Source organism: Dendropsophus ebraccatus, chromosome 6, assembly GCF_027789765.1.
Source record: "Dendropsophus ebraccatus isolate aDenEbr1 chromosome 6, aDenEbr1.pat, whole genome shotgun sequence".
NCBI classification, from domain to species: domain Eukaryota; kingdom Metazoa; phylum Chordata; class Amphibia; order Anura; family Hylidae; genus Dendropsophus; species Dendropsophus ebraccatus.
The window spans coordinates 68,113,595-68,241,193 of NC_091459.1; the positions used below are offsets into that span (position 1 = coordinate 68,113,595).

The following is a 127,599-nucleotide window of genomic DNA, read 5'->3' on the forward strand; positions in this document are numbered from 1 at the left end:
AGAGTCTCTTTTAGGCAATTAGACATCGTCCATGTGAAAGGCTCTGGGACAGGCACTAGAGAACTTTTTGTTATGGTAAGTGTCCATCAGCTCATGGCTGGTTAGTACAGGGAACTTGGTCAGGAGGACCAGGCACGAACCTTAAACGTTGCAGGAACTGGAACAAAACAGTTAGACAACAAAAACAGTTTAAGGCCTCTGTTCTCTGTAAGGATACTTAGCAGAAATGTCCTGGAGGACCCTGAGTAGGCTTCTTCTTTTTCTTCTTCCACGGATAGCGATAGCGTGAAGGGCCTGGAGCAGAAGCATCCCTGGATGCAGTAGTGACTACAATGCTGGGCATCACCGTGGTGATAGGAGAGATGATGGGGGCCACATGATAGGTGACGGCGAGGTAGAAGAGGCAGCCTTAGCCAAAGCAGTGGGGGCAGTAGAGGGGACTGCGGTAGTAGACGGGCCCGCTGTAGTGGAAGCTGCAGGAGTAGCGCTAGGCATAGCGGTGGCAGCTGTAGTGGCAGGCGACAGCGCAGCGAGGGCCTGCTGAAGGTCCTCGATCAGCTGCATAATCTTGAGCTCCCGGCTGAGCATCCATTGCAGTAAGGGCGGAGAATCACGCTCTGGAGGTTGCCACAGACCCGGGGATATGAAGGCCTTAGCAGAGTTCTCCCCTTTAGGGCCAGGGACTGAGGACAACAGAGTCGGTCCACTTACAATCTGTTCGCTGTCCGGTGATGAGGACCCTCCGGTACAAGAAGCGAGGTCAGCGGTGCTGGAGTGACCGGGTCCCGAAGAAATGCTGGTCTCAGGTATGGGCCCCTCATTCTGATCAGAAGAGGCCGGGATGAAGGCCCGGCGAAGACTTCAGTCGTCCGACGGGGCAGCGTCCCAGCTGGTGTCGCTGTAGGATGGGAGCGGTGCTAGCAGGCAGGCAGAATTGCTCTCCGGCAGCTCCGGCATCACTGGTGCTGCGGCTGCAGGCAAACGTTTCTCGGGGGCTGCCATCTTGTCACGCTCTGGCCGGAACTTGTAGCAGGAAGGGGAGGAGCGCCAGGCTGGAGGATCAGGTTCCAGAATCTGCCCAGCAACAGTGACGTCATCCGGCCCAGGCAGACAATCAGGAGCAGTCAATGGAAAGTCTATGGCGCCGGGCGATTCCCGCACTTTGGCAGCATGGCTGTTAACCCCCTCCTCTCCGGGGTATGACGCAGCCAGAAATTCAAGACGACGGCGGCCATCTTGAGTACTGTTTAGGGCCTGAAACACTTCAATCACCCCCATAGTAATCGGCAAAGTCTCTGGGGGTTACAGTACAGTTCTGGGGGCACTGACAGTTGGCACAACACAGTCTGTATCCTGTTCGTGACGCCAAAAATGCGATGCCCTGGCCCCTGGGGGCCACTTCCGCAGTGCTGGTGTTATGAGCGGGCAATGACCGGGGCAGCTGCAGGGGTTATACTTGTCACGGTATAGGCCTGAGGGTGGCACAGCTGTAGGGCCGGTCTGTGGAATTTGCGGGTGATGATGGGCATGCGATTCTTCGCTGCACTTAGTCAGGGCACCAGTTAGTGGACACCAATGCCAGGGTTCAGTAACAGCGGTTTTATTATAGATGAGACTTGTATATAAGACTTGAATACAGCAGAGCACTCGATCCACAACTCCTCTGAGGAAGGAGAGGGACGACACACACAACCTCCTTGCTCAGCAGCAAGGGGAAGACTAACTTGTTAGGAGGAAGTGGGAGGTCACATGGTTGCTCCTGGCCAGAGCTAGTCGGCCATTGGAGGAACCATGGTTACAGGTCACGTGATCAACAGCCTTGCATACCACTGTACACTGTAATAATACACAGGAATACATGAAAATGCACATTACCAGAGAATACTAGGGGAAAACCAGCAGCAGTTGCAGTGCAAACACTTACCAGAACAGACATTGACACAGCAAGAGAAATGGCCATAATAGGAGTAGTAGTCTGCATGTTCTGGGACACTGCACTCATATACGTCTCTAGGTGAAAAAATGCAAGTGCTATGGACTTTTAAACAAAGTAGAAAAAGCAAAAGTGCAAAAACGAAAATTGGCTTTGACCTTAAGGGGTTAATAAAACATCTGTATAAGCAGATCCTTTGATTTCCTATCCATCTACACAAATTCCCTAAAAATGTGATGAAGTTTCTGTATGCCTGATTAGGAGGTCTATGGACAAGTTAAAGAGGAGTAGTGATAAAGGACAGCTCTGTCTTACACTGCATAAGAGGTCGGTAGGTGGGGTGTTTCTTCCATTTACGGTTATGGTTGTTGAGGCATTGGGGCTGATGTGTTCTAACTGATGGAAATAAATATATAAAAAAGTAAGTGTAGATGTTTAAGTGGTATAGATCTTCCTATCCCATATAATCAATTACTTTAAGGAATTATCCAGGATTTAAAAAAAAAACAGCCATTTTTTTTTCAAACTCAGCACACCTGTCCTAAGGTTAGGTGTGGTATTACAACTTAGATCCTTTAACTTCAATGAAACTAAGCTGCAATACCACACACACTGATGACAAGTGTGGCACTGTTTAAGGGAAAGAAAGGAAGAAAAAAAAAAAAACTTTCATTTTCTAAGCCTGGATAACCCTTTTCCCAATTTACCAATTTTTCCAGTCTTAAAATAAGTACCTTATCCAGTGAGGGTGGGATATCTTATCTCCACTTATCTCCTTTAATACAGTAAATAAATTATTTTGACAGGATAGTTTGAGATGTGGTTATCCAAAGTAATCAACAGAGCAGAGAAGTCTTAAAAAGGCCCTATTCCACGGGCCGACTTGAGGAGCAAACGAGCGCTCTCAGCGCTCGTTTGCTCCTCGTTCCCCACTCACTGCCGCCACTATTCCACGCGGCAGCAGCAAGCGAGTCCAGGGAGGGCTGGGGGGAGCTGCCCGGGTGATCGCTGATCGCCCGGGCAGCCCATAGCATACAGCAGCGTCTGCTGCCACCGCTCCTATGCTGTGGAGCGACGGCAGCAGATCGTTGCTGTATCAGTGTTAAAAAACAGTCCAAGCAGAGAGAGAAAGACAAGGGCACTCACCCATATGTGGCACAATGGTTTCTTTATTCGCAAGGTGTGCAGTTAAAAGTCCATGAAGACATCACAACATGCGGGCAGACGCCATAACACTTTCACAGCGCTAACATGATGGCCATTTTGCGTGCATGCACGCTTCTACGGATGAAGCTTCTACGGATTTCTACTCATGTTTAAGTGTTAAAAAACATGTTGAAAAACAAATGACTATAACGATCAGCCGACATGAACGATGTTGGCTGATTGTTGCCTTCTATTCCACGGGACGATTATCGGCCGATAATCATTTCCTGGAATAGGGCCTTAATTTATTGATTTAACATCAGACCAAAATTGTAGAATCAGTGTAGTGAAAACAAATGTGTGACGACATTCCTCTATCTTGTTTCCATCTCCACATATCATTATTGATAATATTCACCTTTTTCGGTAAAAATGGGTTCCCGCATGTTTTCCCACATTAATTTTGCAGCTCGGGATATAGTTAAAGGTGAAACTTGCAATTCTACCATGCCAATAGGTCTGACTTTTTTTTCAGAAGCTTGGGGAAAAATTTAAATAGAAACGGGTGTAAGCTGCCCATAGCCCCCAATCACGGCTCAAGCATTCAGCTCTGGTCAATTTAAAGCTGAACTGTGATTGCTGTGAGCAGTTTACACCAGTCTCTATTTTTACATATTTGATAAATTCTGTTAACAGTCCTCTATTGGGAGACAAATTTACTGGATAATCATATAGGGACTTTTCATTTCATATTGACATTGCTTCTGCTTTTGAAAATGTGTGCGCTTGGTGTCCACACTGTATTATGGGTTGTGTTACCAGCAACTACTGTTTAGCCCTTTATAGATTATACCCTAATCAATATGATGTACCTACGCCAACAAGTGAAAGGTGGATTGCTGAAAAAAAAAGGACAAAATTGGTCAGCTCTCCTAGAACACTATTCACACTAGGAAGGAGCACGTTGCCATGGCTGAAATTGCAAACACACAAAAACACAGAAAAATGCAACAGCTCACCGCAACAGCAAGATACAGACCGGCTACAGACATGAAAATAGTTAAAAGCAGCCCCCCCAACTGCTAAAAACTATTTCAGCCATAGCAATGTGCTCCTGCCTAGTGTGAACGGTGTTCTAGGAGAGCTGACCAACTTTGTCCTTTTTTTTTTCTGTGTTCCAGTTGGGGGAGTGGCTGCCTCTACTTGGTCGTGCACTTCATCTGTCCCACCCAGGTGGTGTAATCACTCTTGCTGGTATTAGACAGATCTTGCATGCCCAGAGCATAGGTGTATTACACGCCATGGAGAGGCCATTACAGTGTAGGGTCTGCCTCAATATGAGTCCACCTTACAGTGGTGAGGCAGTTTACACTGTTTGCAAATAGTAACCAAGAGACTCATTATTTTTGTGGGAGTTTTTTTTAGCAGTTGGGGGGGCTGCTTTTAATTATTTTCATGTCTATGGTGGGTCTGTGTCTTGCTGTTGTGGTGAGTTTTTCTGCATTTTTCTGTGTTTTTTTTTTTGGTGCATAGTTTAAAATTTATTACAAAATCAGAATTAAACTTGTTTGTTCTGGGTACAGGAGTCCAGTGGGTGACTTTTTTTTTTAATATTTTTTTTATTTTAAATTATCACAATACATTAAACAGCCATAAAGAGAAACCTTTCCTTTTACAAATATTATACATAAAAACCTAATACTTTATTCCCCTTCCCATAAAACAAAACATCAACCCCCCCCCGTCCCGATCTGCCAGGGTCTCACCCTAACTTTTGCAGTTTATCGTATTTCTTAACACAACACTCCCACATCCTTACTGTTGGAACTACCGATGACATCCAATTTCTAACTTAACAATTTTGCATAGAACAACCATCTTACATTCTTGCTTTTTACTTTCCTCCCCTTTATTATCTTTGTAGTATCTCCCAAAATTGCCACCTCCGGTATCGGCTCCAAGACAAACTCTACTTCTTTTGAAATTATCTCTATTATCTCCCGCCAGAATTGTTCCAAAGCACCACAGGTCCAGATCATATGAGCAAACCCAACTCCCGAACTCCCACAGCTGGGACAGTTATCATCTCTTCTTCTCTTTATTTTATATAAGAATGTTGGCGTGTAGTATATTCGATTAATAATGTTAAATTGAATGATCCTATGATCTCCTGATTTTTCTGTGTTAAAGGTGGATTGCTAGCTTATCTTGTGAATGTATGGCTTTCCTGTATCTGACTTTTTATGAAAGAACCCATTATAGTAAATGGCTCTTTATTTACAGATAACTGATTAAATGCTAGAGGGTTAAATACAACTATACGCTGCGTATTTACTGCTGCGATACGCAGCAGATACGCAGCAGATTAGATCTAAATAACTGAACACAGTATGAAATCTGCTGCGTATCTGCTGCGTATCTGCTGTGTGTGTTTGTACCCTAAAGGCTCGATTCACACGTTGTAAGAGTGCGGCTGTAATTGTGCGGCGGTATTTTTGATGGTTCGTGTGTATGCTGGGAAGTATAGGATATGCGGCTGCACAGTGCACACTATCTCTGAATCTACGGCCCTATCGTAAACGGACCCGTAAAAAATGAACAAGACCATTGTTTGCGGCTGGACATGCGGCCGTGGATTGACAGGCGGTCCGTACGGAGTACTTCAAAAATAGCCGGCAATGATGCCGAATGCCGATGCCTCTAATAGTTAATATATTAAATTAATCAAAGACATTTTATTTGTAATCAAGACACTTTCGTTGATCAATAATTTATTTCTAACGAATCCATCATTTTGCAATTAAATATACTGTTAAAAAAAATAGATATATAAATAAATGTATATTTATCTATATATTTATTTTTTGACAGTATATTGAATTGCACAATGATGGATTCGTTAGAATTAAATTATTGACCAACGAAACTGAATTTATTTCCAAGAAAATGTGTTTTATTCATTAAATATTAATTAGTACAGGAAGCTCTATAAGCCGGTAATTCATATGCCGGCAATAGAGCATTCTGTACTAATCATCACTTTACTTTAATGAAAACATCAAATGTTTCTTCTAATTATGTTATGACAATAACATTATTAGAAGAAACATTTAGAATTATATGTGCGCTCAGCTGATTGGCTGTTCGGCTGAGCGCACATATAATTAGCCGGTCCGCAGTACAGTGACTTCATTGTGCTGCGGACCAGCGAAGAGGACACATCGGGGTGAGTATAGAGCTCTCCCCACCCCCTCCCCGTCACTGCACCCCTCCCAGCAAGGAAGGGGGGGTCAGTTAACCCCTTCCTTGCTGGGATGGGTGCAGTCTGACATCAGTCTGGCCCCCCGGGGGTTAAGGGGGATGCAATACATCCTCCCTTAACCCCTTGGGGGTCAGACTGTAAGCAGCGATCTGTAAAGATGCTGCATACTGTAAGGAGCACAACACCGCTCACAATGATGGGTGTTGTGCTCCTGTTTGTGTTTTTTTTGTGTTTCTCCCTTTTTGTTTTTCAGATATCGGTATCCTGGGGATTACGTCGGATTCCATGGACTACGTCGATGACCAGCGGTTGTTCTTTGAATTTTTTAAATAAAATGGTCAATGAGGGGTGTGGGGGTGTTTTTATTTGAATAAAAAATTTTTTAAACTTGTGTCTTGTCTTTATTTCTTTACTCTTTAGACTTAGTAATGGATTCCGTCTATTAGACGGCTTCCACTACTAAGTTGGGGCCTAGTGTTAGCCGGTATAAAATGGCTAACACTAACCCCCCATTATTACCCCAGTACCCAATGCCACCAGGGGTACTGGGAAGAGCCGGGTGCCAGTGGTCCCGGAGCGTCAAAATTGGCGCTCCTGGACCGGGCGGCAGCAGGCTGGTAATATTTAGGCTGGGGAGGGCCTAAACCAATGGCTCTTCCCACCCTGGTGTTACCAGGCTGCTGTCGTTTGGATTTTAACCCGGCTGGTTATAAAAATAGGGGGGACCCTATGCGTTTTTTTTTTTTTAAATAAATAATTAAAAAAAAACGCATAGGGTCCCCCCTATTTTTTATAACCAGCCGGGTTAAAAACCAAACGACAGCAGCCTGGTAACACCAGGGTGGGAAGAGCCATTGGTTTAGGCCCTCCCCAGCCTAAATATTACCAGCCTGCTGCCGCCCGGTCCAGGAGCGCCAATTTTGACGCTTCGGGACCACTGGCACCCGGCTCTTCCCAGTACCCCTGGTGGCATTGGGTACTGGGGTAATAATAGGGGGTTAGTGTTAGCCATTTTATACCGGCTAACACTAGGCCCCAACTTAGTAATGGATTCCGTCTATTAGACGGCTTCCACTACTAAGTCTAAAAAGTAAAGAAATAAAGACAAGACACAAGTTTAAAAAATTTTTTATTCAAATAAAAACACCCCCACACCCCTCATTGACCATTTTATTTAAAAAATTCAAAGAACAACCGCTGGTCATCGACGTAGTCCATGGAATCCGACGTAATCCCCAGGATACCGATATCTGAAAAACAAAAAGGGAGAAACACACAAAAAAACACAAACAGGAGCACAACACCCATCATTGTGAGCGGTGTTGTGCTCCTTACAGTATGCAGCATCTTTACAGATCGCTGCTTACAGTCTGACCCCCAAGGGGTTAAGGGAGGATGTATTGCATCCCCCTTAACCCCCGGGGGGCCAGACTGATGTCAGACTGCACCCATCCCAGCAAGGAAGGGGTTAACTGACCCCCCTTCCTTGCTGGGAGGGGTGCAGTGCTGGGGAGGGATTGGGGAGAGCTCTATACTCACCCCGATGTGTCCTCTTCACTGGTCCGCAGCACAATGAAGTCACTGTACTGTGGACCGGCTTATTATATGTGCGCTCAGCCGAACAGCCAATCAGCTGAGCGCACATATAATTCTAAATGTTTCTTCTAATAATGCTATTGTCACAACATAATTAGAAGAAACATTTGATGTTTTGAGTAAAGTAAAGTGATGATTAGTACAGAAAGCTCTATTGCCGGGAATATGAATTAACGGCTTATAGAGCTTCCTGTACTAATTAATATTTAATTAAGAAAACACATTTTCGTTTAAATAAATACAGTTTCTTTGTTCAATAATTTAATTCTAACGAATCCATCATTGTGCAATTCAATATACTGTCAAAAAATAAATATATATATAAATATACATTTATTTATATATATATTTATTTTAACAGTATATTTAATTGCAAAATGATGGAATCGTTTACATTTAATTATTGAACAATAAAAGGGACTTTATTAGACAGAAAATGTGTTTTATTAATTCAATATATTAACCATGAGAGACATCGGCTATAGTGCAGAGGATCGCAAACCCCGGTAATAGCAATTCATGTAAACTGTTTCCCTGCTTTCCCAGATGCATCCAGAGGTGTTTGCATCACTTTCTTAACATTTTATTTGTTATTTTTAGTTGAACCAGATTTCCAAGTAAATGACCGTATGTTTTGAGCCGCATGTCTATTTTTTCCCACGGCCGGAGTTTCACCCGCACATTTACAGCCGCATAAAAAATACAGCCGCACAGTTACAGCGTGTGAACCCAGCCAAAGGGTGTAAGTCAATTCTTCCTGTTTCCTCAGGAAACACACATTTTTAAGACACTGAAGGCCCTATTACACTGAACGATTATCGGCCGTATTCAGCCGATACTTGTCTTGTGTAATAGAAGGCAGTCATTTGTCTTTCAACATATTGAAAGGCAAACGACTGTGATAGCAATGATCTGCTGCAGTCGCTCTGTGGAACAGGGGCGGCCCAGACGATCTAGCTATCACCTGGGCAGCTCCCCATGGCCGCCCCTGTACTCACCCGCTCGCTGGCGCTGTGTGTAATAGTGGCAGTAGCAAGCAGGGAACAAGGAGCCCCATGTAATAGGGGCTTAACATACCCAACCATATACATCCATCTCCAGAGGCACTGGACTAGGATGCCCATTGGCAAAAATGTTCCCTTGCATATCATTTCAAGACAAAAGTACCATAAAGGACACCGACTTTTTTATCAAAACAGTTGGGGAGGAGGTGGTGAAAAAAAAAACAGCATGCACTTACCTCACTGGCTCCAGCGCTGGCTCCAACCCTAGTAAAGCCTAGTACATTTGCAGAAAGTATAGTAATAATAAGAGGTGACAGGAAATGTCCTATAACGTGAACTTAATACAACTCTATAACTTGATACAACCTTTATATTTTTCACATACAGCCATATGCAAGATCAAATGCATTTTTGTAATATGAAAAATGAAAAAATTAATTTGCACAATTTGCATCCCTCCTGTGTGAACACTTTCTATATATTGCCTGTCCTCCTCAAACAACACTTCATAAGGGCGGGGTCAGACTACTGAATTTGCGCGGATAAAATCCGTCGGATTCTGTTGCTCGTACGCGCTCATGGCTACGTGCCTCTAGAATTGATAGAATGCATAGAATGGAATCTATGGCACGGGTGGATTCCACCGAAAGAATTGACACGTCAATTCTTTCATCAGATAGCGGAAACGGTTGACCCATAGAATAGTGTCTATGGTGCTGCCGGAAAAACGCGCGACCGTGAACGCGTTCTAGCAACGTAATTCGGCGGAATTTATCCGCGGGAATTCCTCAGTGTGAACCCACCCTAACAATGTACAGAATGTAAACTATATATGCTTTACACTACAACATTTTTCACTGTGCTCAGGAAAATATACTCCACTATACTATAATCAGCTCATGTGGCCTGGTTGGACCTGACATTGTTTATTCTCACTTCTCTAGTGGTGGAGATTCCATGTCAGAAAAAGTGGCACTTCGGCTTCAGAAATATGCAGTTCAGTCCATGCAGTATTTGACAAAAGACTCAGGAATTTCTACCAGTGACTCAAAGTTGTCTATTTTATTAAGTAAATGATAAAGCACTTGCTTCCTCCAGCCACTAGAGGGAGGGCAGTGCATTTTGATTTCTACAGTTACTATACACTGAAAGATCACTGTATTAGGAAAAGCTGATGCTTGACATCTTCTGACCACATCATGATCAGCTCTGATTGTGGGTACAGAGTCGCTTTAAACATAGATTCTACTAAAGCCCAACAAACATTGAGGCAATGTCCCACAGCCTTTAGGAGTCTGAAACTCAGAAGTTGGATAGAACAAAAACACAATGGGGGGCATTTATCAAGTGCGCCTACTTTTCAGTGAATAAGGGTTGGTTGCTCCCAAATTTCAGTCAAAGTGGTATTTAAGAACCAGTATTCAATGTGCAATTTTGATTAATTAGATGCAAAAACAAAAACAAAAAATGCTGCAGCAACCTGCAAGTGTCAGGACTCACCGCATATATTCCCTCTGCTGTGCACACAAAAACCTTTTCTAAAGATTTTTTTTTTTATGTTAACATGTCTATCATGTTGAGATGGTACACTCTCTTTGATCAAATGGTTTGCTAAGAATCTCATTTTTAGAAGATAAAAAAATGTAAAAAAAAAAAAAAAAAATCAGTTTTTAATATGGAGGGAGTATACACGGTGAGTCCTGACACTTGCAGCTTACTGCAGCATTTTTTCTGTTATTGTCTGTATGTTAGCCACGGCAGTGTGCAAACTGCACGGTGTGAACATGTGTTAGTTGAGTGATATTTACATAATCTGGGATTTGCACCTTATTTATCATGCGCGCAAAAATTAAAAATTCATATCTATTGGTTCATATCTCCACATCCTAAGGGGTCTTTTTCAAGTATACTTGAAAAAGGCCCCCTAGGATGTGGAGGGACGAAACGCGTCGATTTACTAGCAAATAAATATCCCTTTACATATTTGTGGATGTCACCAATCCCTTTGTGACCGCGTGGGAGTTTGAGGTATCTGCACCTTCAGTGTGCCGTCTCTTGCTTCAGTGTCCCTTCCTGGGTCACATTGTGCGTCCTTGGGTCAGAAGTGTATCCTCTCTATAGCACACCTCATAAAGTTAAGCAGGTTCCACTGTAGTGCAGTTCAATTGGATTTGTTCAGGTATATTGTCAATACAGTAAACGCCAACAAAGAAATATCAGTGCTTCCAGTGATTTAATGCATCCTAGCATCCACACAGTCTGGCTGCTCCTCACGGGGGGGATACTTACAGGTTAACACACAAAAACACAGAAAAATGAAACAGCTCACCACAATGGCAAGATAAAGACCCACCGTAGACATGAAAATAGTTAAAAGCAGCGGTGTAAACGACCCCACCATACTTACAGGTACCAGAGTCTCACAGTCCTATACTCTAATGCAAGGCTTCTCAAACTTTTTCTACTGGAGCCTCCCCTAACAGACCAAGGCAATGCCTGGGCCTCACCAGACTGACCAAGAGGGTGACGCCACGCATCATCTGTGGTGAAAGTCCATTTAAAAGCTGAGAATAATGCTAGGGCTACCTTTCAACCATCTCCCAAGCTCTATATGCTAATAAGTACAAAATGAATTAATAATATGGCTAAAATTAAGATTTTTGCAAACTGCAAAAGGACTGTGCATATCATACTTACTTTGTGAAAACTGTCTCCCCAGCTGGGCCTCACCAACAACTAGGGGGAGCCTCACTGGTGAGGTCCACCTCACAGTTTGAGAAGCACTGCTCTAATGCATCCGACTCCCACTGGGCTCAATTCTCTCCTCGTGTGGCAAATCCATCTCCTGTGCTGTGATCTCTGGTTGCAGTTTCCACATAAATCTGTCTTTGTCAATGTTTCTACCACACACACGTGAGCTTCATTTTACGTCACACAACACACTAACTGGACTCCCTTCCTGATTGCTATTAAAAGGGGTAGTGGGCCGAAAAACAGACCGTGGCAGCGGCTTCCCCATAACGGTGCCTATCTATTGGTGTGTTAAATTCAAGAGGATGTACCTGGTGGTACATCCTCTTTAAGCCAGTTACCCTTTTGATGATGTCATTGTCACAAAATGACTGCCACAGAAAAACCTATGGTCAACAGCCATTAGGTAAGAATGAGTTTACTTCACCTCCTGGTGGTGGTGGTGGTGGTGGGGATAGGTGATTGAAGCTATTACAAAGTTATATAATTTTAAAATGTTTCAATTACTGGAAAAAAAGCTTTTCGGAGTTGTCCTTTAACTCCCTCACTGCTGGACAATTTTGTGTGCTGGTACTTCTCTAACTGCCAAAAGGTAATTAGTTATGCCTTGACAGTGACAGTCAGGCTTACTCTGAGCCACATGTCCTTCTACATATATAGGGTCCGTGCACACTGAGTAAAAGAGGCGGAATTTACAAGCGGATTCTGCTGGTCATTCTGTCTATCCTATTGCTTCAATGGGATTTCTCTTGCGCATTTGCTCTCCTCTTAAAAATGAACATGTTTTTTCTTTGAGCCGAACTCAGATGCGCAAGAAAAATCTCACTGAAGCAATGGGACAGACAGAATGACAATCGGACTCAGCTTGTAAATTTTACCTCTTTTACACAGTGTGCATGGGCCCACCGACTAGAAAGAGATGAACAGTTTCATTTACCCTATAGTGCTCTGGAGGCTGTCATGGTTCTCTTGTTTCTCCACCCCTTGGACAGGTGCTCACTGATTGGTGGGAAGTCAGTAGTGGGCGGGGTTAGAGACAAGGTGTTACAGCTTGCCTGGCAACAGAAAAGACCTAGTTCATGTGACTTTGGTCTCAGAAGGGAGGGGAAGGACAGAGAAGCTGAGACCATGTGGACCAGGAAGTGAGGATTTTCAGTAGCTTCAGGCTGTGAGTCAGGATGTGCTGCTAACAGTCCAATTCATGTAAAAGAAACCTAATAAAAACAAGCTTAAATTATGGGTGGGGGTTGAACAGGTTTAAATTTTATTAAAGAGACTCCGTACCCACAATCTGACTCCCCCAAACCGCTTGTACCTTCAGATAGCTGCTTTTAATCCAAGATCTGTCCTGAGGTCCGGGGGTTAGAATGTCTATGCATTAGGCTGGCACAACCTCTCTGTCACTCCTCATCAAGCATTCTCCTATTCCCCACCTTTGTCAGCCCGGAACATGGGCTGGATCGTTAAGGCACCTGTGCAATGTTCAGACAGAAGAAAATGTTCCAGTGGCATTCCTAATGATAAAGAGGGTGGGGAGGAGGGACGGAGGGGTGGTGCAAGGTTAGGGCACAGATAAGTTTAAAAGTTTTTTTTAGGACAATAACCGCATCACCTGCTGAACGGACCCCAGGATTGGATTAAAAGCAGCTATCCGAAGGTACAAGTGGTTTGGGGGGGGGGGGGGGGGGCAGATTATGGGTACAGAGTCGCTTTAAGTGGAGTACCCCTTTAAAACAGCACATCTGTACTCCTTTATATATACTGTGTGGTACACATCTGATTTTACTAAGCTTGATAAAGGGAAAAGATTAAGGGAACATAAAATGAAAATGGTTTCTTGAGGCTGTAAACATTTTAATAAAATAATAAGCGGTAAACAGAGTGGTAACTCTTTCGGTTAAAACATTGTTTCAAAGAATATTTAATAATACATTAAGAACATAGAAATAAACCAATCTGCCTGAGATTTAGACTGCTTGTGGTTGCTCCTGTGTTAAAATAGAACATTCAAAGACCATAAACATGGAAAATTTTCTTCTTTTTTTTTAGCCGGTGAAACCATGACAAAATTTGACACTTTGAAAAGACATAGTAAGTCAAAATTAAGAAAGAAAACGCCTTGCCTGGTTTGCGCTGTGGTTATAACCTACGTACAATAGAACATTACACAATAACGGAAAACACCATTTCTGGATTACCTTAAAGGGAAACTTAAAAGTTCTGTCCTTCATCCGTGGCGCTGTTTTTGTATACTTTGTAGTTTAAGGGGGTTATCCAGTGCTACAAAAACATGGCCCCTTTCTTCCAGGGACAGACCCACTCTTGTCTACAGTTTGGGTGGGGTTTTGCTGCTCAGTTCCATTGAAGTGGAGCTTAATTGCAAACCGCACCTGACCTGGAGACAAGAGTGCGTTGTCTCTGAAAGAAAGTGGCCATGTTTCTGTAGCACTGGATAACCCCATTAATCCAGTTTTCCACAGAATTTTGAATCAGTGGGAAATTGGTTTGTTACAACTATGCATATTACTATCTACACACAATATCAACGGCACTTCAGAGATTTAAGTTAAAATAATATGAGTTTATTTCATCACATGTGCAGGAAACTTCTCAGTACAAACATAGCGCAGCACAGCAAAACACAACGTTTCCGCAGCTTCTTGTTGCTATTTTGAGGCGTGAAAGGTGAATTTCAAAATATATTTTTAATACAGGTGTGTTCATTACAAATTAGTGTCTATTGGTGCACAGTCCTGTCAATAATGTTCAGTCTTGTATATACAGACATTAACCCTATCCAAGTGCAATACTTAGTGAATCCATTATACAAGCTCAAAAAGCTGAAACACTTGAAAATGCCATACAATATTAGTTATTCTCAAAATGAAGTGACTTGACTTTATTTCCTAAGGCTGGGTTCATACTACGTGCAAAAAAACAAATAAAAACGGATGGAAAAAAAAGGGATGCAGTTGTGTGCATGCATTTTGATCCTTTTTTCAACTGACTTCCATTAAAACGGATCCGTTTTTTTGTTTTTTTTGACGGACACAAAAACGTGGTCGACCTCATTTTTGTGTCCGTCAAAAAAAAAAAACTGGTCTGTTTTCATACGTTTTTTTTTTATAATGGAAATCAATGGAGAAACGGATTAAAACGGATGCACAGTTGCATCCGTTTTTTTCATCAGTCTTTCATCCAATTTTTGCAAAAAAAAAACAGATTGCATAAACTTAGTGTGAACCCAGCCTAAGCAGGAGGAGGCAAGGCAAGAGGGAAAAAAGTGATCTATTATACAACGAACAGAGCACACCTCCAGCAATGTCTTTTCTTGTTAGTAGTAAGCAGATTTCATTCATAATAGTTAGCGTCAATCAGTCCCTCTTGAGTATAACTATTATATATCATTTTAAAGTGTTTTAGCACTTAGCACTTGCAAAATGGATTCACTAAGTATTGCACTTAGACTGGATAGGGTTAATGTCTGTGTAATGGACTATGAACATGATTGACAGGACTGTGCACCAATTAACACTAATTTGTAATTAAGACCCCTGTATAAAAAGTATAAATTTGTAATTCACTTTTCATGCTTGAAAATAGCGTTAAGAAGTCACAAAAACGTTGTGTTTTGCTGTGCTGCAGTATGTTTGCACTCAAAAGTTTCCTGCACGTGTGATGGAATGAACTTCACTTTACTTCAATTTGAATCTGTGGAGTGCCGTTGGTATTATATGGGTATAGCTGTAGGCTATACCAAGGCCAAGGCTATTCTGCTGGCACCCAAATATACTATCTGGAGGAGTGGTACTTTCTTTACTACTACTATGCATATTACTAGAGATAAGCTAATGTACAGTAAGGGCTCTATTACATGTCCCAATATCGGCTGATCGTTGCTGATCCTTGCCTTTCGAAATGAGGTATTACAAAAACTATTATAGGCTGGAACGGTCTGTTAATCTGCCAAGTCTGGCCGATAATCACTTTGTGTAATAGTACCCTAAGTTCAGGTTTGCACGAACTAGATTGCTCGACATTTGAATACTGCAGCCTACAGAAGATGGATGCAGCCCACAAGATGCATCCATCTTCTCCAGGCTGCGGGATTCTAATGCCGAGCTTACTGTAAGTTCACTCATCACATATTACAGTGATGTTTTACAGATACAATACAGCCATATTTTATGGTCTAGGTTCCAGATGCAGTGTTAATATCCTCCTAAGTTAAAACTGATCTAAACTCAGAATACCTTAGTATTTTTGAACTGTAATATGGACGCTAGAACACATCTGTATCCCATCCATGTGAACCCATCCTAACAACATATACTACGACTAACACAATGGGAGAAAATAAATTTTACTTATGCCTAAAAGGAGACGTCATCAACAAATAAGCAAGTACCATACAGCTGTCTTACCAATACTCACTAGTTCTGAATTCTGTATCTTTGGCTTAAAAAAAGTAACAATAAAATAAGAGAACTTAAGATCAATAAATATGCCTGCATACAGCAAGGCAAAACATATTGCACACGCATGAGATGATAGCCAAAAGATAAAAATAACTCAAAAATAGTCTTTTTTATCGCTGTAAGATAGAAACAAGTTCTAGTAGTTGATAAATTGTTAAATGCTTGGAAAAAAAAGCAATATAAGGCTCACTCTTCATCATCAAAGTGCAACAGATATACACTGATAGAAAGCCCTTTACTGAGGAAAGATGATCAGAGAAGACAGATATGCTTTTACAAGCACAAATTATAGAGGTATGTGTTATTATTTCAGATTTGTTGATATAAGACAAGTATTTCAGGTATAATAAATATGGTAAGGCGGTTATGTACAGGTGGACTGAAAGACATTTATACCAGTAAGACCAGCCCTTTAGCATGTAGTCGAATCCATGGTCGAAAGAGTCAAGATGCTTCTGTCGTTTGTATAGTAGGGATCCATTTCACTCCATGATCTAGAGCAACAAAAAGAGACAAATGGGCAATCTAGAAACCTCTGCCAATAAAATTACCAGGTGTCTTAACCATCTTCATTGGAGGAAGACTCTTGGAAACTGGTTGCAACTTCTCATAGCAGCAGAACATTTTTAACATTCAAAAATGTCTTCATTAAATAATGGTTGTACATAAAAAGAATAAGGTATTTTTATATGTATAGTACTTTCCTTGTGTTTATCCTGCCTGTATTACTGCCCACAGCTGCATTCAGTTCTACAGATCCTGGCTTAATGAGGGAAATTTATCAAACTGGTGTAAAGTAGAATTGTCTTAGTTGCCCCTAGAAACCAATAGGATTCCACCTTTCATTTTTCAAAGAATCTGTGAGGAATGAAAGGTGGAATCTGATTGGTTGCTAGAGGCAACTGAGAAAATTTCACTTTACACCAGTTTGATAAATCTCCCCCAATGTCTGCACAGAACTTGCTCTGTAAACTATAACCTTTACATTAGATGCTATTGGAGCAGTCTTGTGAAGGAAATTACTAGAGATGAGCGAACCTGCTGAGGTTTGGGTTTGTATGAACCTGAACTCTCGGCGTCTGATTCCCGCTGTCTGCAGCCTCCGTGGAGAGGGTTGATACAGCCGGAGGACCGCCTGGAAAACTGGAATACAGCCTATGGCTATATCCCAGTTTTCCAGGCGGTCCTCCGGCTGTATCCACCCTCTTCACCGAGCGGGCAGACAGCGGGAATCAGACGCCGAGAGTTCAGGTTTATATGAACCCGAACCTTGGCAGCTTCGCTCATCTCTAGAAATTACCTGTCACACTATAGTAGCACACTTAGCCATCAGGAACGTCTATATGAACGTCTCTATAACAACTACGTCTGAATACTAAGAAATCATGTGACAGGAACGCACAGTATTTAAAACTAGGTTAAGTAATTTAAAAATTTTGTACAAAAATATTTTTTGCTGCTTGCTATAGATGTGAGTGGTGCGGTTCTACAGGTGGTCCAGTACCCCATCATCCCTAGTGGATAGGGACATTGAGGAACAAGCCTGAATAGCTTTATATGCATTGCAAACAAGGTCCTTAATATAAAAAAGAATTTATTACATAAGAAGCAGTGCTGTGATGTCCTGAGCACTATGTTATGTTTAGTTATATGCAGGTCTCCATGCAGCTGTGAAATCCACAATCTATATATCTATAATTATATAAGAGAAGAACCTGGTAATGTCAAATGCACTGATAACCAAATGGAAGAATAAAGGAAAACTGCTTTACATGTAAAAAGTCCACTTAAAAAGGTATAGGATCTCTTCCCAGCTTCTGGTGAAGCTGGGCCTGTCTAGTTGCAATTCAAGTTCAAGTGTCTGTTGCCACCAGAGACCTTCAATGGAATGCATTAGGAGAGTCCAGAAAGGCAAATTTCTTGATCTGGGTCAAGTTTTATGATTATATAATTGACATCCCATCTGTGGCTGAACTTTAAGTGGAATTTTATACAGCACTACATCAGTCCTACATCAGGGTGGTCTCCATGCATTTATCTAAGAAGAGAAAGTTACCCACATTGCACACTACAATGCAAATAGAGATTGTGTCCAGGAAATAAATAGTTATAAATTCCACTGACCACATCACAGTAGCAGGAGATTCCCAACACCAGTTTATAAAAGCAAGCAGTGCAAATAAAGATCAAATTGATTCACTCACTTATGGCTTAAAGAAGATTGCAGAAACCCCCAGAAAAAATGATAGAGCCAGATAGATGACCAATTTACCTTATTAATCACCTTTTTGGAAAAACAATTAAAGAGTAACCCTATATGTACAGCGCTCTGGAATCAAAGGTGCTAAGAATCTGAGTCATGCAGGTATTTGACATTTTCTGACATAATGAAGATACGTAGGCCCAGGACAGTACACAGATAATGGAGATTTGTCCATTTTGGTGATTCACAGCATTTTAAAGCTATAGAACCCACAGAGCTGTTATGCTATAACAGTGTACTGAAAACCTTTAGGAGACACATAGCAATGTGTATTAATTACGGCTTATATAACGGACTTTACTGTTTTTTAGTATATGTTTTATATATGTTTATGCCAAAGAGTCACCTTGTATTCTAGATTTACACGACACTCACTAGGAGGCTCGCAAAGAAAGCATGAAGCCGGATCTAAAGAGACCTCACAGGAGAGGGCAAATGAGCTAAGAACAACTCTGTGGGAACCATACTTTAAACTATAGAATTTTTCTGTATGTAAAACACCATTTTAGGTCAGAGTGAATAAGAAGCCACAAGTGAAAGATTGAAATGTTGCAAGCAAATGTTTACAAACCACCAGAAACAGCTTTTCCATTTGGCCAAACAAGACAGCATTTGTGACTTTGGAAAGATGCATTTATTTATGAAAATGGAGATATCGGATAAGAATACTAAAAAAATTACACTCTGTTTATAACATGTTTTTTTTTTTTATAAATATTTCCTCTGGTTGATGCTCTGAGCTACACATACAGACACATAAAATAAAAATATGCATTTTATAACCTGTCATTTAGGTTCTAAATATAAAAAAAACAAAACAATTTGCATATTGCTCATTGGAAACAAACAATGACAAAGAGAGTGAACAAAACCAGGAAATTAAAGCAAATCGTGTGTTTTTACACATAGAGCTAAACAAATAAAACAGCTGCCACCTTATAACTAGTGACTAAAGTATACAGTATAAAGGGCCTGAGAAAATAAAAACTGGCCTTGATGCCATTAACAACCAGTCAGTGTTCACCTTTATCTGTAAACTCAAGTGAAAACATGAAATGTGAACTCTGCCTGGCGGTTTTGAGCAAGAAGGCTGCTAGACATGTTCTAGACCTGAATAATGTTACTGCAGAGTATTCACGGGCAGCATTACTGTAGGCATATGTTAATACACTAAGATGACAATTCTTGTTTGGAAATTATCTGTGGGGCAGGTAGAACGTGCAATGTGCATTATATGTCATCAATGAATAAATTAGAGAGAATGAGAACATATAGCATAACCCACAGTAATGTACATGGATCTTACACTTACCGTAAAAAAATAAATATTATTTTCTCTCATCACAAACATATTTGTGAGGGAGTTAAAGCAATGAATGAGATATAGACTGTACATAAAAGGTTGATACACAAAAGATTTTTTTTTAAGAATCTTATTTTCCAGCTTCTGTGTGGATGCCATTCTGTGTATTGTGTCCTTTTTTTAACTAAATATCCTTCAAATTAACTCAATAAATTAAAAAATATATCTTTTGTGTATCAACGTAAAAACCAAAGCCCCAAAGGTTCAATTGATCCAAGGAAACAGAACAAGGAGTCAAACAAGGAAATGTTACCCATTACAGAATTATGTAGACAAGATGCCATCGAAAGGAAGAAGAAAAAAAAAAAGGTCAGACAATAAAAGACACACAGCACAGATGCCTTACTTATATATAAAATGTACAGAAGACATTGGAAATGAAACAGGAATAAGAACAGTTCATTATATCACATTGCTTCACCCTGCCATCAATACTTATGAGCATTGATGTCTAAACCCCCAAGAGAGATTTTCCCTAGTCATCTAAAGCTGCAGGTTCATCAGTTTCCAGTTTATAGGAGAAGCGTTGGCAGCAAAGGCTATTTAGAGAGGTTCCACACCTGGTGACCCGTGGCGCAGTGCATCTCCCCATCACTCGGTCCAGCAGTCTTCTAAAAGACACACACGCTGTCTCCCCGCCTGAGTAGCAGCACATTGAGTCCAAGCAGTTGATACCTGATCCTGTCTCAGTAAGCTGAGGAGGAGATAGAAATGTGACAGCAGTGGGCCATTACAAGTGTACTTATACTGTTATCAGCCAGAGAAACATTCATCAAATCATTTCTCAAAGGGAAAGAAAATGATGCCCTAAACAGATGTTAAGACACAAACACAGCTGCCAAGTACAAAGACAGGTTAGCTTCACATTTTGTGACAGGTAAAATTACTCTCTGAAGAGGAGGGGAAAAAAAAAAAGGGATGCAAACAACTATTGCGTCAACCATGCTGTGAAGGCAAGTGTTTTCATTCACTATTTAGCTCAGGGGGAAAAAGCTCCTAAACATCATTATCCTAGGACAATCCGCAGAACATTAGCTCCATGTGGGGAATGAACAATGTCGGAATGGACAATAAAATAAAATCTAAGCAACTACCACAGCACAACTTTTATTTTTAAGAGCAGAATATGACATAAAAACTGTGGCGTCAGTGGTTACTACAGACAACAGAGAAAGTTTTTCTACAGTTCTTTCCATGGATTTTGAGCGCTTTTAATAAATCTGGGACATTTCATTCTGATGAATTTAAAGTTAAAGCTGCTGCAGACTTCTTCATTCCTGCCATTTATGTAGAAGAGCTGCAATCTACTTTTCAGACACAAAGCAATGTTTCAGCAATAGCCTTTCCCAACTAACAAAGGCCAGATAAGAAGGGCTATTGCAGGAAAAAAATAAATAAATAAAAAATAAATAAAAAAATGATTTTATTTATATATATATACACACAATAAAAAAAAAAAAAAAAAAAGATCTACATGATCTACCCATCTCCTACATTTTGTATAATGGATTGCATTAGGGAACACACAATATTCAATTAGGGCTGGATTTTTCAGCTCTTCCTCTTTCTTTTACTTCATGTAAGTGGCTCGCTTGAAAATATGACCTAGGTAGCTAAAGATGTAGAAAAAGTAGTGTATGTCTGTTTTACACATTGGACTTAAGGGCGTATTACACAGGTCAATATTTATGAGCAAGCGAGCGCCAACTTGTCAGGTCAGCACTCCCTTGCTCCTTGTACTCTACTCTATTACATGCACTGACAGCAAACAGGGAGGAGTGGGAGGGAATAGGAAGCTGCGGGGTCCCACTGGGTCCCACGGTGCAGCATCAGCTTTGGTGCGGCCTGACTGAGCTGTCAGACCGCTCAGCCAATCACTGGCCGGGACCGCCGCGGCCAGTGATTGGCTGAGCGGTCTGACAGCTCAATCAGGCTGCTCCGGAGTTGATGGTGCAAGCGGGACCAGGAGGAAGACGGAGTGGAGGAGGAGCCCTGCTAGGTAATATATGCTGCAAGGACATCAGTAACGATGTCCCTGCAGCCCACGCTAATGATTGTCGGGCCGTGGAATAGGCCCAGTAAACGAGCGCCGATCTGCAACGTTTATATCGTTGATTGGGCCCTGCTTGGTCCATGGAATAGGACCCTTAGATGACAATAGACAGATTTTGTCCCTATGAGATGAATGTGAAACAGTAATGAGCATACTCTGCGACTTTTGAAGAGGTAATTCCCCTATCTCCAATCTATTGTATTCCCTAGTGTCACATGTTGCTGCAATGCTGTATAGATCACTTTTCAGCAGCCTCATCACCACAGACAGAACAGGAAGCCTAAAGCTTAGTTTTAGCCCCAGTGGTGAGACTGAAAACTGTAAGATACCAGGGTTATTTTATAACAAATATAAAATAAAAAATTGGAAAAAAGTCACCAAAAGTGTATTTAACATAAAAATATTATTTAAAAATATTATTAAAACAAGTTTTCTGATGACACATTCTTTTAATCACAGTTCATCAGCAACTTAAAGGCAACCAATCAGTCCAATTGGGCTGATATGGTTCCCATGAGCGCTGTATAAAGCTCCTGCAGCAGCCGTGGCACATACCGGCCGCAGCTGCTGCAGGGGCTTTATATCGGAGAAAAAAAAAGAGTTTTATTCTCTGGCCGCGTGACAGACACGGGAGCGGAAGTAGTCATCTGGGCGTCTTCCCACCCGTATCTAGTCACCGCGCTCTGCCTGTCAGAGTAATGGACCTCTCTGCCTGTCACTCATCCCCTCGGAGCACGCTGACAGGCAAAGAGCGGTGACTAGATATGGGCGGGGAGCCACCCAGATGACTACTTCCGCGCCCGTGTCTGTCACGCGGCCAGAGAATAAAACTCTTATTTTTCTCCGGTATAAAGCTCCTGCGGTGGCCGGTACGTGCCGCAGCTGCTGCAGGAGCTTTATACAGCGCTCCTGGGAACCATATCAGTCCAATTGGGCTGATTGGTTCCCTTTACCTCGGATTAACTGTACCAGCATTACAAAGAAGCTACTAAGTTGCAGATACAGCCAGCCAGGGACTTGTTTACATCAGCTATCTTGGGAGGGGGAGGAGGGAAAGGTGGAGAAAAAAGCTCACACATTTTTTTGTGTCTTGCAGAAAGCAACAGCTCAAAACTAGGGGAAGGAGGCTGAATAGATAACTAGTATGGAATAAATTGTTAGGGCCGTATTACACGGGATGATTATCATTTGAAAAATCATTAGATTGTTCGGATTTAACCGATAATCGTTTTGTGTAATAGCAGGCAACGATTAAATGACCAACAAGAAATTGTTGATCTTTTGATAGAATCTGGTCAGCCAGGAAAGGACGAGCACAAGAATGAAGTAAGTAAGTAACGAATTATCATCCTGTGTAATAGGGTGAACAATTTAAGATTGTTTGTCATAGTGGTCGTTTCAGATCTTTTATCGGTAAATCGCCAAAAAAATCATCCCATGTAATACCACCCTTAGTCAAAGAATGGGCAGCAACATATGAAAAGTTATGTTTGAGCGGAATACCCCTTTAAGAATACCTGCAACGCTACACTGCAGTGAGGTGTAATTCTATAAATCTATTTATAGGCAAGTAGCTGTAAATGTCATCACTATGTTATCTAGCAAGAAATCACATTTATATATAAATGGAATACGTGAATGCTTAGTGACACATTGATCTGCTTGTGCACTATGTACAAAAACAGTAGCAGATCATGTCATTCACAGATTTTAACAAAATTACTTCAAACAATAACAAAAAAAACAACAAATACTAATACGACAATGAAGATAATATGTTTTAAGTCTATAGCCAACAAAGAAAACCGTTAGTCTATCATGCTGTCTAGATGTCAAGCACAATGTGGGTTAAGGTACAAGTCCACCAATGAATGAATTCACAAAAATGGAAGTAATGTTCTCTATAGTGACTAAATGTGGCTGGAACACAGTGTTTCTATCATATATGACAAATACATGCCAGCACTGAACCAAGTGCATGTCACACAAGGATCCACAGTGCAGTTGGAGTACTACCTAGTGTGTTCAAGTGCTCTGTTGGTTTGATGCATCAGCTAGCAATTGTCTATTGTCCGACTCTCTGTGCTCGTTTTCAGCAAAGTCAAATGCTGAGCTGACTGAACCCTTATCCTCTTCCATCTAAAGGGACAGAAAAGTAACATTCTGGTAAAATTGCTGCTATTATGCTTAGAGAGTTTATATACAGCTTAAAATCGAAGAAAAAAAACCCACAGCAAGGATTAAGCAAGAATACTCATGTTACACAAGTACACACTAGTCGTTGCTGATAAGACAAGTGTGAAATGAGTGTGTGAATTGTAAACTACACAGTACACCCTAATACAGAGATAAGAAGATTTAAGTTTCCCACTAGGAAATATCAAAAATAAAATGGCTTGAAGAAGCAGAGAAAGATGTACATCCAGTTAGATACAAATTATAATACATAAATGAATCCATAACACAGAAGGACCTAAACATAAGTGATACAACATAAGAGAAAAGGATGTAAAGATTACATATAAGGCTGGGCTCAAACTAGCGTTTTTCTTATTTCCTAACGGAGCCATCCATATTAATTGAACAGTTAAGCAGAAACTGATAAGCAAAATAATGCAAACTAAATGCAAAAATAAAAAACATTTTTTTTATGGCCAGTTTGCATTTTGGCTTTAAAAAAAACCCTGACTTTTGTTCAGCAGTTTGCTTCAGTCGGCATCAGTTCACATATAAGTCTATTTTTCTTCCAGGTTTCTTAATTCTTCTGGGCATGCTTAGTGAAAAAAAAAACAAAAAAACAATAAAAACTGATAACTGACCGGAAATACCTTCTGTTTAGTTCTGTCCTTATTGACTATAAGGTAAAAAACAAACAAACAAAAAAAAAGTGCACTTTCACAAAAAAGTTGTGCAAGCACAGATTTTATGTCCTTCCAAAAAACAAACATGACGGATTAGATGAAAACGGAGCACAACTGACAAGAGAAGCACAATAAAAAACAATACCACCCATGGTTGGGACGTGTGTCATGGGTGGCACATGTGGCAGTGACATGGTTGCTGCCCTCTAGAGGGAACCCTCTAACTAGCAACACCAACTGCTCCAGCACGCCACAATCGGCTGCCCCCAGCAAAGGGGTTGGGGTTTAATCATGTCATAGCAATTTATCATTATGAGTGCACAGCGCTGGGAGACACACACACACCACTGACAGTGCAAGGAATGCCGCACTCTGCTCAGACAGTGGCAGAAGCACTGCATGCACTCTTCAATAAAAATCAAGGTTGGCCCGTTGTGTATTTGAGTTTGACACCCCTGCTTTAGACTATTGTCACTAATATTTAGAACCTTGCACAAGTTATGGATTCATTTGGAAATATATATAAGCAGCAGTCCTAGCGGTCACTACATGATTCTATACTTGTCTTAGTTCCAGCAGTTATTAAACCATTCTATATTTACATCTCACAAGGTATATGTTTAATGTATAAACAATTATCTATATATTGAGCAGCTGTCCAACAGTGTAAATGCTGCTCTGAAACAATGATCAGTATTCTAGAAAGATTCTACATATCTTTCAGGCCCATTTTATCGTCAGATATAAAGGAATCTCTAAAGTGATAAACTCTGTGAGATCTAAATGCAATTGTGCACTATGTCACAATGCAAAGAAATTATGTGGACAGATGGATTTCTCCCTGTCTTACTTTGTATTTTGTTATAAGGCTGCAAGTGAAAGCCTGTCTTAAAAGAGTTTCCTTATTTTCCAGATGGATTCCTGTTGTCATTTTAATTTTCTAATAGCTATGTAAAGGGCGGTGTAGTAACACTGTAAACCTAGCAATGAAGTCACTACTGAGCCTACAGAGTATTACCACTAAAGGCAACTTGCTGCTGTTTAAAGGGAATACGGGGAGGCTAATGGGGGAGTTTACAATGAAGATTATGCTACCTTTTATTAGGCACATCTGTGCACTTTGTAAAATATATATATATATATATATATATATATATATATATATATATATATATGCAAATTAGGCCTTTTGTTGCATTTAGGTGTTCCTTTACATTATCAATATGGCCGCCTGCCCTTCCCTTTAACAAAACCACTAGACATTGTAATTCCAGGCTCACAGATTTTGTAACCAGCTCAATTGGTGAACAGGAAAATTATTTGTCTCAATGTAATTCTCACTTTTCTTTAAACTTTTTAAAGGGAACTGGTCATCAATGTCATGCTTCAAAAAGAGCCCTGCCCCAAACACCTTGATTCATTGATTCCTTTAGATTCGGGTACAGAGTGAAATCTATCATTGAAAGCAGAAAGAGTAGGCAGACGCCACTGGGGACAAACCAATGACTCGTAAATCAAGCAGTAATAAAGTGATGACAGGTTCCCTTTAACTAATATCTAGACATAAGTTGTTCTGAGAATAGTCTATATGTATATGAGTGATGAGGAAACTTAGGCGCTCCAGCTGTTGCAATACTACAGCTGGAGTGCTGAACATTTGTCATCACTGGTCAAAAGGGCCTCAATTAAACATACAAATTCATAAATAACTCTAAATGCAATCATAGGAGGGTGAGGTGGAGGGGCATTTGTGCACAGGGGGCGCACCGGAGGTCTGGCTTGGCAGTGCAATATATGTTCAAAAAAATGTTTTGTTACCTACATGTGGGAATTTTTCCCTTTATTAACCTATTGGTTTACCTTTTGTATGGGCCCGTGTTTGTGATGTGCATATAGATGTATATACATCAAATTTGTTTTTAAGTGTCTGATGTGTTTGTTTGGGATACTTGGGTTATTTCTGTCATTAATAAAAGGAATTTAATGGAACATGCCTTGAATTTGTTGTGGGTTACATTGCCCTGCAGGGATTACATATAGGTGTTATCAGATTTTGATAACCTTGGGGAAATTAAGTGGCTAATGCTTAGAATACCCAAATAGTTGGGCTTTAAAAATAGGAAATAGTACACTAGTCTTAGTAGGAATAATAAAGGGGTTATCCAGGATTAGAAAAACACAACTGCTTTCTTCCAGAAACAGTGCCACTCCTGTCTTCAGTCCATCTAAGTGAATAGAACTGAACTGTAATACCACAAACAATCTGAGGATAGGGGTGGCACTGTTTATGGAATAAGCTATGATTTCTATTTCTGGATAATCCAGCTAAGGGGTTGCCTCCCATACCACTGGACAGATTTTCCAACCCAACAGTAATCCAAATAAGCTACACAGGCATGCTGGTAAATTCCCTCACAGGGTTTTTTTTTTTTTTTTTTAAGTAGGAGCTCTGTCATTTCACTGCTACACCACGTGACGGTAGCTGCACAAAGAACCTTTTGGATCCCACAGCATATACTGTGTGGACCTTAAATCCCTGTATCATATTCATTTCTATAAAATGTTTGACTCCTATTTTGAAAATGAAGCTACCGGTAGGAGAATCACCAACACGGCTATTTGAATTTGCTGCTTCATCATTAAAATATAAATAACAAAGTTAACTAAGTTAGGTTGGGATAACACTGCATTTTTGCAGTCTGTTTAACATATCCGTTCTTAAATGGTTACTTTTCTCTCTACATTAATTTCATTATTATTAATTATATTATTTTTACAGAAAGAGACCAAATAAACACAACTTTTGCACAAGTAGTACAAAGTAAAGTACTACATAGAAAACACTAGAATTACATACAGCCGCAATACTTTGCTTGCGGCCAACTTAAAAAAGAGAGAATTTGTTAAGCCTATATAATAGAAGATGGAAGGGTAAACATAACAGAGATCATCTCAGACCACTCCAAGGCCCTAGACGGCTAGCATATAATCAGGTAACAAGGAGATAATTCTGGCAGTATTCCTGATCTGGCATAGATTAACCACTAACTCCAAAATGAAATACTCCATCATGTACAGAGGAAATGTAACAAGGCAGCAGGGACAGTGCAGGCAGCTACTGTCTGGTTGTGATCTGGAAGGGGTTATGTATGAGGGCAGGATTTGGGAAGATGAACTGCAGCATACAACAGGTGTCCTATATCTCATTTATTGTGTGTAGTGTGTGATGTATAGTGTGTGCTGCAGAGTGATTGTGTGTGTAGCTTCTGTGAGATATATTATACCTGTGCTGTAATCACTCAACACTGGGATTCTTTATAGCACAAATGGTGATTGTTACCTCTGTACAACAGAGTAGAAATAGCCAGGGAGTTGGGGCTTTAGGAGGTTGGGGTTGCAGTGAATGATTGGAGGCGTTCCAGGGGGTGGGGGTCAGAGGTTATGCCTAGCATACTTTTGCAGGCCTGTGTAGTCTGATCCTGTTACTCCAGTCCCTTGCTCCATGTTTTTGATAACCTACAGACATGAGACGATGGGTACAGATAGAAGAATATAACACAGGGCTGGTCTGTGGTCTGTAAATCCTTCAGAACACCCCTTTAATACATCTTTATGAATTGACATCTAGCCATATGTTTTATGTAAAATGCTCAAATTCTATAAAATATTACAACATAAATTACACATGTATATACTGATGGCTGCTTGACTGCAGTGATTTTCAAAAAACAACGTGCTGGAGAGTGTTTTCAAAGGCAATGTAAGGTATATTCACACATGGCAGTTTTTTTTCTCTAGTTTCAAACATCTGAATGTGCTTTTTTTTAGCAGAATAAACATGGATTCAACAGACCCCATTCAGATAAACTGGACAGTTGCAGAGATTGCAGTACCAAATCTGCTAAGTGTGAATACAAAAGCTTTAGTATAGGCCTAAATTAGAATAGAAAGAACTCATAGCAAATATGTAAAAAGCCTAAGTGTCAACAAATATACAGTCATAAAGCATTATTTTGGTTAAAGTAAATAAAATAAGCAATGATAAAAAATAAATCTGGTATTTAAACAAATGGCACGGCACTGCCTTATCCAGCCTGGAATTATCTAGCATGCTCCAAATATAGTCAGCAGTTTTAATTGTATGTTTCCCCTTCATCAACAAGCAGTGAAACCATGCTAAGGAAAGCAACAAAACAGGACACAGTAGGTCTGTTATCAGAGTGTCATGCTAGGGACTAGAATGCACGACATGCACTCTTATGACAAGTTCTTTAACCTGCCAAAATAAAGGAAATAAATGAAGAGCAAAATGAACAGCTGGCAGCTCTGGCTGTTAACATAGTCATACCCATGCCTCGCTCCATCTAAGTGCTGGTTAGTTGAGCCTCAACATGCAAAAATAACAAAACAAGTGGATGAGGAGCCTCCCCTCCTACTCTACCTAATTTTGCTCAGCTGATTCCTTGCCCGTGACAGAGGCTGCAGGGCGATGAATTCGTCACTTAAAGTAACTCTGTTGGGATACATCTACAGGTGGACAGAAAAGGTATGTAACACACAACACGACAATAAGAAAAAGTCATTCCAAAATAGAAATGTTACACAGAAATTATCACGTCACCATGCAGAATAATACCAGCTTATGGAAACTACAGCTACTGCCTTAGGGACTACAGTAGCTGTGCTGTGGTAGGAATGCTGCATCTGGTCACACTGTGGACCTATCTGACCCATGGGACACTTCAAAGAACAAGACCAAGTTCTCCTCAGCTCTTCTGATCAGATTGTACACCATCCTAAACCATTGTTATGACAACTGTAAGACTTGTAGAAAGAGCAAAGCAGGATATATATGTACGTAAAAATGACACTCGTACACTTAAAGAGTTTATTTGGTTTAATGGCTGAAACTTTAATAACTAAAAACTAAAATTAATGTGATCTGAACATGTAAAAAGACCTTGCATTAAAATACTTCTAGTAAATGATTTAAGATCATGCTGGACATTCACATTTACAAGCATTTTAAGAAATGGTGTAAAAAGCTGCAGGTCACAGCATTACAGTTTATCTTGCTGAAGATGCTGCAGAATAAAAACCAGCAGAATACAGATCAGCCTCTGCACAGAATACGGGAAGTGCCCATAACTTACTATAAAGCTGCACAGGTATAGTGCAATTACAAAATATTGCTACTTAGCCATATAAAAAAATATAATTCACTTTGCAAAAGGTAGCACGCTCAGGCACTTACAAAAGTCTAGCCAATTTTGCATTAGCAGCGAATGCAGGCACTTACAATGAAGCCAGTGTAATATCTCTATTGCTATACACAACAATACAGAATGATTTTGGTACTTTTTCAGATAATTTCTGTACACTGCTTGTTAAAAGCTGTGAGACGCAGAATCATTGCCGAAAACTGTGGATATTAGAATAGAGGGCTACAGGGTTTGCATTTAGATCTACAATGGAAGTGTTAACCGTGTGTTCACCAACAAACATTGATTAATAAAACCTCTCTGCAAAGAATGTCTGATGGCCATGTACAGTTCTCGATACCTGTGCCTTCTCTGTACTTGTAGGATAAAGGTGTCTATAAACCACTTTCTTCACGACATCAAGAAACAAACAAGCTGTGATGATGATGATAATGGCAAACCATGCAGACCCACTGGAAAGGAGCTGGACAAATACAAAGTACATGTCTTGGGTGTGCAAAAATGGCCTGGGGAGATACAAAAAAAAAAAAAAAATCACTACATTTTATTACTGTATATGTAACACTTAAACCAGACAATAAACAAGTCTGTAAACTGAATTATTATGTAAGTCTACTGAAATGTAATATACAGTATCTGATGCACTTTTAATACTAGGTTTCTCCAAAAAGTCTCTATTTGGCTTTTTACGGCTGTCACTGTGAGATAAAATTAAAAAAAAGTCTGTATTATGCAAATTAAAGCCATAATTTGCATCCCATCATAGTTATAGACCCCAGCAAAGTGGGGTCCATAACTATGATGGGACACCCATGCATGATAAACAGAAAGGGCCAGGAACAGGCGGGTTACCTCTGGCAAGGGAAATGCACAGATCTCCTAATGTGTCTACTATATTTTCCGGCGTATAAGACGACTGGGTGTATAAGACGACCCCCAACATTTAAGAAGACTTTCACGGGTTCAAGAGTCGCCATACGCCGGAAAATGTTAACCCCTGCCACCCACTTCTAAATTATAATCTATATAGACTATAATTTAGAAGTGGGTGGCTAGCTGCAGCTGAGGTTAACCCAAGCAGGAGGCGGTGGTGCTGGGAGACCAGGAAAACCTGCAATTTAGAAATAAGAGATGACCCCCACCACCACCTGACTACTGCTGGCAGTGTGCAGAGTCCCCTCTGAACAGGTCTCCCATTGAAAAAAAACAAACAAACAAACAAACCATTAACTCACCTGTCACCCGTTCCAGGCAGCTGTGCATCTCCTCTGTCATCTTCCCGGCGCAGGCATCATGGTACAGAGAAACTGCCTGTGCTGGAAGCCCCTGCACCCTCTGTCATTTATCTGCAAATGAACAAAAGAAGCTGCAGGGATATCCGCCGCAAGCAGTGTCTTTGCACCACGCTGCCTGAACCGGGAAGATAGAGAAGACACGCTGTCAAGAACAGGAAAGTTGATTGTTTCTTTACTTTTTTGTTTCTTGTAGGAGGAGGGGGTTGCGGGGCAGGCATCGGCGCTAAAGGCGGTAGCCGCATATGGCAGGGATACCCAGCATATAAGACGGCTTTTGAGCAGATTTTTCGGGGTTAAAAGTCGTCTTATACACTGGAAAATACAGTATATATGAAACAGTCTCATTTCTAATTTTTCAGCCATAATACAATGCAAAAGTCTTGAAAAACCATGGCTGTCATTCCCAAGAGGAGCTGGTCTCAAGTAGTGGCAGCTACAGACAGCAGGGGAACCGACCACAACAAGACAGAAAAGTAAGCATAGCGCGTTCTTTTTTTTTTTAGTATATAACCCCTTTAATTACAGTTGTAGTTCAGGGGTGTTACTGCTCTTACCAGATAATTCCACCATAAAACAGTGAAAAGATAAAATAAAATGCAATGGAGCCCCAGGTAACAAAATGATTTATCCAGGTCCAGAACTGTGTTTCCAGGGCCATCTGTAAATAAGAAAATGCAACCTGTTAGTGTTACCTATTCACAATTAAGTTTGCACCTAGCAAAAACTTGAAAGAGCGCATAATTTTGTGCAAGGACCTTCAGTGCACTTTTTTTAAATCTGCGTCTTGTGTGCCATGTGGGCGGAGAGCAGACATGGTATCGTGCATGGGGAGAGGAGTCCACCCTGTGGGCAAAACTTATTAATATTTGCGCTCCAAAAAAGGAAACAATCAATAAATCTTTTTAAATGTTTAGCCTTTTGCGTAGCAGCCTCCACTATGCTGGCTTTATTAAGAGGCATGTGATAAATACAGCAGCGTGAAAATTTAAAAATTAGTGGTGCGCAAAAAAACGTGCACAGTGATAAATAATCCCTGATTCCCCTAATTCTTAAAATGCAAAAGCAGCAGATTTATCAGTGTGGCTCAGGCTGAAGTCTGGAACATCTGCAGTCTGTCTTATGTCTAATGGTGTGTTTACACAGAGAGATTTATCTGATAGATTTTTGAAGCCAAAGCCAGAAATAGATTTGAAAAGATAATAAATCTTAGACTCTCTTTTATTACCCGTTCTTTATTTATAGTCTGTTCCTGGCTTTGGCTTCAAAAATCTGTAAAATAAATCTCTCTTTGTAAATGTACCCTAAGTTTAGACCAATTATTAGTTTACTTATTTTACACCAGAATTGTTCACCAAAATTTGGCACTTAAATACTCTGGTTTGCTCTTTTTATCCCTGGATCTGCCAAAGGCTAAATGCTAAAACTCTGTTGGATTCCCGCTATAGGAGCTCACAAGACACTTACATGGCTCTAGGCTAGAAAAGGCTATACACTCCCTTTTCTTCTAATGCAAACTCCTTATAACCTCTTTCGGTTTTTAAGATGTGGAAATTTGATTTTGCAGAATTTGTTCTATTTTTACACAGCATCATTCAAGGGTGTATATAAGTAATTGTGGGAGTATGGAAAAAGGAGAAAAAAAAGGCTTTTCTGTCATTCTTACATTTTATTTTTACATTCATTGTCTGGCATAAATAAGGCACAATCTTGATTTAACTAACTGGGTGTCTTCACAAGAAAGAGCGGGGCCACGGGAAGCTAGAGGGTGGCTGCCCTAGCGATCTTTAATTTGTCAGGGCGGCCCATAGCAGGGAGCGATGGTCTGCCGCCGCCGCTCCTTTTGCATGGTGCAGTGAGCAGCAGACAGTTATACTGATCATTTTGTTTCAGTATGTTGTAAGATCACGATCAGCCGACATTGTGCATGTCGGCTGATCATGACCTTTAAACTAGCCCTATTACACCAAGTGATCATCAGATGGAATGGTTGGTAATCGGCCAAGTACAGCTGATAAATCGCTTTGTGTAATAGGGCTAGTTTAAAGGGAACCTGTCACCCCCGTGCCAGGGTGACAGGCTCCCGACCCCGTTAGAGCCCCTTATACTCACGTGATCCCGCCGGGTCCCGCTTCTGGAGATGGTCGGGTCACGGAGATATCAGCTGCTGCAGCCCGGCGCGCGCTCCTCAGATGAGTCCAACGCTCATAGAGAATGACGGAGCGCTGGACTCTCCTGTCATTCTCTATGAGTGTTGGACTCATCTGAGGAGTTCGGGCGCCGATATCTCCGTGACCCAACCATCTCCAGTCTGCTGCTCGTTGCACCTATGGGCCGCACTTCTAAATCCTACCCATACAGAGCCTTTTTGAGAAGTTCCTGACCTATTGACCAATGTGTGGCAGAAAGCGAGGTGTGAACCTAGCCAAATATACACTATGTACTGCTAACAGTAGGCTGTGTATTAGACCCAGCCTCAAGCCAATGCATCAAAAGGAAGCTGATGGGCTGACTGAGGAAACCCCTAACCTCTGTTTAACCACCCAGATGCTGCAGCATCTTGGGGATTAAAATGACTAGAACCAGGACCAGCTCCAGAGCCAACAACATACAAACAATATAACCGTGAATTGCATTGTAGCTAATCACTTGAAATGAGCTTAATCTAATTTTTCTTATACTACCTGGTCAGCGCCAGTGTGTACTCCATTTTTTTTAAAATGTTGCCTGGTTCCCGCAATCTGCGCTGGTTTCTTTATGTGCACTTCGGCCCACTCCATGCACTGGCGGACCCAGCGCCCCGATATCCGGGGAGGTGATATCGCTACACTGAGGGTGCAGAGCGCGCTTCCAGTGCATAGAGAGGGAGAAGTGCACATAAAGAGACCAGCGCAGATCCCAAGAATTGGGCAGCGTTTTCTAAAATGACGTAAAATACGGACAAGGAGAGAAAGGTGCACTACACCTCACACCTATTGCTGACACTAATGCCTCTAGGCTACATTTAAAAACCAACGCCAGGATGTTGGTATATAATTTGATCAAACCATATTGCCCCATGTACCACGTGCAGGCCCCCTGGTTCACATGAGTCCCTACACTAACTCAACACTGTGTTAGCCAGCGACCACCAACCCCGCGAAGCGAGCACAAGCATGGAAGGGAGGCCATAGAATGGCCCTGCAAATCCACTGTTACAGGACCAATCCCCCAAGGGCCCCCCCTAAAACACAGTAGGCTCCGCCAGCGGAGGAGGAGGTCACCAAACAACACAAGTGTTAACATGGTCTTTTCACTCACCATTGCTCCTTCAGGTAGAATGGGAAAAATAGGAGGTACTAATCATGTGTGCATAGGAGACTCCTGCTGATTGGGGTCACATGGGTCTTCCAGGAGGAGTGCAAACACTCAGAAAAGAGAGAAATATAAAATACGGACACAGACAAGGTTTTCCAAAATGAACTGCACCACTGTGATGTACACGCCAGAGCCGACCAGGTAGTGCAGGCCACAAGAAACAAACTTGAGTAAATAGGCAAAAAAATAAATAAATCACACAGCCATTAATCAGTATGTATGGCATGCTTGAGACAGCTGTAAAAAGAAATAAAATAAAATAAGAGGAAAAAAAGGAAAGTGTGTGACCTCACCTTCATAGTAACCGTTAAAACCATAACTGTAAACACCAGAGTTCCAAACGTCCAGTTCCCAAACATCTAAAACATAAATGTGATATAATGGCATGTTAGGAACATATTAACAAATATAGGTGTATATAAACAAAACTATGTACATTTTAGATAGCAGTTATACTGAAGCATTACATAGGCACTGTTAGCTTAAGCTGGGGGGGTTTGTTATTTTTACCATTTTTGTAAAAAAGGGAACCAGGAAGAGAAAGAACTTCTTCTTAAATTTGTATCATGTAGAGGGTGACATTTCTACAGGGAACAGGATAGCTCACTTTGGTTATCAAAGTTCAAGAAATGAAGTGTAAAAATCCTAAATTTTAAAAAACTAAAACTAAGAGGGACTCAAACTACTGCAAAGAAAAATCTTTCTTGTAAAATCTCAAATAAAAACAAAATACTAAATCTCTAATAAAGACCTTTAAAATAAAAAAAAGTTATTTGAGGATCATCAAACTTTATTCCTCGCTTACAGTGATACTCTTACCAGTTGCCTGTTAGGCTTCAATATCTGATGGCATGCATAGCATGGAGAGGAGGAAAAGAAGAGAAGTAGAGCCAAAAGATAAAGCAAGAGCATAGCACAGAGATGAATATTCATGTGCAAGGTCACTGTTATGTAGAATAAGTATTTTCAGGCACTGTGTTATATATAACTTATAATTTTCTTTAGAACATACCATGCTTCTAACAATAATAATAGCTACAGTGTATGAAATGGTTGAAGAGGTTGTCCAGACACAGGAATTTGCTTTATATTTTACTGCATTAGGCACACTTTCCTATCCCAATTCCTCTATTGCATCAGAGCAATGAGAAACTGGTAGGAATGTCGGACATAGACTTTGAATAGTTTATTACATTAAGGTTACAAACACACTTGCCGGATGTGCAGCGAGTCTCCTTGCTGCGTTTTTGCAGGGAGACTCGCAGCAGATCCCGGCCCTATACTTTCAATAGCAGAGAAACTCGCAGCAGGGATGTACATCCCTGCTGCGATTTTGTCTGCACCCCGCCCCATTAACCCCCCGGCCGCCGGACATTATACATTACCCGTTCCCCGTTCCTGCTTGCTTCGGGGCTCCCGGTGTCTTCACGGCCCGCCCGGCCAATCAGTGCGCTGCGGCGGGGCAGCGCACTGATTGGCCGGGCGGAACGTGCCGGGAGCCGCTGAAGCAAGCAGGAGCCGGGATCAGGTAATGTATATCCTGCCCGCCCCCCTGCAGCCCCGATCGCCCCCAGCCCCCGGCCGCATGATTGCCCCCAGCCCCGCAGCCCCCGGCCGGACGATCGCCCCCAGCCCCACAGCCCCCGGCCGCACGATCGCCCCCAGCCCCACAGCCCCCGGCCGCACGATCGCCCCCAGCCCCCGGCCGCACGATCGCCCCCAGCCCCGCAGCCCCCGGCCGCACGATCGCCCGCAGCCCCCGGCCGCACGATCGCCCCCAGCCCCGCAGCCCCCGGCCGCACGATCGCCCGCAGCCCCCGGCCGCACGATCGCCCCCAGCCCCGCAGCCCCCGGCCGCACGATCGCCCCCAGCCTAGCAGCCCCCGGCCGCACGATCGCCCGCAGCCCCCGGCCGCACGATCGCCCGCAGCCCCGCAGCCCCCGGCCGCACGATCGCCCCCAGCAGCATGATCGCCCCGAGCCCCCGGCCGCATGATCGCCCGCAGCCCCCGGCCGCACGATCGCCCGCGGGCTGCGATGCTGGGGGCGATCATGCGGTCGGGGGCTGCAGGCGATCGTGCGGCCGGGGGCTGCAGGGCTGGGGGCGATCGTGCGGCCGGGGGCTGCGGGGCTGGGGGCGATCGTGCGGCCGGGGGCTGCGGGGCTGGGGGCGATCGTGCGGCCGGGGGCTGCGGGGCTGGGGGCGATCGTGCGGCCGGGGGCTGCGGGGCGATCGTGCGGCCGGGGGCTGCGGGCGATCGTGGGGCCGGGGGCTGGGGGCGATCGTGCGGCCGGGGGCTGCGGGGCTGGGGGCGATCGTGGGGCCGGAGGCGATCGTGCGGCCGGCGGCTGGGGGCGATCGTGCGGCCGGGGGCTGCGGGGCTGGGGGCGATCGTGCGGCCGGGGGCTGGGGGCGATCGTGCGGCCGGGGGCTGGGGGCGATCGTGCGGCCGGGGGCTGGGGGCGATCATGCAGCCGGGGGCTGCGGGGCTGGGGGCGATCGTGCGGCCGGGGGCTGGGGGCGATATACATTACCTGATCCCGGCTCCTGCTTGCTTCAGCGGCTCCCGGCACGTTACGCCTGGCCAATCAGTGCGCTGCCCCGCCGCAGCGCACTGATTGGCCGGGCGGGCCGTGAAGACACTGGGAGCCCCGAAGCAAGCACGAACGGGGACCCGGTAATGTATAATGTCCGGCGGCCGGGGGGGTTAATGGGGCGGGCTGCAGACAAAATCGCAGCAGGGATGTACATCCCTGCTGCGAGTTTCTCTGCTATTGAAAGTATAGGGCCGGGATCTGCAGCGAGTCTCGCTGCAAAAACGCAGCAAGGAGACTCACTGCAGATCCGGCAAGTGTGTTTGTAACCTAAGAGTGGGTCCACACATACCATATCCGCAGCGAATTTCACGCTGCGAGTTTGCAACGAAATCCGCTGTGGATACGATCCCTGTAATTTTCAATAAGAGTACGTACTCGCAGCAGGATGAGTATGTAAATGCTGGCCCCCTTAACCCCCCGCCGCCGGGAGCATACTTTACCTAATCCACTCTCTGGCTGCAACTGAGGCTACCGACTCCCGTAAGTCTCGTGCAGCCAATCAGTGACTGCGGCGAGGCTGTGCGTGGAACCACCCAGAGCCTCAGATGCAGCCTGAGTGTGGATTAGGTAAAGTATGATCCCGGTGGCGAGGGGATAGGGGGGTCGGCATTTACATAGAAGCAGCGAGATGACAATCCCACTGCGGGTACGTACTCTTATTGAAAATTACAGGGATCGTATCCGCAGCGGATTTAACTGCAAACTCACACCATGAAATCCGCTGCGGATACAGTATGTGTGAACACACTCTAAAGTGAATACTTATGACATCTCCATCTTATGTGGTGTTAGGACAGAGGTTTATCTGACAGATTTTTGAAGCCAAATCCAGGAACAGACTATAAACAGAAGAGGTCATAAAGGAAAGACTGAGATTTCTCCTCTTCTCAAGTCCATCTGTCAGATAAATCTCTCTGTGTAAACACATTGGTTTACGGAGTTATATAGACAAAATTTTCAGTGTTCTCAACCACTTAATTTAGAATAATGCATGTCATGTACAGTTCAAAAGTTTTATGCAGGTGTGAGAAAAAAAATCCTAGAAAAAGGACGCCTCCCATCAGCGAGACATATGATTGGCTCCAAATTTCAATGATCAAAAACATACAGCCAATGTCACTAAGAACTATCTTTAGAAAGAAAAACAAGGATTCCTGAAAGTGGTGATATGTCCTCCACAGAGCCCTGATCATCATCATCCAGCCAGTCTACAAGGGTATAAAGAGACAGAAGAGGCATGCTAGAGCTGCCAGTTACCCAGTGCCGATCTCTTGAGCAGTGCAAACGTACCTTCTGCGCTGCTACTGATCTTTATAATGGGCTGACAGTGTCACAGAGGTGTGTCTGTGACACTGTCTGCACCCACCCTGTTCTCCTGCAGTTGCTGTATGTTCAGACCACTCAGGTAAACAGCAGCCATGCAATCCATGGACAGCTTAAAGGAAATCGGTCACTGGGTTTATTCCGCCTTAAGGGCCAGTTCACATTGAGTAAACATGGCGTAATTCCGCGGCGGACCTCTCTGACACTGAATCCCGCTGTGCTCAGTGTGCTGCTGTAGGTGAATAAGAGGGCGCGCGCTCCTCTGCTGCCGCCGCTCTCCGCTCAGAGAAGTAACATGTTACTTCTTTGCGCGGCGAGTAGAGGGAGCGGACGAGGCCGCGCCCTCCCATTTACTTACAGCAGCACACTGAGCACAGCGGGATTCCGCGCTTACGCCGTGTTTACTCAGTGTGAACTGGCCCTAAGGGTAAGTGCACACTGAGGAAAAAGGTGAGGAATTGAAGAGGAATTCGTTCTTATTTCAGCTTGAAATTCCTCCCGTAAAATATGAACAGAGCAATGTCCCATTGTGTTCAATGGGATTTCCACTCTGTTGTTCACACTGAAGAATTTCAGAGCAGAAATTTCTGCCGCAGATTTGGGCGGATTCTGCTAGAGGGATCCTATAGAAGTCAATGGGGGGCTTATATTCTGCTAGGCGAGGAATTTCAAGCAGAAAACTTTCCTCTACAATTCCTGCCTACACACAGCATGGATAGATAACTGCCAATCAGCAGCTAGTAGGCGAAGTTTTCTGCTTCTCATGAATATTGAGGACTTCTGGGCTCACGATCATAATGGAGAGGACTACTTATTGTGCATGTTTTTCAGAAAAATATCTCTTGATCAGCTGCACAGAACAATGTAAGGGATACATCATTCTGTTCAGCTTCTCTGTCACTAGTTTATTGCTATCCTTAGATAGGACACCATAAACCTAAGAAAGTCCCTTTAAAAACTCTAGTACTGGAGTTGCCTTAACAGAACAGGTCTTCATTCTAGAGGGACAACCCATTTAAAATATAAATCTGTTTCCTGTTTGTTCCCCCAGTGGCTGCATTGTGCATATATAATACAATACATTAGATAAAATATTTGCAGGACTTTGAAAGCCTGGACGCTCTTTCAGCCATATGGTACTCCAGAGTGTGTAAAACAAAATGTGCCTGCTAACAGAGGCAGGCCTATAGCTTTTACGATCTACATGTACATATGGGAAAAGCTACCAGTCAGAAGGAGCTCACGTTTAGTATCATCTGCAAAAACTGACACTTTACTGTGCAATTCCTCTACAAGGTCATTAATAAATACATTAAAAAGAACAGGGACCCAAAACAGGCCCCTGTGGTACCCTACTAGTAACAGTAACCCAAAGTATGTACCATTAAAAGCCTTACTTACTTACACTTACTTACACACTTAAACACAGTTTCCGCAGTCCGAGTATTCTCATTTTATGTACCAGCCTTTTATGTGCCACAGTATCAATAGCTTGGAAAAAGCAAGATATATGACAACCAGCGAGTTGCCACAATCCTGAGTTTGACAGGACTGACCACTCATAAACCCAAGCTGCTATACAGTTACACATTTATTTTTCATTCAGACACTCCAGTATAGCATCTCTTAGAAAGCATTCTAACAATTTACATACAATGGAGGTTTAGTTTAGGGTACATTTCACACAGTGTTTACCTTTCGTGTGCAGCTTGTTTTTGGCTTTATTCCTGCTTATTTGTTGGCTTTGCACTTGAAGCAAAAGGCAAAACATGCAGCATAAAACACTAAGTGTGACTGTACCCTAAATGGGTTATCCAATAGAATTTTCTTTTGTTTGACAAAAGCAGCCCCACGCCTACCCTTAGGTTGGGCTTGGTATTACAGCTCTCCTCCAATACCACACACAAACTAAAGCAGCTATGCTTTTTCTAATAACCCTTGTTATAGGACATTCCATGGCTTAAAGGGGTACTGCAGAGAAAAAATATTGTTTTCAAATCAAATGGTATCAAAAAGTTACTTTGGTTTGTAAATTGCTTCTAGTACTTATCAGCTGCTGTATGTCCTGCAGGAAGTGCTGTATTTTTTCCAGTCTGACACTGTGCTCTCTGCTGCCACCTCTGTCTGTAACAGGAACTGAGCAGTAGCAATCCTTTAGAAAACCTGCCCTGTGCTGACACTGTCAGACTGGAAAGAATGTACTGTACCACTTCCTACAGGACATACAGCAACTGATAAGTACCAAAAGGCTTGACATTTCTAAATAGAAACAATTTACAAATTTGTATAACGTTCGGAGACCAGTTGATTTAAAAACAAACAGTGTACAAGCCGCTCAGCCAATGACAAGCCGCGGCGGTTCCCCACCCTCTCCACTTAGCAAGCACATGCTCCCCTCTACCCCCACGGAGCTCACTTTTCAAGTGACAAGTGTGCCCAGTGCTTTAACCAGGGGGAGCATGCCAGCCACGACTCCAATATGTTCTGCATTGGGGAGAGTGGATGAGTCACTGAGGGGAGGACTGCAAATCAGCTGTAGTTCTTCCATAGTACATATAACATTCACTATAAGATGCCACACCAAAAAAAAAGATAAGGGAAACCCCAAAAGAGACTCGATCAGGACTAAATGATATCAATACCATAATTCACTTTATTAAATAGTATACAGAGAAAAACACACATGCAACATTAAAAACAAGACCTGGGGAGACGGGGGACCAGATTGCTGGGACAAATTATAAAAGTGACAATGCATCCACATAGATACTAATATAAGGCATATGTAAACATTCCTACAGCATAAGGTGCAAAAAGTAAAGTGCCAGTGCTTGCTGCTACAGTACGCTGCTCAGAATAATGCACATGTGCAAAAACATATCAGGATGCAAGTTACCAATACCAATGGGTACTACAGGTCCCAGTCCACTGGTCACCCACCTCACACTCCAACGCCGTTTCGCACCGCTTCGTCAGGGAGTAATGAGGTGGGGGTCCAGGGGTCTTAAATATCCGTCCCTGTGTAGTGGTTGGCTGAATTAAATTACCACCTGGAGCTGTTTGTTACCTGGCGGTACGGGAGCGCCAAACATCAACATTGATCATGTTGCTGCCTCCATTTTTTATGGTTTTAATATATATAGATAAATGTTTGTTAATAAATTTCTTTTTGTGATTCCTTGACCTGCTTTACGGGGGTTCCAGGGGTGGAGTGTTACAGGCCTTAGATTAGGGCTACCTGTATGTGTTGGTACAAAGCTTGCATCCATAGTATATCGGCGATAGGATTGGGACGGTTCATATATATATTCTTATTTATTATGAGATTGGGACCACATATATCATCAGACACACATATGCTTATACATTGGATATTTCCAATGTGCGGCACATATATCAACATATACACAAATAAAAATTTTTTTCTATGTATTAATATTTTGCATTATATTCTACAATCTACACCTCACACTTGGTTTATTTATATTGTTGTGGGTTCATACACTATCAGCACTCTCACATTCTCTACACTCAATATACACTCACACACTTTTAATCATGTACACATATGGTCACACACATAATTACATATTGTTATATTTTTCTATATAAAAAATAATTTTTGACATTATTTGTCACTTTCATTTTTAGCACTGGCACTTTTATGTTTGCACTTGGGCAATGGCACTTTTACGCTCGTATTTGTACACTGGCACTGCATGTGTTTTGGTCTTTTCATTTATATTTTTTGTTTTATATGTTTGCACAATCACGGTCTGATTATGTTCTGAGATGAATTATGGTTATGAATTTGGCCTCAGTTATATTATAATTTATATATTATTATTACAAATGAAATTGTTATGACAATGATGCAATATTGCTATTATGGTACTGTGCCACATAGTATTACCAAGATTTTCCCTTTTTTTGTTGTTGGTTTCCATCTTCATTCTACCGCATGGCATTATAATATGTGCCCATAACTGTTCCCTTATTCAATATGGCTGCCGGACTGTGAGCGGTGCGGTGCGCATGCACGTGGGGGCGGCCGGCACCGATGGCACTCGCGTGGCGGATGGCGTCATTACGCTTCATGTCACGTCCGGCGTCTTCGGCGCTGACTGCCGCACCTGATGTTTGGCGCTCCCGTACCGCCAGGTAACAAACAGCTCCAGGTGTTAATTTAATTCAGCCAACCACTACACAGGGACGGATATTTAAGACCCCTGGACCCCCACCTCATTACTCCCTGACGAAGCGGTGCGAAACGGCGTTGGAGTGTGAGGTGGGTGACCAGTGGACTGGGACCTGTAGTACCCCATTGGTATTGGTAACTTGCATCCTGATATGTTTTTGCACATGTGCATTATTCTGAGCAGCGTACTGTAGCAGCAAGCACTGGCACTTTACTTTTTGCACCTTATGCTGTAGGAATGTTTACATATGCCTTATATTAGTATCTATGTGGATGCATTGTCACTTTTATAACTTGTCCCAGCAATCTGTTCCCCTGCCTTCCCAGGTCTTGTTTTTAATGTTGCATGTGTGTTTTTCTCTGTATACTATTTAATAAAGTGAATTATGGTATTGATATCATTTAGTCCTGATCGAGTCTCTTTTGGGGTTTCCCTTATCTTTTTTTTTGGTGTGGCATGATTTATAGTAGATTAGGGGACATTTTTATGGAACATATTGAATAGTTTGGTTGATCCTATGATATAGGTGTTTTCATTCACTATAAGATGTCTGCAGCAGGTGCCCCCACCTCCATGGCTGACATTATCCTACAGTGCTAGGAGAGCGGATGACTGTATCTAATCCCACTGTGTATAATACCATCTGCTTGGGCTCTGTATCTAATTTCACTGTGTGATACTGTATGCTTAATCACTGTATCGGATCTCACTGTGTGATATTGTATGATGAGGCTCTGTATCTAATCCCACTGTGTGATACTGTATGCTAAGGCTCTGTCTCTAATCCCACTGTGTATGATACAATCTGCTAAAGTGCTGGTCAGTGGATGGAGGGACTCAGCAATGGAAAGGAAAGGGGAGGCCCTGCCCACTTTCAGTCAGCCAGAAGAAAATTTAATTTATTTTTCTTAGGCAAATAACGGGAGATATCCCAGCAAGCACACATGCTTTTCACACAGTTTAAAGGGCTATTTTTAAAGAGTAAAAGGTGGGTTTTTATTTGGGTTTAATCTTAATGTAAAGCATTTACTGTAAAAGCTGATTATTATGTGCTCTTGCCTAGCTTGTTTATAACCAGTACATCTACCTTTAGGTAAACTCCACTTCAAACTACAAAAGATACATGTACAAACACTGAATTTCACCTGTTGTTGAAAGTGGATGTGTGGCCCCTCTGGACCTGTCCGTTTTAGTAAATACTTGTATTTCCCATGAAATAACAATTCTGCCTTCCCTCTGTAATTCTTACAAGAATTATTACTTAGTATGACTAAGTAGCAAACTGAGAGTTACCAGCTGGGGGCACATCTCTATCTGACACTATCTAATCAGTGTGGACAGAGAGAAACTTGGAATACACCCCCAGTTGGTAACATCCAGTTGGCTATTTACTTATACATTTAGAGCCCTATTACACAGGACGATTATCGTGCGGAAAATCGTTATGTCGTTCGAATTTAAATGATAATTGTCCCGTGTAATTGCAGGCAGTGATGGAAAATGTTTTGTAAGTAGTTGATCATTGATTTAAATCTGACCCTAAAACCGTTGTTAATCGTTTGCTAATCATTCGCTGTAATTCCACATGTGTTCGCTGTAGTTCCGCATTAAGGGTCCATTTACAAAGAAAGATTATCTGACAGATTATCTGCCAAAGATTTGAAGCCAAAGCCAGAAACAGACTATAAACAGAGATCAGGTCATAAAGGAAATATTGAGATTTTTCCTCATTTCAAATCCATTCCTGACTTTGGCTTCAAATCTTTGGCAGATTATCTGTCAGATAATTTTTCTGTGTAAATGGACCCCAAGTCACTAATCGTTCCGTGTAAATACACATCGTTCCTTTTTTTTCTGGGATCAGATGGAGTAAATGATCACATTAACTATCGTAACTAACTACTATGATTCTGTGTAATATGCTGACCGATTTCAGGTTAACGATAAACAATCTCGTTTGCAATAGTATATCCCTAGTCGTTAATAGTTAAAAATCGCTTTGTCTAATAGGACCCTTATGGTGCGTTTACACAGACAGATTTATCTGACAGATTTTTGAAGCCAAAGCCAGGAATGGATTTGAAAAGAGGATAGATCCCAGTCTTTCCTTTATGACCTGATCCCTGTTCCTGGTTTGGGCTTTAAAAATCTGTCAGATAAATCTGTCTGTGTGAACGCACCATTACTGTAGGAATAACAGGTGAACTGCACAACATAAAAAAAAACTTGTTCCGGATTATTATTTTATATGGAAAACAAGGATTTACTAAGACAGCTCAGGGGAGGTTTGCCTTGACTGTCCATAGTAAGAACTTGTAAAAATCTTTTGATTGTGTTTGCATGTTAACATTTACACATAACTATTGTCATTTAAAATTCATCTATTTAAAAACATAACCATCAAACAGTAACAATAAAAAACATCTCATTTTAGACAAACACATACCTGACCATTTCCAAGGAGAGATGTATCTTCACCCATAAGAAAGTAAGATCCAAAAAAGAAGATAAAGGCATGCCCAAAGCCTAGAAATGTCCAGTAAAGGAACGGTTTAAAACCGAGTAGGGCATTTTTGCTAATGTCTCTGTTAAAACAACGGAAATATAAATTAATTAAATCTCACAATTATAGGCAAAATTACAAGCACTGTAGAAATGCTGCAATACCTAGAAAAGCCAGGATATATGGTATAAAATACTACTAGATGTGCACCTTGTACTTATCTGCTAGCAAACCATTATTTACACTACTATGTTGCAAAGGACATTTTGTATAGATGCAACAGTAATATTGAATGCCTCTGACAGAAAATCTAAGCTTGGTTAATGCTAGTTGTTTCTACTGCAACTTGAAATCGGACTTCTGCAATGGATTTGTAGTAGCTACCCAATGTGGAATTTGTTGGGAAGCCACATCAAAGAATGTCACCTCCTTTCTTGTTAAAAAGTAAAATTACAAATGAATTTTAGAAAAATAAGTCAGGTCTGCACTCGCTTTCTCCTCGTTCCCCACTCGTTGCCTGTGCTTCTACCAAGCAGAGACAGCGAGCAGGAGGAGCGGGGGATGCGGGAAGCAGTGGGATGTAGGGATCACTCAGGTGGCCCATTGTGGTAAGCAGCGGTGAGCTGCTGCTGCTCCTGTTACAAGGTGTGATCTGCAGCAGACGTTGTGCTGTCGTTATCGTGATTATCGTGTTGAAAGACCATGATCAGCCGACATTGTGCATGTCCGTAGATTGTGGTCTTTTAACAAACGATTATTGGCCAGAACGGACGACAATCGTTTGCTGTAATGTGGCCCTTGTAATACAGCCTACTATATGGCAAAAAAAAATAAAAAAAAATTTTGTTTAATTGCGCAGGATAAAGGAAGAATATATTCATGAAACTACAATGATATTTCAATCTATTCATTTATATACGTTAACTTACCTATAGAGACCAGGTTTGGTGTGTAACACATGTGGATGCACATGTTGTTCAAACAGACTGTACATCAGTATAGGTAAGGAAGTGAAACAAATATTGTACAAAGTCAGATACACACTATCATATAGTGTCTGCAAAAGAAAGATTATAATTTTAGAGAAGTGCTCAACCTTATCAGCAAATTGGTGACATTTTAAACATTACACGAGGCAGAGATTATGATATACAAGTTTTCCTACTCTGTACTGTCAAAAGTTACATGGGCATTGGTGGCATAAGGCTGATGACCACTGAAACTACAGTAAGGAATATCCAGATCTTGGCTAAAAGCTCAGGATTCTTTGCACCATTTACAGTACCAACAAAATGGAGATCCTAGAACACTCATCAAAATGCTATGGGAAACAAAATCTGCAGCGGAAATTGATCTGTGGCTTATTTATTGGGAATTCTCCCAAATGAATTTAATATGAAAGTCAAAACCTGCAGTAAGTTTGCAGGTGCTGAAAGTTTTACTACAGATCTGAAATTCCATTTGTAAATTTGTAGACATTTCAATGCACAATAAAGAAATATTTTCACTATAATTTATCACTGACTTTATATGTTGTTTTGGGACCTTTTTAGGTGTTAGCTGTAACTGACTAGCTTGTCGCAGCATGTGCATTTGTTCATGTTGGAACACTAACTGGAACACTTTGTATACTGATTGAACCCTTACACTTCTATTCAGAACCCTTCCCTTACTATTCAGAACTTTTCCCTACTAGGAATATGTAGTCTGGAACAATGCTAAGAAGGTGAGGTTGCAAAGAGCTTTCAAAAATTGCTGTTTGATGAAAAAAGCAAAGGAAATGCAAACATGTAATAATAACAAGATACTTACTTGCTGAGAAAATAAACAAAAGAACTGATACAAAAATTGTGGTGTGATAAAACACACATTCTGAAAGAGAAAAAGGGTACTGTTAAGTAGTAGTAAAATTCTTAAAAGTAACAATACATGAAAGCTTACTGCACATAGTCCAAATGTGTACTACAGAAAGCCAGATTTACCAGCCAGTAAAGTCCATGGTTGAGAGAATTGATGTTTTATAATGTTAGAAATAAAAGTGTCAACATGCTACTGTTTGGTTGTCCTGCAAAAAGGGAAACTGGTTTTAACTGCTTGCTGCGTGAAATACTTTCTTTTAATGTTCTGCTTTAACTAGTGTAAATCAAATTATATAAAAAAAAATACTTACATTGCAGGATGTTGTGGTATAATAGAATATAAAAGCAGGTGGTAAAGGCAGCACAGAACGTCCTCAGTCCATGCTGTCAGACTGCCTGTGACTATACAGAACATGCTGTTGTCTCTTAAGTTCCTGTATTCCGCACTATAAATCATTTCATTCGGGTGCAATTTTTTAAATTTTATATATAAATGGACAAAAAAAAAAAGAATGGGATGGTGAAAACATAATGCACAGCGGCTGCAGGGGACATGCACCAGTGAATATAACTTGGTTAATATGTTTTTACCACCCCTTCTCTGCCTTTTTTTCCAACCATCAACAGCACAATATGGTGCAGAAGTTGTGGATCATATTACAGATCATCCCTATCAAACCTTTTTATAATGTGTACAACTCCCAAATAAAATGTTCAGATGTTGTAATTGTTGGTGGCAATTACACACAAACAGGACTTGCTTTAGGCTTTTAAACAAGCAGTATGCCCACATGGGCTAACAATATAACTACCTCCCTGCTCCCTCTTTTTTTCTTTTTTTAAATAACCAACATTAAAAAAGTGAAAAACATGGTTATATACTGTATATATGTATATATTGTAAGTACTTAAATGTAAAGTAAACTTTTGCATTTGCACACTGACCTGTACAAGGAAATTACTTCTACTGAAAACACAAATATAAACTAAACTACTGTTCTGTTTTTTTTGCAGTACCCTTTCATAAAAAAAAAAAAAATACCAGTCAAGTCAGAGCTGAAAAAGCTGACCCATCCAGCTCGCTCCTTGGAAAGGTCTATCTAATTGAACCACAGCACTTGCTAACCAAGGAACATTGTGACTAGTCCACAGTCTTAATTTGAACATGCTAAAAAAATGCACATACCTTATAAAAAAAGTACTGTACAAGAGTTGCTATTCTAATGTAGTAATAGTGACCATGCACCAGAAGAAGTTTTGAGAGGAATTTAAACCTCGCAATTGCATAGTCGCTGTTCCTTACAGCTTGTCGTCCTTCTTTACCCATGATTCCTGAAACAAACAAAAACCAGTATAAATCATTCTGAATATATGTGCAAAACTACTAGTATTAGTAACTAATACTTGAAGAATAAGAAATCTGTGAAATGCAATTAGAGCAAACAGTTACTAGTTCTTTTATCCATTAATGGACGTTCTACGGGATGAGTAAAAAGTCTCAGGACACCCTTCTTTTTCAGAAGCGAAAGAGAAAATGACATTTGTAAATACCCCAGCAAGTAATGGGTGAGGGGGCTTTTCGTTAACCCTTTAAGGACACAGGCAATTATTTTTAATATGACTTGTGTCACTTTATTCATTAATAACTTGGGAATGCTTTTACCAATCCTTCTGATTCCAAGATTGTTTTTTGTGACATGTTTTTTGTGACATATTCTACTTTATGTTAGTGGTAAATTTGAGTTGATAGCTTCAGAATTTTTTGTGAATAACTCCAAAATGTTGTTAAAAATGTAAAACAAAAAGTGCATTTCTCTACATTTGAAAGTCTCTGCCAATAAGAAAAATAGTAATACTACATTCATTATTTATTAATTCATATCTATAACATGTCTACTTTAATTTTAAAAGCATTTGGTGAACATGCTTTTACTTATTTAGGATGTTAGAGGGCGTAATTGTTTAGTAGCAATTTTCAAAATGTTCGTGAAAATTTCAAACTCAGAAATTCTTTAGGTACCAGTTCAGTTTTGGAGTATATTTTAGAGGCCTGTATACTAAAAACCCCCACAATTCAACCCATTTTGAAATCTTCACCCTTTCAAGTATTTACACTTATTTAACCCTTTGGGCATTTCACAGGAATAACTGCAAAGTAAGGGTCCATTTACACGGAAAGATTATCTGACAGTATCTGCCAAAGATTTGAAGCCAAAGCCAGAAAATGACTATTAACAGAGATCAGGTCATAAAGGAAAGCCTGAGATTTCTCCTCTTTTCAAATCCATTTCTGGCTTTGGCTTCAAATCTTTGGCAGATAATCTATCAGATAATCTTTCTGTGTAAATGGACCCTAAGAGTGAAAAGTTAAAATTTGCATTTTCTTTCCAGAGATTCCAATGTAATCCTATGTGTTTTTAACAACACCAATTACCGTTACTGATCCACAAATGTTGGCGATTGCTGATGCTGGACCCCCTTTGGGGGTCCACTGGCAATTACACTAAACAGTGAACATCTGAAGCAGGTCAGTATATTTACTGACTTTTGAGGGAAGGGGATATTATGTCCAGAAAATGGCCACTATATTGGATCAAGAACAAGTTTTTTCAACACGAAAAATATTGCAAATCTGATTGCGTCAATCGATTTCGGAAACAATTCTGGTCTTCTTTGATATGCTACATGATAAACTCTCTACTGGAAAAGCCATGCCCTTGATGTAATATGGCAGCCACATTCCAGACATAACCTAAAAGATACACAAGGAAATAAATAGGAGTTATACTAAGAAGCTGTCAAGTGCACAAAAAAAAAATCACGGACTTACCTATGCCAACATGAGCTTCTTGTATCATGCTTACATCATTTGCACCATCACCAATGGCAAGTGTGATTGGCTTCTCAGGAGAGATTTTTAACAACCTTACTACCTGGAAACATGGTGGAAAAATATATAAACAATTTAAACAATGAAGTCAGGCTGGGTTTACACTGCGCCTGTGTTTCAGTTTAAGGCATATATAGGCTAAACAAATGCTATAAAAAGATTCTGCTCTAGGCCATATAGCAGAATCGGTTTTACTTTGACCTACAAAAAGAAAAAAAACACCATACACACTGCAATATATACTTTTTTTTGCAGGACAAAACAGTGCAGACTACTACACTAGTCTGGACAGCAAAAAGAAAAGTAACACATAAACCAGTAAAATGTAAACACAAGATGCAGTGTGAACCCACCCTTAAACATACTCACAGAGAAATGTTTGCTTGATATGAGAACAGAATAAAAGCACAATTACCTAGTCTCTAACAATCATACCTTTGCTTTCTGTAATGGTGCCATTCGGCAACATAGCACTGCTGAGCAGTTTCTACATACTTCCATGAATAGTTTTTCATGTTCCCTGAGTGCAAGAGAAAGGCTAGCCCCGTCAACAACAAGTCCATGCTGGATCACGTGATCTTCTTTCAGTCTAAACAAGACAAAGATAACCAAAAGGAAGTACAAAATGAACATGATAAATATTATGAGAGATTACAAAGATTGCTCCCAGAGTAAAACCTCTGAATCACAAACAGGATAAGTGATTAATATTTGGTCATTGGGGAGTCTGGAACTCCGGGTGATTACAAAAATGGAGCTTTATTGTCCTCCCCATTTTAATCTTAGCATAACCCTATAGATTATTGCAAGAGTGCCCCTAACGTAAAGGGGAAGAAAAGAAATTATTAAGACATCACTCGTTCTAACTGTTGTATGCTGGAACTTAACCTTTAACCCAGTTTAATATGGAAAAGGAATTATTCATCTTTTTAGATGAATAACAAGACATCAAGAAAGATTATAAAGAACCGTATTCCAAATGCTGTTTGTTCACTTACCGCCTATCAAGCTGTCGCAGTTGCTCAGCACATTCATGATCTGATTTTTGTTGAACAAGTTCAAGAATATTCATAGTTCTGTGGAAATGTCCACAGGATAAGCTGACACTGACAGCTGTCTCATGTTTGTCTCCTGTCAGCACCCACACTTTTATTCCGGCCAGGCGGAGTGCCTCTATTGTTTCCTGGACCTTATCCTGGAGCCTATATTAGATTGCAAAGGGATTTTAGACATTACTCAACAAAACCCACATATGACATAGAATGACTAGTGTGTAGTATACTCCATGCAGCCATTCTCTTCATACCCTACAATGGGACTTTGTTCACACAACATATATGCTAAACTCTATAGATCTGTAAGATGCTTGCTGTAAGCATGTCCTTGAAAATTGCCAATGTAGGGCTTCTTACTTGTCTTCTACACCAGTTGCTCCCAGTATCTCTAGGTCTCTTTCAATGAGGTTAAAAACATCAGCTAGGCGCTCTTCTCTCTGCTGTAATGCAGTACGAGCAGAATTCAGACGTTGGTCTATTTCTTGATATTCTTCTGGTGTGAATCGTCTATAGGCCACACACAATGTCCGAAGCCCTTTCTAGAACAGGAATACACAAACTAGATTATCAGTGTTTGTTAAAGAAGTGTTGTTGCAAAATAGAATACTTAAGATACTTAAAAATAATAAATACTAAGGGGAAAAAAATTCACAATTTCCTGTACAAACACCTAAGTGAACATCTGAAATCTGGACTTATCATATTTTAACACAAAACAGGATGGCTATTTTGACCAGGTTACCATAATTTACATACAAATACAAATGCAAAGTATAATAACCAAAATGCTGGCCATGTACCGATATGTCCTATTGACCGAGAGGGTAGCAAGAGTGGCGGCATCAGAAGCATTCTTTTTAGCAGGAATACCTGGCATAACAAAATACATATTTCAAATGCCATTTATTCAGGCAAATATGAGTGATTTTCTTTGTAATATATTGACTGATAAATGAGCTGCATAGTAAAGAAACTTGGAAACGACAAGATCTCTTGGTGCATGGCTGAACAAAAGCAAGCCACCATTGCCACCTTCATACATTTGGCAGCTGGGTACTTTCACCCAGTGCAAAATGCAAGCAGCAGGATGCTGTGGCTGATACTTTCATACAATGACAGAGTTCTGTGCAATTGTGTCTATTCTTAGTGTCAACTAGAGTAGTGAGAGGGCTCGATCTAACAGTGGCAACAGAGGTAGCTGGTTTGGCTAGTGAGGAAAAGTAAAAGGCTTACTGTAAAGAGGAGGTCGGAAACACTGCTACATTTACCAGAGGGATCTACATTATGGCATTGGGGTTGCTTGAGTATCCTTTGTGAACCCATCCCAAGTGGTTAAATTAAACAGTAATTTCAAAGACATAAATGCTATATGTAAATGTTAATCAATTATTATTAACAAGATAAACTTTATGCCAGAAATAAAACTTACTAAGGCAAATTCATCTACATGCAGTCTTGTTCTATCTATTTGTCCACTTTTGGCATTCGGAAGGATAGCAGACTCAGCTCCTTTCGTGAAAAGAATTTTTTCCCCTGGAAAAAAATTAAGGGCATATATGCTCATATAAAAAGAGAAGGAACACTGCTGTTCTTCAAAGCTCTGGACACATTTGCACTGTGTTTCACTGTTTTATTTGATTCATTAGGGTGAATTCACAAGTACCATATGGCAGTGGATGTCACGCTGTAAGTTTCACAGTGAAATCTGCTGATTTCTATTAAAGACTATAGTTCTCCATTCCTGCGGTGGATTTTCAATACGTGTGACTCCACCCTTGTTGCAAAATTAAGTAATATTCTAAATAGTAGTATATTTTTTAGATTCCATTTTGATGCTGTACAGTCTGTGTAACTCGGTTGAATAGCTGGCAGTGCTGAGAACACATTGCTTCTGGCTGCTTTCAGCACAGTACTGATGTCAAATGAGTTCTTCCTCCTTTCTCTCAGTTGCAAAGGGGTTATCCAGCAATAGAAAAACATGGCCACTTTCTTCCAGAGACAACACCACTCTTGTGTCCAGTTTTTGTGGTTTTTTTTAACTCAGTTACATTGAAGTAAATAGAGCTTAAAATCAATGTACCACCTAGGAAACAATCTTTTTTTCATCACCTGGTTGGCGCCGGCATGGTGATCCCAGTGGCCTGGTCCATTTTTTAAAGCACCGCCTGGTTCCTGTGCTGAATTACGTTTTTTTCTTGTGCACCTTCCGCTCTATGCTTTAGAGGCAGCACCCCCCCCTTTAAGTGTAAGGATATCCCCTCCCCTCAGTGACACACTCTGATTACAATCAAGCAGGGCCACAGACAGAGGAGAGGAGGATATCTGAGGTGGTACATTCGCTTTAATTGCAAACAACACCTGAACTGGAGACAAGAGCCATGTTGTCTCTGGAAGAAAGTGGCCATGGTTTACTAATGCTGGACAACCCTTTTAAATATATAAGCAGGGAAAGAAGCAGGTTGTGCACGGTATTAAAGTCTGAAAAAACGTACAAAATATTTAAGTTCTAAAATCTGAAAAGAAAGAAATCACAGTTTTGGGTAAAGAAAGAAAGAAAGGGCCCTTAAAATTATCTGCAGAATAAAGAAATAAAGCTGTTATTGTAGATTAGAGATAGTGAAGGCAATAAAGAGAATCCTTGACACACAGACTTGACATCCAGCAAGTATTATATGAGAGGAACATACTAGTGTATAGTCTGAAACTACTAGCAAGTTGTGAAGAGAATATAAGGGAGTTTTATTTATTGTAACCTCTCAGAGAAGGCTGGGTACACATGGCATTTTTGCAGTCCGTTTAACATATCCATTTTTAAATGTTTACTTTTAACGTACACAAAAATGTGATCAACCATGTTTTTGTGTATGCTTACAAAAAAAAAAAATATCAGTTTTGGAAGTCAATGGAAAAATGGATTCAAATGGATTGGACACAATTGAATCCGTTTGTGTCCCCCCCCCCCCCCATAAAACGTATATGTTAAACCCAGCCTAAGGCAATGTTTCCACACAGTATTTTTGGTCAGTATTTCGCAGCCAAAACCAGAAGTGGATTGAGAACACAGAAAGGCTATGTTCACACACTGTTGAAATTGAGTGGATGGCAGCCCTTTAATGGTAAATAACTGCAAATTTCTGCCATTAAATGGTGACCATCCACTCAATTTCAACAGTGTGTGAACATAGCCTTGTTGTGTTTTCAACCCCCTCCCGGTTTTGGTTGCAAAATACTGACCAAACTACTAAGCAAAAATACTGTGCGGGAACATAGCCTAAGTGTGAACCCAGCCTAAGTATTTTTCATGAAAAAAAAAAAGGGTTCATAGTATTTAAAGCCTGTATGTAAAATTACCTGAAGGACTCTCAACAATGACACTCATCCTACGTCGATTTGCATCAAACTCCAACACATGAAGAAGCTTGTACCTTAAAAGTAACATATACTATTAATTTTTTTTTATACCAGCCAAAATTGTAACTATAATTCTGCCACTATTAAGCGATTTTGCTTTTACATTGTTCACTTTGCAATAAAACTAATACCTTATTTTTATTCTGTAGGTCAGTAACTATTACAGTGATAGACAGTCAATGTACGTTTTGCGCTTTTTTACTAACTTTAAAAAAGGTTTACTTTAAAAAAAAAAAAAAAATAATAAAAAACAAAGACACACAAGGGTTTAAATCACCATATTCTGACTTCTATAACCTTGTCATTTTTTCATCTACAGAGAAGTATGATGGCCTATTTTTTTTGCACAGTGATCTGAAGTTTGAACCAGACTTGGGTGGATGGGTACCAAAAATCAGCAATTCTGGCACATGGTATAATTTTTCCTTTACGCCGATCACGTTGCAGGATCAATAATGTTTAATTTTAATAACTCAGACAATTCCACATGCAGCAATATCAAACAGGGTTTTTTTTTTAGAGTTTTTATTTGAAAAGTGAGAAAAAGGGGGTGATTTAAACTTTTAATATGGAAGTTTTTCTTGTACTTTTAAAAACTTTTATTTTATTTTTATTCCACACTTGTCAAAGTTCCCCTAGGGGACTATAATATGCAGTTATTGGACTGTTTATACTGATCTATGCCATATCACTGTATTGTTCATACAGCCCATCACACACATTATATACCCACTGAGCCATCTCACAACACGACTTCTTTCATGAGCTATGTGCAGCCAATGACGAATGTAGGAGATGGTTATAATAAAAAGGACTTGACTGTGAATGGAACTTTATTCTGCAGGTCGATATGATTATGACAATATCAAATGAACAAAAATTTGGCTTTGTAATATTTTACAACTTAAAGATAAAATAAAATGTAATTAATCAATTTGGATTCTGAATTCTGTAATGCTTTGGTTTTTTGCACAGTGAGCTGCAGTTTTTTGGGTAGATGTGACATTTTGATCCTTTTTTGTCTTTTGATAGATAAGGTATACATAAAAAAAAAAAAAAAAGTTTTGGGAGGCATGATAAAGAAAGAACTACAATTCCAGCATTGCTTATGATTTTCTACAGCACCACATAAAACAAAACATGCTCACCAATTGATCACACATATATAGTTCAAGTTTTTCCTAGGGAGTTAACAGAATCTCTCTCTCTCTCTATAATATATATATATATATATATATATATATATATATATAAAAATAAATAAATCTATTGTTCCATTAAAACATGTAGTGTTAAAAGACGACTGGTCCTCAAGATGCAGACATAAAAAACTCAAATAACTACTTACCTTTCTTGTTTTCCAAGGATTTTGATCTCCATAATTTCACCATTGGTACCAGAAAAAGCAACACCCATTCTACGATCCAAAGAAAACATCAACGTCATTATTCCAACACACAAATGTAAAACACTGTTAGCTTTACATGAGCTAAGACATTTAGAAAGGGTAGTAAGATGGAATTTCTGCCAAAGGCGTTAAAAACAGATAGAGCAGAATCTTCTGTACCAGAGAGTGCACTGTGGACCAGTCTGGTTATTGTTCAGCCCCCACTTAGAAGTCAGGCAGCAGGGAACAGCCAAGAAAGTGGTCATATGAATAAATCACATGTCTAGCACCAGCCTCCAACATTTATCTAGCCCATACATGGGCGGCAGGGCCTAGGGTGTGATATAGTGTTATCATCATAACAGGTAAAGGCCTTTTAGGAAACTTTTCTTTAAAATTGCCTAACCCTTTAACACGCAGTAATTTAGCTCTAACAAGTGGTTAAAGGATTTTTTTTATTTAGCTCTCTTCTACATGAAGAAGAAGGCGGCTTCCCAATTACCACAAACAAATCATCTTCCGTTACTGCTGAGAGAATTCAGTGACACCTTTATGTAAACACGACAGCTCCCAGCCTTACCCCCTTCCTTTCACTACAATGTACAAGACACTGATCTGAACAGCAAACAACCTGCGTTGTCCTGTCTCGGCAAAGTTGGGTTCAGAAGTGTCCAAGGCAGCCGCGATCAGCGGAGAAAAGGCAGGAAGATGCCTGGGAAGCAAGGGCTGCACGAACATCGCTAACGATGCCTGTGCAGCCTCACAAGCATGATTATCAGGCCGTGAATAGGCTTCGTAAGCGAGCGCAATCTAGCAGATCAGCGCTCGCTCACCATACAGTTCTGACTCTTCATGTACATAAGAGCTAAATAAAATATACCTGCGCACTCCTTTAACCCACAATTCTTACCTTCTGGAAGCTTCAACCAATGCTTTTTCATCAGGTGATGATGCATAGTATTCCAGTTGAGAGGATATTCCATTTGAAAACTGTAGCCCATCACCGCACCCATCTGGCTGGTCATAACTTATTTGTACTGTGTGGCACAGAGACACTGCTTTGAAGAAAATTTCTTCTTCTAAAGTCTGAGAAACGTAAAAAATTTTACCCATTTTTATATGTGTATTTAAAGAAATCAGATACATAAAAATTTTTTTTAGGAAGACGTTAACATGGGTATCCTTAAGAGGACAAGCACTGAAGACTACTTTATGATACTGCATAAATACCAGTGTCCATAGAAGCAATTCTGCAAAACAGCATGTCAGAAGACTGCAAGCTGACATTTATACCAGCTTGTGGTCTTTCATAAACTCTAGTATACTGGTTGTCATGTTTGTCTTACCAAGCTTGTAGAGGCTCCATCAACATAATCTACGGTGACTCCTTCAGGAACAAGTTTCCCATTGATCTCTTGGTATTTAATTCCATTTACTGAACATTCTCTAAACTGCATTTCATTTTCTGTCAATGTACCAGTTTTGTCTGTAAATACATATTCCACCTGTGAGAAGGAGGAAAAGAAAAATCTTTATTAGCATTATAAAGTTTTCCCTGTTTTGAACAAAACAATAAAAAATAAAAAAGTATTGTTTTATGAATGTTAAAAACATAACATATAGGAAAGAAAATAAGATCCACAAGTTTACAGCATTTTACAGAAAGCATCAGATGTTACATTGTTGAAACAAAGCAAGAAATTGTGTTTTAAGGTTTTTTTGGACTCAAACAAATCACCCCTGATTACCCTTGGAAAATCAGCTAAATGCAAGTGACCACATTCGCACCAACCATTGAAATTAATGGGGTCCATGCCTGTCCGTACATAGATACGTTGGCATCCCATTTTGATATTGTATTTGGGACTTGGAAGGCAAAATTGTGTTCTAAACTAGCCCTTACAGTTAGCAACTAGGCCTGTGTTCACACAAATGGCATATCAGTTGTGGTTTTAAAGCTATTTTGCTACAAATTGCATGTATGTGGTAAAATAACACAATCTTTGCTGTGAATTTTATCAAAATTATGGCCAAAATGGTGCTATTTTACCACAATTGTACAATTTCAAGTAAAATAGAGGTAAACATTTAATTCAATGATGCAGATAAGTAGCAGAAAAGGGAAGAAAAAAAAAACAAAAAAAAAAACAGATCTCACAGCAACCCCTAAAGCTACCTGCCCTGCCAGACCGTGATCATAGCTACACTGTGCATGGATTTAAAGGGGTTATCCCATATAGCTTATGTAGAATATTAATAATAATTTTATTTACATATCGCCAACAGATTAAACAGCACTTTACATTTCTGGGGGTACAAACAGACAAAAAGGCAGAGGGGCAAAGGGACAGGTCTAAGTGCTTAGCATGTGTGTGTATGGGGGGGGGGGGGGATCTGATTAGGGAACTGTAGAGTTCCTACAAACTGAAAATGCTTCTTATAGAACAAGCAGCTCAGACTAAAAGGTGTGGTTGGTACATGGAAAGTAACATGCTCATTATTACTTAAGGTCCTGTCAATGTAACATCATCTATGACTTACAGCAGTATGAGCGCATTCAGCTAGAGAACACTGTCACTACAGATTAATCCTCCAGACAGAGAGCAGTGGATGGAGGGGGTGGCAAGCCTGAGATTACAATATCAGCTGCTTTACAGAAAAAATAGTTGACTCATGAAGCAGGTACTTACAAATAACAAAAAAGTAATAAAAGGAAACTAAAGGAGGAAAAATAAAAAAAATTATTATATATATATATATATATATATATATATATATATATATATATATATATATATATATAAAATATGTGTGTGTGTGTGTTGAGACTCGTAACTGAGGCTCCACGGACCCCCTTTTTTGCATATTCAAATTTTGTATGGGACAATAAATGGCGACTCGTAAATGAGTACTCCATTGGAATTTTTCACTGTTCTCCCTGAGTTTAGTGATTTTTGTGTTTTGTTGGTCTGTTTATCATTGTCCCAGTAGCCAGAATCCTACTCCACAGTGGCGAGGGGCAAATACCCCGAAACTGCAGTCTGTGGATGGATGCCTAGCCTTGGTAACCCTTGTCTTATGTCGTTATACTCGCCACAGAGTTAGACTATGACTTACAGGGGTCACCCTGGTGTTTCCCTATTTAGGTCCCAAAGCTCGTAACAGAGTGAGGACCTGAGGTACCACGTATCAGGGTGGTCTGGTGCTCTCCCCACTAGGAGGCATCCCTTGGCAATGGGCTTCCTTCTCTGGAGAGAGGGATATCTGGCTATTCCGTGTTTTGAGACTCCTAACTGAGGCTCCACGGACCCCCTTTTTTGTGTGTGTGTGTGTATATATATATATATATATATATATATATATATATATATATATATATATATATATATATATATATATATCTCCACTGATCAACTAGGGAGTTTTAAACCAAATCCCTATTGAACTCCAACATTAAATTATACGCTTCTCTATTGGCCTCTAGACTAGCTAAATTAATGCCAGACTTTTGCCAGTATTTTGACCAGTATCAATCTAAATGGCCTGACCAAGGATTTTCAGTCTTAGGAAAAGTGACACTGTCACCCCCTTTTTACATTATGACTGCTCTACACAGGTGTAAAGGGTAAATTTAGCAGTTTTCATACCTCATTTTATATTATACATCATAATACTTGTTCTAGTAAAAAGTGATCTTTATCATCTGGGATTGGGATAAACTGCACAAAAAAAAAACCCTACACCAACATATAAAAGATTTTTCATGCTACCCAACATCATGGGCAGGTAGAATAGCGATAACAAAAATGATGATGCTCCCTAAAATTCTATTATTTTAGGAATTTTAGGAATATTACCTTACCAATACCTGACAAATACCTTAAAGGGGTAGTCCACCCAAAAATTTTTTCTTTCAAATCAACTGGTGCCATAAAGTGCCAGAGATTTGTAATTCACTTCTATTAAAAAATATCAAGTCTTCCAGTACTTATCAGCTGCTGTGTGTCCAGCAGGAAGTGGTGTTTTCGTTCCTGTCTGACACAGTGCTCTCTGTTGCCTCCTCTGTCCATGTCAGGAACTGTCCAAAACAGGAGCAAATCCCCATAGAAAACCTCTCCTGCTGTCCAGACTGGAAATAATACAACTTCCTGTTGGGCATGCAGCAGCTGATAAGTACTGGAAGGCTTGAGATTTTTTTAATAGAAGTAAATTACAAATCTCTGGCACTTCATGGCAGCAGTTGATTTGAAAGAAATTTTTTTTGGGTGAACTACCCCTTTAAAGAAATCCAGCAAGTCTTATTAGCCTTTATCTGAAAGAACAAACACCCTAGGGGAGCTGCAAACATACTTTTTAAAAAGATGGAAGATGCAATTTTTAAACAGAGCAGATTATCGTGGATACAAAATAAAAATAAGGGGCAAATAGAATTCGACCGTATTTCCGAGGAACTGCAGACTGAACTGTAATGGTTTCCTAAAATGATTAGTGAATCAGAAATCACTAAATGTTTTCCATCTATTGGAAATGGTCTTAGGGCATAGAAAGAGATAACAGAAAAATATCTACCAGAGCTTAAAAAGAAATCTCATTTCCCTTTACAATATTTGGGCTCTATCATGGAGGATGGCCTAATATTACCATTTGAGGATATCTTTAAACAATTTGGGATATCCCATAAAGATTTAACTAAGGTACATTATTAACTCATTGCACATATCCTGCTCTACAACTTGGACACCATACAATAAATTCTTTTACAACACCCAGTTAAAATAGAAACGACTATCCTGTAGTTATAGGGAACTCTTAAAACCAGAACCCCTGCATAAGTGGCAAAAGGACTTAGGAAACAACTATTTAGAATCATAATGGCTTTTAGCCATCTCTACGTTAAAAAAAAGCCATCAAACTGTACCAAATACTTTGAAACGGCCAGAAAAATTGTGTACCATTGGAACATTACACCAGTACATAAACAACATATGTTCCCTGAAGGTTCTAGTTTATGCTGGGGATGTAGAGCAGAGAGAGGAACCCTAATGCATATACTGTGTTCCAAATTATTATGCATAAGTGTTTAGGAGTGATAAGGTAATAAGCTCTTTATATCCCAGAAAGCAATTGCAGACACCTATGCTAATTAGTTTGATAGGTGTGTCCAATTAAAGGCAAGACAACTTAAGAAGGCTGGACCACATTATTAAGCAGCCTAGATTTTGAGCCAAAATGGGAAAGAAAAAGAATCTGTCAGCTGCTGAGAAGTGGAGTGTGGAGTTTTTAGGTCAAGGCATGACTACAATCAACATTGCCAAGACACTTCATCGTGATCATCGCACAATCAAGAACTATGTAGCCGATTCCCAGCACACACGTGTGCACGCTGATAAGGGACAATGGCGGACTCTTTCCAATAGGCAATTATGTCAGGTTGAAAAAGGTGCTGCAAAAATGCCTTGTCATAGCAGCAGAGATGTTTTTGAAGCTGCTGATGCTCCAATGTCCCCCAAACAACAAGATGCAAGGTCCTTCAGAGGTTTGCAGCTGTGCATAAGCCATCCTGTCGACCTCCTCTATCCACTTACACAAGAAGAAACAGCTCCAGTGGGCCAAACAATGCATGAAGACTGACTGTTTTGTTCAGCGATGAGTGCCGTGCAACGCTCAATGGTCCAGACGAATGGAGTGGAGGATGGCTGGTTGATAGACACCCCATGCAAACACAGCTACAGCGCCAACAAGGAGGAGGTGGAGTAATGTTTTGGGCTGGAATCATGGGGAGAGAGATTGTCGGCCCCTATAGGATCCCTGAAGGGGTAAAGATGAACTCCATAATGTATGTGGAGTCTCTCAAACAGCACTTCCTGCCATGGTTCAAGAAGAAGAACCGTGCATTCCGCAGCAAGATCATTTTCATGCATGATAATGCACAGTCTCATGCTGCAAATAACACATCTCTGGCTGCTATGGGCATAAAGTGGACAAACTTATGCTGTGGCCCCCATGCTCCCCTGACCTCAAACCCATTGAGAACCTCTGGAGCGTCATCAAAAAGGAGTGTCTATGATGGAGGGAGGCAGTTCACATCTAAGCAACATCTCTGGGAGGGTATTCTGTCCTCATGCAAAACAATTGAAGCAGAAACCATCCAAAAACTGACAAATTCAATGGATGAGAGAGTTCAGAAGCTCCTTTCGGGTCCTATATGCAAATGTAACATCACCTAGAAAATTTTTTTTACTTGAAAACTGTTTGATTTCAGTTTGTAATAATCTGTTAATCCTCATAATGTCACAAATGACCATTTTTTGTTCTTAATAAAAATGAAAAGGTTGAAACCTCTGCTGTGCATAATAATTTAGAACTTGCATTTTGAGTCCATGTTGAGTGTTTATTTTTTAAATAAATATAGTAATCATAGGCAGTTTGTTCAAAAACCTTTCAATTATACTCGAACAGTTGATGACTGGAAAATTACAATGACTGCAATTCATATAGGTAATTTTGGAAACTATGAGAAAATATTATTTGCACAATAATTTGGAACATAGTGTATATGGTGGGAGTGCAAAGCTATACAACCCCTATGAGATGAAGTACACCATTCATTAAGATCAGTACTTGTGGCAAATCTACAGTGGTCCCCGGCCCTAGCCCTATCGGGGCTTTATATAGATCAGGTCCCCTGGTTGGACAGGACATTAACAACACATACCCTAATTAAATCAAGATCTTCAATAGCAAAACACTAGAAAAATGATAAATTCCTAGTATGATAGAGATTATACGGGGCATCAAGTTTAACTGCAATATAGAGATCGTGATTAGAAGCGGAAGGGACAAAGCAACATGAAATGAAAAAAAAAGTCCTACTCAAGAATTAATAATGACTTGAGGATTGTAACGTACACCTAAATGCTGCATACAATGAACATAACAAGTAAGGCTAGGTTCACACTGCGTTTTCAGTATCCGTTTAAAAGATCCGTTTTTGATCTGTTTTTCCATTGACTTCCATTATATATAAAAAAAAAAAGTAGTGTTGACACTACTTTTTTGACCGTTAAAAAAAATGGATCCGTTAAACGGATGCTGAAAATGCAGGGTGAACCTAGCCTACCATTCTTTTCTTTTTGTCTCCTTTTGAAGGTGGATGGGGGGGGGAGGGTAAAGCCCCTATTACACAGGGCGATCTTGAGAAGCAAATGAGCGCTGTCAGCGCTCTCTTGCTCCTCGTTGCCCGCTAGCAGCTGGCGCTATTACACACATGGGCAGTGAACAGTTGAGAGCCAGGGGGGAGGGGCACAGGGAGCTGCCCGGGTCATTGCTAGCCCATAGATAGCAGCGATCTGCTGCCACCACTTCTATTCCACGGCCAATAATCGATTCGTGTAATAGGGCCTTTAGGGTATAGGGATAGGACATGGTGGTATTGTGGCTGTATAACTCTGCTAATCTGTGCTTCACTGGAAAAACTAATAAAAATTAATGTTAAAAAAAGGCAAAACAAATACATTTTATAATGCAGTGAGGACTCCAAATACAAAAACCATAATAATGAATACTGTGTACAATAATGGCAGAAAGCATTACCTGTCCAAGCTCTTCATTCAGGTCAGATGTATTAACCTGTGCTCTTTGATTGCTTTCTTCATGATACAGATCAAGGTCCCAACCAATAAAAAATGACCCAAGGAATTTCTGCATTTCCACCGTCACATACAGTGAAATAGGGATAATAAAATTATAAAGCACTAGAAATGCCAAGAAGTCTGAAATGAATTTTAGAATCTGAAAAAAAGCATGAACATAAGTGGCAAAGCTGACATTAAAAAAACAAAACATATTAGTCTATTATATTTACAGATGACACATTTGTAAACCCTGGTTAGAAATGCTACCATTTCATGTACCAAAACTAGTTAAGTTACAATGAACTTTATTAGTATCTTTATTAGTACTTTATTTATTATCTGAGCAACTGTAAGAACTTCATACATAATAACCATCAGTTAAATTATGACAATGTACCATCCATGCCTTTACAGTAGCCAATTATTAGGACAGCAGAAAGGGGAATTGTTAAGATAACTCATAACCATCTTAAACAGGCTTTATAAATACAGACAGAGCAAAATAAAATGCAAACGTTATGAGAAAAAAAAAAATTGATTCAGTTTTAAGCAAATCTTTTTATAAAAAGTAAAATACTATGGCTATGTAGCATACTAGGGTGTTATTTCTTCCATTGAAATGCAAGTTTTTAACATTGTGCACATTTAAAAGCAACCCTCTCCTCTCAATATGCTGCCCTATGTAAGCAGCATACTAGGCCACAACACAGTTATGAGACCACTGTATCCTTGACTGAAGTGTTGCCACAGCCCCTCATTGGTAACGGATATCTAGCTGCTGTGTATCAATATATGGAAGGCTATAGGGGAAGAAGGGGGGGGGGGAGGTTGCTTCAAATACACAAATAACTAGAGCACTGTATAGGGCAGAGACTCAAATGTCTTGTAATGATGTTAACCTTTGTTTTGTTTTTTACATACCTTACTACTATTTCTTTCATGTTCTGTTTTTTGGTTATACCATGGCTCATCCCATTTTGATTCAGCTTGCCATGCATATTTCAAGATTGTGCTGAGAATAGCTTCAAACAGGAGAATAAACAAGTACACAAGCAAGAAGGTGTTCATGGATCTAGGTGAATAAACAGATTGATGAAAGTGTAAGAATGATATCTGTTAGCTAGGTGCAAAATAGAAACAATTAGGTTATTAATATTTAAACAGCTTTACTTTAACAAACTTCATTTATACTAGTGTATATGAAAACTCACACAACTTCATTCAGAGAATTGCAGATCTATAGAGTCATATGTAGAAGCCTGGACTGTGCAGTCTAAAATCTTGTAAGATGCAAAAAAATAAAAAGAGCCATTGAGTGCTTTGTGGAATGGCACACTGATTTCTTTCTTAAAAGGGGTTTTGCCATCTTATCCACCCAGTCTAGTAAGTGTGCCAGAGACTAGTATTTAGTAGACCAAAGGGAGTGCTAGTATTTACTGTCTTTGTGAGCAGCTTTGATTAGAGTTCTTTTTCACTTCAGCAGCAGGTAAGCTACAGAACGCATTGATCTGCCAAGCCATTATCAGGACTGCACTGAAATCTCAAAATGTAAATGCTGGGAGCTTCTCATAAGATCCGTATACAATAGGCTACATCATGTAAGCCACTGGGGCACCAATTGCTTCATCTTTTACTTCAGAGAATGCACCACAAGTAAACCACCAAACAGAAATACCCCTAACACAGGTCATTGTTAGGGTGCTTTTACATGGGCTGCACTGCAAGCGAGCACCAATCAGTGATATCAGCGCCTGCACAGTCTTTACAAGGCTCATCAACTGTGTGGCCTATTATATTCATGAGTGTTGCTCACGAATTCCTGTTAACACGGGAAGATGTGTAAGCGACTACTGATTATTTTAATGCCTGCAAAAAAGATGCTTTTAGCCAATGAACTAAAGATTTCTCCCTTGTTGGCTTCTTGCTGGCTCTTTTATACAGACTGATTATCAGCAGTAAGTGCCTGACGATAGCCCGTATAAAAAGACCCTTAAACTGAGTGCAAACTTTTTTTTAAAGCAATTGTAAAGGTTAATAGGTGGTCACATGCAGAGCAGATGTTTTTAAAGGGGTAGTTCAACAAAAAGAAATCCTTTCAAATCAACTGGTGCCAGAAAGTGCCAGAGAATTCTATTTAAAAAAAAAAATCTTTCCAATCTGACATAGTGCTTTCTGCTGACACCTCTATCAGTCACATGAACTGCCCAGAGCAGTAGCAAATTCCCATAGAAAATCTCTCCTGCTCTCCAGACTGAAAAGAATACAACTTCCTTCAGGACATACAGCATCTGATAAGTAATGTCAGACTTGAGATTTTTTAATAGTAAATGACAAAACTCTGGCACTAGTTGAAAGAATTTTTTTTCAGCTACCCCTTTAAGCAAACAAAAGTGTTTTTTTCTGTAATGTATTTTAATTAAACCTTAAAGGAGAAGTCCGGCCAAAATCGTGCGGGAGTCAGTGGCCGGCCAGATAGTGAGGAGCGGCGTGGGCGGGTGGGAGTCAGCGGCGCGATAGTTAGAAGCCGAGAGGAGGAGGAGGAGGAGGGGGAGCGGCGGGGGGCATGAAGAGCAGCCCCTGTGTGAGCGGCGGTGGCGATGTGATAGGCATAGCACAGGTACTACTCCCCCATTATCTGCAGATAATGGGGGAGTAGTACTTTGTATATGTGCCCAGCACCGAGCAGGGAGGGAGGGAGGTGGGAGGTAGATGGGACTTCTCTCCCTCCCTGCTCGGTGCCCTGCAAATGTATTCATTGAATACATTTATGGGATACTTTGGGGAGCACGGACACTTGCTCCCCAAAGTATTCCATAAATGTATTCATGAAGTCACGAAAGTACAGTACATAACATTACATTCACATACACTGTAATTCCAATGGTACTCATTGACTTCTATATAGAGAGCGCCCCCTGCTGGACACTCCATAGGAATTACACCATTCGTTGTGACGTCACTGGATCTGAGAAAATTCTAACACTTCCTGATACACTAAATTAAGGGAAATAGCAGTATATGAGCATTTCCAATAATTAATGTACATTACAAAATTGTATAACTTTCCATAAGTAATATCATATAAAAAAATAATTTTGGCCGGACTTCTCCTTTAATTTTGCATAATAAAGATGGCTTTGACCTCATGGAGTTGTTTTTGCCTTCTTTTGAATCATCATTGGAAGGTACTAGGCCTGACTGGATGGATAAAGGGTTTTTTAGCCTTGCCAACTATATTGTTATATTAAAAGGATAACTCTTGCCATATAATTTACACTCATTAAGAAAAATGAAATACGAGGGACACTAACACAGAACATGCCACACTGCATAGTCAGTAGGGTCTCTACTATGATTCTGCTGTAGATGAAGGTGCCAAAAACCTTCTGTAATGAAAATATTAGTTTGTAATCGAGTTGTAGACATTACAGTACTATGGAATGTACCACATGTTTATTACTCAATTATTACAGTCGATTGTATCCCTGGCCCATACCATCTATTCTTACGTTCTGTGCAGTAAAGCAATAGAGATAAGGACACTGCTTACTGTATAGGAAGGTGATTACTATTGTTACTTTAAGGGTGCCTTCACACCTACCGGATCCACAGCGGATCTCACTTCTGCGAATTCGGAGCGAGATCCACTGCTGATCCGGTACCATTCACCCTAATGATAGCACATACCCGCAGCGGGATTGACATCCCGCTGTGAGTATGAGCTTTAACCCCCTGGCGTCCTCTGCCCCCATCAGCCCCGGCGCCCGCATCCCCAATTGCCGCCCGCACGCATCCCCGATCATCCCTGCAGCCAGCACGCATCCCCGATCGCCGCACGCATTCCCGATCATCCCTGCAGCCCGCACGCATCCCCGATGGCTGCCCGCATCCTTATCATCCCCGCAGCCCGCTCGCATCACCTCAGCAGCTGCGCCGAGGAGCAGGTAATGTATGCTCTCGGCGGTGGGCGGCGGGCTGCGTGCGGCGATCGGGGATGCATGCCGGCTGCGGGGATGATTGGGAATGCGGACGGGCTGCGGGGATGATGCGGGCTGGCTGCAGAGATGATGGGGGATGCGGGCGGCGATCGGGGATGCATGCTGGCTGCAGGGATGATCGGGGATGCGTGCGGGCGGCGATTGGGAATGTGGGCGCTAGGGCTGATGGGGGCAGCGTCGGAGCTGCAGAAGGCGGGGATGCAGCGGGGCTGCGGGCACCTGGGGGTTAAAGCTCATACTCATAGCGGGATGTCAATCCCGCTGCGGGTATGTGCTATCATTAGGGTGAATGGTACCGGATACGCAGTGGATCTCACTCCGAATTCGCAGAAGTGAGATCCGCTGCGGATCCAGTAGGTGTGAAGGCACCCTAATAATAATAAAACATACAATACTAGAATTTTTCTTCTATTCTTGTTTACTGAAAAAAATGTCTTACTTTTCCACTGCAGATCGCTTTTGTGATTTACACTTGTAATTCAATGCCATTTTTGCTTCCATCCCAGTGTATACAGCAACTCCTATAAAACAAAATATAGAAAAAAAATGTAATAAAGTCAAGTTAACCATATTATACATCAAAGGCTATGGCTATGCAGCAATTTCTGTTTATAAGAACCAGAAGGCACTGTGTTGTGCTGCGTGTTCATACAGCTCTACCACAGTGAATCCATCTCGGATGGTTTTCTTGAGACTGTATGGTCATGGTCAAGGTCACTGTGCCACTTGAACACATGGTGGCACAGGGGTTTCTGGTTGGGTGACCATAAATCGCTGTGTAGCCCTAGCCTAATGGGTTATTTTCAGAATTAAGAAACCAGTCCATAGTTAAAAAAAATACTGTAGAATAGAACCCACCCCCCTGAAAAATAAAAACTATTCACAGTGAGGAATCAGTAGTGGCTTCCTTTCTGTCCAGTTTATACCTGCTCTGGCTGCTGACTGTGCCCCCTGCATCCTGATATCTTCTAGCTGATTCCTGCTTCTACATTCTGTCTAAATTCTTGTCAGGGCCTACAACTCCCAGCATGCCTCACTGCACTGTCTGTCTCCCTCCCACCTGAGTCACCACCCACTTTCCCTAGTTGGAATTACCTCCCTGCCTCACAGCTCCTGTGTGATAAGGCAGAGGGAGGAAGAGTCCCATGTCACCTCACCCCCTGCTCTCCCTCCTGTTCCCGCCATGTGAGTGCACACATGATCACAGCTCCTGCATGAGGACAAGTCCCCTCATCATCCCAGTAACTTGTCCTCCCTCTGCCTGCTTACCTTGGAGCTGTGATCATAAAGCACAGAGCACAGCAGCCATAGCACCTCAGGGACAGCCATGCTCCAGCTGACCAGGAAATGAATGAAGCCGGCAGCAGGTTATGGGAGGGGGGAGGTGTTAGAGAGCAGAGCCGTGACGTCACGGCCCCTGCCTCTGCACTGTTATGGGAGACAGGGAAAGTGGGGGGGCAGCAGCTTATACAGGCCAGCCCTACATCCAACAGGCTATGTCACAGCCCAAGATGGCCCCCATACACAGGGTGACGTGATGACACAGTTTTAGCTAGAACTACAAGACTTCCTGTGCTGGATAGTGCAGGAAAAAAAGCATTTTACATGCAAAAGCCGTGATTAGTGTTTATTGAGCATTTGTATAACTTTTGTGGGGCAATACAATACTTCAATATAGCTTTTGGCCGGAATACCCCTTTAACAAGGCATTCCCATTCTCACAACAATAGCGTCTCCTTTACCAGGATATGGGCATTCATAAGCATATCATGGGCACATTACACACCGTGTTACTGTCCCTCAACATAAAAAATCCACCAAATATAGGTATATTACCAAGGACTGAGACACTGAAATATACATTAGTGAGGGGGGTAAAGAAGAGACAGCCCAGAATCTCAAGCAAAACACATAAGGTGAGAATTATCAAACCTTGTACAGTGGAACAATTTCCCATCGCAACCAATCAGATTTCAGCCATCATTTTTCAGGCTTTTTCAAAAGTGAAATCTAGAATCTTATTGGTTGCTATGGGCAACTGCTCCCCTCTCTCTTTGCACAAAGGTTGATAAATCTCCCCCATGGTACTTCAGAACAAAAGGTAAATCTTACTTTAGGTGAGATTATTTGGGTTCACAGCAAGTTTGCAAATTTGATCCAATCACATTTAATGTATTGTACCTGAACCTGACCTTATATCTGTCAAATGTCAACGTATTTAGCACCCAATATAAAGTAACAGGGCTATACTCACGCATACATACATACGCAACTTTCTATACGGAAAAAAAAGACAAGTTTGGTCAGCTCTCCTAGAACACCATTCACACTAGGCAGGAGCACAACACAAATTGCAAACACAAAAACACAGAAAAATGCAACAGCTCACCGCAATGGCAAGATACAGACCCACTACAGACATGAAAATAGTTAAAAGCAGCCCCCCAACTGCTAAAAAAATTCCCACAAAAATAATGAGGATCTTGGTTACCATTTGCAAACAGTGTAAACCACCCCACCAACAATAAGGTGGCCTCATATCGGGGCAGACCCTACGGTGGCCTCAACTTTCTATACGTTCTTATTATACGTAGGCATACAAGCAGAAAGGTATACCATGATGTATACCATGGTGTATCCATGTACTCTTATTTTGCAGGAATGTTAAGCTAGTGTTAGTTTACTTAAAAAAAAACATACCAAAGATTTCCTTGGTGTTTTTCAACCTTGCACCACGAAGTAAAAGATTTTCTGGTCCAAGAGGCCTTAAATATAGAAAAAAAAAAATAGTTTAAGGAGTTGTTCAGTGTTTTTTTTCTCATATATGGCTTCGGAAGTTGTGAAGATGACCAAAATGGTACTCACTTAGAGACCTCTAACCACTACAGCTGCCACCCTGATGCTCATGTTTCCGCTGGTCACAAGCAAGGACCATGTGTGTTAGGACGCATCCGCACGAAACACGAACGTGGAATGCCTGTAACAGACTCGACCCCACTCCCCACCCGGACAGCATCTGTGATAAGATGCTGGGAGTGGGGGTCTACTGTATGCATATGCGCCACACTGTAATGAAGCAGCCAAGCGGTGCTATCATTACAGCGCTGCACATACACATACAGTTCCCCCGCTTTCAGCATCTTATCACAGATGCTGTCCGTGTGGGGTCCGTTACAGGCATTCCACATCCGTGTTCCGCGTGAATGCAGCCTTAGGGCAGCAACTGTGGGCGGTGGAGGGAAGTAAGCACCACTTTTTTTTTTTTTTATAACTTTATACCCCCACCATACAGCATTAGCAACCACTATAAGGAACTGAAGAGTCCACCTTAACCCTTTAACTAAAGGAACTTACCTTTACTAAAGGTTCAACATTGGTGAACCAAAGGTCATTCCCAATCAAAGAACAGTGACCCGGCACACACAGTGTAAATCTTGAACATACTTGTACATGTAATGATGGGTAGTCTGTGGGGTTATCTGATGTTAAGTGGATTCTTCCACAATTTTAGGTTAAAGAAGACCTGTCACCCCCCGCGCCGGAGTGACAGGCTCCCGACCCCCAGCTAGATCCCCTTATACAGGCCTCATCTGGCCGAGTCCCACTCCCGGGACAGAGATATCCCGCTCAGAAGCCGACGTGCGCGCTGTGGAGATAGGTCCGGCCTCCATAGAGAATGAATGGAGCCGTGCGCGCGCTGCAGAAATTAGTCCAGCTCCATTCATTCTCTATGGATGCCGGACCTATCTCCACAGGGCGCGCCGGCTTCTGACCGGGATATTTCCGTCCCAGGAGCGGGACTCGGCCAGATGAGGTCTGTATAAAGGGATCTAGCTGGGGGTCGGGAGCCTGTCACCCCGGCACGGGGGTGACAGGTCTTCTTTAAGAGACTATTTTATATCCTCCATAAAAGTCTGGCAACATAACGATACATATCTCTATGCAGTATACGACTGTTAATTTTCTGATGTACAGCAGGTTTAATCATGTTTAATACACTATCTTTCATTGAAGTGGAATGATTGATTTCAGATGTATGTAATACATGTCACATTTTAGCTTTTTGCTCTTAGAGTTATTTTCTTTAGTGATAGTGTGCTTATAAAATGGGTAAATGTATGTTGGTGGTTTCAGTAATGATATATTACACAAAGCGAACTTACCTTACAATATCCTCTGAATGCTCCTGCAAGGTTATTCTTCCAACAAATCTAAGTAAACATTTCCATGGCATCATTAGATAACAAATATTGTGTGTATGACATTCAGTAGCTACATTTATTATTCACTTTGCAGTACAGATTTTACTTGACCTCTCTGGTTAAAGTAAAATATTTTGAAGGTAATCAAAAATGTATCAAAAAGTAATCCTTTTATGGAAGTAGTGATACCAGAATTTTGACTTTGATACCGATACCAGATTATTTTATTTCGATACTCTATAATTAAAGAGTCACTGTCGTGTTTTTTTTTTTTTTGCAGAAATCAATAGTCCAGGTGATTTTAAGAAACTTTGTAATTGGGTTTATTAGCCAAAAATTTAATTTTTATCATGATAAAGCAGTTTGAAGCTCTCCCCCCTGTCTTCATTGTTCTCCTATAGAGAGAGGGAAATGAGACACCTAAACAGGACAACAAACAGTTAATTAAAAGCTACATTACCCGGCTCCCTCCTCTGATGTCACCACTGACCTATCTGACCTCTGAATAGCACTCTGAATAGCTCCCCCCCCCCCCCGGGGTTTAATCCTTTGTTCTCTGCTCTCTGCTGCAGACATTTCTCTTCTCCCACCTTTTATCTCCGCAGCACAGACAGGATGCGTCTGATTGAGATTTCATGGTTCTGAGCAGTGGATGACAGAAAGGAGAGGAGGGGGGGGGGGACCTAGGAAAAGTCTTTTTAAAAGGCAGATAATGGCATATTTGCTAATAAACCCAAATACAAAGTTTCTTAAAATTGCCTGGATTATTGATTTCTGCAAAAAAATAAAATAAAATAAAAAAATTCACGACCGTGACTCTTTAAGTATGAGAAAAAACTACAAGGACAGAAATATAATGCCCCCTAGACAGCGAATATATTAACCCAACACCCCAACTGTTTTGACGCCATTAAGGTCTTCAGGTGTGCAATATTACAGTGATACCAGTTTATGAACTTTTTATTTTATTTTACTACTTTAGAAATAAAGTTTAACATTTTTTTTAAATAAAGGTGCTTAAAATTGCCCTACTCTGACTACTGACACCTCAGACTACTGACACCTTTTTATCATTTGGCCTGTATGGCTGTGGTGTGCGGGATTATTTTTTGCACTGTGATCTGGGGGGATGTGATGTTACCAAAAATCAGCAAATTTGTACGTGTTTTTTTTAGCGCTTACATTGTTTACTGCGATCCTTTTATAGTTTGGGCAATAACACTTTAGCCATCGGTATGCTGGGGGTTGTAGTCTTGTAATATTTCAGCTATCAGGGTATGCTGGGGGTTGTAGTCATGTAATATGTCAGCTATCAGGCTATGCTGGGGAATGTAGTTTTGTAATATTTCAGCTATCAGGTTATGCTGAGGGTTGAGGTCTTGTAATATTTCAGCTATCAGGCTATGCTGGGGGTAGGGCTGGGTGATTCAGATACTATTTTAAAGGGAACCAATCAGCCCAATTGGGCTGATATGGTTCCCAGGAGCGCTGTATAAAGCTCCGGCCGCGGCTGCAACAGGAGCTTTATACTGGAGAAAAAAAAGTTTTATTCTCCAGGCGCATGAGTGAGTGGACAACTCCTGATGAAGTTATGGGAACATAACGGAACGTGTGGGGTTTAGGTGATATTGTACCAAGAGGGTTGCATGTTAGTTTAAGTGATATTAGGCTATGACACTTGTCACTTTTGGATGAACTCATTGGCTGCTACTTCATTTGCTGCTATTTTTGTATTTAGTTAATGTCTAAGTGTCTTTAACCTTTTGTGTATTTACATGCTAACCATTTGAGGCTATCTTCTTCCACCTCTTAGTATCGTGGTGTTACCCCAATGATTGTAGGGGTCACCAGACTGTATGTTTGACCTTTTGTGGTCAATTTTAAGTGGTTTTAACCCCTTAACGACATCGGGCGTAAACTTACGCCCTGGCGCCCTGGTACTTAGCGCATCAGGGCGTAAATTTACGCCCGATGTTTCCCCGATCGCTGCGTGTTCACACACAGCGGTCGGGGAAGATGGCCTGCTATAAATCATAGCAGGCCATCATAGCTTCTCGGCACGGGGGGTGGTTAACACCCCCCGTGCTTACGATCGCTGCTATAGGCTGATCAATTCAGATCAGCCAATAGCGGCGATCGGAACCTTCCGGGTCATCGGTGACCCGATGACCCGGAAAAAAATGGCGGTCGGTGCTGTCCGAGGACGGCACCGACCGCCATTACTGTAAAAAGTAATGTTGATCGCCGTGCCACCGGCCCGATCGCCGTGAACGGCCGGCCGGCCGTTCACGGCGTTCGGGCCGGTGGCACGGCGATCAGAGTCCCACAAAATAGTAAATACCTGCCCTGGACCCCTCAGCTAGGTAGCCGAGGGGTCCAGAGCAGGTATTTGTACATTACTCACCTGTCCCGGGCTCCTGATCGGCGGCTTCCGGGTTCGCGGCGTCCTCCGTCATTCCGTTCGGTCTTCGGGTCTTTCCGGCGGTCCTCGTCGTCTTCTTTCGGCTATTTTCGGCTCCAGCCTCGTCATTTTCCGGATTTTGCGCTCTGCTGCCCCCTAGCGGCTGATATGTGTAATACACTTATCAGCAGCTACAGGGATATTCAGAATATAGAAAAAGTGTTTTTTTTTTTCCCCCAATTTTTTTTTTTCTATTTTCCGCACCCTATCGCCGCTGAGTGTTGATTAGCATCGCACGAAAGTGCGCTGCTAATCAGCAACTCCTCCTTTTTGGCGTAGGGTGTTTTTTTTCTATATTCTACTGCCACGGTCTGCTTATAAGTGCCGCACATAAGTGCGGCATTTATCAGCAACTCCTTTGTTGGCGTAGATTTTTTTTATACTTACTGTAAAAAAAACACGTAAAAAACACTACATTACACCACACTACATTGAATAAAGTTTGACACTACACCACTACATACCCCATATACTAGTCCCCATATAAAGATGGCCCCCAGGGTGTTTTCGGTGTCAGAGGGATACGTTATTATTGCCTCCGACACCGAAACAGCCAGTGAGGATGAATGGGGGGGATCGTTCTTTCCTCCATTCATCCTCATCATCCAGTGACGTGTCTGGGGGTAGCGTAGCGTACGCTGCCCCCCAGACACGTCTTTTCCGCCAGTACCGTCCCAATAAGAGATGACGGTATGGTGTGAAATTCTACAAACTCTGTGAGCTTACCTCTGGGTACACTTACAGATTTAGGGTACGTGCACACTGCGGAATGGCGAAGGATAACCCTTTGTGCATTCCGCAGCTGGCACCCGCCGGCGAACTGATGGAGGCGCGCGTCTCCATCCGTGTCATAGACTCCATGTTATGCACAGGCGGATTCCGTCGTCCATCCAAAGAATGAACACGTTGGACGGAGAGCGGAATCCGCCCGTGCATAGAATGGAGTCTATGACACGGACGGAGACGTGCGCCTGCATCAGTCCGCCGGCGGGTGCCAACTGCGGAATGCACGAAGGGTTATCTGTCGCGATTCCGCAGTGTGCATGTACCCTTAGAGTGTATGTAGGAAGGAACACCCGAATCCAGCCCCCAAATGCCCCCTCCCCCCCCCATCCTCGGAGTTAGTGGGAAGATCGTCCGGGAACTGATCTTCCCACTGCTGGATAAAGGTCACCACCTGTACGGGGATAACTTTTATACCAGCACCCCCTCTTCCGGTCCCTCGCTGCCCGAGCTACTGTAGCTTGCGGCACGATCCGAACATATCAGAAGCCGTAATAAAGCCCTAATATTTAGCAGCCATGGAGCGGACCCAGCACTTCTGGATATGAGGGACCCCGTATCGCACCAGGACAACATTTTCCAGGTGACGTCCCCCACACTGGAGAACAGGAGACCCCAGAAGAAGTGCAGAGTGTGGCGTAACAGGGGGATCAGGAAGGACACCATTTCCAGTGTGACACCTGTCCTGATCACCCCGGCCTCTGCATATTGGATCGCTTCAAGGCGCACCACACGTCACTGGGGTTCTACATTATCTAAATTCTGTCCCTTATTCCTATTTCAGGGGTCACGTTGGTCCGGGGATTATTCTGATCGCCATTATGGAGTCGGGAAGGAATTTTTCCCATTGATGAGGCTACTGTCGTCTGCCTCACGAGGGTTTTTTGCCTTCCTCTGGATCAACACAGGTTGAATTTGATGGACACCTGTCATTTCCAACCTTATAAACTAATAATTGGCCTAATACCCCCAAATAAATTAGAATTGTCCCTTTTTCCCAGCTAAATAGGTATGGCCGCCATTCCCATTAGAGGATGCCATGATGCAATTACAAAGCCTCTGTGCTGCCAGGACAGTAGAAACCCCCCACAAGTGACCCCATTCTGGAAACTACACCCGATAAGGAATCTAACAAGGGGGGCAGCGGGGATATGGCCCCCAAGTGACGGCCACATTTGGGACGTGAAAATGAAAAAAATGGTATTTTTTATTTTCTCGGCACATGTTCTACGTAAGTGCCTGTCACCAGTGGGGTCCATATGCTCACTGCACCCCTTGTTAGATTCCTTATGGGGTGTAGTTTCCAGAATGGGGTCACTTGTCGGGGGTATCTACTGACCTGGCAGCACAGGAGCTTTGTAATTGCGACATGGCCTCCATCCTCCATTCCAGCCTCTAAATGGCGCTCTGTCCCTTTGGTGGCTTGCCCTGTGCCCATATGGCACATTATGCCCACATGTGGGGTATTTTCGTAATCAGGGGAAACTACCCTACACGTTTTGTGTTAATTTTCTTTTTTAACCCCTTGTGGAAATGGAAAAAATCAAGGCTAGACCAACATTTAGTGTAATTTTTGTAAAATTTTTACTCTAAATCATTAATCTTGTCATGATTTTTTCATTTTCACAAGGGGCTAAAAGATAAAAAAAAAAACCACTAAATGTGTAGAGCAATTTCCCCTGAGTACGGAAATACCCCACTTGTGTACATAAAGCACCATTCGGGTGCAGGGTAAGCCTCCGAAGGGAAGGAGCGCCATTTCGTTTTTGAAGGCTGGATTTGGATGGAATGGATTTTAAGGGGCCATGTTGCATTCAAAAGGCCTCTGTGTTGCCAAGACAGTTGAACCCCCCCACAAGTGACCCCATTATGGAAACTACACCCCTCAAGGAATGTAACAAGGGGTGTAGTGAGCATATGGACCCCACTGGTGACGGGCACAAATGTGGAACAATGTGGCGTGAAAATGAAATATTACATTTTTTACACTATAATGTTGGTTTAGCCTTGAATTTATCATTTTCACAAGGGGTTAAAAGAGAAAAAAACACACAATATGTGTAGAGCAATTTCCCCCGAGTCTGTAAATACCCCACATGTGGACATAAAGCGCCATGTGGGCGCAGGGCAAGCCTCCAAAGGGAAGGAGCGCCATTTGGATTTTGGAGGTTGGATTTGGCTAGAATGGATGATGAACGCCATGTCGCATTTACAGAGCCCTCGTGCTGCCAAAACACTGGAAACCCCCCACAAGTGACCCCATTCTGGAAACTGCACCCCTCAAGGAATCTAACAAGGGGTGCAGTGAGGATATGGACCCCTTGATGACGGGCACATTTGTGCCATGAAAGTGAAAAAATGAAATTTTTTACTTTTATGTCACATTGTTCCACATTTGTGCCCGTCACCAGTGGGGTCCATATGCTCACTGTGCCCCTTGTTAGATTCCTTAAGGGGTGTAGTTTCCAGAATGGGGTCACTTGTGGGGGGTTTCCAGTGTCTTGGCAGCACGAGGGCTCTGTAAATGCGACATGGCCCTTGAAATCCTTTCCAGTGAAATTCAGCTTCCAAAAGCCAATTGGCGCTCCTTCCCTTTGGAGGCTCGTCCTGCGCCCCCTTGGCACTTTATCGCCACATGTGGGGTATTTCCGTACTCGGGAGAAACTGCGCTACACATTTTGTGTCTTTTTTTTCCTCTTATCCCTTTAAGAAAATGAAAAATTGAAGGCTAGAACAACGTTTTAGTGTAAAAAATAAATTTTTCTTTTTTCACGCCATATTGTTCGGAAAATCTGTGAAGCACCTGTGGGGTCCAAATGCTCACCGCACCCCTTGTTACATTCCTTGAGGGGTGTAGTTTTCTAAATGGTGTCCCTTTAGGGGTGTTTTTTAGGTTTTGGCACCCCAGAGCCTCTGCCAACCTGAAGTGGTACAGTCAGAAATGACCAAATATAACGGAGGCGTTGAAATTCACTAGGCGCTCCTTTGTATCTGAGGCTTGTGGTTGCGTCAAATAGCGCAATAGGGCCACATATGGGGTATTTCTATAAACTGCAGAAACGGGGCAATAATTATTTGGGTGCATTTCTCTGGTAATAGGTTTATAATTATGAAAAATATTGGATTACAATAAAATCTCTGCACAGAAAATTAAAATTTTCAAATTTCTTACACACTTAGCTTTTATTTCTGTGACTCCCCTAAAGGGTTAAAAGACTTTATGGATATGCTTTTGCAGAGTGTGGGGCGTGCAGTTTCTGAAATGGGGTGCTTTGTGGGGCTTTCTAACATACAGGCCCCTCAAATACACTTTAAACCTGAACAGGTCCCTAAAAATATCTGATTTTGAAATTTTACTGAAAATTTGGAAATTTGCTGCTAATGTTTTAAGCTTCCTATTGTCTAAAAAAAATTAAAGATCGTTTAATAAATGCCGCCAACATAAAGTAGACATGTTGCTAATGCTATTTAATATATAATTTATGTGGTATAACCACTTTCTGTATACGCAAAAAAGTTTCAAAGTTGGAAAAATGCAGTTTCTCACATTTTTTCACATTATTTGGGTTTTTTTCATAAAGATTTGTTATGATTATCGACTCCAATTTACCAGAAATGTAAAGTACAATATGTCACGAGAAAACAATCTCAGAATCAGCCGGATAGGTAAAAGCATCCCGAAGTTATTAATGACTAAAGTGACACTGGTCATATTCATAAAATTTGTCTCTGTCATTAAGGCCATTTCAGGCTCTGTCCTTAAGGGGTTAACTCTGTTTGTGGTGTTTTGACAATAAAGATTTTTCATTTTTTCTTCATTTTCTGTGTGTGCATCTGATATATAACACATTCGCTGTTTTCTTGGTGGTATATGATTGTAATTGGGATGTGTTGAGATGCCCACCTCATGTGATATATAGCTGTGCCCACCATAGCCCATTCTTTGTAAAGCTGCACTATAAGGCATTGAACACTAGGAAATCCTGGTACCGAACAGTTTTCTTGCGCCTCACTATATGGAAGAAAGGACAACCTTTGTGGACCTAGTGGGTCAAGGATTGCAAAGAGATTTCTAGAGAAATGCATGATCTGGCAGCATTGTTTAACAACAGATTTGTGATTTGCTTTTAACTTAAAGTGTCACTGTCATTAAAATTTTTATTGCAGAAATCAATAGAACAGGCAATTTTAAGAAACTTTGTAATTGGTTTTATTAGCCGAAAAATGAATTTTTATCATGAAAAAGCAGTTTGAAGCTCTCTCCCTGGTTTTTCTATGGAGAGAGAAAGTAGAGGCAGCAAAACAGGACAACAAAGAGTTCATTTACATTCACATCATGGGCACCTTTGCAGTCACCACTGACCTCTCTGACCTCTGAATAGCTCCCTCGCTGAGCAATCCTTTTTTCTCGACTCTCTGCTGGCCACTAATCTCCCTCCTTCCCCCTCCGCTCTTCATAGAACAGACAGATTTGACTGATGAAAAAACAGTTGAGATTTCCTGATTCTGAGCAGTGGATGACAGAAATGAGAGGAGGGGGGACCTGGGAAAAGGCTTTTTTACATGCAGATAATGGCATATTTGTCTAATAAACCCAATTACAAAGTTTCTTAAAATCGCCTGGACTATTGATTTCTGCAAAAAAAAATAAAAATGTAATGACAGTGACTCATTAAGATCTTAAAGGGGTTATCCAGGGTTAGAAAAACATTGTGACTTTCTTACAGCACAACTCTTGTCTCAAGTTTGGCTGTAATTTTGCAATTCAGCTCCATTCACTTCAATAGAACGGAGTTACAAAAACACACCCAAGCTGGAGATAAGAGTCGTACGGTTTCTGCGAAAAAAGTAGCCATGTTTTTCTAATCCTGGACAACCCCTTTTAACTAAAGCGGTGCTAAGAATACAAAGCAGGGGATTGGTTTAGTCATGTGAAGAACCTCCCAAACTTGGGGGAGAAGAGGAGTGTGTCAGAGTGGACCTGTATAGAAGATTTCTTTATTTGAGAAGAAGAATCTGCGTGGCAATCTGAGGAACCGTGCAAAAACGAAAACAGAAGCATATTACAGACTGCAGGTAAGTATGCTTCTATATTTTATTAAATACTACAAGTTTTGAGGGGAATTATTGTAGAATTGTTAAATAAATAGCTGCAGCCTCCTCTGAAAACCCAGATATGAAAATGTTGCTACTTTTAAAAGGACAATGGCAACAGAAAGCACTGCCAGAGCCAGGAGTAGGACTGACAAGTTCACAATAAGAAATATTAATTTCATAATAATGTTGCCAACTCCAACTCCTGGCTCTAGCAGAAATTGTTAACAGCAAGAAACAACCTCACAAACAACCTCTAAGCCCCCTCGGAAAGGGAATGACAAAAAGATGCCCTTTAGTTATTTGGGATTCACTATCATTAAGTTACTATACATTCACAATCATTAAAAGACCTTCTTACAAGTCTTACCTGTAAAGATCTGCTTCAGGCTGCTGACACTCTATCACAGCTTTTAATGTGTCCAGGTTGGCAACAGACTGTAGTACTGCAGTCTCTGGAACAGCAAAATGTGTCTGAAAAGAGATTTAGGGTGTTAGGAGAATAGAATGATCCAGCTTTGTGCCTCATGTATAGAGCTGTTCTAACAAAGTGTCAGTGTATTTACATAGAGAGATATATCTGACAGATTTCCGAAGCCAAAGCCAGGAACAGACTATTAACAGAGAACAGGTCATAAAGGAAAGACAGAGATTTCTCCTCTTTTCAAATCCATTTCTGGCTTTAAATTTGAGTTTAAAAATCTTGGCTTTGAAAATCTGACGACTCCATAGCAGTACACTGCACTTGTGAAATAAGCCCAAACACATTGGACAGATACTTTGTTCCACCACACACAAGGACAGTGGACCAGTAGAGAAACAGAGCAGCATAACGCAGCATTACTAAGCAGAAGTTGTACTGTATATCAGTAACTGATACCGTTTTTTTTCTAAAATTAAAGGGGTTGGCCACTTTGTAGTAAATTTGTTTAGTATACAGTATTAGGAACTGTACTCACTGTATATAGTGACAGCAGCTCCCTGTGAAACTCAAAGAGCTAAAATTAGACTCCCCTCCTACAGGCTGTACTGCCCTGCTCTTTGGTGAGTCTGTCCATAAGATGACCGACATGGAGGAGCATGTTACCATGCCCCACCCCCCAGTCTCCACCACTAAGCCTGTATATGCCTATGGTGGACACTGGGGGACAGGGTATGGTCACATGCTCCTCCATGTCGGCTATCGTATGGACAGAATCACCACCGAGCAGGGCAGCACAGCCTGGATGAGGGGAGCCTGATTTTAGCTCTATGAGGTACACAGGGAGCTGCTGTCAGTAAGTGCAGTGAGTACACTTACTAATACTGTACACTGAGCAATTTTACTATAAAGTGGTCAACCCCTTTAACTGAAAGCTGGCAAATCCAGATCTTAATGTTTACCTTACTGCATGTGTGCCTTATTCACCTGGAAAACATAATGCATCTTTCAGTAGTGGTGAACATTATTGTATCTATAGTATATTATTAAATATAGGCAAACTTTATTGATGACCTTAATATCTGATTTGGGGGGAAGGGGGGGGGGGGGGAAATCACACCATGGATCCTTGCCAACTGGCTGCCTGCCAGAGCCGTGGTGCCAGCATACACAATGAAACAGAGCCAGAAGTAGACAGCTCTGAACATAGTGTTTGTGCTTGATTACTACAGTTCAGCGCCCACTAACTCTCTGTTTGTATGTGGATCGTTGGTGGTATGTTTTATGCTACACAAAGAGAATTCTATAGTAGTCAGAGCAGAAATATAACAGGACTCAAATGATCACAGTATGCATAAACATTTCATTATACAGGTGCAATTACATAAAACAAGTGTTTATGTAGCCACCTTAGTGACGGTCTTGTTATTCCTACAAACAATGTATATGTCTTAAAAGTCACTGTGGGGGGAAAAAACAGAAGGTCTCCTTAGAAAATACAAAGAAAGAAATGACTAACAACTTGCCTTGAGATTTGTTTCTCCATCCAGACTAGCAGTAGTCACATGACATGAACCATTAACTCTGTCTGAGGACAACAGTACAAGATCAGCGGGGAAAGTTTCATCTTTGGCTACACGGACAATGTCACCAACCTAAAGTTAAAAAAAAAAAAAAAAGTTGAAAGAAAGTTTCCAGTCTGCAGATAAGATACAACACATATATGTTTATGAGTCAAGTGAAACACAAAGCCCATGCATACCCTGATATTCTTTGATCTAGTCTTAACAAGGCCACCACTTCTGACCACGTAAACTGGAGCTCCGTTGACTTCATTGTCTGCTTTGTGCCGCAACCAATCTTCATAGCCCTAAATTCACAAAGGAACAGTAAGCCAACATAAGGAGTCTGTGAAAACAGGTTATTATGCATCTGACACTATTTTTGCTTGTGGTTTGTACAAAGAGTAATACAGGAAATTATAAACTTACTGAACCCCAGACCAACACTTCTGATATGTAAAAAATTTTTTTATGGTGCCAGTGCCCCTTTAAAGAAAAAAAAAAACATACCGAAACAGGCAACAAATGTATGTTCTGAATGTTTTTAATTACGTCTATCCCACAGCTGGGTAGGCAGTTCAGAGGGTGACAAATTTTATGTAAGTTCAAAATGACTGGGGAACCACTGGCGGCAAAGTATTCAAGTATTCAGACACTTATTGTTGTTACAGTAAGACTACTCTTGTCTGAAACATACAGCACTATGGGCAACTTGCAAGTTATGATTTTGCGACCGGTATAATTGCTTTGCTTACATTAAACGATGATTTCTGAGTTTAACTGAATATTGCCACCTCCACAAATAATTTAATATGTTGAACATTTTACATGATCAGACAAGCCAATTCACTTGCCTTTTTGTACCAAAGTTTACAATCATTACAATGTATTGCAAGTCATTACTTGCAAATTCACGCTGTATAAAAACCCAGGCTGGGACATAAAGATGGTCAGGAAGGCACTTCAAATCTTATGTATGGAAAAGTAATGCCCACTAGAGCAGTTTTGCATTCTGAACATGGAACTTACAGACTTGTTGAGTTACCTGTTTGATGGCTGTTACTGTTATGACAAAAAATAGTGGAAGCCCGCTAGTTACTGGACTTGTTGGAGTATCGATCATAAGCTGTAAAAAAAAAAAAAAAAAAAAAAAGATAGTGATTTGCTAATCCCACACAGAGCTTCAGAATTAGGAAACTTAAAGGATAAGTCCAGCGAAAATTCTTATTAACCCTTTGAGGACCAGGCCCAAAATGACCCAGTGGACCGCGCAAATTTTGATCTTAGTGTTTTCGTTTTTCCCTCCTCCCCTTCTAAGAGCTCTAGCACTCTCAGTTTTCTATCTACAAGCCATGTAAGTGCTTGTTTTTTACAGGAATAGTTGTACTGTGTAATGGCGTCATTCATTTTACTATAACATGTATGATGGAATTCCAAATATATTATTTATGAAGATATAAATAGGTGAAATCGTAAGAAAGAATGCAATATGGTAATGTTTGGGGGGTTCCTGTGTCTACGTAATGCACTATATGGTAACAGCGACATGACACTATTATTCTATAGGTCAGTCCGAACACAACCATATGCAGGTTACACAGATTCTCTAATGTTATATATATTTTTTTTTTATGAAATCCTTTTTTTTTGCCAATTAAATATTAATAAAATGGGCCTATTGTGACGCTTATAACGGTTTTATTTTTTCACCTACGGGGCTGTATGGGGTTTCATTTTTTCCGCCATGATCTCTAGTTTTTATTAATACCATATTTGTGAAGATCGGACGTTTTGATCACTTTTTATTGATTTTTTTAATATATAATGTAACATAAAATCGGTAATCTGCGCACTTTTTCCCCTCTTTTCGTGTACGCCGTTTACCGGTCACAATGACGCTTATTATATTTTAATAGATCGGACAATTCCGCACGCTACGGTATATTATATGTTTATCTATTTATTCATTTTTATATGTTTTATTTATATAATGGGAAAGGGGGGTGATTTAGACTTTTATTGGGGGAGGGGCTTTGGGGTAGTGTGTTAGTGTTTTGAACTTTTTTTTTTTACACATTTGAAGTCCCTTTGGGGGACTTGTACATACAATACTTAGATTTCTACACTGATGAATGCTATGCCATAGGCATAGCATTGATCAGTGTTATCGGCGATCTGCTCATTGAGCCTGCCTGTGCAGGCTCAGTGTAGCAGATCGCCGATCGGACCGCACGGAGGCAGGTGAGAGACCTCCGGCAGTCCGTTTCAACGATCGGGACCCCCGCAGTCACACTGCGGGGTCCCGATCGGTAAGTGACAGGGGACTCCCCGTCACTTACACTTAAACGCCGCGGTCGCGCCGTGATCGCGGCGTTTAAGGGGTTAATGACACGCGGCAGCGCGATCGCTGCAGCGTGTCATTACCGGTGAGGTCCCGGCTGCTCACTGCAGCCGGCCCCCACCTGCTATGAAGCGCGCTCCGCTCCGGAGCGCGCTTCATAGCGGGAAAAACACCCAGGACGTAAGGTTACGTCATGGGTCGTCTGGGGACAGACTTCCATGACGTATCCCTACGTCCAGGGTCGTCTAAGGGTTAAAGTATTGTATTGCCCCAAAAAAGTTATACAAATCACCAACATACACTTATTGCGTTTGTTCGCTCAAGTTCCACGTTTTTTCACTAATTGTTCTGTGTAATTGCTCATTGTTTATTGTTTTTCTGGGATCAGAAGGAATAAACGATTATAGTAACGATTGCAATAACGATCCTAGAACGATCGTAACTAACGATTATCGTTCTGTGTAATATGGTGAACGATTTCAGGTTAACGATAAACAATCTCGTTTGTGATCGTTTATCGTTAGTCGTTAAAAATCGCTCAGTGTAATAGGACCCTAAGGGTACGTAAAAACGGCTATGTAATTTATATAACAACTTGCTTTCTTGCGGTGTGAATAAAGAAAACAGTAGAATTCTGTTACACTGAACCTGTATCTTAAATATGCTAATATATCACAAAGAGAAAAGAAAAAGTGGGCATTTTAACATGATCCCACAAGTATAATCTGGAAGGATAAGGAAAAGTGTAATATTCCTTAAGGGTGCCTTCACACCTACCGGATTAACAGCGGATCTCACTTCTGCGGATTCGAAGCAAGAACCGCTGCGGATCCTGTATCAATTCACCCCTATGATAGCACATATTCGCAGCGGGATTAACATCCCGCTGTGAATATGTGCTTTAACTCCCTGGTGCCCGCAGCCCCGCCGTCGCATCTCCCATCCCCGGTAGCGGCACATCCCCCCATCAGCCCATCTCCGGCCCGCCGCCGCCATGAGCATACATTACCTGCTCGGCGGCGTGGCTGCAGTGAGGCTCCCGGCTCCGGTCCCGCTCAGCTGATTTGAGCGGGACCGGAGCCGGCAGCCTCACTGCCGAGCAGGTACTGTATGCTCTCGGCGGCGGGCTGGGGGTGGGCTGATGGGGGGATGTGGCCGGGATGGGGGGGGATGTGCCAGGGATTCGACGGCGGGGCTGCAGGCACCAGGGAGTTAAAGCACATATTAACAGCGGGATGTCAATCCCGCTGCGAATATGTGCTATCATAGGGGTGAATTGATACAGGATCCGCAGCGGTTCTCGCTTCGAATCCGCAGAAGTGAGATCCGCTGTGGATCCGGTAGGTGTGAAGGCATCCTAAAGGTGCATTCCCATCAACAAAACTTGAATAATAATAATAATAATAATAATAATAATAATAATAATAATAATAATAATAATAATAATAATAATAATAATAATAACAAACAAGAGCGTGAAAAAGGGGACCTCTCTGAAACATAGCGTCATCAACCTCCTGGTATCAAGAGTTAAAAAAACTAACATTAATTTTGGTGGCAATGACTCACCTGAACCAGAAATATGATAAGGAAATAGAAATTGGCTATTCTTCTGAATTGTTCAAATAAGTTTTTTGGAATGAAGTTCAACACTGTGTACTACAAAGGGAAAATACAGTCAATATGCGTGCATAGTTATGAAAATTGCAAATAAAAATGACAAGCTTATCAGTCCTCAGAAACAAATACTTAGCTGTTATGCATTCACATTGTATTTATAGCAAATCTTTTTGTTCTTCATAACGTAACAAACTTCCCCAGTTTCAATGCCTTGTCTGTACTAAGGACACCAGATACTTAAATAAAAGACTCATCAGCTAGGCGTAATGAAAAATAGCCAGACAGGTAAGCATGTATCACCTTATTCATATGTCAGCAGAATACAATGAGAGTATCGTTCTGACCATTTTCTAATTTGCCAAAACATAATCTCAATACTGGTGATTGAATTTGTCGGTGTATTCCACTAGAAATCAAAAGGCGATTTATGAATTGAAGTGTACTTACAGCCTGCAGAGAATAACTAATAAGCGTCATCCTGGAGAGACTGAGAAGCTCTAGTACTAGTAGACTTGTGTTGGACAATAAAACTGTTATCTTTTAGTGGGTATAATTACAGCAGATACCAATGCTACTAATTGTAGTTATTCCTGCAACACCATAAGCCACTATGGTTCCAGGCTGAGATTTAGCATTATTATGTGGGACAGCAGCATTACAGCAATATAAAATCTGTGTAGGTGGCTTGTTGTTACATATAGGTATAATCTGACCCATGGACAAATTTTCTAGAATGAGATGTGGTTTTATTGATTCCATGTTAGTGTAAATTTAACTTTGGAGTAATTTTTTTACTCCAATATTTCTGGGAAACAGGGTGACAGAAAACCACAGGGTAAAAGTTACATAAGCGGCAAAGTCGACTCTTAATTCGGAAGTTCCACTTTCCATAGTTAGGCTAGGTTCACACTGCGTTTTCAGCATCCGTTTAACGCATTCGTTTTTTGCAAAAAACGCATGAAAAACGGATTGCAAAAAACGGATTCATTTGTGTGCATCCGTTTTTCCATTGACTTCCATTATAAAAAAAACGGATCCGTTTTTTTTGGCGGACCAAAACGGACCAAAAACGTTGCTGACTATTTTTCTGGACGTTAAAAAAAACGGATCCGTTAAACGGATGCTGAAAACGCAGTGTGAAACTAGCCTTAGGAACTTGAATGTGCACGTCCTCTATTCTGATCCAATGGAGGTTGCCTGTATTTCCATCATGCGTGGTTTGTTACTATGGATACTCAAAATTCGAGCTTAAGAATCGACTTTGCCGTTTGCTTCAGCAGTGGTCGTGCTGGCACGTATGCATTAAAGGGGTTGTCCGGCGATAAAAAATTATTCACAGAATAACACACATTACAAAGTTATACAACTTTGTAATGTATGTTATGTCTGTGAATGGCCCCCTTCCCCGTGTTTCCCCCCACCCACGCTAGACCCGGAAGTGTGGTGCATTATACTCACCGCATCTCGTGTCGTCCACGGTCTCCGATCGTCAGCAGTGACGTCTTCTTCGGGAGGCCGGCTGAGCGGCTGATGACGCGGCCATGTCATCAGCTGCTCAGCCGCGATTGGCTGAGCACAGTTATGCTCAGCCAATCGCAGCTGAGCTTCGGATGACGCTGCAGAGGGCGGCCGGCACTCGGGAAGATCCGCTGGCCTCCCGAAGAAGACGTCACTGCTGAGGATCGGAGACCGTGGTCGGCACGTGACAGGTAATGTATAGCGCACCACACTTCCGGGTACACGGGTGGGGGTGGTGGGACACGGGGAAGGGGGCCATTCACAGACATAACATACATTACAAAGTTGTATAACTTTGTAATGTGTGTTATTCTGTGAATAATTTTTTATCGCCGGACAACCCCTTTAAGTTAATTATATTTTAATAAAAAATAAAATTCTCACAGTAGTATTCACTGATTTTCCAGAGCAAGTTCATAACACAACTGCATTGAAGGCCTTTACTACAATCAAAAGACCTGCTCTCCTAATAAAGTAAAATTAGATCCCACAGAAGTCCATGCTAAAGGAATTGAGGCTTCTTTATCAATGGGCTATTGTTGGGGCCTTTATCGCGAAAAGGTAAAGCTGCAATGCCAATTATAAGTGACACCAAATTTGCACATCTATCCCGGATGGAAAATGTTTAAAAAGTTATTATATTGAAGGCCTATCCTTAGGATATGGATCAGACCTCCAGAACCCTACTCCAATGAGCAAATTAAAGGGTGCTGATAAGGCTTTGGGGCATGTTTATTTCCTTACAGGTAGAGCTATGCACATTTGAAAGTCCATGTATTTGGTATTGCACCTTGTCCCAGGGTTTTTTTTTCATCTGTTTTCTGCAAAAAAAAACGAATAAAAAAATGGATGCCTTTTTGAGCATCCGTTTTGATCCCTTTTTCCACTGACTTCCATTATAAAAAAAAAAGAAAAACCTGATCAAAACGGATAATTTTTTCAACATATAAAAAAACGGATCTGTTTTGATCCTTTTTCTTTTTTTACAATGAAAGTCAATGGAAAAACGGTTAAAATCGGATGCACACAAAGGCATTCGTCTTTTTTCCCATCTGTTTTTTGCAAAAAACGGATTGTAAAAACGTAGTGTGAACCTAGCCTACAGGTATAGTGCGAACCCAAATGATTACTGACAGAATACTAATGCTACGCGTTCACAATCCAGGCATCTAAAATTAAAAAATGGCCACTTCTGCTACAGGCACTATTTAATCACAGGTAGGCTTAAAAAGAGAGAATTAAGGACTAGATTGAACCTTTACCCACTGATGACTCATCCTTCCTTCATCTAAGCTAAGTCTCACGTCTTACAGCTTACCATACAATCTGTACAACTGCTAACTCATACATAGAACCCTTACCAGGAAGTTACAGGCTTCACTGTTTTTACTTTATAGTGTGCCAGCAATTAATGTTAATAAAAAAAAATAATAATAATCTGTATAAAAATGACTCACTTTGAGCAATGTGTGATTTAATAGGCGGGTATTGTGCGTTTTTTTAATAACATTTCCTGCTGATTAAATGTTTTTACTTTTAGGTGATCCTTTCAAGGCTCGCTATCATTTAAATAATAATATTAATCTGGGCACGTTAGTGATACGTCAGAAGTTTTTATTAGTGGGGCTCCAAGTGCTGAGACCCCCAGGTATTGGTAGAACAAAGAGGTAAGAGTGCTTATCTAAGCGCTGTGCCCCTTCATTACAATCAGCTCTGCTCAGTTCTGTTCTGTTCTCCATGGAGGGCTGAGCATGTGGTGTAAGCATCCCTATTCCACACATTTTGCTTAGAAAAACTGAGCAGAAAACAAGTGCATAGTGCTCAGCTGAGTGCTTCTGCCCCTTCATTTTAGGGATCAGTGGGGGTTTCCTCCACAAACCTTCACCAATTAAAAATTCTGACTTTTCACTATGGCATTTTAAAAGTTTTTCAAAACAGTGATAAGGATCCCTTAATACATGTGTTTCAATGTACATGCAATTTAAAGCAACTTACCTTAGATGAAATTATTCTGTTGTCTGCAAATTTCTGAGGAACATAATGGCCATGCTGAGGGAACCTGTTTGCCACATAAACCGTCCGAGTTTCACTGTGATTTGGTGGGTCACATCCCTGACAAACACAAGTAACAACATTGTAAAGTTACTGGACCAAGACAGATAAAACACTAAAAATACTCCCTATATATCCCTACTTTTATTACTCTACAGATGCAATGACAATACCCATACTAATATTAATACTAATATTGGGTGTCCTTATGGGGGAGTTATAACCAGAGGAGTTATAACCAGAGGAAAGTTGGTAAAACTGGCGTTTGTAAGAAACTGTGGGATGCGGGTACATATAAGATACAAGATGTGATAACAAGAGGGGCTGTCAAAAAACCTTAGCTGTTTAGGCTATGTTCACACTGCGTATGAGTCCGGCCGTAGTTCGTACGCCGGCGTACATGTGCGGCTGAAACTACGGGTGTGGGAAAAATCGACATGCGGCCGGATGCGTACGAACCGCGAACATACGCCCGTAGTACAGTTATGCTTCCCTAGCTTGTTTCGTAGCGATCTGAAACAGGTCATTTACTTGGAAATCTTCGTCCAGCCCAATAAAACTCACAGAACCTTTTGGATTGAAAAATCAAGTACAATTTGGCTGAAATAAGTACTTCGTACGGGACCGCACTGAAATCCACGGCCGTGAGTTTTAACATTTCCGTCCTCAAACAATGCGCTTGCTCATTTTTCACAGCGCCGTATACGATCTGGCCGTAAGATCATATGTAGTGTGCATTGTGCGGGCGTATATCGTATACTTTCAAGCGAACGCATCAACCTCAAAACTACGTGCGTATATTCGCAGTTCGCACTACGGATGGAAACATACGCAGTGTGAACGCAGCCTAAAGGTGGAATATAATCTCAGGGAGGAAGCTTGGTTAGAATATGCTAGTGTGTCACACGCACTACAATCCATGTTTACGTCGGGAGATATATGCATTGTTGAGAGTATTCCTCTGATTGATAGGTTCAGGTGTTCATTAATAAATAAAAAGTGTGTTTCTATTATATATAACTACCTTAATAGTAAGCTGGATATAAAGTTCTAGAAGTCAGGAGGCCTGGTCTGATGATTTAGGTTGTGTCTCATCTTTGGACTGGAATCTAATTTATAAAAACACGAAAGATGTGTCCACCTCAGGCAATCTTCGCTTTATGCAACTCATTACTGAGGAAAGAGCTGAGCAGTGCTCTGAAACGCGTATAAAGAGTTGCTACTACTATTGAATATATTGCAGAAATATACTGCCATAACCACCTACCCCCGTTCCCACCATTTATTAGCTCACAGCATAGTGAATGCATACAAATACTCCTATGCTGACAGAGGACACGGGAGCAGCTCTTAAGGGTAAACACCCATCTGATGTCAGGAGAGACAACCGAGCACTGAGCATTCAGCTCCAAACCGGACAGTATTCTTAACAAGACCCCGTGCACACGACATGAGGAACACTGAACATGAGAAGAGCTCCTGACAACATCTTCAAGTAAATAACCCTCTGTCTGCTCCCACCAGTCTGCGGCCGCAGACCTCATAGAATCAGAGTCTTCAGACCGGTGAGAGGTGGATTTCCACCTAATCTATTTTAACATATTTCTGTGAAAACGCTAATAAGCACCACGAACTGTTGCAATTTATATTGAACTGAAACAGAACAGTGATAACTGACTTGATCAAATATAGTAGTAATAAACCTCGGCGACTTGCAAGGGCCCTGCACTAGTCGCATGCGGTTTTAACCGCACCGTATGCAACAACTACATGCGGACTTAACCGTACTATATTAATTTTAACCGCATTATATGTATTTTAAACTACAAATAATCAAGTCTATATCCTGTATTATACTATTTGCAACCGCATGAGATTTATATACAGAGATTTTTTTGTAAGCGTGTAGTTACATGTTCATTTGTTTATATGTTTTTATGAATTTTGATTTAGATAAAGTGTTATATATACATATTTACTTGTGATTTAATTATACTTCGAGATAATACTTTAGGGGTATTGCTAGAGAGCCTACTAATTATACATACTAATTAGGTCATTTGGTGCCAGCCAAGTAGTGCACTCGCTATACACCCATTCCATAACTGCACTAGAGGTAGAGTTCTCACACCAGAGTTTTTCCAATCTTCGCTTTATCCAGTTCAGTATTATCCATAGGTTATACTATACTGCGTCCCTGCTGTCTAAAATAGGGAAGTGGCGAGGTGATGATTGCCCTAGGTGTGAAGAAAGGGGGGCAGGATTCATGCATATGACCTGGTTGTATGCTAAGCTGACAGGGCTTTGGAATCCAAGTCTTCGATGCAATTGACTGGAGTTTGAAATTAACACTCCCAAGGAATGCGCAGTTACCTATTCTAGGTGGCACTAGCGGTGTGAATGCTCCGAGGCGCTCCACTAAAAAAATCTTAAGGTCAATGTTTTATGTTAAATTACTGGTGGTAAGAAATTGGTTATCTGCTGGTCCTTCCATACAGAATTGGAAAGGATACGTGAGGAAATATGAAAGATATTATGGTTGATCGTTCAGCAGGGTGGGTGGGGTTGTTAGGGTTGGGATTAGTAATATTTTTGTTGTTTATTTATATGATACGAATTTTATGTTAAGTCTGGTATTTCTTTCTTATGCTTTAAGCAAAAGAGTTTGTTCTCTTTTTGATATATTGCTAAAGTTTAAAATAAAATAAAATTTGTAAAAAAAACAAACAACTATTGGGTGAAATAGATGCTCATACATTATATATACACACACACACACACAATTAACAAGGAGATTAAATAAAATGACGCAAGTGGTTGCAGAGGTGGGTTGCTAAACTCAAAGGAAGCAGGAACAGCATAAAGGCCCTATTCCACCAACAGATCTGACGACAGATTATCTGCCAAAGATTTGAAGCCAAACCCAGGAGTGGATTTGAAAAGAGGAGAAATCCAGTCTTTCCTTTATGACCTGATCTCTGATTATTGTCTGTTCCTGGGTTTGGCTTCAAATCTTTGGCAGATAATCTGTCGTCAGATCTGTTGGTGGAATAGGGCCTTAAGTTCAATACTGTAAAATCACGATAGACAGAACAATAGTGCAACAACATGAACGTGCATGTAACACAATCGATTTAGAAAAAAGAGCCCTATTATACGGGCAATTATCGTCCAAAAAATTGTTATATTGTTTGAATTTAATTTATAAACTTTGCACGTGTGCGGTCAATTTAACGACTAAAGGCCCTATTACACGGAACAATTAATGGCCGATATCGGCCGTTACGGGCAATAATCGTTCAGTGTAATAGAAGGCAATAATCAGCCGACATCAACAATGTCGGCTGATCGTTGCAGTTGTTTGGCTTTCAACATTGTTGAAAGACAAACGACTCATACAGCAACGATCTGCTGCCGTCGCCCTGTGGAATAGAAACGTAGGAGCAATCAAGCGATCACAATCAGCCCCCCTCCCCGGCTTTCACCTGCTTGCTGCTGCCGCTCCCGTCTACTGCAGCTTTTGCCCATGTTCTCTGATCATTGCTAGTGCTTCTGACCCTGTACCTTCAGTGACAGGATGCTCAGGAGGCCACTGAAGAGACCAGGCCAGAACTGTCAGAATGAGCAGGGAACACAGGTAAAAGGATGCAGGACACCAGGGGAGAGCAGGTAAGCATAAACTTGTTCAGTTTTACACTGTACATTTTTAAGCAGGTTTAAACGAAAACTATCAGCTGATTACTGTTTCTTCAGCTACTCTTCTTTATTACACGGAGTGATAATCTGCTGAATCGGCAGGTTATTGCTCCATCTAATAGGGCCCTTGGCAGAAGTGTCCTTTACAAAGTCGTTTTCTGAACAGGAGGCTCCAGCATTGCTCAGTCAGCATAATTCCTTACTACCTCTTGCTGATATACCTGTTCTATTGCCGGATGTGACATTTGGAAAGGTGAATCGTTACATTACAATAATAGTATAACGCTTAAAGTTTTCATTTTGCAACACTGAGAGAGATTTAATTCATCCAGGTTCAAGTAGTAACAGGCAGTCTGGGTGTGTTCAGTCACAGAAACCAAACAGATGTAATGCTATATGCGCTTAGAGCAATGCAATAACAGATGACCAAAAATAAGAAAAGTGTGATTGTTTCCATTTTTGTATAGTACAAACTAAAGTGTATAAAAAAAAATTACAAAAATGGTCGACTGTGGAGTGTGAATATACTATAGTAATATAGTGTAATACTAGTGTAATATATTTGTGGTACAAATTATTTACAGCCATCTAACCTTACTTCAACAACACATGAATCCACACACTGTTTCCTGCATCAAATTATACCGGTCCTCAACGGGCACCCTATTAGCACACCAGCGTTTGGAGTTACACATCTTTCTGGATAAAGATCACTCCTGCCATCAGAATAAGTTTTCTTACAACAGAAACCAATCAGAATCTTCTATTCCTATAGGTTGGATGCTATCCCTGCCAATAAGTGATCTACCTGCATACCTCACCACTAGGGACACAGTATTTCTTCTACCTTTTCAGCCTCTGACCTTAATTGTAGGGAAAGCCCCATCTGGCATCGGGGACACTCGAACCAGTCGGCCCCTTAAGGGTAGTAAGGGAATTCTAGGAAGACACCCCTACTCTACTGACTGTCTACCTAAACCATCTTACCTATTAAAAGGCCTGATATGGTCTGCACATTGTGATGATGGATATTTGTAATTGTAAATAATCTGTACCACAAAAAACCTTTGTATATTCACACTTTGTATCACCTTGATATACTCATGCAATAACTCTGCCTGAAAGATAAACCTCGGTGGTGTGAGGCAGCACTGCAAGAGCCACCACACTTATACCCTATACACACAACACTCAAACACCACTGATGTATAATGGAGTCCACTGGGTTGTACCAAGCTGTCACTGTGAGGACTATCACTACATGTAGTGTAATTTAACACTATTTTATCTGTCAAAAACTTTGCCCATGTGAACAGAACATTAATGAGCACAATGCAGTAATACTGCAGTTTTACTATCACAGATCTGTAAATTCCGGAAGTGGTTATAATGATAATGATGTTACTTAAGACATCGGTTTGACTAAGGCTGCATTCCCACGTTCCGTGATCCGACGTGGAATGCATGTACCGGAGTCCCCCCGCGGCCGGACAGCATCTGTAATTAGATGCTGGGAGCGGGGGAGACTGTATTCATAAGCACCGCTGTAATGAATCAGCCGCGCGGTGCTGTTACTACAGCGCGGCGCTTATGAATACAGTCTCCCCCGCTCCAAGCATCTAATTACAGATGCTGTCCGGCCGCGGGGGGACTCCGGTACATGCATTCCACGTCCATGATCCGTCAGGATCACGGAACGTGGGAATGCAGCCTTAGTTTGGTATGCTTGAGAGATTTATCTGACAGATTTTTGAAGCCGAAGCTTCAAGCATTTGGAAAGCGGAAAATCTCAGTTTTTGCTTTATGACCTGTTCTCTGTTTATAGTCTATGGCCGTTAGTTACTTATGCTGCATCACAGAAAGCGTAACATAATATTTATCATCGGCTCCTGCACTAATGACCCCCGACCTCCTTTTTCTCTTCCGGCAAGTAGAAAAATGTGCAGGATGGGACCCGGTGCAAAGGTCAGAGCAGGGCCTGAAAAGAAATGTGCAATTTAACCCTTTCTGTGCAGCGTGGAACGGGTAAAAGAGAAGGAGGACCCTACATGTATGCCGCACAGGATACCACACATTTATTGATTTTTTTCAAAAAGAAAACAGTTGTGTGATTGTCTAGAAATGTTAAATCGCCACTGCCCCCTACAGGGTGAATTAATTAAATTAATTTATGTAATTGCCCAGCCCCAGCATAAGCATTAGCTGTACAACTCTTTGCTGCCAGTTCTATTACACTGACAGGTGATACAGGATATCCTGTTGAAATTTTCCTTTTCTCCATTTTCCCCCCAGAGATAATGATATGTAAACACAGCTCTGAGTAATTCAATAAACTAACACACTAAATTATATACACTCTGCTGACAAAATATGGATGGACCATCTGCAGTGACCAGGCCATGGACGGCAGAGAGAAATGAGCTTAACCACACATCCAGACTTCAATTTCTGGGGCTCTGAAAGCAAGCTGGAAACGTGACTCATTTGCCATTAACCCATAGCTGCACCAGGACGTTATTGAACGTCCTCGTGCCGCTATGGGAGTTCAGAGGGGGGTCGCGCGGCGACCACCCTCTGAACTGCCGCGATCCCGGGTGCCGCGTGTAGCCCGGGCTCGCGGCTATTAGCGGGCACGGTCCGATCGCCGTGCCCGCTAATTAAGTACTTAGAAGCAGCTGTCAAAGTTGACAGCTGCTTCTAAATACTTGCTTTTATTCATACCTGGTGGTCTAGTGGGGGGATCGCCCCCCTGCGGCGCGATTGCGGGGGGGCGATCCCCGCATCCATCCCGGGCCGGGGTCTGCTCCGTAATGGCGCTGATCCCGGCTCGGCATTCTATTGCTTTTGGCTGCAGCAGCCAAAAGTAATAGAACACCGATCTCATGGATTCATGCAGTATAACTATACTGCATGGATCTCTATGAGAGATCAGAGTACATATACTAGAAGTCCCCCAGGGGGGCTTCTAGTATATGTGTAAAGTAAAAGAAAAATGTATTTTTAATAACACAAAACCCCCTCCCCTAATAAAAGTCTGAATCACCCCCCTTTCCCCATTTTATAAATAAAAATAAATTAATTAATTAATAAACAAACATGTTTGCTATCGCCGCGTACGTAATCGCCCAAACTATTAATTAATCACATTCCTGATCTCACACGGTAAACGGCGTCAGCGCAAAAAAATCCCAAAGTGCAAAATTGCGCAATTTCTGTCGCATCAAATCCAGATTAATTGTAATAAAAAGCGATCAAAAAGTCATATATGCGCAATCAAGGTACCGATAGAAAGATCACATCATGGCGCAAAAAATGACACCTCACACAGACCCATAGACCAAAGGATAAAAGCGCTATAAGCCTGGGAATGGAGCCATTTTAAGTGACGTATATTTGTTAACAACGGTTTGAATTTTTTACAGGCCATCAGATACAATATAAGTTATACATGTTACATATCGTTTTAATCGTAACAACTTGAGGAACATGCATAACAAGTCAGTTTTACCCCAGGGTGAATGGCGTAAAAACACATTTCCCCCAAATAAAAGAAATGCGTTTTTTTTTTCAATTTCACCACACTTTGAATTTTTTTCTGGTTTCCCGGCACATTTTAGGCAAAAATTACATCTCCCATAGCAAAGTACAATTAGTTGCGCAAAAAATAAGGGCTCACTTGGGTCTCTAGGTGGAAAAATGCAGGCGCTATGGCCTTATATACACGAGGAGGGAAAAACGAAAACGCAAAAATGAAAACTGGCTGTGTCCCCTAAGGGTTAAGCTTAATTGTTTAGATCTGCTATTTGCAGCCCTGGCTACTGCTCAGATGTACTACACCAGACAGAAGAGGTCCTGTCACTGTATGCTGTTGTCACACAGCATTAACCAGTGATTAAGTAATAGCTAGGACCTAACTTAATTGCCTTTCCTGTCAAACAAACAGAGGATGGCAAGCAGCAGGTTACACAAAATCTACTACTTTGTAAAGGGTCAGAGTCCTGAGAAATATAAGAAATACAAACAGAGAAAAAATTGCAACATACTCATAAGAAATTCTCCCCATCCAATCATCATGATTTACACAACAGATAGATGTTCTGTTACATTACATCACTATGGGGCCTTACACATTGTTGGAGACAACTTCCTGATTGCAGGGCAACCACTGGGATTTCACAAATTTCTGTAAGGACTGCAGGGTATTGGGAAATCACCCATACAGCTAAAGGGGGAGATAATCGCTTAAGGGTGCCTTTACACCTACCGGATCCACAGCGGATCTCACTTCTGTGGATTCAAAGCGAGAACCACTGCGGATCCGGTATCAATTCACCCCTATGATAGCACATATTCGTAGCGGGATTAACATCCCGCTGTGAATATGTGCTTTCCCTGGTGCCTGCAGCCCCACCGTCGCATCCCCGGCACATCCCCCCATCCCGGCCACATCCCCCCCATCAGCCCACCCCCAGCCCGCCGCCGCCCGCATCCCACTGCTGAGAGCATACAGTACCTGCTCGGTGGCACGGCTGCAGTGAGGCTGCTGGCTCCGATCCCGCTCAGATCAGCTGATGGGGGGATGTGGCTGGGATGGGGGGGGATGTGCCGCCGCCGGGGATGGGGGATGCGATGGCGGGGCTGCGGGCACCAGGGAGTTAAAGCACATATTCACAGCGGGATGTCAATCCCGCTGCGAATATGTGCTATCATAGGGGTGAATTGATACCGGATCCGCAGCGGTTCTCGCTTCGAATCCGCAGAAGTGAGATCCGCTGTGGATACGGTAGGTGTGAAGGCACCCTAAAGAGGTATTCTAGTTTCAGTAAACAAATGTTACTTTTATCATGAAAATTTATAAAACAAAATACTAACTATATCAATATCTCATGAATTAAAATCTCTGCAACTGGTTGTGAGTAGACAAGCAGCTAATAGCTTTTAGTAGTGCACAAAGGACCAAATGTGGTCACTAGTGGACATTGTACAAAGGAACACTGGCACGGCTTCCCGCAGCAATCAGGTTTCAGCCTTTATTTTAGAGACCAAAGGGAAAAAAAATTGGTTGCTGTGGTCAACTGTTCCATTGTTTCTTTGCACAAGGTATATATGTAAGCATACTTTTTTACGTAGACAATTGGCAAAAAAAGGTGTAAATGGGTCCTTAGCCACATGGATCTGCTGAAGGGGCTGTTTTGAGAAAAAAAAATATTTGCTGTTAAGTCCTTTGTCTTGCTTCACCAATCTCTACTTCCACGACATACTTCACTACTATTGTCCTCATTTTAGTAGGTTACTGGGTTCAGGGGAAATTTTTCAATAAAAATAAAAGGGATGAATTTTAAATGGTTTAAATTATTTGAAGGGTAGGAAAAATCAAAAGCTGCTACATTATACAAAGTGGTTTTCCGGGTAACAAAAACAATATTCTAAATGATCCCCCTTCCCAATATCACCCTATGTCTAATATACATGTATAACCTATCTTGCACCCTGTCCCTGTTTTTTTTTTTTCATTCTTATCTGCACTAGACATGTAAAATCCTCTACTCTGGGTCCACTCTGACCACACACAGCTTCTCCCCCCCTTTGTAGTCACAAGACGGGTGATCTCCTCTCTAGGGGCCAGGTAAGCTGTCTATTGACTTGGGAACCCGGCCCCCAGGAGACATCATCTGCACCTGTTTACTGCTAGTGTATATGCTGCTTACATAGACTTATATGTGTCCCTGAGCCTAGGTCTCTCTAATATGGAAAAGTTTCTATCCCAGCTTGCATGCATGCATATTTACCTGTCTTTTTGTCACAGCTCTGTATATTGTAAGTGCTATGGATGTTTTTAAAGAGTCTGGATAGAACTAGAATGTTTTCATTCACAGTCAGCAAGAAGAGATCTAAACCTACACTGCACCACCCACCCCGCCCCGATAAACAGATGCTGTTATGCAGCACATAGCTACACCATGTGCGCGTCAGCTCTACTACATCACCAGCTACTATGGAATGCATATTGGGGTGATGTGATGCAAAATCAGTGATAAAAACAGTCCTTTGTTTACTGTGCAATAGAAATGACAGCTGTGGGCAGGAAAGAAAGCTTAAGGGGTGAGTACACAAGCGGACCAATCAGGAAGATGCATGATGGGAAACGTGCGTCTTCTCTCCCCGCGCTGAAGAATGAACATGTTCATTCTTCAGCATGGAGAGATGAGGCGCGAGAGCCTCCCATAGACAGTTTTCATGACAGTCAGGCTGGCAGCATTCTGCCACTTTTGCTCCGTGTGCACGGAGCCTTAGGTGGATAACCCGTTTAATACCCATATCCTATCCTACAGGTTTTGTTTGAATTTCACTAATCATCAAAGGAGACAACACAATGGGGGAGATTTATCAAAGGGTGTTAAATTTAGACTGGTGCAAACTGCCCACAGCAACCAATCACAGCTCAGCTTTAGGCAGTGCTGAAAAGAAAGCTGAGCTGTGATTGGTTGCTGTGGGCAGTTTGCACCAGTCTAAATTTTACACCCTTTGATAAATCTCCCCCAATGACTTTGATGCAATGACTGAACAAATCAAGACATTTTGTTTCTTCAGTGATTTGTCAGTTTTATTTATTGATTCTAAAAATAATACAGGAAAATAGGTCTAGACAAAATGTAAAATACTTGTGTACAGCAAATGGCACTATGCTGTAAGCGAATTACATCTCATGAATCAAAGCAATACTGACAGCCACAGAAAAGCCAGACATCACAGCTTAATTTCACAGTACAGCTGCTCTGTATAGGCAATTGGGTTGTCTTGTTACAACAAACCTATCCATACACCATTTACTTGGTTGTTAAGGGTGCCTTCTCACACACCGGATCTGCAGCGGATTTCACAGTGCCGATTCGCAACAAAATCCGCTGTGGATCCAGTGTTAGTTCATCCCTATGAGAATACATACTCGCAGCAGGATTGACATCCAGATGCGAGTATGTAAGCTGCAGATTTGATGCTGTATTCAGTTATTTAGATCTAATCTGCTGTGTATCTGCTGCATATTTACTGCGTACCGCAGCAGTAAATACACAGCGTATATGCCGTGTGTGTTTGTACCCTAATGGTAGATTTATCTGACAGATTTTTAAAGCCAAAGCCAGGAATGGATTTGACCTGTCCCCTCTTTATAGTCCATTCCTGGCTTTGACTCCAAGATCTGTCAGATAATCTCTGTGTAAACGCACCATAAAAGTTGTTTTTTAAGGGTACAAACACACACACCAGATACGCAGCAGATTTGATACTGTGTTCAGTTATTTAGATCTAATCTGCTGCGTATTTGCTGCGTATTGCAGCAGTAAATACGCTGCGTATACGGTGTGTGTGTTTGTACCCTAAGGGTACAAACACACACGGCTTATACGCTGCGTATTTACTGCTGCGATACGCAGCAGATTAGATCGAAATAACTGAACACAGTATCAAATCTGCTGCGTGTGTTTGTACCCTTAAGACAATAACTATCACCTGCCGAACGGACCCCAGGACAGATCTTAATCTTAGATTAAGGGTACAAACCCACACACCGTATATGCAGCAGATACGCAACAAATACGCAGCAGATTTGATGGTTTAGATTTGATGCTGTGTTTAGTTATTTAGATCTAATCTGCTGCGTATTTGTCGCGTATTTGCTGCATATCGCAGCAGTAAATACGCTGCATATACGGTGTGTGTGGGTTTATACCCTAAAAGCAGCTGACAGTACAAGCAGTTTAGAGGGAGCAGATTGTGGGTACAGAGTCACTTTAAGGGTATAAACCCACACACCGTATACACAGCTTATTTACTGCTGCGATACGCAGCAAATACGCAGCAAATACGCAACAAATACGCAACAAATGCGCAGCAGATTAGATCTAAATAACTGAACACAGCATCAAATCTGCACCACCAAATTTGCTTCAAATCTGCTGCGTTTTTGCTGCGTATCTGCTGTGTATACGGTGTGTGGGTTTGTACCCTAAGTCATCAACTTCACCTCCCACCAATAGGTATATACTACTTTGCCTCCTTGCACATATACTTCACTTTACAGGGGGCCAATTCACACTTTTCATTCAAATGTTCAGCAATACAATTTTAATAAGCAATTTTGCGCAATAGCCACTTCCTGTTGCCAATAAACCATGTAAGCATCATTTCCCTCCTGCACCATCTAGCTTGCTTCCGCGATTGCTTTGCAGAACTACCTATTTGATCTTCTGTTCCAGATTACACATAGTGCAACACTGACAGCTTCTTGCTGTCAGCGCAATGCTATTGTGTATAGTTGCCAACACAGTGCAATGAGGTGGCACAGGAGCTCTCAACACTACTTTTCTGTACGTTAAAAAAACGCATCCGTTCCGTTTTTTATATATATATATATATATATATATATATATATATATATATATATATAAAATGGAAGTCAATGGAAGGGTACAAACACACACACTGTATATGCAGCAGATACGCAGCAAATACGCAGCAGATTTGATGGTGCAGATTTGATGCGGTGTTCAGTTATTTAGATCTAATCTGCTGTGTATCGCAGCAGTAAATACGCTGCGTATACGGTGTGTGTGTTTGTACCCGAAAATGTATCCAAACGGATGACATACAATTGCATATGTTTTTTGCATCTGTTTTTTCCATAAAACGTATATGATAAACGGATCGCAAAAACGCAGTGTAAACCTAGCCTAAGTGTGCTTTGTTAGTATTATAATAAGTAAACCTTTGGGGTAGCTTTGCACGTACAGGATCTGCAGCAGATTTGACTAAATAACTGAACACAGCATCAAATCTGCTGCGGATCTTGTACGTGTGAACGCACCCTTAAAGACATTTCCACAACAACAACGCACAACACACACACACCGTATACACAGCAGATTTGATGGTGCAGATTTGATGCTAAGTTCAGTTATTTAGATCTGATCTGCTGCGTATTTGCTGCAGTAAATATGCTGCGTATACGGTGTGTGTGTCTGTACCCTTAGGCTATGTTCACACTATGTATATTTGAGGCTGTATTTGGCCCTCACGTCAGGTCCTCATAGCAACCAAAACCAGGAGTGGATTGAAAACACAGAAAGGATCTGTTCTCACAATGTTGAAACTGAGTGGATGGCCGTCATTTAATGGCAAATATTTGCTGTTATTTTAAAACAAAGGCTGTTGTATTGAAATATTGGCAGTTATTTACCGTTATATGGCGGCCATCCACTCAATTTCAACATTGTGTGAACAGATCCTTTCTGTGTTTTCAATCCACTCCTGGCTTTGGTTGCTATGAGGACCTGACATGAGGACCAAATACAGCCTCAAATATACGTAGTGTGAACCCAGCCTTAACCCCTAGACGACCCAGGGCGTATAGTTACGGCATGGAAGAGTGTCCCCAGACGACCTAGGGCGTAACTGTACGCCCTGGGTGTTTCTCCCGCTATGAAGCGTGCTCCGGAGCGGAGCGCGCTTCATAGCAGGTGGGGGCCGGCTGCAATCAGCAGCCGGGACCTCACCGGCAATGACACGCTGCAGCGATCGCGCTGCCGCGTGTCATTAACTCCTTAAACGCCGCGATCGCGGCGTTTAAGTGTAAGTGACAGGGGGAGTCCCCTGTCACTTACCGATCGGGACCCCCGCAGTGTGACTGCGGGGATCCCGATCGGTAAAACGGGCCGCCGGAGGTCTCTCACCTGCCTCCGTGCGGTCCGATCGGCGATCTGCTACACTGAGCCTGCACAGGCAGGCTCAATGAGCAGATCGCCGATAACACTGATCAATGCTATGCCTATGGCATAGCATTCATCAGTGTAGAAATCAAACTAATCTATGTACAAGTCCCCCAAAGGGACTTCAAATGTGTAAAAAAAAAAAAGTTAAAAACACTATTACACTACCCCAAAACCCCTCCCCCAATAAAAGTTGAAATCACCCCCCTTTCCCATTATATAAATAAAACATATAAAAATAAATAAACAAATAAACATATAATATACCGTAGCGTGCGTAATTGTCTGATCTATTAAAATATAACAAGCGTCATTGCGAACGGTAAACGGCGTAGACGAAAAGAGGGAAAAAAGTGCGCAGATTACCGATTTTATGTTACATTATATATATAAAAAAAATTATAAAAAGTGATCAAAACGTCCGATCTTCACAAATATGGTATTAATAAAAACTAGAGATCATGGCGGAAAAAATGACACCCCATACAGCCCCGTAGGTGATAAAATAAAAACGTTATAAGCGTCACAATAGTCCCATTTTATTTATAATTAATTGCCAAAAAAAAGGATTTCATTTAAAAAAAATATATAACATTAGAGAATCTGCGTAAACCTGCATATGGTTGTGTTCGGACTGACCTATAGAGTAATGGTATCATGTCACTGTTACCATATAGTGCATTACGTAGACACAGGAACCCCCCAAACGTTACCATATTGCATTCTTTTTTGCGATTTCACCAATTTATATCTTCATAAATAATATATTTGGGATTCCATCATACATGTTATGGTAAAATGAATGACGCCATTACAAAGTACAACTATTCCTGTAACAAATAAGCCCTTACATGGCCTGTAGATAGAAAACTGAGAGTGCTAGAGCTCTTAGAAGGGGAGGAGGGAAAAACGGAAACACTAAGATCAAAATTTGCGCGGTCCACTGGGTCATTTTGGGCCTGGTCCTCAAAGGGTTAAAGACATTTCCACCATTAATCCCACCTTAATTCCTTCTTGACACACAGTAAATGCCCACTCTATGCCAAATACTGGTTGATGTTGTCACTGCTGCAGCCAGCTACTGGTTGAGTGAAAATTTCCTTCCATTTTCCATTGTATTAATTACACCACCTGTACAGGAAATGCTTATTATGGCACCAACCATATGGATGGACAGTACCCAGCCCATGGTGCAGACGGTAAAATTAGCTGTGTGTCAATTTCAGGTTTTTTTTTTTTTTTTTATCATACTATGTAAGGGTGCGTTTACACAGAGATTTATCTGACAGATTTTTTAAACCAAAGCCAGACTATAAAAACAGGGAACATGCCATAAAGGAACAAGTGAAATTTCTCCTCTTTTTAAATCCATTCCTGGCTTTGGCTTCAAAAATCTGTCAGATAAATCTCTCTGTGTAAACACACCATAACTTTGTAAATTAATCAACCCCCTGCAAGTCCTCCACTGGGATCATCTCCATTAATTTACAACGCTTAAAGACAGAGACCATTTTAAGTAATTTCACAAGGAATGTAAGCACTAAGTAAAGCAGACATGGCAGAGCCGACAGGTCCTCTTCAACTATCCTGAAAGTGGGACTACCAGAAGCAGCTTATGTCTAAGCTTAGTGATCAGTGCTTAATCTCACAGGACTGATGTTTGAGGCTGTACTACTCCCAGGTTCTCACAAAAACATAATCTGCCTATCACTCCAAGGAGTGAATTCATGTGTCCATTTATAACAATAAGCTAACGCTTTGGCTGCCCAGGAATGATGGGAATTGTAGTTTTGAATAAGCTGGAGGGACAAAAGGTTCCTCATCCCTTATTTATATCAATGTCCACATATAACTGCTGCTACTGAAACCAGTAGGGATGTGGACTATAAGTCAGAGAGGGATTTGGATCCACTTTACGTTAGAATTTTAAAACCTAGTATAAAGGGAAACTGGTGTGATTGCCCAGTCTCCAAGACATTTGTGCATTTTATTTTCTGTGTATGAAAGCTGAGAAATGGGGAGCTGGGATCAGATTGGCCGCACAGGCAGCTACTTCTGACTTCATGTAAATGTAGTATCTGAAATATGATTGTGCACTCCTAGGGTGGTGCAAGTTGAAAACAAAGTCTATAGGAAGAAAATATCAACTGCACTGCAAATGTTTTTCAAATGCTCTTCCTTTTTGCTTCACATGTATAAAATTGCAAATTTTCTGTGCTATGAAACTCCTAATGCTTACCTAAATAAAACTTATGGCCCAAGAGCACTTGAAAAACATTTGGAGTGCAGTTGATATTTTTTTCCTATAGTTCATGTGAATTTACTCAGTGTCAACACTGCATCTGACATTTCCCTTACTGACTTTCCTCGTGAGATTAAAAAAGCACAGCCCCCTCAATTCCTTGCAATGTAACAGAAGTGTGGGCTATTAAAATGTTTTCATTTTTATAGTACTCTAAAGATCCTTTTATGTAGTTCCTCTGGGAGGGTTATTTTGACAACTGGAACTGTATGTATTTTCTCACTTTTGACATACACAAAAATACATGACGTAAATGCCAGGCTGTGTCATTACAGTGCTGCAAAGATTTCTCTCTTAGTACTGTTGAAAGTGGATGTCTAGGTTGTTCCCGAACACCGCTCTGAGACGTCACTCGGGTGGCTGGGATCCTCGGGAGCAGTAACTATGATTTTAACACCCTCACTCCCCTCCACTATCTCCCTCTGAGGTCACACACGTCTCCAGGGCTTGTATTGTCCCTAGAGTTATGTGTAACCTCAGTAAGAGACATAGCGATGTCGAGACAATTCAGCTCAGCACCGCTGCATCCTGTCCTTGCTCCCCCGCCAGGCCCAGAAAGTGAGAGAGAACACAGTGCTGCCGTACTGAAAAAAAAATATTTAAGTATTGTATTGGCCCCTGAAAGTTATACAAAATCACCAATATACACTTATTACAGGAAATGCTTGTAAATGCTTTTTTTCCCTGCACTTACTACTGCATCAAGGCTTCACTTCCTGGATAAAATAGTGAAGTCACGACCCGTCTCCCATAGCTGTGCGGTGTGTGGCTGCTGGAGAGGATGATAGCAGAGGGATGCTCAGTGTCCCCCTCCCATCATCCTCTCCAGCAGCCACAGCCCGCACAGCTCTGGGAGTCGGGTCGTGACATCACCATTTTATCCAGGAAGTGAAGCCTTGATGCAGTAGTAAGTGCAGGGGAAAAAATCCCTTAGGCTATGTTCACACTACGTAAAAGTACGGCCGTTGTTGCCATCGTACTTTATGCAGTGTGGCACACAGCCTATTGTTCTATGGTATCCTGGCCGAAGCGTATATACATCGTGTACGCTCCGGCCGGGATCCCATGATGGGTCACAAATAACTGACATGTCAGTTTTCTGCGGCCACAATTCAATGAATTGCGGCTGTAGGAAACCCTGTCAGTTCACACAGTGAATCGAGCGGCTCCGGTCACTTGCTTCACTGTGTGCTATGGGTAGCTCTGGTGCTGGCGCGCCCTGACGCGCCCGCATCAGAGCTCTACGGCCTGAAAGATCATCCGGCCGGTACTTAAGTACTGGCCGGATGATCCGGCCAGAGACCGGCCGTTCCTGGACGGTCTCATACGCTGTGTGAACAAAGCCTTAATGTGCATAGGGCTGGGCGGTATACCGTGAAAATACCGATACCGTCTCTGGCGTCGGTAAACCGACCTCAACTGCGCCAGGACGGTATTTGCGGTATTTCAGTGCTGCACATGTGTCATAGGACTCCCCGTCCCGCCATGCCTGACAGAGCGCCCCCCAACGGCCCCTGCCCGCTCGTCCCTCAGTGCGCCCTGCACCAGCGTATCTCTCCCCCACCCTACCCGCCGGACAGGCGCTGACCCGCTCCACATACCCGGGAGTGAGCGGCCGGGGGTACATAAACTGTATCTCCTCCTCCCCCTGCCACCCCGCTCAGCATCGGTACGCTTGTGGCCCCGTCGGACGTTTGCACAGGCAGATCCCGGTCTCTGGAGGAGGAGACCGCAGCATCATGTGATGGCGTCCCTGCTGGTGCTGGAGCTGAATAGCGGGATCTAGGGCCGCAGTGCAGATCCCCGATCCCGCTATTCAGCTCCAGCACCAGCAGGTACGCCATCACATGATGCTGCGGTCTCCTCCTCCAGAGACCGGGATCTGCCTGTGCAAACGTCCGACGGGGCCACAAGCGTACCGATGCTGAGCGGGGTGGCAGGGGGAGGAGGAGATACAGTTTATGTCCCCCCCTCTTCTGCCCAGATCCCCCAGCTGCTTCCCCCCCCCCCCACTTCTGCCCAGACTCTCCCCCCCCCCAGCTGCTTCCCCCCCCACTTCTGCCCACATCCCCACCAGCTGCTTCCCCCCCACTTCTGCCCAGATCCCTACCAGCTGCTTCCCCCCCCACTTCTGCCCAGATCCCCACCAGCTGCTTCCCCCCCACTTCTGCCCAGATCCCCACCAGCTGCTTCCCCCCCACTTCTGCCCAGATCCCTACCAGCTGCTTCCCCCCCCACTTCTGCCCAGATCCCCACCAGCTGCTTCCCCCCCACTTCTGCCCAGATCCCCACCAGCTGCTTCCCCCCCACTTCTGCCCAGATCCCTACCAGCTGCTTCCCCCCCACTTCTGCCCAGATCCCCACCAGCTGCTTCCCCCCCCACTTCTGCCCAGATCCCCACCAGCTGCTTCCCCCTTACATAAGGGGTGTGTCATAATTATCGCTCAGTTATCGTTACCGCGGCTACATGTACGATTAACCGCGATAATGATTTAGGCCAATATCGCCCAGCCCTAAATGTGCATTTCCCATAATAAGTGTATATTAGTGATTTGTATAACTTTTGGGGGGCAATACCATACTTTAATAAACTGCAGTATGGGATTCTCAAACAACCCCTTCATTCATTTCTATGGTTTGGAAATTGTGATTCTATATAAAATGATGGGCCAATCCACTTTACATGAAATAAGTTACGGACTCAAGCCAATTGGATGTGTCCCTGGGAGCAGACTAAGGACACAGGGAAGCAGACAGGGAATTGCTAAGTATTACATTTTATTTTTCCTCCTTTTTATTTTGTATTTGATCCTTCATATATTAAAATCTAAAATGTCTATAGTTTTGCTTTGTTGCTCTAGAAACACACACCCACACACTCTGTCCGTGTTACCCGCTTATTGCTAGTAGAGAGGGTGTGTGCTGTCTGGACTTATTGCTCATATTTAATGAGTGACAGCAACACTGGAATATTTGGGTATGTAAAAATGCTTGTTTTGCTTCAAGAATTCCAGACACTCAAGAAAACTTTTTTTTGCTAATACATTGCTTTAATAAAGTTACTTTACATTGTACTTATTTTAGATGGACTGTCGTTTAGTGGCAGCAGGGGCAGCACTGTTTGTGTCAGGAACTGTTATCTAAGCCCTGCAGTTCCCCATCCCATGCTCTGATCTAGCGCTGCCGGACATCGCTTTACAAAGCAGGGGCCGTCAATTTACAGGTTACAATATTTTCAACATACAATGGTCCTTTCTGGGCCAATGTAATGAGACCAGACTCAACATACAATACTACAGACAGTCTGATCAGTGGCACATGTGGAACGCTAAATACAGTGACTGGCTGTCTAGTATCTCCCCCCTAGAGTACAGTGTGATACTACATGTCCTGTGCCGCTCTTTTCCTGTGCCAGGTGAGTGAAGCTTTATTTTATTTTTCTGGGACACAGTGGAATCTGTATAGAACCCTGAAAACGCTCCGGCCCACTACCTAGAAGGTGATTTATAGTTTCCAGTAGCTCTTTCTGACGGTTTTATGTAAGGACTTGCTTTATCAATATTAGTTATCAGTTTATATTTATTAAAATTTTTATATTTTCTTATTTTGGGAGTCTCCAGAACCAATTACCAGTTTTCTATAGAACTTTGGGTGGAAGATACAATATTTTTAACATACAATGGTTGTCCAAATGTTTCTAAACTATGTTAAGTGCTGCAGAATCAGTTGGTGCTACAAATGATACAAAGAAAAGCTTTTCTAGGCCATTATTTGCTTTTCAATTCCAGCAATAGCTGTTTTTTTTTTAATCAGCTCTGCAGGAATGACCGACCGAATGACTGTGTTTTCTGCAGTCGTATCCACTTGCTCTCTTGGCTCCAATAAGACTACACCATATGCACTCAGACATAATCTCATTGTCTGTCATTCATTACAGTGCTAAAAACCTATTTGGAGGAATGAAGGACTGTCTGCTGAACGTACTGTACGTGTTAGGGATATATACAAAAAGGTTCACAGTAGAGAGACCAAATATCCTTAGTGTCTATACAGCACAATACTATTTTGTACCCCTAGGTGTCTCTCTACCAATATACACAGACAAACCCACCAAGATGATAGATACACAAAGTAATTATGGGCATAAGATCTGAATCCTTACAAAAATATTTTATTTACCATGATTATATTAATGACATGATAGAAACAATGTTTAAAAATTATGAATAAAATGTAAGGTTTATTCATAATTTTTAAACATTGTTTCTATCATGTCATTAATACAATCATGGTAAATAAAATATTTTTGTAAGGATTCAGATCTTACGCCCATAATTTCTTTGTGTATCTATGTACGTGTTAGGGGAAGATTAAACGCGCTTATTAGTAATATCCCTCTCTATATTCTTTCTATATTAGTACACTGTAAATGTTAGTAAGCATATAAACAATTAGAAAATAAAGTTGCTTTTATTGTTTGACACAATTACCAAAAGCACTGCAAATACCAAGATTCAAAAGGAACACTACAAAAAAGGTTTTCATAAAGACCTACGAGTTTGTTCACATCACGTTTTGAGCATCTCACAGACACTCATGACAATAAATATTACTGACACATACCTCCAAGGGAAGGCTGCAACCTATCTTTCTGTATAGGCATACAGTCAGATACATTGCCAATAGGTTACCACTGTATCAAAACAATGTAAAAATAAAAGCTGCACCATATGCTTTTTCTAGTTTACTATTTATATGCCATTTGTAGCATCATAGTGACACATTATCAGCTGGATAGAGTGGTTGCACTGGTTTGGGTAAAGGAATCATCTGGTGAGGAAAACTGTTTTATAAATTGCTGCAGATATACAGAAAACAATAAAAAAAGGCTATGCTTACCCCGGTGTCCTCCTAGGGGTCCCCCACTCAAAAATCCTGTCTCCACTTCTAAGTGAACTTGTCTTGTGAGTGACAGCTCAGCCAATCACTGACCGTGGAGCTGTCCCACCTCAGTCAGTGATTGGCTCAGTTAGCTGTCACCACTAAGACAAGTTCAGTTTTGGAATGGAGGCAGGGCTGTTTATCCACAATGATGTCTGCATCTAAGAACTTGTTCAGACATAGTGAGCACCAAGCTGGCGAATAAAGCACATAGCCATGCGGTTCTCCAGGCTCGGAAGATTGGTTGGGGTCTTGTCATTTTTTAAGTGACAGCAACACTTTTGCCACCAACAATGGTGCCTCGGAGGGTAATGTAAGATCCAGAATTCTGCTTTACCAATTGCCAAGTCATGTGAAGCAGATATATAACGCAGATAAATTGTGTGAGTTGGCGAATATACAGTGTAATGTAGGGGTCCAGATGGTGAATGCACTGCACTAATCTCAACCACAGAAGAATACAATGTAGATGGAAATGGGGATGAAGCTGAAGTGACAGGGCTTCTGATCTATCCAGATTATTACACATTTGCAAATTACTGTCTCCCATACAATAAACTCACAGCTAAATGCAGTATTTAAATATTACATAGAGGATAGACGGTCCAGACAGAATTACATCATTTTTTGAACTGATTCTTGCATTTGTAACCACAACTGTGCCACACAGATCCCTGCAAGTGACTTTTGTTTCCTAATGGAGGCATATGTGGAAAAAGATTATCATGTGGGGTAAATGAAATGAAGACATCCATAGTGAGATTTCAGAAGGCTGATTTATGAGGTATATCGTATCAGATGCAAGTGATAACTCATTCACACGTCCATAGAATTCCGTCCGTACATGGATGATGTTCTGCGGGCTGGACCTGGGAGCTCCCAGCATCATGATTAATTATAGTGTTTAAAGCGACTCTGTACCCACAATCTGACCCCCCCCCAAACCACTTGCACCTTCAGATAGCTGCTTTTAATCCAAGATCTGTCCTGCGGTCCGTTCGGCAGGTGATGCAGGTATCGTCCTAAATAGAATACTTTTAAACTTGAAGCCCGTGCCAAACGGGAGTATCTGTGCCCTAACTTTGGCCCACCCCTCCGTCCCTCCTCCCCATCCTCTTCATCATTAGGAATGCCACTGGAACATTTTCTCCATGCTGAACATTGCACAGGTCCTTAACAATCCAGCTCATGTGCCAGGCTGCCACAGGTGGGAAATAGGAGGCAATCTGCCAGGAGCATTCCTAATGATGAGGAGGGTGGGGAGGAGGGACGGAGGGGTGGTGCAAAGTTAGGGCACAGATACTCCCATTTGGCACAGGGCTGCAAGTTTAAAAGTATTTTTTTAGGACAATAACTGCATCACCTGCCGAACGGACCCCAGGACAGATCTTGGATTAAAAGCAGCTATCCGAAGGTACAAGTGGTTTGGGGGGGGGGGTCGGATTGTGGGTACAGGGTCACTTTAAAGGTTTTTGCTAGTGTACTGACACCGCATGATAATACTGAGAGCTTCCAGGTCCAGTCCGCAGAACTCTGTCTATGTACGGACAGAATTCTACAGACGTGTGAATGACCCCTTAAATAGTGTCTGTAAGGAGATTTATGCTCCCTGAACCAGGAACAGGATAAAAAAAAACAGGTTGTTAGTAACAAAATATATATGACATGATGTATAGAGGAGCTTTCACCGGCACTACTCCTGGCACTTAAACCGTCTATACAGCTGGACGTGTAACGGACTAATGTGATTCTACTCCGGGGGTGCTCCTTTTAATATGGAGTATCCAAATGCAATGTCATATGAAGAGACAAAAAGTCAAGGGCACTCACCCGTCAGTAGTGAAGATTTCTTTATTTCATGGTGCAGTAAAATTTCAGGATTGCACACTGATCAGGGCAGACGCCATCCTGTTAGAGCGTGGTCATGATGGCCATTTCGCGCGCATGCGCGCTTCATCGCCACCCGGCACGGGGGGTGACAGGTTCCCTTTAACGATGAACGATCGCTATTGCGAAAGATCTGAAATCGTTCACCCATTTACATGGAAGGATGATCGTTCTTGCAGTCGTCTTGTCGTCGCTATTGCGTTCGTCCCTACTGCGAACGACCGAACAACGTCTTATTCAATGTGAACAATTTGAGAACGAGCAATGATAAAAATAGGTCCAGGTCTTATTAAACGATCAATGATTTCTTGTTCGGTCTTTAATTGTTACCTGGTATTCAACCGAACAATTATCGTTTAGATTCAAAATTGTCTTGTGGAATAGGGCCCTTACTGACTGACACCACACTGCCTGGCCCCATACTTGCTGACTGACACCACACTGCCTGGCCCCATACTTACTGACTGACACCACACTGCCTGGCCCCATACTAAGGGTCCTTTTAGACCAAGCGATCGATTTATGACTTCATAGCTATTTTAAATTTTCTAGAAATCATCATTTAGATGAGCAGATTTGCAAAATCTTGTTTTTTTAATCGTTTGATCATTTCAACGGATTGTTTTGCTTTTGCACAGTACAGACTGTTCAGGGTCCATTTACACAGAAAGATTATCTGTCAAAGATTTGAAGCCTAAGCCAGAAATGGATTTAAAAAGAGGAAAAATCTCAGTCTTTCCTGTATGACCTGATCTCTGTTTATATTCTGTTCCTGGCTTTGTCTTTAAATCTTTGGCAGATAATCTGTCAGATAATCTTTCTGTGTAAATGGACCCTAAGGGGCCTATTCCACGTATGGATAATCAACCTGATTCGGCCGGTTATCGCTCCGTGTAATAAATACAACGATCAGCCGATGACAAAGATCATCGGCTGATCGTTGATATAGGTTTGCACCTATAATTGTCGGGCGCCGACCGCGCATCGCTATGTGTAATAGCAGTACACGGCCGGCGACTGACGATTTACATTACCTATCCAGACTCCAGGGCTCCTCTTGCAGTCTTTTTCTCCCTGGGTCCCGTGCGTTCCAGCTTCAGAGCGGCCTGTCTCAGCCAATCACAGGCTGGGACCGCTGCGGCCAGTGATTGGCTCTGGACCTAGGGAGAAGAAGACTGCAAGAGGAGCCCTGCAGTCTGGATAGGTAATGTATAAAGTTTAAGCAAGGGCTGCAAGGATATCGGTAACGATGTCCATGCAGCCCTAGTTAAACGATAATCGGGCCGTGGAATAGGCCCAGTAAACGAGCACCGATCTACCAGATCGGCGCTCGTTTACAGTTATTATTGGGCCCCCATAGCCCGTGGAGTAGGACCCTTAGACAAAACAATGTAAAAAATATTGGCGAACGACCAGCGACAATTAATGGACTACAAATAATCGCTGGTCGCCTGATGGTCAGCGGCTATTTGCTGGGTGTATAAGGCCCATTCCTGGGCACTCACCCTGGGGTCAGCAGACAAGGCAGGGGTACAGAGCCGCTGTCCTGTGTGCTGTTCTCCCCCGGTACAGTGCTCCTCACAGGGCTGTCAGTGGCAGTATGGCTGTGGCAGTGTCAGTACGGCAGTGGCGGTGGCAGTATGGCAGTGTCAGTATGGCGGCGGCAGCATGGCGGCGGCAGCAGTGCCAGTATGGCGGCGGCAGCAGTGCCAGTATGGCGGCGGCAGTGCCAGTATGGCGATGGCAGTTTGGTGGTGGCAGTGGCAGTATGGCGGTGGCGGTGTCAGTGTGGCGGTGTCAGGGTGGCGGTGGCAGTGTCAGTATGGCGGTGGCAGTATGGCGGTGGCAGTATGGCGGTGGCAGTATGGCGGTGGCAGTATGGCGGTGGCAGTATGGCGGTGGCAGTATGGCGGTGGCAGTATGGCGGTGGCAGTATAGCTGTGGCAGTATAGCAGTGTCAGTATAGCAGTGTCAGTATAGCAGTGTCAGTATAGCAGTGTCAGTATAGCAGTGTCAGTATGGCAGTGTCAGTATGGCAGTGTCAGTATGGCAGTGTCAGTATGGCGGTGGCAGTATGGCGGTGGCAGTGTCAGTATGGCGGTGGCAGTGTCAGTATGGCGGTGGCAGTGTCAGTATGGCGGTGGCAGTGTCAGTATGGCGGTGGCAGTGTCAGTATGGCGGTGGCAGTGTCAGTATGGCGGTGGCAGTGTCAGTATGGCGGTGGCAGTGTCAGTATGGCGGTGGCAGTGTCAGTATGGCGGTGGCAGTGTCAGTATGGCGGTGGCAGTGTCAGTATGGCGGTGGCAGTGTCAGTATGGCGGTGGCAGTGTCAGTATGGCGGTGGCAGTGTCAGTATGGCGGTGGCAGTGTCAGTATAGCAGTGTCAGTATGGCGGTGGCAGTGTCAGTATGGCGGTGGCAGTGTCAGTATGGCGGTGGCAGTATGGCGGTGGCGGTGGCAGTATGGCGGTGGCAGTATGGCGGTGGCAGTATGGCGGTGGCAGTATGGCGGTGGCAGTATGGCGGTGGCAGTATGGCGGTGGCAGTGTCAGTATGGCGGTGGCAGTATGGCGGTGTCAGTATGGCGGTGTCAGTGTCAGTATAGCAGTGTCAGTATGGAGGTGGCAGTATGGCGGTGGCAGTGTCAGTATAGCGGTGTCAGTAGGGCGGTGGCAGTGGCAGTATGGCGGTGGCAGTGTCAGTATAGCGGTGTCAGTATGGCAGTGTCAGTATGGCGGTGGCAGTGTCAGTATAGCAGTGTCAGTATGGCGGTGTCAGTATGGCGGTGTCAGTATGGCGGTGTCAGTATGGCGGTGTCAGTATGGCGGTGTCAGTATGGCGGTGTCAGTATGGCGGTGTCAGTATGGCGGTATAGCAGTGTCAGTATGGCGGTGTCAGTATGGCGGTGGCAGTGTCAGTATAGCAGTGTCAGTATGGCGGTGTCAGTATGGCGGTGGCAGTGTCAGTATAGCAGTGTCAGTATAGCAGTGTCAGTATGGCGGTGGCAGGATCCGGCCACACGCCCCTCACACAGAAGTTGTACAACTCTTCTGTAGCCGTCTGCTCCCTCCACAGCCGCCCCTGCAGCCATGGCCAGGTCGGCCCCTCACAGTTCCCCTCCGCTCTCACCTCAGGACGCCGCCACCTCACACACAACTCACGCCAAAAAGTTCTCAGTCCGGACTGAGATTTAGGCCTACACCGATCCCCGGACTATCCTGCGGGGCTGGCCAGATCCCTGCGCTCACAGCGCCGAGCACACCACACGTACCAGCTGCTGCCAGACCCAGCGCACCAGGAAGCAGTCCCTCCAGGAATCCATCGCCCAGCGGCGCCCACGATCACCGCGCCAGCATGGCCGAGGGGGGAAAAGACGTTGAGTTTGGCGGCGACTCCCCCGCTGCGAGTCCGGCCCCGTCCGTCAGCTCCCTCCGCGGTGCGCGTTCACGACGACAGCATAGGACGCGGTGGGCGCGCACGGGGTGAAGCAGAGGACTGGATCCCGCCCAGCGGCCGAAGCGTCACTTCAATGGGCGTCGTGTGGAGCGAGGAGCCGGGACTTAGTGCGGGCACACGGTGCGGAGGCTGTCACCTCCGTGGCGGCTATGGCGTCCTCCTGCTGCCACCGGCCACCTGCTCAGCCCCTATACAGCCCGTAACTATGTAACCCAGTGCACCACAACCGCAGCAGTGTGACCATGCATCACCTGCACAGAACAGCAGCAGTGTGACCATGCATCACTTACACCAGAACCGCAGCAGTGTGACCATGCATCACTTACACCAGAACCGCAGCAGTGTGACCATGCATCACTTACACCAGAACCGCAGCAGTGTGACCATGCATCACTTACACCAGAACCGCAGCAGTGTGACCATGCATCACCTGTACCAGAACCGCAGCAATGTGACCATGCATCACTTACACCAGAACCGCAGCAATGTGACCATGCATCACTTACACCAGAACCGCATCACCTGAATCAGAACCACAGCAGTGTGACCATGCATCACTTACACCAAAACCGCAGCAGTGTGACCATGCATCACTTACACCAGAACCGCAGCAGTGTGACCATGCATCACTTACACCAGAACCGCAGCAGTGTGACCATGCATCACCTGTACCAGAACCGCAGCAATGTGACCATGCATCACTTACACCAGAACCGCAGCAATGTGACCATGCATCACTTACACCAGAACCGCATCACCTGAATCAGAACCACAGCAGTGTGACCATGCATCACTTACACCAAAACCGCAGCAGTGTGACCATGCATCACTTACACCAGAACCGCAGCAGTGTGACCATGCATCACTTACACCAGAACCGCAGCATTGTGACCATGTATCACTTACACCAGACCTGCAGCAGTGTGACCATGCATCACTTACACCAGAACCGCAGCAATGTGACCATGCATCACACCAGAACCGCAGCAGTGTGACCATGCATCACTTACACCAGAACCGCAGCAGTGTGACCATGCATTACCTGTACCAGAACCGCAGCAATGTGACCATGCATCACTTACACCAGAACCGCATCACCTGAATCAGAACCACAGCAGTGTGACCATGCATCACTTACACCAAAACCGCAGCAGTGTGACCATGCATCACTTACACCAGAACCGCAGCAGTGTGACCATGCATCACTTACACCAGAACCGCAGCATTGTGACCATGTATCACTTACACCAGAACCGCAGCAGTGTGACCATGCAACACTTACACCAGAACCGCAGCAATGTGACCATGCATCACACCAGAACCGCAGCAGTGTGACCATGCATCACTTACACCAGAACCGCAGCAGTGTGACCATGCATCACCTGTACCAGAACCGCAGCAATGTGACCATGTATCACCTGCACCAGAACTGCAGCAGTGTGACCATGCGTCACCTGCAACAGAACCGCATCAGTGTGACCATGCATCACCTGCAACAGAACCGCAGCAGTGTGACCATGTATCACTTACACCAGAACCACAGCAGTGTGACCACGCATCACTTACACCAGAACCGCAGCAGTGTGACCATGTATCACCTGCACCAGAACTGCTGCAGCGTTACCATGCATCACCTGCAACAGAACTGCAGCAGTGTGACCATGCATCACCTGCAACAGAACCGCAGCAGTGTGACTATGTATCACTTACACCAGAACCACAGCAGTGTGACTGGTTGTTCAGACCGCAGCGAGTATATAGTGTGTAGGAACTGCCAGGACCTGCCGGACTCGCAGCGAGAATCTCACTGCGAGTCCGTCCGTGTGAATATACCCTTACACCAGAACCGCAGCAGTGTGACCATGTATCACCTGCACCAGAACTGCAGCAGTGTGACTATGCATCACTTATACAAGAACCGCAGCAGTGTGACCATGCATCACTTACACCAAAACCGCAGCAAACAGAACCACAGCAGTGTGACCATGCATCACTTACACCAGAACTGCAACAGTGTGACATGCATCACCTGCACAGAACACCAGCAGTATGGCCATGCATTACCTGCACAGAACAGCAGCTGTGTGACCATGCATCACCTGCACAGAACAGCAGCAGTGTGTCCATGCATCACTTACACCAGAACCGCAGCAGTGTGATCATGCATCACCTGTACCAGAACCGCAGCAGTGTGACCATGCATCACCTGCACCAGAACTGCAGCAGTGTGACCATGCATCACCTGCAACAGGACTGCAGCAGTTTGACAATGCATCACCTGCAACAGAACCGCAGAAGTGTGACCATGCATCACCTGCATAGAACAGCAGCAGTGTGACCATGCATCACCTGCACCACAACTGCAGCAGTGTGACCATGCATCACCTGCACCACAACTGCAGCAGTGTGACCATGCATAACCTGCACCACAACTGCAGCAGTGTGACCATGCATCACCTGCACCACAACCACAGCAGTGTGACCATGTATCACCTGTACAAGAACCACAGCAGTGTGACCATGCATCACCTGCACCACAACTGCAGCAGTGTGACCATGCATCACCTGCACCACAACCGCAGCAGTGTGACCATGCATCACCTGCACCACAACCACAGCAGTGTGACCATGTATCACCTGTACAAGAACCGCAGTAGTGTGACCATGCATCACCTGCACAGATCTGAGAGAAGTTTCCCAGGTCTGGACCCAGCTTTTTCAGGCACCCTGAGCACAGCAGCATAGAGTTTAAAGGCAGCAGGCTGGCAAGCTTACTGCCAAGCCAATAAAAGCACCTTGCTTCACTACTACTTTAAATTTGCTCATCCCTGTCCCTGTCCGGAGTTGGAGGTCTGCAATTCCAGATAGGATTACGGATGTGTGAATAGAGCATAAGACTTGACTATTTCTTTCTAATTTAAGACACTTTTTTCTATTTTTTTTTTTTTTAATTGTTTTAAATTTTAGTACCATACTATGGGGCGGACATCTTCCCTGAACTGTTTTAACAGCATATAGAGATATGCTTTCCATGGAATCTTTGACTTTTACAAAGGTCATTGTTCCAGGAGAGGAAGGCTGAGCTCTGGGCATCACTTTATTGTGAATAACCTGGTCCTCTCCTATCAATCTCCTGGTGATAACTCCCTGTAGCACATGAAGCGCTGAAGATTAAAGTAATTTTCTGGTTCAATGTTTTTATTAGAATTTTAAACATTTTTATAGAAGGAACATACAGCACAAACATAAGTGCCAACAAATATCATAAACATGTCGAAGCATGGACGGGAGAAAGTGGATAAAAGACTACAGGAACAAAAACATAACCAAAGGATGTGGAGTGCATGGATAAAGACTTGAACCAGCAGTCCTTGGAATGGTAGATTGGAGATAATTAAAGGGGTTTTCCAGCGCTACAAAAACATGGCCACTTTCCCCCTACTGTCCTCTCCAGTTCAGGTGTGGTTTGCAATTAAGCTCCATTTACTTCAATGGAACTGAGTTTCAAAACCCCACCCAAACTGGAGACAACAGTAGGGGGAAAGTGGCCATGTTTTTGTAGGGCTGGATAACCCCTTGGGTGCTGGGTTCACACTATGTATATTTCAGGCAGTATTTGGTCCTCATGTCAGGTCCTCATAGCAACCAAAACCAGGAGTGGATTGAAAACACAGAAAGGATCTGTTCACACAATGTTGAAATTGAGTGGATGGCCGCCATATAACAGTAAATAACGGCCATTATTTCAATACCACAGCCGTTGTTTTAAAATAACAGCAAATATTTGCCATTAAATGACGGCCATCCACTCAATTACAACATTATGTGAACAGAGCCTTTCTGTGTTTTCAATCCACTCCTGGTTTTGGTTGCTATACAGCCTCACAAATACAGCCTCAAATATACATAGTGTGAACCCAGCTTAAAGCACCAAAACAATCAATGTCCAAGAGCATGAAGAAATGTCTGAAAGCACACCTTAGAGCCAGTTTACACGGAGTAAAACTGGCCAAATTCTCCGCCACGGAAACCCACCAGCCTCTGTGTCATACTGGTAGTCTATGGGAGGCTTGCGTGCCTTCTCACTCCGCGTGGAAGAATGGACATGTCCATTCCCCGGAGGCTGGCGGGATTACATGGCGGAAAATTCCACCAGTTTTACTCCATGTAAACTCAGCCTTACAGTGACAGTTATGGTCATTACAAGAACTCTAGATCCACCCCTCAAGCTACTTGCAGGTACAATAAGGTGAATCTGCTCATAGCCCCCATTTACAAGCAAAAGACTGAGGGGAAGATTTATCAAACCTGGTGTAAAGTGAGACTGGCTCAGTTGCCCCTAGCAACCAATGAGATTCCACCTTTCATTCCTCACAGATTCTTTTGAAAATGAAAGCTGATTGGTTGCTAGGGGCAACTGAGCCAGTTTCACTTTACACCATGTTTGATAAATCTCCCTCGGAGTGTAACCAGACCCATATGCAAGGGCCATCTCAAACTCATATAAAGAATTAATAGCTTCTACATATTCCTTATTGGAGGGGAGTGTGCAGGATTTCCAGTATCTAGCCAAAACTATTTTGGCGTGTATGAATAAGAGACAAGCTAAAGGCCTAATATTTGGGGGAAGGGAATGGAGTGGGTGTTGAGAAAAAGGAGAACCATACAAAGTTCTACGGGTATTGCCACTTGGAGTTCTCTGTGTATAATCCTAAAGCAAGAATCCCAGTAAGGCTGAACCTCCCGACATTGCCCTAACAAGTCATATAAAGTACCGCATTCACCACATTTCCTCCAACATCTATTTGGGGCCCCATCATGTGGGCCAATTTTGCTGGGGTCCGTTCGGCAGATGATGCAGTTATTGTCCTAAAAAACTACTTTTAAACTTGCAGCCCTGTGTCAAATCGGCGTGGCCTAGAGTGTGTGTGCCCAAGCCTTGCATTGGAACTCCTGTTCTGGTGCTGGACATTTGTTTTCTCCATTTTAGCAAATCTGGTGCAATACTCTGTACCATTATAGTCTATGGCCCTGTATTCTCAAAGCAGGCTGTTAGTGAGACGGGACCCGGAGACTGAAGCAGGAGTATGTTGAGGGATTGTGGGCACGTAAGCATTGGCTGTTTATTATTTTTAACCCCACAGCAGTTAAACAAGGCCATCACTACATTATCACAACAGAATGAAAATCCGCTGCAAGAATGCAGGGCCATAGACTATAATGGTACAATGATCCGCTGCAAAACTTGTCCCAACAATCCCACAGGAGTTCTCATCTGCTGTGACATCTGCATTCTTGCTGGACTTGGGATGTGCAGAAAAAGCATAACTAATGGTGCTACACTATTTATGAAAATCCCATGGCCACTATGGAAGCTACAACAAAGTGTGTTACACAGCCCCTTCAGCTGTTTTTGACATCCAAACCATCAGTGTCCACCACAAGCAGGCCACATATAGAGGTGAGATCCATATCTTTTAGACAATTATGGTATTCCATAAATGTCACCTTAAAGTGACTGTACCACCAGGCCCAGGCTGAAGCACTGGAGGCGGGCCGACCCACCCTTAGTGGGAGGAAACCCCCGCCCCTCTATGATAGGGTTCCATTGATTCTAATGGAGTCACGTCATGGAGGGGCTGGGGTTTCTTCCCACTGGGGGTGGGTCGGCCCGCCTCCAGTGCTTCAGCCTGGGCCTGGTGGTACAGTCACTTTAAAGTGTCACTGTCGTGAATTTTTTTTTTGCAGAAATCAATAGTCCAGGCGATTTTAAGAAACTTTGTAATTGGGTTTATTATCCGAAAAATGCATTTTTATCATGAAAAAGCAGTTTGAAGCTCTCCCCCCTGTCTTCATTGTTCTCCTATGGAGAGAGCTAAAGAAAAGACCAAAACAGGACAACAAAGAGTTAATCTACAAATCCCTCACCTGATATCTCTTGGGACCATCACCAGTGACCTGTGTGAGCTCGGATTACAGCTGTCACCCAGCTCCGTGCCTGTAATCCTCTGTTATCTGCTTTCTGCTGCCGGCTAACTCCCTCCTTCCTCCTCCCCCCTCCCCTCTCCCTAGAACAGACAGGGGACGTCTCCTGCAACAAGTCACAATTTTCAGATTTTTCAGAGTGGATGAAAAAGAGGAAGGAGGGGGGGACCTGGGAAAAGGCTTTTTACATGCAGATAATGGCAGATTTGGCTAATAAACCCAATTACAAAGTTTCTTAAAATCGCCTGGACTATTGATTTCTGCAAAAAAAAAAAATACGACAGTGACTCTTTAAGGGTAGCTTCACATGTAAAGGATCCGCAGCGCATTTCACACTGTGATTTGCAGCGAAATCCGCTGCGGATCCTGGTATAGTGAAGTTCAATGGGGTCACATATCCACAGCGGAATTTTTATTCCACTGCTGATATGTGACCCGGCACCTTTAACCCCTGGCCGCCCGTAGCCCTGGCCTGGAGCATACATACCGCTGCGGGTATGTGACCCCATAGAATTTCACTATACCAGGATTGGCAGCGGATTTCGGATCCGGTGGATCCAGTACGTGTTAAGGCACCCCAAGGGTGGGTTCACACGTACTGTATCCTCAGTGGATTTCACGCTTGATTTGCAGCAAAATACGCTGCGGATATCTTTCCTGTCAGTTTCAATGCGATTACATACTCGCAGCGGGATTGTCATGTTAACCCCCCTGCCACCCGGAACATACTTTACCTGATCCTCGCTCCGGCTGCATCTGAGGCTCCTGGCTCCCAGAGGTCCCGCCCAGCCAATCAGTGACTGCGGCGAGGCTTTGCACTGATTGGCTGAGCAGGACCTACGGGAGCCTGAAATGCACAGACAGGATCCACAGCAGACCTGCAGCAGATTTGATGCTGTCTTCACTTATTCAGTCAAATCTGTGGCTCTGCATCATCAAATCTGCTTCGGATTCTGTACGTGTAAAGCTACCCTGAAACTGACAGGGAAGGTATTCGCAGCGGATTTTGCTGCAAACTCGCAGCATGAAATCCACTGCGGATACGGTACGTGTGAATCCACCCTCAAAGAGAGTCTGTTAACAATTTTTAGATATATGTACAAAAGTCGTGAAGGGGAGAGGGATGATACCTGGTGTCTTGATTATGCCACTAGCATGATTGCAAAAAATGTTAGACATCCCGGCTGCCATGGATAATCAGGAGGAGCACTTAAAGGGGTTGTCCAGCGGGAAAAAAAATTAAAATCAACTGGTGTCAGAAAGTTATATAGATTTGTACATTACTTCTATTTAAAAATCTAAAGTCTTCCCATAATTATAAGCTACTATATGTCCTGCAGGAAGTGTTGTTTTATTTACATTCAGATACAGTGCTCTTTGCTTACATTTCTGGCTGAGACAGGAACTGTCCTGAGCAGGAGAGGTTTTCTATAGGGATTTGTTACTGCTCTGGACAGTTCCTGTCTCGGCCAGAGATGTGAGTATAAAGCACTGTGTCAGACTGTAAATAAAACATTTCCTGCAGGACATATAGTGGCTTATAAGTATGGGAAGACTTGAGATTTTTAAATAGAAGTAAATACAAATCTGTATAACTTTCTGACACCAGTTGATTTGAAAGAACTTTTTTTTTTTAGCTGGACAACCCCTTTAAGCCTAAACTTTTTGTAATAAGAGCGGCATTCTTATTGGAGGCCAGAGGAACTCCATATTCTGAACAAGAAGAATCTTCCTCCTGGGCACTTCTCTTGGATGTAGATGGGAGATAAAACATTTTTGTCAGTCATGCAACTTGTATGACAGACATCCGGTATCATTACACTCCCTGCCTTAAACTCTTTATAAGCTTGACAGCAGCTGACAGATTCCCTGTAATGTCTCTCAAGCAACTGTAAAAACTCTTGAAATAATAAAGAGAATACGTGCAGTGGAATTTCTTTTGAGCTGAGCTAAAAGTAGCTCTTTTGATTGACGGATAACCTTAGAAGTCTGGTGTGTCCTATTTGCTTGCTATGATTATTACAGGGCTGCACACCCATGATTGTAGGCATTACACCAATCTTAAATTGGCCATAACTATAAGATATGACATAAGATAAAGGGCATTGGCTAACAATTCTATGAGTATATTGAGCTTTCAACTGTCCTTTGCCCCTTTCTGTGGCTCCTGCCCTCAAATTGACATAGATGAATTACTGTCAAGTCAAGGATGGCATCAGCACCCAGCAAACCTAAGCCTGATGGGAATAGCAAAATATGACTCAAGGTGGCCATACACCTAAGGCTATGTACACACACAGTATTTTGGTCAGTATTTTGCATCCAAAACCAGGAGTGGATTGAAAACACAGAAAGGCTATGTCCACAAACTGTTCAAATTTAGTGGATGGCCGCCATTTAACCCCTTAAGGACAGAGCCTGAAATGGCCTTAATGACAGAGACAAATTTTATGAATATGACCAGTGTCACTTTATTCATTAATAACTTCGGGATGCTTTTACCTATCCGGCTGATTCTGAGATTGTTTTCTCGTGACATATTGTACTTTACATTTCTGGTAAATTGGAGTCGATACTCATAACAAATCTTTATGAAAAAAAACCAAATAATGTGAAAAAATGTGAAAAAAAGCATTTTTCCAACTTTGAAACTTTTTTGCGTATACAGAAAGTGGTTATACCACATAAATTATATATTAAATAGCATTAGCAACATGTCTACTTTATGTTGGCGGCATTTATTAAACTATCTTAAATTTTTTTTAGACGATAGGAAGCTTAAAACATTAGCAGCAAATTTCCAAATTTTCAGTAAAATTTCAAAATCAGATATTTTTAGGGACCTGTTCAGGTATAAAGTGTATTTGAGGGGCCTGTATGTTAGAAAGCACCACAAAGCACCCCATTTCAGAAACTGCACCCCCCAAACTCTGCAAAAGCATATCCAGAAAGTGTTTTAACCCTTTAGGGGAGTCACAGAAATAAAAGCTAAGTGTGTAAGGAATTTTGAAAATTTTTATTTTCTGTGCAGAGATTTTATTGTAATCCAATATTTTTCATAATTATAAACCTATTACCAGAGAAATGCACCCCAATAATTATTGTCCCGTTTCTGCAGTTTATAGAAATACCCCATATGTGGCCCTATTGCGCTATTTGACGCAACCACAAGCCTCAGATATAAAGGAGCGCCTAGTGAATTTCAACGCCTCCGTTATATTTGGTCATTTTTGACTGTACCACTTCAGGTTGGCAGAGGCTCTGGGATGCCAAAACCTAAAAAACACCCCTAAAGGGACACCATTTAGAAAACTACACCCCTCAAGGAATGTAACAAGGGGTGCGGTGAGCATTTGGACCCCACAGGTGCTTCACAGATTTTCCGAACAATATGGCGTGAAAAAAGAAAAATTTATTTTTTACACTAAAACGTTGTTCTAGCCTTCAATTTTTCATTTTCTTAAAGGGATGAGGCAAAAAAAGACACAAAATGTGTAGCGCAGTTTCTCCCGAGTACGGAAATACCCCACATGTGGCGATAAAGTGCCAAGGGGGCGCAGGACGAGCCTCCAAAGGGAAGGAGCGCCAATTGGCTTGGAAGCCGAATTTCACTGAAAAGGATTTCAAGGGCCATGTCGCATTTACAGAGCCCTCGTGCTGCCAAGACACTGGAAACCCCCCACAAGTGACCCCATTCTGGAAACTACACCCCTCAAGGAATCTAACAAGGGGGGCAGTGAGCATATGGACCCCACTGGTGACGGGCACAAATGTGGAACAATGTGACGTAAAAGTAAAAAATTTCATTTTTTCACTTTCATGGCACAAATGTGCCCATCATCAAGGGGTCCATATCCTCACTGCACCCCTTGTTAGATTCCCTAAGGGGTGCAGTTTCCAGAATGGGGTCACTTGTGGGGGGTTTCCAGTGTTTTGGCAGCACGAGGGCTCTGTAAATGCGACATGGCGTTCATTATCCATTCTAGCCAAATCCAACCTCCAAAATCCAAATGGCGCTCCTTCCCTTGGGAGGCTTGCCCTGCGCCCACATGGCGCTTTATGTCCACCTGTGGGGTATTTACGGACTCGGGGGGAAATTGCTCTACACATTTTGTTTTTTTCCCTCTTTTAACCCCTTGTGAAAATGATAAATTCAAGGCTAAACCAACATTATAGTGTAAAAAATGTAATATTTCATTTTCACGCCACATTGTTCCACATTTGTGCCCGTCACCAGTGGGGTCCATATGCTCACTACACCCCTTGTTACATTCCCTGAGGGGTGCAGTTTCCATAATGGGGTCACTTGTGGGGGGTTTCAACTGTTGGCAACACAGGGGCCTTTTGAATGCAACATGGCCCCTCGAAATCCATTCCATCCAAATCCAGCCTTCAAAAACCAAATGGCGCTCCGTCCCTTCGGAGGCTTACCCTGCACCCGAATGGCGCTTTATGTCCACATGTGGGGTATTTCCGTACTCAGGGGAAATTGCGCTACACATTAAATGTTTATCTTTTAACCCCTTGTGAAAATGAAAAAATCATGACAAGATTAATGATTTAGAGTAAAAATTTTACAAAAATTACACTAAATGTTAGTCTAGCCTTGATTTTTTTCCATTTCCACAAGGGGTTAAAAAAGAAAATGAACACAAAACATGTAGGGTAGTTTCCCCTGAGTACGAAAATACCCCACATGTGGGCATAATGTGCCATATGGGCACAGGGCAAGTCACCAAAGGGACAGAGCGCCATTTAGAGGCTGGAATGGAGGATGGAGGCCATGTCGCAATTACAAAAGCTCCTGTGCTGCCAGGACAGTAGAAACCCCCGACAAGTGACCCCATTCTGGAAACTACACCCCATAAGGAATCTAACAAGGGATGCAGTGAGCATATGGACCCCACTGGTGACGGGCACTTACGTAGAACATGTGCCGAGAAAATAAAAAATACAATTTTTTTCATTTTCACGTCCCAAATGTGGCCGTCACCAGGGGGCCATATCCCCTATGCCCCCCTTGTTAGATTCCTTATCCGGTGTAGTTTCCAGAATGGGGTCACTTGTGGGGGGTTTCTACTGTCCTGGCCGCACAGAGGCTTTGTAATTGCATCATGGCATCCTCTAATGGGAATGGTGGCCATACCTACTTAGCTGGGGAAAAGGGACAATTCTAATTTATTTGGGGGTATTAGGCCAATTATTAGTTTATAAGGTTGAAAATGACAGGTGTCCATCAAACTCAACCTGTGTTGATCCAGAGGAAGGCAAAAACCCCTCGTGAGGCAGACGACAGTAGCCTCATCACAGGGGAAAAATTCCTTCCCGACTCCATAATGGCGATCAGAATAATCCCCGGATCAACGTGACCCTTGAAATAGGAATAAGGGACAGAATTTAGAAAATGTAGAACCCCAATGACGTGTGGTGTGCCTTGGAGCGATCCAGTATGCAGAGGCCGGGGGGATCAGGACAGGTGTCACACTGGTAAATGGTGTCCTTCCTGATCCCCCTGTTACGCCACACTCTGCACTTCTTCTGGGGTCTCCCTTTCTCCAGTGTGGGGGACGTCACCTGGAAAATGTTGTCCTGGTGAGATACGGGGTCCCTCATATCCAGAAGTGCTGGGTCCGCTCCATGGCTGCTAAATATTAGGGTTCTATTACTACTTCTGATATTTTCGGATCGTGCCGCAAGCTACAGTAGCTCAGGCAGCGAGGGACCGGAAGAGGGGGTGCTGGTATAAAAGTTATCCCCGTACGGGTGGTAACCTTTATCCAGCAGTGGGAAGATCAGTTCCCGGACGATCTTCCCACTTGTTCCGAGGATGGGGGGGGGAGGGGGCATCTGGGGGCTGCATTCGGGTGTCCCTTCCTACATACACTCTAAGGGTACGTGCACACTGCGGAATCGCGACAGATAACCCTTCGTGCATTCCGCAGTTGGCACCCGCCGGCGGACTGATGCAGGCGCACGTCTCCACACGTGTCATAGACTCCATTCTATGCATGGGCGAATTCCGCTCCCCGTCCAACGTGTTCATTCTTTGGACGGACGATGGAATCCGCCCATGCATC

General features: G+C 42.4%; 1 protein-coding gene across 5 annotated transcripts; it reads right to left on the minus strand.

The window, feature by feature from the left end:
* Positions 1-15,364: 15,364 nt before the first annotated feature.
* Positions 15,365-115,544, minus strand: ATP11B (ATPase phospholipid transporting 11B (putative)). 5 transcript variants are annotated; one of them, XM_069975123.1, is made up of 31 exons: positions 115,353-115,544; positions 89,436-89,552; positions 85,872-85,961; positions 83,007-83,087; positions 82,162-82,269; positions 81,926-82,054; positions 80,349-80,452; positions 71,602-71,649; positions 70,139-70,203; positions 67,878-67,959; positions 64,362-64,512; positions 63,400-63,597; positions 57,153-57,311; positions 56,717-56,892; positions 55,768-55,836; positions 54,360-54,433; positions 52,438-52,541; positions 51,366-51,547; positions 50,952-51,155; positions 50,389-50,542; positions 49,894-49,996; positions 48,250-48,395; positions 47,017-47,076; positions 46,134-46,261; positions 45,148-45,286; positions 34,875-34,940; positions 31,782-31,885; positions 30,273-30,438; positions 29,152-29,237; positions 20,357-20,490; positions 16,575-16,664 (listed from the first exon to the last, which is right to left on the minus strand). In XM_069975123.1, the coding sequence occupies exons 1-30, from the start codon at positions 115,401-115,403 to the stop codon at positions 20,388-20,390; spliced, it is 3,447 nt and encodes a 1,148-aa protein (XP_069831224.1). In that variant the 5' UTR covers positions 115,404-115,544; the 3' UTR covers positions 16,575-16,664; positions 20,357-20,387. The 5 variants fall into 5 exon arrangements, with proteins under 5 accessions (XP_069831223.1, XP_069831224.1, XP_069831222.1 ...); XM_069975124.1 differs by lacking the exon at positions 16,575-16,664 and adding an exon at positions 23,866-23,988 and having other exon boundaries at positions 20,409-20,490; XM_069975122.1 differs by lacking the exon at positions 29,152-29,237 and having other exon boundaries at positions 15,365-16,664; positions 115,353-115,543.
* Positions 115,545-127,599: the final 12,055 nt, after the last annotated feature.

Excerpts from the sequence above, each read along its gene's own strand:
- ATP11B (XM_069975121.1), bottom strand. The coding sequence starts at position 115,403 with ATGGATTCCTGGAGGGACTGCTTCCTGGTGCGCTGGGTCTGGCAGCAG. Across the intron at positions 51,548-52,437 it reads ATGTAGATGAATTTGCCTTA|AAAGGGCTTCGGACATTGTG; the intron begins GTAAGTTTTATT and ends TTCCTGTTCTAG. Across the intron at positions 45,287-46,133 it reads ACCAAACCTGGTCTCTATAG|AGACATTAGCAAAAATGCCC; the intron begins GTAAGTTAACGT and ends TTGTTTTAACAG.